The sequence below is a fragment of the Scardinius erythrophthalmus genome, assembly GCF_964197995.2.
Source record: "Scardinius erythrophthalmus genome assembly, chromosome: 14".
Taxonomy (NCBI): Eukaryota; Metazoa; Chordata; class Actinopteri; order Cypriniformes; family Leuciscidae; genus Scardinius; species Scardinius erythrophthalmus.
Genome location: NC_138234.1, coordinates 9,517,636 through 9,661,814, shown reverse-complemented (window position 1 = coordinate 9,661,814; position 144,179 = coordinate 9,517,636). Strand labels below are relative to the sequence as shown.

The 144,179-nt window shown below is 38.5% G+C and overlaps 2 protein-coding genes and 1 long non-coding RNA gene across 4 annotated transcripts; 2 read left to right on the top strand and 1 right to left on the bottom strand.

Annotated features, from left to right (window-relative positions):
* Positions 1-83,819: 83,819 nt before the first annotated feature.
* Positions 83,820-93,000, top strand: LOC308701562 (uncharacterized protein). Its single transcript, XM_081383918.1, has 9 exons — positions 83,820-84,212; positions 84,740-85,211; positions 86,124-86,289; positions 86,963-87,230; positions 87,655-87,775; positions 88,654-88,698; positions 90,584-90,625; positions 91,877-91,920; positions 92,176-93,000. Exons 2-9 carry the CDS (start codon positions 84,999-85,001, stop codon positions 92,237-92,239), a joined length of 963 nt encoding a protein of 320 aa, XP_081240044.1. The 5' UTR covers positions 83,820-84,212; positions 84,740-84,998; the 3' UTR covers positions 92,240-93,000.
* A 3,617-nt stretch (positions 93,001-96,617) lies between these two features.
* LOC308701934 (uncharacterized protein) lies at positions 96,618-105,458 on the bottom strand. Of its 2 annotated transcripts, none has more exons than XM_081384412.1 (18): positions 105,007-105,458; positions 104,530-104,647; positions 104,166-104,258; positions 103,824-104,034; positions 103,320-103,489; positions 103,126-103,224; positions 102,524-102,756; positions 102,258-102,436; positions 102,077-102,170; positions 101,587-101,931; positions 101,256-101,373; positions 101,089-101,180; positions 100,869-100,986; positions 100,475-100,591; positions 99,671-99,862; positions 99,293-99,445; positions 98,416-98,618; positions 96,618-98,267 (listed from the first exon to the last, which is right to left on the bottom strand). In XM_081384412.1, the coding sequence occupies exons 1-17, from the start codon at positions 105,106-105,108 to the stop codon at positions 98,416-98,418; spliced, it is 2,637 nt and encodes an 878-aa protein (XP_081240538.1). In that variant the 5' UTR covers positions 105,109-105,458; the 3' UTR covers positions 96,618-98,267. The 2 variants fall into 2 exon arrangements, with proteins under 2 accessions (XP_081240538.1, XP_081240537.1); XM_081384411.1 differs by having other exon boundaries at positions 98,416-98,612; positions 105,007-105,245.
* Positions 105,459-115,579: 10,121 nt separating this feature from the next.
* On the top strand, positions 115,580-128,176 carry LOC308701549. Its single transcript, XR_014031469.1, has 3 exons — positions 115,580-116,321; positions 123,013-123,115; positions 126,344-128,176. It is a non-coding gene; the product is annotated as an uncharacterized lncRNA (long non-coding RNA).
* The last annotated feature ends 16,003 nt before the right edge of the window (positions 128,177-144,179 follow it).

Genomic DNA, 144,179 nt, shown 5'->3' with positions numbered 1-144,179 from the left:
TGAGTGTGATATCACAGATCTGATAGAAAAAGATCATGTTTTAATGGCAAGAGGTGCATACTCCACATCCTCTTCTTCTTTAATATCCTGTGAAAAAATACAAGAGATGATTATAGGCTACTAAAAAAACAAAATGAAGTGTGACCCTCTTAGAAATTAACTCCTAGAAAGACACTTGACTATATTGGCAGTAGTGAAGTTGTCAGGGTGGACATTAACAATCTGATCTAATATGTGATTTTGCTGTCAGATGGTTTAACAGAGTGAGTTTCTGCTCAAATAAACAAACAAATGTTCAGTCCACTTAGAAGAACTTAAAATCATTTTGTGTTGGGACTAAATGAACCACTTATGATGAAATAACTAATTGCATTGTTGATCTACTGTATACTTCCCAGCATGCTTTTTTTTTTTTTTTTTTTGCATTAGGAGAGTACATGTTGAAATAAAGGAAATGTTGCCTCAAAAATGTAGAAAAATAAATTACTTTATCTTTTCTGGAACTATGTTTTCCTATAAAGCAATAAGGAATCTTACCAATTTCTGTGTGTTTCTTTTGTGGAATTCTGTATCAGCGTAAATGATCTCTTTATCAGGAGTCTGAACTGTTTCTACAACAACAATAATAGATGCATTAACAACAAGACACAACATGTTATTAGGGCTGTCAGTAATGTGTGCAATTAAATATTTGAAACAAACGAGATAATCAGTGACCAAGAAAACCAAAACTAAGCAGAGCAGAGAAACATGAACTAAATAAAACAGAATATAAAAGTCCCCAAACGTGACAACAACGGAGTGATGAATGCTTCATTCTGATTGGTTGACGAATATTCTAATGTGTCCTATTATTTTCTGGTAAATCCAGTTATAGTTCCATAGCCTACAATAGCAAATGAATAGTGCCCACAAAGACACTGACCGACTCAATAAATAAAACTAAAAATAGGATAAAAATGTGAAGCTATTTACATGTTTCCCCACTTACACACACATGGACAGAATACATATTTTTCATAAAATATTTTGCAGCTGAAAAGCTATACAAGTCATTTGGGTTTCACTTGCCTTCTTGATCAGTTTTTCCGGGTTTCCTGCAGATCCAGAAGATCCCAAATCCTGCAACAATCATCAGAGATCCAGCAGTAGAGATCAACACTATCAGAGACACTGAGACTGGAGGAGGAGAAGAAGAGAGTGTATCCAGCTCTGTAATGATGAAGAAAGAAGTGAACGCATCAGTGTGATCTTCAACAGAAGACAGAGATCAGGTCAGTAAACACACACATATATCATCAGTGCTGTGGTACCTGCACATGTGTGACAGAGTGTGTTGATGTCCAGATGTGTGGTCTGGTTGCTGATGGGATTGTTCAGCACACAGCTGTAGGTGTTTTTATCCTGATATTCCACCTCCAGAGGTAGAGAGAGACTGATGCTGAGATCACACACACTGATGCTGGACAATACACTGATTCCTGCGTACCAGGAGAGAGTCGCATCACACACATTCAACACTGATGAACACACCAGTGAACATGATGATGAATAACAGTGTGAAGAGTCTCTGCTGATGACAGGAACAGGCAGACGAGCTGAGAAACATGGGAAGATAAACAGACATATGAATAAGTCTACAAAACAATTTCCAGTCCAGTCCAGTCCAGTCTGTTACCTCAAACTTTAAAATGATTCAACAATTCAATATGTTGATGTATAAAACAAGCGTAAAAGACAGGACAAATGATCTCACCATAGACAGAAACACTGAATGTTTTTGATGTTATTTTCGCTCCCCTTATCACTAGTTTATAATCTCCAGTATGTTCAGTTCTGGTGTTTGTGATAATCAGAGATCCAGTTTGATCGTCCAGCTTCAGTCTGTCTCTGAATCTTCCATCAGGAACATCATAAAATGTAGAGGAGTTTCGATTCTCTTTGCTGATTTTAGCTATTGAAGTGTTTTCAGCTCCATATTTCCACAGTATGTCGTCGTCTTCATGTATTTCAGTAAGATCAATGTTTAGAGTGACAGAATGTCCCTCCATCACTGACACTGACTGTATTTCATTTGTCTTAGTGCCAAACACACCTGGAGAACATAAAGAGGTTATGTTGGTTTATAAATCCTGAATCAGCTGTAGTTTTTTATTATTTTCATGTGGACTGAAGAATATTCACAACAGCAGCAGAAACACAAAATGAAAGGTGAGATATGATAGAGGTGTGTGTGTGTGTGTGTGTGTGTGTGTGTGTGTGTGTGTGTGTGTGTGTGTGTGTGTGTGTGTGTGTGTGTGTGTGTGTGTGTGTGTGTGAAGCTTTGATCTTTATTTGTTTTAAATGTATCTACTGTACAGCAACATCAAGTTTAAAAAGTTTACTTGTTCTAGATATTTCATGAGACACTTAGACAAGTATAAAACAAACTCGCTGTTTTATCACTGTCTCTCATGCTCTCAGGGTCCCTGCACATTTTGACTGAGTTTTGTAGCTGTATTTATAAACTTGTATTTTTAGAAATTTATTTTTCAAAAAAGCAAACACCATCACACACCTGTAGGTGATAGGTGCGTGGAAAAAAATACCATGTGGGTAGGTCAAGAAATTAACAAAAAACAAGGATCTCCCGCACACTATCCGTACTTGCTAGTAAGTATTTAGAAATGTGTTTTTAAAAGTATAAAAATTGCCTGATATTTGAAAGCAATTTTTTAGCTTTCTAAGCCTCCATGCAGATCATAAACTTAGACATTTACATTAATTTGCATTAATGTTACGTTCCACCCATAGGATAGGGGAAGCAACATTAAAGTTAATGTTAACAAAAATTTTAACAAAAAAAAAAAAAAAAAAAAATTTTGGCTCCAAGTTACATACCAAAAATAACAGAAATGTGGTACAACAAGGTTTATTGGTGTAACACAAGTATCGGAAGTGTTGACTACAGGAATTAGAAAAGCCCCAAACTCTATCTATATGGACCCAATCCACACTTACCTTAAAGGGATACTCCACTTTAAAATGAAAATTCTGTCATCATATACTCACCCTCATGTTGTTTCAATCCTTTATGAATTTCTTTCTTCTGCTGAAAAGAAAGGAAGATATTTAGAAGAATATCAGTAACCAGACAGTTTCTGGTCCCATTGAATTCCATAGTAGGGAAAAAAATATACTATGTAAGTCAATGGGACCAGAAACTGTCTGGTTACTGATATTCTTCTAAATATCTTCCTTTCTTTTCAGCAGAAGAAAGAAATTCATAAAGGATTGAAACAACATGAGGGTGAGTATATGATGACAGAATTTTCATTTTAAAGTGGAGTATCCCTTTAAGTAAAGAAAATGGAAAGAAACAACAGAATAGTTCCCTGACTCCCTCTCTACTTTTAACAGGAGAAAATCATTACAAAAATAAAAAAGGCACCCACTCCGACTTCCAAGTTAAGTTTGGTCCATTTTACAATATTTACAAGAGAAATATCAGATAACAGACAGTTTATCAGTTGGGTTCAGCCACAAAAAGTGCCTACATCAATGTAACACTATTTATACAAGCTTTTAACAATAAAAATAAATAAAATGGGTTAAAAGTTTTGAAATAAATCACAACTGAACAGCAACAGCAATGTACAGAAACAACAAACGAATCCAACCAGCAGAAAACAAGTCTAGCTTCAGTGGAGATCAGTGAGGCTTTATACTCTTCTCTTCCTTGAAGACCAATCCCAACCCGAGCAGTCATCAGCAGAGCTGATCACCCTTTTAACATTTTATTTTTATGACATTTGTAGAGATGGAAATGTCATTGTCTTCAACAGAGACCTGAATAGGCTTTATGCCCAGCTCCACTACTTCCTGAACTTCAGCCAGCTCCTTTGTTTCCTGTCTGCCATTATTGGACAAACTGATTAATCCAGGTGTGTCTGACCTCAGTAACAATAATCAGACACACCTGGATTAATCAGTTTGTCCAATAATGGCAGACAGGAAACAAAGGAGCTGGCTGAAGTTCAGGAAGTAGTGGAGCTGGGCATAAAGCCTATTCAAAGTAAGCAAATCTCACAATATCCATGATCCATTTGTACAGCTATAGCCATCGAAAATAGCAGCTTTTTCACTAAATTAAACCCCAAAAATAATTGTATAACTTACCGATCAGACGGCACCAGCACAAACAGAACAAAGCAAACACGTGAAACATTTTCTTCCGTTGTTCAGTATCTGGTGAAACTATGTGCTCTAACACTCAGTCTGATGTGAATCCTCCCACAACAGTTTGACCCTCCTAGTTTCACTCACTGTATTTGCACATATAATGGTATAGATCATCTGGTCCATATCAAGACTTTAACGCTTCTTAATGGATTATTTTTTTTATTTTTTTATTTTTTACATTTAAAATACTCTTTGTAACTGCCTGACTGTTAAATGGCTAAAAGTAGAAGAATATTGTGTGAATTGTGTATAAACAACATTTCATGGTAAAATATAGCCTAACTCAAGTGATTTAAAAATGTTTGCGTTTATTTGCATATTTATTCAATTCTCAGTGTACAGAATAATGAAAATAAGTAGTTAAACCCATCAGCCATCTCACAGTATCAGTTTTACCGAAGTTCATCGTCAGAGTCAAACTGAAACCTCTTGCCTTCTGATTCCTGTCATCAGACACTCTTCACACTGTTCAACATTATCTGATTCACTGTTCAGTGTTGAATTATTAACTGTTTATTCCAGAATAATTCAACACATGAATCTACAGGGTTTTATGTGTAGATATATATAGAAGTGTGTAAGGGAACACAGAACGATAAATTCATATTTTGAAAATACATAAAAAATGCATAAACTCAGCAGCAAAAACATGAATCAGCATCTTTATAAAATGCTTCACAAAAGACACAATGTTACAGGTTACAACACATTTGTTACAAGAAAATATAGAGAAAAACATTCACTTTTGTCAACAATAAGGACATTGAGTGCCTGTACAGGGCCGGCCCAGAATCTATTATTGCCCTAAGCGAGATTTTAGATTGAAACTTTACAAATAAATGTTACATTTTACAAATAAATAAATAAATATGTATTTTTCATATGAACTGCAATTTACTATGATATTATTATTAATAAAAGTTAGCATAGATTTGAAGTAAATGGAAATCTGGATTCTGTAAAAAAGAATCACATACATTAAACAACAAATCAACATAAAAGTGCAATAAACTAGCCTCTTTCCTTTCATCCCCAGTTTTGAGCAACACTGGAAAATGACATACAGTAGGCTAAGTAAACATAAATGACTGCAGTTCATGACAACAGTCCTAGTCATGGTTTCTTATAAAATAAGACACTTAGGAGTTTTTTGGTGAAGTAAAAAAAAAAAAAAAAAAAAAAAAACCGTCCAGTTTGAAACAAGCATGGCCCACAGTGTTAGCGTCGCTAGTAAAGAGGTTTTAATACAGCTATTTCAGAATAGCACACAGACATCTGCCATGAAGAGTCGGTAACTTGTGATATTACCTTTTTCTAAAGGATAGTTCAAGTAGCAAATGCCAATAATACTAATAGTAACTGCAATCATGCATAATGACATTCGTCTGAGGAGTCTTAGTTTGATTACGGGCCGTCCTTTTAGCAGCATCTATCTGAGGGTTCTCAGGCTGAAGGGACGTCTCAGTGACATCCTTCAACAAGGGACGTTTGTCCTGGGACAAAAGTCACCTGAAATGAAGAAAGCAAATGAACACAAAGTAAAACAAATGTTCTGTCACAGTTCATAGATCCGTGTGTTCATTTTGCGTATCTGATGGTGTGTTTGTAGGTGTTGGGTCTGTGTGTGTGGTGGCTTGTTTGTTGCCTAGTAACCAGCTGATCACTCAATCAGTCATTCAGCTGTCTATAGCTGGAGTGAGATATGCTTGGTGTCGGTTCGTCACTCTTGTTTTGTTCTCCCTCTCAGTTCCTGTGTCAGAGTCCCAAGCTGAGTCATTCCTGCATCTCGTCTGTGCTTCCAACCAGTTCGGAGATCGATCTAGAGTTTTCTTCAACTAGCTGTCCGGTCTGAGTTTCCACACTGAGTTTGATTCCTATCTCTCTCTCTTTCGGATCACTGCATTGAGTTCGCCAGCCTATGACTGTGCTTTCCTGAGTATTTCACTGTCCTGTCTGTCTCATTAAACTGCTATACTTGCACTTGTATCTACGACTCTCCTTCTGACATGTTCAGGATTGATGATTCAGATACACACACACACACACACACACACACACACACACACACACACACACACAGAAATGTGTTTTTCTCTCTGATGTTTGTTAAATGTAAAGACCCTTGTTCTTCTTTCGGAAGTAAACCAGAACAAGAGCAGCACTCTCTTAATTACATCAATTAGAATTGGTGTATCTGTGAGATGATTCTGAATGAAACCACACATAGGGGAGCGTGTGGCACAAACTAACGCAGGGTTAGTTGTAACACGCTTGTTTTAAATACTTCCGCACATGCTTGGATTACGAAACTTTGTGTATTTACTAGTTGCCATATCAACACTATATATATAAAAAAAAATCCGCCAAATTTTTTTTTTTGAAGATATCCATAGACATTTATTAAACCATAGCAAAAGTAAATTTCTTAAGTTAATTTTTCATCTCTATTTTTTGTGTTTATTTAAAATAAGACAAATCTGATATTATTTTAATCTCCAATATGTTATTTAACAGTTGAGATAGTTATTTAATGCTTCGCTAACTAGCAGAAGACACTAGCCGGGTTTAAATCCCAGTTGTGCAGGCGGGGCATGTTGTCACACTGCGTTACAATGTGCCCCTATTAGAAATATGCTATTATGTTCTATACTTTTATTAATTTTATTGAGAAAACGTGAGAAAAAGGTGAATAAAGACTGAGTGCCCTATTTTAACGATCTGAAACGCAAGTGTCAAAGCGCAAGTAACTTTGTGGGCGCGTCTTGGCGCTGTTGCTATTATACCGGCGGGATAAATGACTCTTGCGCCAGGCGCAAATCTAAAATGGGTTGGTCTGAAGTAGCTTCATTATTCATAGGTGTGGTTTGGGCGTAACGTGAAATAAACCAATCAGAGCGACATCTCACATTCTCTTTAAGAACAGGCGCGCTTGTTCTAAAGCGGATTCCTATTATAACGGCGGATTTGCCAGGCGCGCGCCGGCAGCGGTTCACAGCCAAGGAGAGCAACTCTCGTCAGGGACGTTGGGGATGGAGAAATTTAACCCACCCAAATTATCTTCGGTTAAAAAGGCGTATGATAATTTGGGTAAATGTGTAAGCTAGATGTGTAAGCTAAATGTGTATAGCTATCTATCTATCTATCTATCTATCTATCTATCTATTGTAATAATGTATGATTTACAAAAATGAAAACTGCTGCTTCTGTGTAGATGAGAGAATCAAAGTGCATGCGCGTTGTGCACACGCTACATTGATTATGGCCAAGCATGCGCCCTTAAAATAGCATATGAATAACATGCGAACGCGCCACTGACTTTAAACTATTTTTTCCTGGTAAGTGGCGCAATTGTTTTCTAAACCTGCAAAATAGCATGAAGGAACGTTTGCGCCGGAACACGCCTCCTTTTTTGCTTATCAATAGGAATGATACATGCGTCGGTGTACAAAGTCAATTGCGCTGGGTGCAAGACAGGGCCCTGAGAGTCAATGTTCAGAAATTACTAATTATTTATTTGTTTTGAACTATGTTGTATAGCTGTGTTTTCCTGTGTTCGTAGTCAAAACTCAAAAATTTGTTTATATTTAATTATTAAAAATTGCCATTATTTTATATGAAAAAGTTTTTAATTGTATTTTATTTAGAAAATATTTTAGTTTGTTTTGTATATTTTTTGTATATTCAAACAAAAACACGTAATTGTACAAGACATGTGGGAAATTAATGTTTTCTCTAATGGATTCTCTCGTACTGCGTAGAATACGGCTAGGGGAAAATCCTTTTCCACGAGAATACTGAAGCCAAAAAATTATCCTTAATTTTGTATTAATGTAAAACGCGTTGCGGCAGCATACAGACATAGGCGAGGCAGCTCGCACGCCTATTGGCTGGTTTGCTGGCAACTGCTTAAGCCTATCGAGCGAGACCTAGAGTGACGTCAGACCCAATGAGGGCGCTTCGCGCCCTCTGCGTCACGTCCCGCCGAAACGGGCGTGGCTTAGGTCTATAAATACCGCTCGCAGGCTTATATCTCTGATTTTTCATCCTTCAGCGAAGCAACTCACATCGCTGGATCCGAGAAGAAGCCGCGCTTTTGAAGAAGCACTTCAGCGGGACGAGTCGAGAAGCTGCTGGCCGCGCCGCCTTCATCGCCTTCCTGCTGCGCTATCCGGCGTTATATCCTTTCTCTTCTACTGTGCCTTGTGTGTGCTCGCCGCCGCGACACACACTCTCATTGCACTAAAAGAGCCGGGCGTCTTTTTCAAGACGCCCCTTTCCTGAGGATCACGCAGTTCTCGCGCTCGACTGCCCTCACTGCGAGCTAGGTACTGCCTATGGTGACTCTGAGGACTCACCTGGCATCCTTCTCCGAGACTGCTCCTCCGCCCTTCCAAGCCGCAAAGCCCGCTTGCCTTGCCTGCTTGGGGGATGATACCTGCTCGCCCTCTGTTCGAGCCGCGCAACCGCGCCGTTCACAGGGGATGTCTGGAGTGGACCGTCACGGGGCTGGCTTTCTCTCTCCCTCTGTTCGAGCCGCGCAAACTGCGCTGCTCACAAGGGAGGCTGGAAGCGGATGGTCGGGGGTTAGTTTTTCTTTACGTTACAAGAAAGCTACCCTACCCATGCGCCCCATTCACGCGTCACTCACCGGCGAAAGGAGAAAAGTGTTTACAGTCCCGTCGAGACTGGACTGACCTCATTTCTCACACGTCTCAGTTCCCTGATCAGGCGACTGGAAATGTCTATACTGCAGCAAACGTGCCTGTTTTTTAATACACGCACGCCTGCAAGCAAACGCAGAAGAAAACATGTTGACGCTCTTTTATATGCTCGTGCATCAGAAAGCCTTTGTGTTTCCCCCCTGTGGCTCAGTGGCGGAATCCTAGGTTTTTTTCACACGGGAGACCGGTGTTCGAATCCCGGTCTAACGGCAGATAAATTATGCCGCCAATGCTTCGTTCTGTCAGTTCCCTGGAAGGCGACTGCAGACGTGCATTTTGCAGCCGACGAGCGCGTTGTACAACCCGCTCGCCTGCACCCAGAAACCGTTTCTATGGTTCCCGTGCGTCACTGGCGAAAGGAGAAAAGTGTTTACAGTCCCGTCGAGACCGGACTGACCTCATTTCTCACACATGTCTCAGTTCCCTGATCAGGCGACTGGAAATGTCTATACTGCAGCAAACGTGCCTGTTTTTTTAATACACGCACACCTGCAAGCAAACGCCGAAGAAAACATGTTGACGCTCTTTTATATGCTCGTGCATCTGAAAGCCTTTTTGTTTCCCCCCTGTGGCTCAGTGGCGGAATCCTAGGTTTTTTCACACGGGAGACCGGTGTTCGAATCCCGGTCTAACGGCAGATAAATTATGCCGCCAATGCTTCGTTCTGTCAGTTTCCCTGGAAGGCGACTGCAGACGTGCATTTTGCAGCCAACGAGCGCGTTGTACAACCCGCTCGCCTGCACCCAGACACCGTTTCTATGGTTCCCGTGCGTCACTGGCGAAAGGAGAAAAGAGTGTTTTAGTCCCGCTGCGGCCGGGCCGATCTCAATTTCTCACACATTTCTCATTCCCCTCTGAAATTCAGGCGACTGGAAATGTCTTTATTGCAGTGAGCGAGCCTGTTGTTACACGCACGCCTGCAAACAAACGCCAGCATGTTGACGCTCTCTGATAATACTCGCGCTGACTGAAATCATATGTGTCTTCCCCTGTGGGCCAGTGGCAGATTCACAGATTTCCACACGAGAGACCCGTGTTCTATCCCGGGTCTGCCGGCAAATAAAATTATGCCGTCAATGCTCGCTCTGTCAGCTCCCTGAAGAGGCGACTGCAGATGTGTATTTTGCAGCCAACGAGTGCGTTGTACAACCCCCTCGCCTGCACCCAAACGTTGCCGCTCGTCCAGTTCCAAGAAATGTGACTGGTCCAGCGTATTTAGCAGCCAACAAGCCGGTTCCATTGCCCGCTTGCCTGCACAAAAAAGCCATTTTTACGGCTACCCAGATAAATCCCTTAAGAGTGTATTTTCTGGTGTCCCGGCCACGGCCGACGGTGTTTTCATGTGTAGAAAAAATGCCCACTACTCAGTGCCCATTCCTACACACAAGCACAGCCCTTCACACAGGGCTCGCGCGCATAAAATCGACTCAGATCGATTGCGCTTTAAACGTAGCAAACGTGCCCACTACCCAGTGCCCACAAACGCTACTTCCCACATGTCTCACGGTCTCTGTAAATACAGGACCAGTATGCATACGCTCTGCTCACGCGAGCAATGCTGTAAAAGTGGTGTATGTGCGCCCACGCCCACGCCCACACACAGACATGAAACTAGCCCAGCCCTCCCCCTCTCAGTTAGACACTGCAGAGGAGTCGAGCGTGGGCATTCTGCCCGCTGTTATCAGCGCGCCCCCTGCCTCAGATGTCATGAGCGCGACGCTTATGTCACAGCACACTAAAGCCGCTGTATCGCGAGCCGATCAGAGCGTGCTTCGCATCCAGCCCCTAGCTACTCGTGCACTTGCGGGGGAAAAGCTTCCCGGGGTTTCGAGATGGGTGCTGAACATCATAAAAGAAGGCTATTCGCTGTAGTTTCGCCGGCGCCCTCGCCGCTTCATGGCGCGCGTCGAGACCACGGTAGAATCGAAAGTAGCTCATCTACTTCGAGCCGAGATTCGGAAACTGTTGAGCAAAGGGGCTATAGAACCCCTATCTCAATCTCAAAGCGAAGGGGGGCTTTACAGCAGATACTTCCTGGTGCCCAAGAAAGACGGGGGTCTCAGACCCATACTAGATCTGTGGCAGCTGAACAGAGCGCTTCTGAAGCGCCAGTTCAGGATGCTCACGACCAGAAAAATCCTCGCGCATGTCCGCCGAGGGGTCTGGTTTGTGTCAATAGATCTAAAGGACGCGTATTTTCAAATACAGATAGCGTCACGTCACAGGCAATTTTTGAGATTCGCCTTTGAGGGCCAAGCATATCAGTACACAGTCCTGCCTTTCGGCTTGTCCCTGGCACCCCGTACATTTACGAAGTGCATGGACGCAGCGCTCGCACCCCTCAGACTACGGGGTATACGAGTGCTGAATTATATGGACGACTGGCTGATTCTAGCCCAATCTCACTCGGAGCTCGTAGAGCACAGGACCATTTTACTCGATCACCTCGAGAATCTCGGTCTCGCAGTGAACTGGGAAAAGAGCTCGCTATTCCCCAGTCAGATTATATCTTTTCTGGGAATAGAGCTGAACTCGCTGCTAATGACAGCACGCCTGTCTTCTCAGCGCACACTGGACATTTGGCGCGCAGCCGGCTTGTTCCGCTGCGGCGCGATAGTCCCTCTCAAAACATTTCAAAGGATGCTAGGTCTGATGGCCTCAGCATCTTCAGTTCTCCAGTTGGGCCTTCTGCGCATGCGCCCACTGCAGTTCTGGCTCAGAAAGAGAGTACCACGCACAGCGTGGGCCTCCGGTCGGCTTCGCTTCAAGGTCAATCAAGCGTACATTGCAGCTTTGAAACCTTGGGAGGCAAAAGACTGGTACCAATCACGCCAGGGCGGCCTCAGGTCCCTGACTCTGTACAGGCTAACCAAGCGCCTCCTGATATGGGCCCGCAGCAACCTGCTCTCGCTGAGAGCAGCGCACGTGCCAGGGCTCCTAAATATAGGACCAGACAGACTGTCCAGGAACCAGGTTCCGACAGGGGAATGGTCTTTGCACCCACAGACAGTCCAGCTGCTGTGGAAGAAATTCGGCAGAGCGGAAGTAGACCTGTTCGCGTCTCAAGAAAACGCTCACTGTCCAGAATTTTTCTCGAAGAGCAAGGACGCGCTGACCCACGAGTGGCCTCACCGTCCTCTCTACGCTTTTCCCCCCGTCTCCCTCCTGACTCAGGTGGTAGAACGGGTCAGGGAAGAAGGATGCTCAGTGCTGCTTGTAACCCCACTTTGGATGAGCCAACCTTGGTTCCCAATTGTGATGCAGTTAGCGAGCACCGCCACGTGGCCAGTGCCTCTGAGGAGGGATCTCCTCTCTCAAGCCAACGGCTTGATCTGGCATCCTCACCCAAGAGCTGTGGTCCCTCCATGTGTGGGCCATCAACGGGTACCCGCTGACCTCCCACAGGGAGTGTTAAACACTATCACACAGGCCAGAGCTCCGTCTACGCGACGTCTCTATGCCTCAAAATGGTCAGTGTTCTCTAGCTGGTGCACAGCTCGTGGTGTGTCACCCCTGCATTGCGGTGTGACGGAGGTTCTCTCCTTCCTACAGGAGCTGTTGGATAAGGGCAGGTCCCCTTCCACGCTCAAAGTCTATGTAGCGGCCATAGCAGTGTTATCTTCGACCACGCTTGGCCAGTCTATTGGAAGGAACGATTTAGTCATTCGCTTCCTTAGAGGAGCTAAGAGACTGAATCCTCCCAGACCTCCCACAGTCCCTATATGGGACCTTTGGAAGCCATGAAAGGTCATCCATTCGAGCCCTTGCAGAAGATTGATCTTAAACACCTGTCTTTCAAGACGGCGTTTCTTCTGGCTCTCGCTTCAGTGAAGCGCATAGGGGACTTACACGCGCTCTCAGTAAGCGCGACGTGCATGGAATTTGGGCCGAATGACTCTAGAGTTATACTCAAACCTAAGCACGGTTATGTTCCTAAATCCCTCAATACACCGTTCAGAGCACAGGTCATCTCCCTGTCTGCTCTGCCGGTCACTGAAGGAAATATGGACGAAAGCTCCCTTTGCCCAGTCAGGGCGTTAAGAGCTTATGTGTCTCGCTCGTCTGTTTTCTGACAGACGGAGCAGCTCTTTGTTTCGTTCAGCGGGCGTTCTAAGGGACTAGCCGCTTCGAAACAGACCCTATCCAGATGGGTAGTGGACGCAATAGCGCTAGCTTACACAACCAAGGGCATGTAATGCCCGCTGGGTGTCAAAGCGCACTCCACGAGAAGCATGGCTTCATCGTGGGCCTGGTCAAGTGGGATTGCCTTGCAAGATATTTGTATGGCGGCAGGCTGGGCCTCTCCGTCTACATTTATAAGGTTTTACAACCTAGAGGTTCCTGCCCTACAGGGCAGACTACTGTCGGTCTAGTATGGCCAAATCTCATAAACTGACGCTGTCAGTTATGCAGCTATTTGAGTATTGCAGTCCTTGCTCTATGCTGCCATAAAGGAAGATAGTGGCTAAACCCCTCCTCTTCCAGGATTCCCTGTGAGTCCCCTGGGTGATTGTGTACTGTATGAACTCCGGGCTGTCGCCCTTGAGTCTATAGTATCAGATCCCAGCACGCACGGCGTTTTACAGTAGGTTCCCCTAGCGTATTCTACGCAGTACGAGAGAATCTCTCGTAAGAGAACGTACTCGGTTACTAACGTAACCTCGGTTCTCTCTAGAGAGAGGAACGAGTACTGCGTATCCGCGAAGCGCCCTCATTGGGTCTGACGTCACTCTAGGTCTCGCTCGATAGGCTTAAGCAGTTGCCAGCAGACCAGCCAATAGGCGTGCGAGCTGCCTCGCCTATGTCTGTATGCTGCCGCAACGCGTTTTACATTAATACAAAATTAAGGATATTTTTTTGGCTTCAGTATTCTCGTGGAAAAGGATTTTCCCCTAGCGTATTCTACGCAGTACTCGTTCCTCTCTCTAGAGAGAAACGAGGTTACGTTAGTAACCGAGTATGATTTACACAAACTGAGAAAGTCAAAAAGCGTTACTTTGTGCCCCGCTCTCCCCTACATTTAGACAGAAAACACGAACAGATACACAGTGTTGGGAAGGTTACTTTAGAAATGTAACAGATTACAAGCAGTGCTTTAAGTGGGCCGGTACGCGCCGGTACTCAGTACCGCCACTTCCAAATATAGCTCTTGAGCGTACCGCCACCTGTCCGTGCGCCCAGAACGTGCTTTTAGCGTACCAGTACGCTCGTTTGCACATCTGTTTTAATCCTTTGTCTGCGCTGCCGCTTTACTTCACAATGCACGCTTCCTCCTTGTTTATACTTTCGCCTGGCTCCGCAGCGCGAGTCTCCGCAGACTGCGCGCGCATTCCGCGCACCTCCCCAAACGGACGAGGTGTTTTATACTTGACGCGCTCGCCGTTGTACTATTCTTTGAAACGATAGGGGGCGACTCGAGTAATTGTCCTCTAAACCATCAGGAATCAGCGGTGAGAAGATGAAAGCTATACACACGTGACAATGTTTATTTTAGTACACCACCACCAATAACACACTACAAACAGAATCGTGTAAAACCCAGTAAACCCTGAGAATATTACTCGTGACAATAAAACAAAATATATGGATATGAGAATGTGTATACAAAATAAATTAACAATATCTTATATTTTCTAATTTCACTAAATATTTCATTAAGTTTCGTGAAGATTTTTACTAAACATGGACCTTTATGTTCATTAAAAATACTTTTTATGCTATTGTATGCTCATTTTTTAAATGTAAGCAACTAATTTAGACTTGCAAACTGGGTGCCGGTGTGGTGAGAAGTTCGAGCTCGTTCAGTAGCTCTTTCTACAGTAGCTCTTTCTAAGGGTATTTTTTCAATACCATTTTGCACATTTTATTTATGTTCAGTAGCTCTTTCTAGCTCAAACAACTCCACAAACTAATAAAAGGATTTATTATTTTTTATAAGGTCGTCTGTTGACTGCTGTATATAAAACGATACTCGGTTACTCACGTAACCTCGGTTCTCTCTAGAGAGGGAACGAGTATTGCGTAAGCTTGCTTACGCTGCGGGAAAGTCTTCTTTTCTCGAGATACTGAAGCCAAAAATTATCCTTAATTTCATTTTTTGTCAACGCAGTGCAGCTGCGGGCAGCTGAGCTAGAGCGGCATACTGCACGCTCATTGGCTGCCGCGCGGCAACTGCTTAAGCCTACCAGTGAGCCTGGCGTGACGTCACGCCCAATGAGGGCGCGCGCGCCCTAGCGCGTCACAGCCCGCCAGAATGGGCGGCGTCAGAGCATATATAAGGAAGGCTCGTAGGCTATATTCTCTGTTTTCTGTCGAATGAAGCGACACGAGCTACAGGCTTCAAGCACGGCAGGGAACGCAATACTCGTTCCCTCTCTAGAGAGAACCGAGGTTACGTGAGTAACCGAGTATCGTTCTCTTACGAGAGGTTCTCTCGTATTGCGTAAGCTTGCTTACGCTGCGGGAACCCCTTGTCCACGCCGTGCGAGCCTAACAATCACATATGACTCTATGAAGAGCATAGAGGTGAAAAACAGGTGGCCAGCGGTGCGGGCCAACACATGTTCATAAGCACATCTAGGGAACGCAAGAACGGCAAGGCCGGTCTATGTATACTGACCCTGAGCGTGCAGCTCAACAGACAAGCTAGTCAATAGTACAACCTGCGCATATGGGCAGGACATGAACACGACTAGACTGACAGAAGTTTCGCCTGCAGAGCGGGAACTTCCAGGTTATAAAACCTAACAAAAGTGGAGGGGGACGCCCAGCCCGCCGCCATACAAATGTCATGAATGGAAATCCCGCTGGACCATGCCCACGATGAGGCCATGCCTCTGGTGGAATGAGCCCGTATGCCCAACGGACATTGCAGGTCTTTTGACGCATATGCTGCCGCAATAGCGTCCACTATCCATCTGGATAGCGTCTGTTTCGAGGCGGCGCGACCCTTAGCGCGCCCTCCAAACGAAACGAAAAGCTGCTCTGAGAGCCTGAAGGCTGCAGAGCGCGTGACATAACACCTTAACGCCCTGACCGGGCAAAGGCGGTTGACACCCTCCTCACTGCCGGATGACGGCAGGGCCGATAGGGTAATGACTTGAGCCCTAAAGGGAGTACCTAACACTTTGGGGACATAGCCGTGCTTCGGTTTGAGAATGGCTAACGAGTCGTTAGGTCCAAACTCGAAGCACGACGCGCTGACAGACAGCGCATGCAAATCGCCCACTCGTTTGACTGAAGCCAGAGCTAGCAGAAAAACGGTTTTAAGCGTCAAGTATTTCAACTCCACAGAGTCCAAAGGCTCGAACGGATGCACTTTCAGGGACTCTAGGACCAGGGACAGGTCCCAAATAGGGACTGACGGGGGCCGGGGAGGGTTCATCCTCCTGGCCCCTCGCAGAAAACGGGTGATGAGTTCATCCCTGCCCAGTGAGCGGCCGCGCGCCGAATCGGCGAACGCTGCTATGGCCGCGACGTAAACCTTGAGCGTGGAGGGGGACCTGCCCGCGTCCAACATCTCTTGGAGAAAGTTCAATACCTGTGGGACTCCACAGGACTGAGCATTAGAACCCATTTCCACACACCATTTGTTAAACACTGACCATTTAGACGCATAGAGCCGCCTCGTCGAGGGGGCTCTGGACTGCGTGATCGTGTTAATTACCCCTTCTGGCAGATCAACGAATATCCGTTGATTTCCCACGCATGCAGAGACCAGTGCTCTGGATGGGGATGCAGAATCGATCCTCGAGCTTGAGAGAGAAGATCTCTCCTCACCGGGATCGGCCATGGGGCTGTGTCTGTCAGCCTCATCAGCTCGGAAAACCATGGTTGGTTTTCCCAGCGCGGGGCTATGAGGAGCGCTGCGCAGTTCGTCTCCCTGATCCTCGCTAGCACTTGAGGCAGCATCGAGATCGGGGGGAACGCATACAGCGGAACGCTGGGCCATGTCTGGGCCAGCGCGTCCTCGTGTTTCGAGAAAAACCTCTGGCACTGAGCGTTCTCGCTCGCGGCGAAGAGGTCGATCTCCGCTCTGCCAAAGCGATGCCAAAGCGCTTGGACCGTCTGGCGGTGTAGAGACCATTCCCCTGGGGGAACGTTGTCCCTGGACAGTCTGTCCGGGCCGTCGTTGAAGCGACCGGGTACATGAGCTGCCCTTAGGGAGCGCAGCGGGCCCTGAGCCCAGGATAGGAGGCGCTCTGTGAGAGCGCGCAGGGCTCTGGATCTGATTCCGCCCTGGCGGTTCACGTAAGACACTACTGACATGTTGTCCGAGCGGACTAGCACATGGTGTCCCCGTAGGAGTGGTAGAAAGTGCTTCAGCGCTTTCTCGACCGCCAGCATCTCTAGACAGTTTATGTGAAGGCTTTTCTCCGTATTCGACCACCGGCCGCAAATCGGACTGCCCTCGTGAGTCGCTCCCCAACCCATGTTGGACGCATCTGTCGAGACCACTTTGCGGTGTGCGATGACCCCCATCGACACTCCCCGCTGAAACCATTCGGCCGCCAGCCAGGGCTGCAGGGCTGAGACGCAGCGCTGAGACACTCTGACTGGTGCACGGCCCGAAATCCATGCTTTGCGGGACACTTCCGACTTTAGCCAGCACTGAAGCGGGCGCATTCGAAGTAAACCCAGCTGCAGGACCGCTGCGGCTGACGCCATATGGCCCAAAAGCCTCTGAAAGGTTTTTAGGGGAAAAACTTTTCCCACCTGAACGGAAGCGGCGAGGTGCCGAACACGGCGCGCGCGCTGTGTTGACAGTCTGGCCGTCATCGCCGCCGAATCCAGATCTATACCCAGGAAAGTGATAGACTGGCTGGGGGTTAGAGAGCTCTTGTCCCAGTTCACGGAAAGACCCAGGCTTTCCAAATGACCGAGAAGCGCTTTCTTGTGAGAAACTAGTTCCTCTGTTGACTGCGCTATAATGAGCCAATCGTCCAGATAGTTCAGAATTCGCATCCCTTTCGATCTCAGGGGTGCGAGGGCCGCGTCCATGCACTTCGTAAAAGTACGGGGTGCCAGGGACAAGCCGAACGGCAGGACGGTGTACTGATATGCCTGACCGTCGAAGGCGAATCTCAAGAATGGCCTGTGACGGGGAATAATCTGAATCTGAAAATACGCGTCTTTCAGATCGAGAGAGATGAACCAGTCCCCCGGGCGAATCTGCGCGAGGATTTGACCGGTCGTAAGCATTTTGAACGGTCGTTTCACGAGCGCTTTGTTCAAATATCTCAGATCTAGTATAGGTCTGAGCGCTCCGCCCTTCTTGGGTACGAGGAAATAGCGGCTGTATAAGCCTGCCTCGGCAGCCAGAGGGTGAACCCGTTCTATGGCACCTTTGTGCAGTAAATTCGCTATCTCTGTGTGAAGCAGATGGGCTGCATCTGCTTTCACTTGTGTCTCGACCCGGGCGCGAAAACGCGGGGGGCGGCGAGCGAATTGAAGCGAATAGCCCTTTATCACTGTGTTTAATACCCATTCCGACATTCCCGGAATAGCTTTCCATGCATTCGCACTCATAGCTAGGGGTCGGATAGCCTCCGGGTCCCGCCCGCCGCACAGCGCGGGACGGGGGGCCTGTGGCGGTATGTGCGCGAGTCGCGCAGTGACAGTGAGGGGAGACGGGGGCTCGCTGATAGCGGCAGCCGGCTGAATGACGCTGTGAGAGAGCGTTTTGAGCAACGGCTCGCGGCGCGGGCTCGTGAGTGTGTACATGAGAGCGTGCGTGCTGTATAGCGGGCACAGGACTCTTTATTAACGCACAGCCGGCGGTGGAGTGCTTTCGTCCCCGAATGTGTGAGGCAGAGCGGGCACTGTGTAGGTGTGAGCACTGGGTTGTGGGCACGTGACCTACAGCTAACACTCGAGCGGCCGTAGCGCGCTTTATGTGAGTGCACTCTGTGGGGTACACAGGGGGGATTGTGCTTGTGTGTAGTGATGAGCACTGGGGTGTGGGCATGTTTACTACACTCATAGCACTGACGGCGTGAGCCGGATGACCAGATTTTACACTCTTTATTCGATTTATCTGGGTCGCCGTAAAAACGGCGTTTGTGTGCAGGCGAGAGAGTTGAGAAACTGGCTCGTTGGCTGCGGTGGACACTACTGCAGTAGCCTTTATCAAGGGGACTGGCAGAGGGATACAGGTTAGCTTCGACGGCGGTCCGGCCGCGGCGGGACTCAACCGTCTTTTCCTCCTTGCGAGTGCTAGGAGGATTTCGCAGGCTCGGTTTTCAGCGAAACTCTAGGCCGGGGACCCCGCGGGGGTGGCGGCCTGTGTTGGCTGGTGGAGCGGGACCTGGGTCGGCCGCGCTGACGCTGCTGCGATGCTGGAGGTCGGGAGGGGCGCCGCGTGGGACTGCGTGCAGGAGGCTGAGTTTTAGAGCGGCCTGCAGCGGAGCTCGAGCGGCGGGGCAGGAAGAGGTTCATGGCCTGTGACGCCTTCTGAACTTCCGAGAAGCTGTCCACGAGGCCACTTACCGCGGGGCCGAAGAGGCCGGCGGGTGAGAGCGGGGCGTTGAGAAAAACGGACCGCTCTTGCTCTCCCATGTCGGCTAGCGTTAGCCAGAGGTGGCGCTCAATGACAGTCAGCGCAGCCATAGATCGTCCGATCGCTTGGGCTGCTGTTTTCGTCGTGCGAAGAGAGAGATCCGTCGCACTGCGCAGGTCGGTCAAAGCAGATTTATCAAGTTTTCCCTCGTCGAGCTGGCTGAGGAGGTCGGCTTGAAAAACTTGTAAAACCGCCATTGTGTGCAGGGCTGAGGCGGCTTGCCCAGCGGCGGAGAAAGCGCGGCTGGCAAACGCCGAAGTAGTCCTGCAGGCCTTGGACGGGAGGGCAGTCTTTGAGCGCCATCTCGCGGATGGGGGGCAAAGATGCGCTGCAACCGCTGGTTCGACCGGTGGGATCCGGTCATACCCTTTCTCCTTGGCTCCGTCTACGCGAGAGAGAGTAGATGAGGCCGGAGAACGGAGTCTGGCCGAAACTGGAGCGTCCCAGGATTTGGTAAGCTCCTCGTGAAGCTCCGGCAGAAAAGGCGCTGGCCTGGACACTGGAGCTCGTCGACTGGCGGGCAGAAAGCACCCGTCGAGTCTGTTGGGCGGAGTCACCGCTGGCGGGGACCATTCGAGGCCCAGGTGTTCGACTGCTGCCGTGAGGAGGCGGAGAAGCTCGGCGTCCACACTGGCGTGAGTCCTGCTGGACGCTCTGGTGGAGGAGGCGGAGCGGACAGAACCGGACCATTCCTCGCTGTCCGACGCCATTAGTGAGCACGTGTCCAGTAGCGCGTCATCATCCGCTTCATCCCCTGAGGCGACGGCATCGAGGGCGTGAGCCGTCGGCTGCGCGTCGGGAAGCGGGGGCGGAGAAGGAGAGAGCGAGGCTCGCGGGAGAGGCTCCGGCGAGGCCTTGGCTCGAGTCTCGGGCTCCGGTGGTCGCTGCGAGCGGCGTTTCTTCTTACGCGGCCCGAGGACAGTTGGAGCAGATTCCGCGAAGAGGGCGAGTCGAGCCCGCAGGGTCGACATCGGCAGCTCTTCACAGAAAGCGCAGCCGCCCGTGGAAAGCGCGACGGCTGCGTGGTCCTGGCCCAGGCAGAGAGCGCAGAGAAGATGGCGGTCTCCGTCGCTGAGCGCGGAGCGGCATGAGCCGCACGTGGTGCGAGGCATTTGCAACAACGCCTCTGCTCTTTTAGAAAGTGCTGCGGAAGCAAGAACACACACAAAAGAGCTTGCAAAGGATATTCGCCGGATAGCTGAGCTGGCACGGCAGGCTGAAGGCGGCGAAGATCGTCCGGCTTCCTCAGGCTGACCTAAGCTGGCTCGTTAGCTGGGCCTTGAAGGACAACGGCGACGGCTTCCTCTCCGAGATCAGCGATGCGAGTGCTTCGCTGAAAAGACAGAAATCAGAGAATATAGCCTACGAGCCTTCCTTATATATGCTCTGACGCCGCCCATTCTGGCGGGCTGTGACGCGCTAGGGCGCGCGCGCCCTCATTGGGCGTGACGTCACGCCAGGCTCACTGGTAGGCTTAAGCAGTTGCCGCGCGGCAGCCAATGAGCGCGCAGTATGCCGCTCTAGCTCAGCTGCCCGCAGCTGCACTGCGTTGACAAAAAATGAAATTAAGGATAATTTTTGGCTTCAGTATCTCGAGAAAAGAAGACTTTCCCGCAGCGTAAGCAAGCTTACGCAATACGAGAGAACCTCTCGTAAGAGAACCCCTTCAGTTGTTGTTACAGGGGAGGAGGGGAGTCAGCAAAAAAAAAAAAAAAAAAAAATAGAGTACCGGCACCTCTTTTGGGCCACTTAAAGCACTGATTACAAGTTACCCTATTTAAAATGTAATAAGTAGTGTAACTATTTCAATCACTTAATTACATTTTATTACTTTTTAGCTTAGATGAATATGTTTGAATAAATGCTCAACAAAAATGACAGCACCAATAACATAATCACCACAAACCAATGGGATTTCAAAGCAAGCGGTTTCAAACTCCTGAAACAAACTCCAAATGAACTGATTTTCAATTTTGTAGGGCATTAATAGTTCTCACAGTTGTCAGTCTGCTGTACATTCAGGGTTTTTTGCAGATATATTTAGTATCTCACCTGATAAGAACTGCGTGGTGTATTGATTGCTGTTTGAAAAACACAAACTCGTACTTTGGTCAATTAGAAAACAAATATATACTTTAACAAATGTATGGTTTGTTAGGATAGGACAATATTTGGCCGAGATACAACTATTTGAACATCTGAGGGTGCAAAAAAATCTAAACATTGAGAAAATCGCCTAAAGTTGTCCATTTATGTTCGTGATTGTGCTGCATTCATCACAAGAATAAATGTATTATATATTTACGGTAGGAAATTTATAAAATATCTTCATGGAACATGATCTTTACTTAATATCCTAATGATTTTTGGCATAAAGGAAAATCAATCATTTTGACCCATACTGTCACGAGTATATTCTGTCATGTCTGCACCTGTTCTCGTTAGTCCCTGATTAGTTGATCTTCCTCCACCTGTGCTTGTTTAGTTCCCTCATTATATATTTATGCATTTATACTCCCTGTACTCCATCGGGGACGTTACACATACATTGTATTGTTGGCTATAGCTATAAATATACCCGTGCGACTTATGACTGGTTTTGTGATCCAGGGTCACATATTACTAAAAAAAATATTTTTGCACAATAAATCCCATGTTTACATTTTGTATAATCAGCTGTATGTTATACTTGCCATAATGTCTTGCTGCTATATGTCTCCTGTAACGATATTAAATCACAGCAGCGACTGCTACAGTCACAAACAGCAGAACAACAGTAGCACTTATTCCTTCTATAACAGCTGAAGATGAACCTGAATGAAGACAGACAGTCATTATTAATAGAGATCATCTGATAATTGATTTTACCAATGCTGTTGACTGATGTTAACATCTTTCCATTTGCAGTAGTAAGCTCCATGATATTGATTTAACTCATAAATTGTGCCATGGTGTGTTCTTGAGCAACATCAGTTAAAACAGCATCAGCTCTGTGAGATCAACAAGAAACAATGTTTAAAGGAAAACTGACTGATATGATGCACTTTTCTTGTTATTAACAATAGAATGTTGAGTCAAAAAGCTCACTTTTTCAAAACAGGCCACAAAGAAAACATTTACTGGGTCGATATAAATAGTGAATGGTTTTCTAAAACTGCTCAATGGAAAATATACTTAATGACCAAATGAGACTCACCAGTGACAGAAACACTGAATCTCCTAATGATGCTGAATCTGCTGTTGTTGATCTGTAGTTTATATTCTCCAGAGTCTGTGTTTCTGGTGTTTGTGATGGTCAGAGATCCAGTCTGATGATCCAGCTTCAGTCTGTCTCTGAATCTCTCTGTATCTTCTTTACACTGAACATCTGTACAGGTCTTACTCTGATCTCCAGTGATTTCAGCGATGAGAGTGTCGTTAAAATACCACATCATCACATCATTTGTGTTTTTTATTACACCAGTGTATAAAGTAACAGATTCTCCCTCCTTTCTCTTCACTTCTTCTCGTTCAGCAGCAGAAACACCTGAAACACAAACTAACAGATGCTGAAAGGATCTTGTTTTGAGGGACAGACACACAACATGAGAGAACATGAAAGCGATAAAACACGCTCTCTTGACTTTCAGTCTGAAAAGCAACATTTATTCACATTTTGTCCTCATAAACATATTTTACATCTAATCCTCTATTCCTGGTGAACTAAAAATACTGAGCATGAAGTAATAGATGCAGATGATTATAAAAGATGAACAGAGATCACATGTACCAGAACATATACATGTAACAACCAATGGAAAAACTAAACGTTTTCACTCATATTGATTAAAATATATTGACAACGTTCATAGTGCAGGGCCATATGTAGCAAAATAAAGTGTTTGGAACATTTCATATAGATTTTTGCAAATGATGTTTTTTGACTTCTTCAGACCCTATAGTTTGCAAAACTACCTGTTTCCGATTTTTTCCCGGGCTGCACAGGCCCAAAATCCAAGATGGCGTACATATCACCAAAAATTGCACATAATCGCCTTTTTAAACATTTCAAATGGATATATGTTAGGTATATCATTATATACATACATTTTCTAATTAACTGATTGACTTGGGTAATAAATATGACCATGGGTAACATGAATTATCATGATTATCAACCAATGATGGGTGTAACCACCATTATGCTATTTATTGGCATACCCAGAAAAATGCATTGACTGATTAAAAGTTTCCTTCATATAACCTAATAATCATTTTAATTAAAATAATGTTCTGCGCTCACCACAATAATTCTGTTAACAATCAGATGACATGGAAAATTATTGGGGAGAATGGATTACATGAAGCCAATGGAAAGATGGGAAAGATAGCCAGCCCTTGTTACTAGGAAACGATAAACAAAATGAAACTTGTGAGCTTTTGCAGGAAGAGAAAAATTATTTTTCCAGCCTGGGCAACTGGTGTTTTTTTACTTGCTAGGACCCCACTGAATACAAAACAACCTGTTTCCAATTTTTTTCTTCATTTTTAGTGCCAAAATTCAAGATGGCAGACAATATGCAGACAAATCACATAAAATAATATATATAATCTTTTCACTTCTATAAAGGCTTTAAAATGGTAAAATTTTGATGAATGTATTCCTAATAAGGCAGACAAGTGAGACAGACTATTTTCAAAATATTTATTGGACCATTTGCCAAAAAATTGGGTGAAAAAAATAGAAACATTGGAAAAAAATGGGGAAAAAAATCTGCATTTTGTTTCATTATTGAAGAGTTCAACAAAACAGTCAGCCATTGTCACTCAAGTATTTATCCTCATCACTCTCACTGTCACTGTCACTGTCTGACTTTTCAATATTGGTGCATGTCTCCTCAGAGCCCTCACACCTGCAAAGTTGCGTGCATGGTAAGTTGTTGCTCTTGCAAGAACACCTTCTACTGCATTGGCTGGCAAGACAAGAGCACTTCACAAGCTCCACAACAGCCTCTGGTGCTGGTGGAAGTTTTGACAGGACAGGAGCCCATTGCCCATCATCAATTTGCCTCCATCCAGTGATAGTGCGTCAAGAATGTTTGGAGCAGGCACTGCATCTTGTGCCCAAACATTTGCTTGCCAGTGTGCTCTCAGAATGTGCTCTGTAACTGCTCCTGAAGTGGGACATAGTTTTCCCACTCCCTGGTTGGGTTTTAGAGTTTTAAACATGTTCCACCGAAGGGCTTTATCTGTTTCACAACCAGGTTTGAAGAGCTGACACATGAATTTCTGATATCCAGCTAACACGTCTGGAGATGGATGAGGACCTACACCAAGCCTACAAAGTGCATTAATGACATCATCATCTGTCTAACAAAGGTGTTATGGCCTCAAAAGTTAACATGGTGAGCATGAGGAGCTCACAAGAAGAGGCAGACACTCTACTGATCATGTACGCAGCAGCATTACCAGGGTTCCATGCACTCACAGGTTGCGATACCACAGGCCATATCCGTGGGAAAGGAAAGGTTTCTTGTTTCAAGTCATTCATGGAGACAGATGATGATTACAGCATTTGTTTTGCAATATATGGCTATTAGGCTACTGTCATGAGATTAATATTATAACTATTATTATGTAGTAGTGTAATATATAGACACTGTTACTAAAAGAGGTTTGATTTTTTCTTTGTTTAATTTGCACACTTAATATGGGTTGGAGCTTTTTAATTTTGAACTCTCAAACTGCACCAGATTGATGAATTTAACATTCAAATGCACAAAATTTTCTTGGGGGGGGGGGGGGGGGTAGCATGCCGCCACCCAAGGTCCACCCACCACAGTTTTACCAAGATCCTGTGGGAAACACTGGTATTGCTATGCCAATGCAGCTTATAGCTTGTTTTTTGGATGCCTCACTGTGGAGTATAGTTCAATTGTATTAATAAATTACAATTTTGTACTTATTTCATCTGTTAACTCGTTCCTACTCACTCATTACATGGCATTAGTGGTTTTAATGAATAGGAGTTGAACAAAAACATATTCAAGGGCGTGCAAAGATGGGTGGTGTTTATGGTCATATGTAGTGGGCCAGTCTGGGCCAAAATGCCAGGGCCGATTTTCTGTCCCAGTCCAGCCCTGTTGATATCAACAATTCAATTTTAACTAGTTAAAATTATAATTCTTGATATCAGGAATAATGTTTCTACTAGTAACAATGGCAATTTTTGATATCAGGAATTACATTTCAACTATTAAACATGTTCATTCTTGATATCAACAATTGAATTTTAACTAGTAAAAACTATACTTCTTGATATTAACAATTGAATTTCAACTAGTAAAAACTATAATTCTTGATATTAACCATTTATATCCTGGGAATGGCAATAGGCAAGCCATATTGACTTTTAATCATTCGCAGGATAGGAATTCTTGATATCAACAACTAAATTTTCACTGGTTAAAATGATAGTTATTGATATCAGGAATTAGATTTCTACTAGTAACAATGGCAATTTTTGATATCAGGAATTACATTTCCTCTAGTAACAATGCTAATTCTTGATATCAGCATTTACATTTTCACTAGTTAAAATGATAATTCTTGATATCAACAATTTAATTTCACCTAGTAAAAACTATAATTCTTGATATCTGTAATTGTATTTTCACTAGTGAAATGTCACCATAGGCTGCCATTCAAAATCAATTGTTGATATCAAGAATTGATTTCTTACTTGTTGAAATTCCAGTTTCACATATCAGAAATACAATTCTTACTAGTAAAAACCTTTATTTTTGATATCAAGAATTCAATTGTCACTAGTTGAAATGTCTATTCTTGATATCAACATTTGAATTGCTACTAGTAACAATGTTCATTTTTGATATCAATAATTCCATTTTCACTAGTGACAATGTTAATTTCTGATATCATGAATGTGATTGTTACTAGTAAGAAAGCCATTTTAGATATCTGAAATTATATTGATATCAGAAATACATTTTCAGATATCAAAAATGAAAATTTTTACTAGTAGCAATTCAATTGTTGATATCAGGAATAGACATTTCAACTAGTGACAATTTAATTATTGATATCAGTAATTGCCATTTTTACTAGTAACAATGTAATTATTGATATCAAAAATTATATTTCTATTATATTCATAAATTCATAAATTCACAAATTATATATCATTTTAAAGGATCTCAGCTTTTTAATGCATCTAATTTATTAACTCCTAACGAGTGCTGAGTAATCCCTCTAAAACCGAGTGTACCGCCAGCAGGCGCCACCTAGCTGCGAAAATATTCATTACCATATTTTTCAAAAATCTTGCCTTGATTAACACAAAGTTGATGTCATTTGAAAGCTTAGAGTCTGAACAGTGAATGTATTCACTTTGAAAAACTCTTAAGTATTGCTGAGTTATTTGCTGATAAATAGAATTTCTTTTTTTCATAATCTATAAAATAATGTACTGCAATGTGTCAAAAACATCATACAGCTCATGAAACATTCACAGATCATTGAAAATGGCACTTCATTTTTTACAGCATATTATTACAATTAAAATGAGCCAAAAATTAACATAATCTATTGCTTTTATGACAAGATATTCTTCATGGAGAAAAAATTGCCCATGAGGGGGTGTCAAAGACTGTACAAAAAGGCTGTCTCTTTTCCAAATGCTGTAACTTTTGATTCCTTTATCCAAAAAATATTTATTTTTTATCCAGATGCAGCTAACATGTAGGGGGACTTCACTAAAAACGAATTTTCCTCCTACCTTATTTCCTTCCTGAGTTTTTCCATGACAAATAAGAAAGATATGCAAAATCATAATAATAATTATATATATATTTTTGTCTTTTATCAGCCGTTTCTCGGCAGGACAATGTCCAAATGTAATCTAATTTATATTTTCAAAAAATGTAAAAAAGAGTTCTTTCAAATGATACCTACCTTTTGACTCTCCTTGCAACAGTTTTGGAGTTATGATTATATAGTTTTTATATACTGTAGTTTGGAGCATAATTTGTTGTGTGTTTGTGTGTGTGGGTGTGAGTGTGTGTGTGTGTGTGGTGGTGGTGGGGAGGGGGGGGTGTCATATTTGCACTTGTTGTTTTAGAGTGTCACCCCTTTATTGCTGTGCACTTTTTTCTGCACAGTGGCTGATTTGTAGTTTGTACCACCAAAAGTTTCTCGTATTTCGTATTTCTCATTCATTTCCTATGTCGGTCATTTTTGACCGGCAGGAAGCTAAGTGTGACTGTTTTTTTTTTACGACCCTTTAACATATCCGAATCATGTCCATGATTTTTGTGTGTGTTCACATAGCTAATACAACAAAAGTTACCAAGTGTCATCCCATTCCGATGAAGCAAAAAAATTTAAAAATTCAAAATGTATACGTTTTTGTCCGTTTTTGACCGAAGAAGCCCAGAGGGGTTATTAACTAGTGAAAATGTAAATGCTGATATCAAGAATTAGCATTGTTACTAGTGGAAATGTAATTCCTGATATCAAAAATTGCCATTGTTACTAGTAGAAATCTAATTTCTGATATCAATAACTATCGTTTTAACTAGTGAAAATTGAATTGTTGATATCAAGAATTCATATCCTGGAAATGAATAAAAGGGCTTGCCATACTTAAAACGGCTTGCCATACTGAGAAGACATGCACCAATATTGAAAAGTCAGACAGTGACAGTGACAGTGACAGTGATGAGGATAAATACTTGAGTGACAATGACTGACTGTTTTGTTGAACTCTTCAATAATGAAACAAAATGCAGATTTTCTTCATTTTTTTCAGATTTTTTTTTTTTTTCCCATTATTTTTTTTTTTTTTTTTGCCCAATTTTTGGGCAAACGATCCAATAAATATTTTTAAAATAGTCTGGGTCACACTTGTCTGCCTTATTAGGAATACATTCATCAAAAAGTTTACCATTTTAAAGCCTTTATAGAAGTGAAAAGATTATATATATTATTTTATGTGATTTGTCTGCATATTGTCTGCCATCTTGAATTTTGGCACTAAAAATGAAGAAAAAAATTGGAAACATGTTGTTTTGTATTCAGTGGGGTCCTAGCAAAAAAAACACCAGTTGCAAAAATCTATATGAACCGTTCCTAAAATAACACAATTCCCCACACTATCACTAGTGTTTTGAAGAAATTCTTTATACTGCATGTAATTTAGTATACAGGTAAAGAAAAGGTAAAAATATCACTGAACACATCAATGATGTGATTTAAATGTACAAGACATGCTTTTAACATAATAACTCACCATGAACAAGAACATTGAAGATCTTTTCACTGTCGCTGCTGCTGATGATCTTCAGTTTATAGAGTCCAGAGTCTGTGTCTGTGGTGTTTGTGATGGTCAGAGATCCAGTCTGATGATCCAGCTTCAGTCTGTCTCTGAATCTCTCAGTATCATTATTACACTGAACATCTGTACAGATCTTACTCTGATCTCTATTGATTTGAGCGATGCGAGTGTCATTATAATACCATCTAACTCTGTCTTGTTGGTTTGTTTGAACACCAGAGTTTAGAGTGACTGAATCTCCCTCCTTCACTGGCACTTCAACTGTATCAGCACCAGACGCTCCTGTAGAAGAAATCAACAGTTCCTTATTAGCCAAGCAACATTATACAACAGGAAATAAATGTGAAAATGTTCATAAAGATTGTGTGTAGGGAAATATGTCTGGATTCATAATTTACCACAATTAAACAAACAGCAGAAAAACATTATTGATTTACAGGCCCTGTTCATGGAGATCAACCTTCCTGCAGAATTCAGATCCAATCCTGGTTAAAAACTCCTGTCAGTAATTATCAAGGGATCCTGAATATCTTAATGATCTGTTTAGTAGTTTTTGACCATGGTTGGAGCTGAACTTTGCAAGAATCTCACATACTTAGATCTCCAGGAACAGAAGTTGGCTCTACAGCATGAGATCCTGCAATGTTGTGACAATCTGACAAATTTTAAAAACACATTGTGCACAGAAAGTTCACTTCACAACAACCCCATCATAAAGGACATAAGGAGGAGTGAGGATACACAGGTGTTTCCTATAGCTGCGTCCGAAAACGTAGGCAGTGATATATTGTCTCATTGCTCTATCAGGCAATGACCTTGCAGGCAGCATCTGCACACGAAGATTCCTCACGAGACACACTTCTGAGGCAGTGTTATGTTTATCAGTTTTCAGACGCAGCACATTTTGTAGAGAAAGCTGATGCAAGCTATAAATTCTCCTCCCCCTTCACGTCTGTCACAATCATTTTAATGTATGTTTTACCTTTGCAGTTTAAATAAACCACACATCTTATATATTTAGCTGGGCATCTTGCTTTATTATTAACTATTATTAATTTCTTAAATAACCAAACTTCAACAATATAAGGCCAGATCCTTTGAGCTGATAACGACGCTTGGGTGATTAAGTATATTCCATACAAATAAGATGCCTGTCTTCATTTTCTTTCCATGCATCCTTCCCTCGCATGCTAATGTCGATGGAGCTGAGACACGAGAAAAGGAGTGAGGATGCACAAATAAAAAATATGAAGCACCAATGAGTTCTGTACTGTGCTGGTACCCAGCATGCACTGCAGCATCAAGCTTTTCATTTCATGTCATCATTGTTGAGATTTATACGCTGATTCTTGATCTGTGTGTCTGAATGCCACTCCCTGAAATTAGTTTTTACAGTGGGATGTCTACAAGCCTAAATGTCTTACAATGGTCAAATAACAACACCCACTGTAAAACAAACCAAACAAACAAATGATGAATGCATTTCTGTTGAATATAAATCGATTAGATAAGAGAGACTAAAACATAAGCTTAATATCTTACCATGAATGATGAAACACACGAGAAATAAAGGCAACATCAACAGAGGCTTCATTTCCACCACTTTTCATTTAAAATTATAATTGCATCTTATGATACACAATAGCGCAAATGTGGTCCTCCTCTGCATCACATCGACGCCAAAGTGAAAGTAATATTTTGGGATGCTTATCCACGCACTGTAGCGCGATGACGTAGTGACGCTTCGTCATGTTCTTTGATCTTTACGATCACATAATTGTTGCAAATATATTATTATTTTGTAGGGTTTACGATGTTGTATTTGTGGGGTGAAACGCAGCACTCGATTATGTGTCCACGCGCCCTCAAACGTGTTTAAAACTATAACAATGTCCACATTCTTTTGTCACAAAAACATATCACTTCAATTTATCAGCAATAATAAATAATTATAAATGAATTAGTTGATTGAAAAAGATATAAACAAATGTATTTTCTAGGTCGTATAAAAATAAAATCACTGCGAGAAAATTAAAGAGAACCTTTATTTATTTATTTATTTTTCAGACAAGTGAATGCAGATTCTGATTGAATAATGTGTCGTTCCTCTGCTTCACTGGAGACGCAGTTGTTATACTAGTCAAAGTAAAAGTAATGGACTGGGACCCCTAGGGGATGTAGGGTGCATGATGTAGACAACGTGACATTCTAAAACGCTTAACGTGAAAAAGTTTAACATGTACTGAGACAGTGGAATTAGCAGACCAAAGCCTGTAAACAACATCATACTAATAAAACAAAGCCTACTATGTACAGAAAAGCAAATTAGCCCGTAATATATGCAACGCGTTTAATTACACGTGGCTCAGAAAATGACATCAGCAGACCAAACTCAGTAAATACCATACTAATAAAGTGCTGTGTACAGAAAAGCAGATGAGCCCAGAATATGAACGCAGCACGTTTAATTCACATGGTAAGTCTTGGTAAGACACATGCATTTTCTGTAAAGCAGCATTGAAATGTATATTGTATATTGTGAAAAGTGCTATAAAAATTATGTGAATTGAATTGAATATATTTTATACATTATAAATAGGGTTGATTTTAGTCCATTATGTCCATTATAATTAATGATTTAACCTCACCTACCAAAGGGGACATTCATTATTTCCTCAGCCTTTAATTTCAGCGAATTTGTCACAATCAAATCTGTTTAATCATTTCCCTCCACACCAATATGAGCTGGAACCCAACTAAACTGTACATTAATTCCAATTCTCGCTATTTGAAGCATTCTTTCAATAAATCATATCTTGTTGTTTCAGTATCAAAGCTATTAAAATTATAGTTGACAAGACACTGGGTTCATGTTGATAAGGGCTGAGTTAAACAGGTAGATAACAGTTGATATTGATTGAACTGATAAATGCCTCCATCTGGTGTGTTTATGAAGAACAGCAGCTAAAACTGCATCACAGCACTGTGAGCTCAACAGAAAACATCTCGGGTTACTTGACTTGAAAATGCGGGAACGGGATGCTGCCATGACAGCGCTATGGGAAAACATATTTACTTGACCAGTTGTGAAGTATGTGTGGCAAACACGACAAGAACATGGCTTTAAATAACCTTTGACGATGCTGTCATTGGAATGCACGCTCGTGAAAGCATATAAATGGACGTGAAACAGGTGCATTTTAAAGTCACTTTGTCTGAAGAGACGTCCTGAGACCTCCAGTGCGCCAATGCAGACTAGCATCTCGTTCCCACTTTTCAGGGAACAGGGTTACAGTCAAGTAACCTGAGACGTTCCCTAGCAAAAGCTACTGTCTGGAACCCTCAAGGTTGTGTAGTGTGTGCGCACAAACATGAGAAAGGCCTCAGTCATGAGCTTGGGATGTCGACTCAAGGACATGTGAGCCCAGAGTAACATAAACATCCAAACTATAAAATCTGATAAATGTGTGTGGAGAGGACCAACCTGCCGCATTACATACTTGTTGCAAGGGGGGCACCTCTTGCTAAAGCCCTGGAGGGTGCAACTGCCCTGGTACAATGAGCCCTAACCCCTAGAGGCAAAGCTCGATGGCCATCCCCGGGTTGCAGCCCCCATGGAAAAGGAAAAGTTGCTCTGACTGCTCTGACTCCACTGGCTTAAGTCATCTGCATCTAAAAGCTTTGACCAGTCTAGGGGCAGAGTCTAAGCAGGATGGTGAAATTGACAGAGCCTGCAAATCCCCAATTCTCTTTAGTGAAGTTGGCCATGCGAGTAACCATCTTTTGAGTCAGACGCTTGTCAGGCACTGACTCTAGTGGTTCAAAAAGGAGTCTCAACTACACTCTAAAATTGGCTGGGTTAAAAACAACCCAATTGGCAACCCAGTGCTGGGTAAATATTGGACAGAACACATGCTGGGTTAAATTAACCCAGTGACATTTTAACCCAGCAGGCTGGGTTGTCTAGAAACCCAAGATGTAGTAATTTTTTACCATTAATGGATTTGCTATTCTGGGTTATTTTTGCTGGGTTATTTTTATTTTTCTTATAATTTCACCTGTGCTTTACTGTAAAACTTTGAATTAAGAAACAATGAAGAACATGTTTAGACTGTTAAAATAATTTTTAATGCTTGTCAACTGACATTCACAAATGTGTTAAAATTGGCAACAATGACAACAAACTGCACATTAAATTTAAATGCAAAAATCATTTAGTGCTGACATCAAAGTAGTTCAATATTGTCAGTTTTAATAAATAAATAAAGATTAGTTCTAAAACTATTACGTTTAACGGTTTAAATACAGTGACATTGACAATTATATTTTAAATTCAGCAAATGCAAAATCATTTAAAAATACATCAAGTATTAAATAGTCAAATACAATTAAAGAAAGAAGATTAGTTCTGAACAATGACATTTATACGTTTAACTATTACATGTGTAACGGTCTAAATACGCAGTGAAATCAACAGACAATTCATTTTAAAGCCAGCAAATGCAAAATCATTTTTAAAATATGCAAAAATGTACACAAGTATAGTTAAATAAAGTCAAATACACACAGCAAAATCAGCAGTGCTAATTCAACACCTATAGAGTTAAATTCAACACTTTAAAAGTGTCTATATTGGTCCACACTAGATCGAGTTAAAACTACACTTTTCAAAGTGTTAAATATTTAAGAGTTGCAGCAACTCTCTAAATAGTTAACATTTAACACTAGTCAACACTGGTTAGTGTTGAATTTACCCAACACCAGTGCATAGTGTCAAAATTTAACACCAAATGTGTGTTTTTCTTTCAACACTACCGAGTTGTTGCCATATTAACACTACATAAGATGTAAAGTTTAACATAAAATGCAACTCTTGTAGAATTGATCTGTATTGATTTGTAATACTATTAGGAATCAATTTATACATTTCAGGAGTGTTAAATTTGACTCAAATTGAGTTTGTATTTATGAGATGTGCTTTTTGACAAAAGGAATCTTTTCAGAAATAAAAGCAAAGCATTTAACCTATTGATAACATTGAATGCACATCAAAACAATCCAGAAAGTTAAATTGTAACCTCAGTCTGGGATCATAGTAGAATTCTGTTCATTGTAAAATTAAAAATAAAGGCAAAATGCAAACAGTTGTTTTAACAAACTAGTTTTATTAACGAACAAGTCCCTTTACATCATAGGTTAACTTTCAAAATAAATGAAGGCAAAATATAGCCATTTCTGTCATCAGAATTATGTGAAAGCTGCTCATCAAATGATCTAATACTTAAAGTCCTGTACATGTCAGTGAATGTAAGTCCTGTGTCAGTGAAGTTGAGTCAATACCTTCGACTTTAGTACCACAACAACATTCAACAGATGAAAAACAGTTGCAGGATATGAGTGGATCAGTTGTGTCCAGTTGCTAAAAGTAAAGTTCAGTGCATAGTTGTTTCACAGAGCAGGAAAGGCTGTGCAGATCCAACTTTCTCAAAATCCTGGAGTGCTGGTTCCCTAGACAACACAAAACCAGACCATTTACAATTAATACTATTTGTGTTTTATAAATACATCAAATTTATGGTGGAAAAAGTTCAATCATCTTGGACTTTTGTGACTCAAACAATAAACAATTTTGGTTAGATTAAGGTTAGATTGAATTGACTGATTTCCAAGTAAATTAAAGACTTAATTCATCCAAAAATGTAAATTCTGTCATTATTCACCCTTATGTTGTTCCAAACCAGTAAGAGTTTTGCTCATCTTCGAAACACTTAAAGGGATAGTTCGGCCAAAAATGATATTAAACCCATGATTTACTCGCCCTCAAGCCGTTTGAGATGCATGTCAATCTTTTTTCAGACGAACACATTTTCAGTTATTTTAGAAAATGTCTTAGATCTTTCAGTGGTTATAATGTGAAGTAATGGGGTCCACCTCCTTCAAGTCCCAAAATGTGCATGCATCCTTCACAAAAGTAATCCATCCGGCTCCAGGGGGATAAACGAAGGCCTTCTGAGGGTAATCTGTGCGGTTTTGTCGTAAAAATATACATATTTAAAACTTTATAAACGAAAATAACTTGCTTCCGGTAGCGGTCGACGCGCGTTCACGGAGATGGGTATGGCGTATGACGTAGGACGTAGCGTAGAAGCGTCGTGACGTAGAACGAACGTGACAGCGCAGCCAGTAAATATGTATATTTTTACGACAAAACCGCACGGATTACCCTCAGAAGGCCTTCGTTTATCCCCCTGGAGCCGGATGGATTACTTTTGTGAAGGATGCATGCACATTTTGGGACTTGAAGGAGGTGGACCCCATTACTTCACATTATAACCACTGAAAGATCTAAGACATTTTCTAAAATAACTGAAAATGTGTTCGTCTGATAAAAGATTGACATGTGAATCTCAAACGGCTTGAGGGCGAGTAAATCATGGGTTAAATATCATTTTTGCCGAACTATCCCTTTAAGATATTTTTTATAAAATCTAAGAGATTTCTGTCCCTTCATCGACAGCCTATTCAACTATCACTTCCAAAGCCACGGAAAGGTATAAAGGAAATCATAAGTAATCCATGTGACTCAAGTGGTTTAACTTCAAAAAATTTTATGAAGCAACAAGAGTGCTTTGTTTGCACGAAAAAACAACAACAAAAAAACTCAACTTTATTTACAAATTATTAATCTTCGATGCACGCTCACTTAACAACGCATGTTGGAAATTAATATTTTATAAATTAAGTAGTAAATGTTTTGTTGCTGCAAACACAGCACTTGTGTAGTTTAATAAAATGTATGTTAAACCACTGGAGTCGCATGGAGTACTTTAATGATGTACCTTTACACCTTTCTGGGGCTTGAACGTGGTATTTGCGTGGACTGTCAATGGAGGGACAGGAAGCTCTCAGATTTCATTAAAATATCCTCATTTGTGTTGTGAAGATGAAATAAGGTCTTACATGTTTGGAACGAGATGAGGTTAAGTAATGACATAATTTCCATTTGTAGGTAAACTAACCCTTTAGGAATAAATTTAGACACGCACCTTAAGAAATCTCACTAAATAGTCAGCTGATGGAAGAATCTTTGTTCCCTTCTTGTGGCTTTGTGATGTTGGAGGCAGGTGATGGGCAGAGATTTCCCAGTCAGTTGAGTCCATGGGCGGATCTACAGGGGGGCAAGGGGGGGCAGGTGCCCCCCCACTCTAGAGCCTTGCCCCCCCAGCTGCCCCCCTAACTTTGATGATCCAAAAACTGTACTTACAAAAACAACCTGCCACTATGTCTAAGACATTTACCAAAAGTGAACAATTTAATTTTTTATTTTAAATGTATTATTCGCCCCTCCCCCCTGCCCCTCAAATACTTAGTTACGTCCCTGATTCAAACGTGCAGAGCGGCGTTCGCTCAGTCTGGCTCACACACAGCGAGTCTGCTGCGGTGCGGTGGCCCTGCAACTCGACTAGACTGAGCTGCCCCGGACAGAGCCTCTGAAGGTGAAGTGAGTTTCCCCAGGTGTAGTTTAAACACACGTTTAACTTACAGTTACATTTGTAATGAATGTATTGTATGCTAAAGACGATTCAGCATCAGCAAAAACAGCGGGTCTATTACGTTAGCCAAAATCAGCGGTCAAAAATCGCTCCCTCGTGATTTGTAATCTTACAAATCACGAGGGAGCGATTTTTGACCGCTGATTTGAGCATTCTTCCCATTGATTAGTCTTATTTTGTAAAGACAAGAACAGCTTAATAAAAAATATAAAATATTGAGGGGCGGCGCTAGCCATCATGCCCACCAAAGCCCTGTGTCTCAGCCAGAACTCAGCAATCTCCAGGCCTTCCCGTGTCTTCTCCACTTTCTACCTCTCCGCACCTTGATGCCTGCTGATGCCACCCTTGAGTCCTCTGAGTCCCGATAGAGTAGTGCCTCTCTGGTGTGAGAGACCTTGAACTCAGCGAGGCTGCACTGTAAAAACAAACCTATAGAATCTACTCAATAAAAGTGAGGTAACAATTTGCACTCATTTTGTTTGGGTAGATTTCATCCTATATTTTTGAGTAAGGAGTACCTGACTTTAACAGCTATGATATACTAAACGAAATTAGGTAAAATCTACCTAATATTTCTCAATACATTACACAGCTAATTACTTATAAAAATTGAGTAATAATTACTCTATTATTAGCAGAAAACAGTTAATCTACTTAATTATTATTAATAATAAGAAGTAAATATAAATATTTAAACATTACTTTTTCAGAGATGGTTAAATTTACCTAAAAATGGCCAGACATGGGACACAGTAATTTATTGGTCAAATTACTCTTTATTGACCAAATATTATATTTAATTTAATAAAATATTAAAGGTATAGTTCATCCAAAATGAAAATTATGTAATCATTTACTCACCCTCATGTTGTTTCAAACCTGTATGAGTTTCTCTGTTCTATTGAACACAAAAGATGATATTTTGAACAATGTTGGTAACCAAACAGTGATGGTAGCCATTGACTTCCATAGTAGGAAAAAATACTATGTAAATCAATGAGTACCATCAACTGTTTCATTACCAACATTGTTCAAAATATCATCTTTTGTGTTCAATAGAACAGAGAAACTCATACAGGTTTGGAACAACATGAGTGAGGGTGAGTAAATGATTACATAATTTTCATTTTGGATTAACTATACCTTTAATGCATAAGGTACATTTCACTTCAAAAGACATAACAAATCACTAACAACTTCTTAACTTCTAATTAAAAAATAAACTGGTTTCCAGGGGATGAAACAGTCTTTGCCAGTACAACAACTCATTTCATTAATTTCAATTGACAACAAATAATTTACAATTCTTAAAACTAATACAAAAAAAAAAAAAACAAAGACAAATCTGTTGACCAACTGTGGTCGTTCTGCTGATGGTCTGAGACTCTTATTAATCATGGTCTTCAAAATCATGCAAATAAAGAACCCTTACTCGCCTTCACACATTCTCACTCCCCCACTTTAACAGCAGACACGAACTGCAGCCTTGAGTCTGTAAACTTTGTTTGAACCACTGCAGAGGGAACGCAAGGCCACACCTTAAAAGTGAAACCGAAAATTGGGAAAAATAGAATTCCCCCCAAAAAGAGGAATCATGCCTAAATCACTAACAACTTTAAACTTCTAATTATAAACAGGTCTCCATGGGATGAAACAGTCTGTGTCAGTACAACAGCTCATTCCATTAATTTGCACTTGAGGCTTTGAACCTTTTTGAGTGGTTTTGCTGCATCAAGTTCCAAAAAAAGTTTTTGGAACACGTCAAAAGTGTATTTAAGGGTTTTGGGGTACTCCAGGTTGAGGGCATACATCAGCCCCATCAACAGAATGCATGCTGTGGTTTTGTTTCCACATCCAGTCAGTACTTTGTTGCCCTCTATAACAACCCACACATCTGATGGGTCCTCCTCGGCTGTGGGATTATGAATCACCAAAACTTTCATTATTTGGTTTGTGTTGCCCTCAAGTTCGTCCTCCTGTTAAAAAGAAAAAGAAAATAATTTTTTCAAGTTAGTTTAAGCATATTAACCACATTTTGTTCCAAAACAGTTTTCTTTTTGGTCACGTCATTTATTTCAAGACAAAGCAGGGTTTCAAATCAGCACTTCAATTTCAACAGGTAAAAAAAATAAATAAATAAAAAATAAATAAATAAATACATAAATAAATATCGAAAGCAATACTTGAATTCTTGACCCCAGTATCCCATAATAAAACAATTACCAATCTAATCCTTTACTTTAGATGGAATTATCTTGTAAGGATTGGAATAGATGGTCATCCTGGAACATTCAGGAAATAAATATGTCACCATAGAACAAAGGGATAACAGAGTTGCTACTACCTGATTATATAGGTGAACATTTAGATTTTCATAATTAAATGTCCCTTATCTGTATCTTTCATGAACAAACATTAACTTGCCAATGTTCCAGATAAAATGTGAAATGCTTAATATTAAACAATTATACAAGTAAAAACTAAAAAGGAAATGAATGTCAACATCCCGTTCAATATATTTTAATAATATTAAGCATAATTTAGTTAAGCATAATAAATGCATAATAAATGCTCACACATAAGTATTGTAGGGTTAGTTCATTCAAAATGAAAATTATGTAATCATTTACTCGCCTTCAAGTTGTTCCAAACTTGTATGAGTTTCTTTCTTCTGTTAAACCCATTTGATGGTACTCATTGAATTCTATTGTACTTGTTCCCTACTATGGAAGGTAATGGCTACCATCAACTGTCAACATTGTCATCAACATTAATTATTGCTCTAATTATCTCATGAATTATCTTGAACCTGCTGAAATGTTCTTATAAATATATATCTAACTGTGCATTCTGATTGGGGGGGTTTGCACCTCACTTTTAAATCACTCATTTGAAAGTCGCGGTGGGAAAGTGATGTAACCGGTGTTGCGGCTGAACACCGGTAACACTGACTATCGCAGCAAGCCTATTCCCAATCAAGTCCAGTGCTCATCTACTTATTAACAGTGTTTTTCTCTTATTGATCATATTTCATTCCTAAAAAAAAAAACAACTTAGATTACGATAATAAAGCTGTAGCGATACAAGATTAAAGTCATAATATTTTGAGCATAAAGTCAAAGTTACGAATATAATGTGGAAACATTACGAGAATAAACTCGTAATATTTTGTGAATAAAGTCAAAATTACGACAATAAATGTCAAAACATTGATCAGTCATTTTATAATATACCTGGCAGTCTTGGAAGAGCTCTTCTTGGTTTTCCCCAAGGTACTCAATGAGGCAACAGACAACTGCATCCCTTTTTTTCTCAACACTCTGTAACTAAAAGGAGATTCATTTTAGAGACAAATACAGTGAACTCAATTTCAGGTCAAAGTGCTACAATTTAAGAAAACATGCAAATAGACCAAGACAAGCTAATTAAGAAAAAAATAATAATCTGACAACACATGCACAAGTTCAGAAAAAGCAAACAAGTGTTTTCAGTGGATATTAGTGCTAAACACGACTTAGAATTGTCACGGATGGAACAGGAGTCAGACAGGTGGTAAGTGAAATGTAGCTTTATTAACAGAAACACGGAACCAGATGGACATATGGTAAGTATGCAAGCAGATAATAATGAGACAGGAATTTAGGGTGCTTTCACATCTGTAGTTCGGTTCATTTGGTCCGGACCAAGGGAGAAAAATTATACTTTGTAGCATTTTTCAGGCGTTTTGGTTTCTTTTCACACCACACTTATCGCTCTGGTCCGGATCAGTTTATGAAACAAACCAAAATGCAGTCATCTGACAACATCCACATCACTCGTTGGCCAGATGGGTCTTGAACGTATTTTCATAACTGCACTTCGATTGTCAGAATCAATGTGCGGGAAAATTCCAACAGAACTCCCGGAATTAAACAAAGAGAAAAATCCGGCAACAACAAGCCACTTTTTACTATGGAGAGACGACTGCGTGGGCTGATTGTAGTCATACTTTATTATATAGCTTGTCTACACCACTTTAGGCAAACAATAACATCTGAGAATGAAGCGAGGATGCGGTTTAAAAGTTTTATGCCATGCACACGGCGAGTCACTTCAGGAGGAGGCGACGCATGCATTAATGTTGCTAAACAGTGACATAATGCACAGCGCAGCTGACTATGGCAGCTGGTTTAGTCCAAAAATGCGCAGTTATTTAGCAGTTGGTTCTGTTCGAGGTCGATCACGTTCTCACCACAAACAGACCGCTCCAGAGTTCGTTTGAAAGCGTACCGAGACCTCCTCCAAGAGGTGGTCTCGGTCCGCTTTTGGTGCGCACCCGAGTGCGATAGCCGCATTCACACCTGCCCAAACGAACCGCACCAATGGGGAAAATGAACTCTAGTGCGATTCAAACGAACTAAATGAGGCAGGTGTGAAAGCACCCTTAAAGGAGAACTTGGTAACTTTTTTAACGTAATAAAACTGTCTAGAAATCATTTGGATGGTTAAACAACATGTTCTGGGGATATTGGTGACTTTCCCCGCTCCCCCCAGCGTTCCCAGGCGGAAAACCAACCTTGCAACTTGGGGACTACCGTCCCGGCAAGATAGAAATTGGAAGTCTCGTGAGAAGCGAGAATGAGAACGAGCGCGAAACACGAATTGCTTTACGGCAATTCGACATAAACATACACGCATGTATGATGTATTAGCAGATTACCCACCTGGGTAGATATAGTTCCACACGATACAGCGGCTTGCTCCGATCAAAACAAACGCACATGAGCAGCGGTAGAGAGGGGGAGGAGGCCGCCGCAAGTGAGTTTTTTACGACCGTGTTGTGAAATATTCTCCCCCCCCCCTACAGCTGTAGGGGGAGCTCGTGGGGAAAACATGCGACAACAAAAGGGAAAATCAGCAAAGAAGTGACTAGAGTTCGCTAGAGTTGCCGAGTTCTCCTTTAACTGAAGAATAATCAGTCTCTGTTTCAGATGGTGGCTGGAAGATCTCAGGAAGAGGGCTGAAGACTGAAGGCAGACGGAGCTTCGGATGTAGACGGAAGGCGGATGAATCTCAGGTGAGTAGCGGGTAAGTAGTGTAAGAGAGTCTGTGTGTCTTGTAGAGATGAGACAAATGAGTGTGAGAAGAGGAGCTGAATATAAAGGGTGGTGGAATGATGAGATGTAGGTGATGATGATTAGTACTCCGGAGGTGAGCAAGTGGGAGGAGTGAGTGCATCTGGTGGAACCCTGACAGTACCCCCTCTCCCGAGGCGGCTCTTGACGACTGTGAAGAGGGACGAAGACGGCGACGAGGTCTACCACGACCCCTGGGGGCAGGGCGATCAGGATGGTCGGCATGGAATTAAGTGAGGAGAGCTGAAAAAATTATACAGGTGTGGTTATTGGATCTGGGAAGGTCAGTCATGAAATCAATTCCAATGTGGGACCACGGTCGTTGTGGGATGGGAAGCGGCACGAGCTTGCCCTCCGGGAGCCTTCTGGGGGTGTTGGTTATGGCGCAGACTGAGCAATGAACTGCTGCTGAAGAGCTTCCTCCACATACTCCTACATGGCCTTCTGCTCCGGGATGGACAGAGGATAAACACAGCCTTTAGGTAGAGTGGCTCCAGGTAGCAGGTCGATGGCGCAGTCCCATGGCCGGTGAGGTGGTAGCTTGGTGGCCAACTGCTTGAACACATCCTGGAACGCTCTGTACTCTGCAGGAATCTCCACCTGGTGCTGGACTTCTGTACTCTCAATGGAAGTGGAGCAAACGAGAATCTTGGGTCTTCCCACTGAAGACAAAGGAGAAGAGGGAATTCTCTGGATCTTCTTAACCAGAGCTAGACAGGTATGAGAACAGTTCTCCCCTCAGCGAAGGACCTCCCCGGATTTCCAGTCGATGGTGGGTTGATGTTGTACCATCCAAGGGCGTCCTAGGATGAGCTCAGCAGTGGACTCCTCCAGCACCATGAAAGAGATGTTCTCTGAGTGTAAGCAGCCTATGCGGAGCGTCAGTGTGGGAGTGAAATGGCGATTCGACCTCAATCCAGCGGTTTTCCCGGGATAGTTTGGACTCTGAGATCTTGATGACTCCGGCGCTTATGGACGTTCAATTTTTGAAGGAGCTGAGTTGAAATGAAGTTACCCGCTGAGCCAGAGTCGAGGAGAGCTTGCGCTGAGACAGACACAAGAGGTTTTTTCCTTATACTTCAGTTTTAACGCAGCTAACCACTCTAAACGTTTACTTTATTGAATGTATCTGATACGGAACCGGACATGGGCATTATCTCCTTCTTATCTTATGCTCTAAACACTCAGTCTCTAAAAAGTTTGAAATCTTCTTTGAATTGTTAAAACAACCAACAACAGCACATGTGGAGCCTGAACTCATTATCTCGCTGCTAGTACAGGTCAAGCGCTACGAACCGGAAGTAGGCAACCGGAGTCATCGTTATGGCAGCGCGCATTGTTTAGAGCAGAATAAGGTGGATAGGCTAAAGTAGTGTTGCATCCCCTACCCTCTAAGGACTTAAAGGGACACTTCACCCATTTGCATTAAGCTTTGCATTGTTAGAAACCCAGTCATACTATTGAATGGTCGTGCAACACTCTCTCATTTTCCCCTGAGACGGGAGAAATCCGTTATTTACCTCTTACACTTCCTCCTACAATGACTCAAAAATCGTCATTTTGCGTCATTGTAGGAGGAAGTGTAAGAGGGGGGGATTTCTGTTGAGACTACAACACTCGTTCCTCATCTTTCCCAGGGGGCGGGACCCGCACATGCTACAGACCTATTACAGATCAGTGGGTGGGACTTTACTCTCTGAAACTGAAAGCAATATCCTCCATCTTGTTTGAAGCTAAGCTAACAGGCGCTGTGGAGACAGATGTGCAGTTATGACAATAGCGGAGGAGAGTGCTCAATATGATATAGAGGAAGAGGATTTCGGAAGTCTAATGCTTGAATCAGGTGTTTGTGGCTACCTTTACAAGCCGCATTATAGCGAAGAGCAGCCGAGGAGCCCGGACTGGCTCGAGTTAGGGCGGACTGGTGGCGCCGGTGATCTCACTATGCAGCTACGAACCGCGACGAACACAGAGATAGTCCGTCTGCGGCAAAGAATTTCAACGATGACAATTTCTCCTGGACGAAATCTCTGAATCAGACGAGGACACGGACGTTTATGTTGAGAACTATCCTAGTTTCGCACCGCATATGTTCTGACTGAACATCCAGGTACCATGCAATAATTCACCTTTTCGAAAGAAATACAAACGAGGAGTAATGCACTATATGAGTTCGCCAACTAACTAGACATTTTGTGTGAATGTGAAATGAATTTCAGGCTCTGGTAGTAGCTAGCCTTATGCACTTTCTGGATTAGTGGGAGTGGCTTGCGGAGCTGTGCAATGTGGTGCATTGTGGGAGTTGTTGTCTTTCATACAAATGCGTCCTGAAGTTATTTTTTGTCTTTTCTCGGTCACGAAGGCACCAAATTCAAAAATTATTTTACATTTCGACTACATATATGACCCACTTTAAATACAAAACAATGTTCAAATGGGTGAAATTACCCTTTAAAGGATTAGTTCACCTTAAAATGAAAATTTCCTAATAATTTACTCATCCCAATGCCATCCAAGATATCCATGTCTTTCTTTCCTCAGTGGAAGAGAAATTAAGTTTTTAGAGGAAAACATTTCTGGATGTTTCTTTGAATAATGGACTTCAATGGACCCCAACGTTTTGAAGTCTAAATCAATGTAGTTTCAAAGGTCTTTGAAGTGCTTAAAAGGCTGTGCACGATTGCAGCTGAGGAAGAGGGTCTTCTCTAGCGAAACGATCGGTCATTTTCAAAAAAAAAAAATTAAATAAATTACATACTTTTTAACTACAATTGTTCGGACTGAGCTGATCACAATGCACAGGGAACTACATCATCACATTGAAAGGTCACGCTCGATGTCCCGGCAGAAGTACCCATAGATGGAAGTAACATTCGCAAACAGTGGGGCGGTACTTCCACAGGCGCCGTCGAGCGTGACCTTTCAAAGTGATGACATAGTTCCCTGCGCATTGAGATCAGCTTAATCTGAACAATTGTAGTTAAAAAGTAAGTAATTTTTTATTTTATTTTTTTAGAAAATGACCGATCGTTTCGCTAGATAAGACCCTCTTCCTCAGCTGCGATCGTGCACAGCCCGTTGAAGCACTTCAAAGACCTTTGAAACTGCATTAATTTGGACTGCAAAATGTTGGGTTCCATTGAAGTCCATTATCCAGAAATGTTTTCCTCAAAAAACTTAATTTCTCTTCCACTGAGGAAAGAAAGACATGGATATCTTGGATGGCATTGGGGTGAGTAAATTATTAGGACATTTTCATTTTAAGGCGAACTAATCCTTTACCTCGCCTAAAGTCCTTTTAGGGTGCAGCACCGGATTCAGATAATGTCTCTCAGCTGAAATATTACAAATATTACTTTCCTCTAGTATTTATATTACTTCTAAGTCAGGATATTGTTTACCTTTGTTTTAGAGGAAAGGAACAGGAGTGTATTAAAAAAATTGTGAAAAGAGTAAAACAATGATACCTCATTCACAGTGTTCAGGAGGGGATGCATCCTGGTACCAAAAGCTCCTCCTTTGGCATGCATCAGCTGCAGAAGACGTGGTGTGTACCTGTCCAGATTCAGCATAAATGTCTCTTCCAAAGAAATTGTTGTGATGCGTCGGAACTCCTCTTTGATCTAGTAAAGGAACAACATAAAAATACAAACATTTCCTGTTATAGTTACTAATTATAAAGGTCTAAAGTTTAATTAGACAAATGAGATGACAAACACTCTTACTTGAGCCTTGCTGAATAATCCCGGCCACCTCTCTCTGAAGTGACTGACAGTTGGGCTGATGGTCACAACCTCCAGTCTTCGAATTGAAAAGGTTTTTGACATTTTTTCTTCAATTACCTTTGTGTTGTTGTTCTTCTTCATTTCATCGACTAACTCAAGCCTCTCCTTTTCCAACGTGTCTTGGTTTTCTCCAACAGGATGTGGAGGGAGATAATTCACTTCCGCTTTCTTTGGTCTTTTCACATTTTTGGCTGGTGCTGCATTGGTCGGTAGCTTCCTCTTTAATGTATTTACTTCCAATTCTGGATATGTATATTTTTGTGATTTCAGCTTGGCGCGGAAATTGTGCATCTTGTACTTGAGGCGTTGCTGCCAGCCATACATCCCTGCAAAGGACCCAGGCTCCTTCAAGCATGGAAACTTCTCAACAAGGGCTTCCACCACTGAGGATATTTGTATATTTGAAGGGTAGGCAGTGTAAAAGAAAATAGCTTTAGCAAGGTCTTGCATTACTGCAGATTTAACACTTGCATCATGAAAGTGCGTTCCAGAGGCATGATATGATTTGTTTGCCTCTGCAAGGATAAGTTCAATGTCACGGGAAAACTTTGGCACTTGAAACGGCACTGGCCATGGAGCAGAGCGACATGACTCAGGGAGAAGAACATTATGTTGTGAGCTTGACGGTTCACCCCCATCTGCAAGTGAGGTGACAACGTCATCCACATTGTGGGTGTCAAAGGTACTCAGTGTAGAGAATGGTTCTGATTCATCTAGTGGAAGCAAGTCGAGGGTGATCAAAGGCTCTTTTCTAACTAATTTCACGGTGGCCTTGTCTTCCAGGTCGGCAGATGAAGTGAGGGTGAAAAATTGGTTCCCAAAGCTTTTGTCTTCATAGAGTAGTCCAAATTCCCCTTGTAATTCGAATATTTGAACAATTTTAGAAACAAGATCTTCTACTTTATTTGGAATTCCCGATGGAAGCGTCAATTTTCGGATATTATTTTCTTCAATGATGACTCGCAACTGGACCGACATTTTTTTTGGCAGTATGTATTCAGCTAAAAGAAAAAGAAGAGATAGCAGTTTGTTAACATTTGACACGTTTACTTGGCACACCCACACATGATTGAAAAGGCATGAATAATTCAATTAAAGTGTAAAACCTACTCTGTTATGCAAATGAAGTGTTTCAGAGACACCATTCGACCATCTAGTGTATTATATGCAGCCAAGGGGTATGCATCTTTCAATTCCGAATATTGAAGGACTTCAATCTCTCCTGTGGGCTCTATTTTGAAGCTCCTTAGGTGCTCATGGTACCACCCACTTAGCAACTTCAGAACAAAGACAGGATTTTCATGCACAACCATTATTTGGAGTATTTCTCCAAAGTCGGGCAACCCTCCTGTCGATCCAAAAGGCAACAACATTCCAGCACAATAGTCAGTGCCTAAAATGGTGACTTTGTTTGTCATGTTCACAACAGCTGTCCTGGGAAACTTCTTTGAAAATGATTCCTTAATGGTGTCTTTCAGAACCTCCACTGCCACTTGAGTCATTCGGGACACAGAGAGTTTTGGCTTTGGAATGTTAGTATCATGGATGTGATATGCAATCATTGATTGGTGTTTTCTTGCCATTGTCATGAGAATGTTTCTGAAAGACCCAGTCTGCCTCACAATTCTTTTGAAGAATCTGTGTTTGGCTTCGAATCGCATGGTCCAGAGAAACACAAGTGGCCCAAAAGCAGTTGTTAGCAATGGATAATGTTCAAGGAAGTGATGTTTCGGTTTCAATCTCTCTTCTGGGAACACATCCATATACCTATAACGGTGTTCACTGATCTTGCTTTCCATGTATCCTAGCGTCTCATCGTTGTGGACAGGAGCCATGACAAGCTCAACAACATCTTTCAAGGTCATCAAAACCTGCCACGCTGTGTCATCTTCTGGTACTTTGTCACCTATTATCAAAGGTAGCATCCGTAACAAGCACCAGTTTTCGTGTGCATTGCCTCCTACACTCTTACGTGATGCAAAATTCAGGGGGATAGCTTGTGGACAGTTGACTTTGTCATTCCATTTGTAGGGAAATCGACGAATTAAAGAGTTAAGCTCCTGAAGAGAAAAGTATTTTTTCTTTATAAGCACATTGAGACACAGTGCCAGTTCCAGAGGTACAATCCCTTCAAGCAAATCATGCAAAGGATCAGGTGGATAACCTGATGTGGCATGGAAGTAACTCAATCTGTCAGAGATGGGACACTGTCTTTTTACTCCACAATGATGAGCTTCAGAAGTGTCAGACGATGCTGCTTCGACATGCAAGGTATGGCTGGACTCAGTCCGCAGAGGAAACATTCCTGCTCTTACTTCATGTTCCTGTATCTGTGAACGCTCTCCAATGCAAAATCGACAGTAGTGTGAGGAAGAAAAGCTTTCAACAAACCCACCGATTGAGTGAGCTGCAAGATTATCTGCTACTACAGCAAATACAGTGCCCTTCACCACTTTGCCCAGATTTGGCACAAAAATACCATTATCTTCCAAGCATTTCAAATCTTTAAGCAGTGGCCCCAACACTTCTGGGTATCCATATTGGGTGACATCATCTGCCTTACAAAGAACGGCTAGATAAATGGAACTAAGATTGGATCGCATGGTAGCAGGGATGTCTGCAAACACCCAATACACACCCGTGACTTTATGCTTTTTGCGGGACGTCCCCAAAGGGTTGCATACTTCAAAGTCATCTATGTAAAGAATGAGTGGGAGTGTAAGGTCATCTCCAGATAAAAATGTGTTTTCTCTGTGTAAAGATCCATCATGCAATGATCTGTATTCAGAAGAAACATCAGATGGCCTTCTATTCTGTAATATTGTGTCCTGAATGTGTCCACTGCTCACAAGTTGAGACAATAATGGGAGAATTGGAACATACTGGAAGGTTCTTTTCCTGCTACTATCAAGTATGTACTCAACTGGCTCAGTAAGTGAGAGATGCTCCTTTATAAATTGTTCTCTCCTATAGTTTGTGCTTAAAGGCCCATCCACCCCTAAAGCTGCACAGAATGGGTTAAGCTGGCAAAGGTCTTCCACCAGTTCTGAAATCACAGAATCTTCAAAAGTACAGCCATGCCTCCTCAAAGTGCTCAGTATAATGTTTTTAATAACTGGGCCGGATGCAGATGATGTAAGGAAATTAAGTTCCTCTAGTAGTTCATTTATGCATGAATTGGACACATTGAAAATGCATTCCAATTTAAGGATGAGCAACCCCAGTCTTTTGATAATAGTTTTGCTCAAGTCTTCATCCTCCTCAAGGACAGAGTCAGGGTAGTTTTCACTTTCAGATTCACTTTCTTCTTCAATTTGGCTTTGGTATTCTTGAAAAGCAAAGGTCTTAAAATCTTCAACTGAATGGGGATTATGTTTCCTGCTCTTATGACTGTGGAATGTTGTGTATACGTTTGTCTTGAAATCACAATCTTTGAAAGCACAAGGCACAGTTTCATGCTTTTTAAGGTGGACACTCAGGTGCTCAAAATATTGTCTTTCTGTTTGGAAACCGCAAGAATTACACACCATGCATGTGAAGGAAAGAAGCTGGCCTGGTTTAGTTGTCTGTGGATGAAACCTGGACAAATGTGTCCGTAATGCACCCCATGTCCTAAAGGTGCAAGGGCAATCAGAATGGAGACAGGGTATGGACTGGTTTCGACTAAAATGCCCATGTTGTAATCTATAGTGTTTTAATAGGTCTAATCTTCTTGATGTTTTGAAGTTGCATATTTTGCACAGCCAATTCATTTCCCAGAAGGTAAAACATCCATAAGATTCCTCAGTTTTAGGTCTCGACTCATTGTTCAGTTCAGTTACCTGAATTAGGTGAAAACTGCTACAATTCTTCTTTCGTGCTCTTCAAATGTTTTATAAAGATTTTTCTGTGGAAGAGAAAGTCAGAATTATTAATAATGTTATTATTTACCACAAATTTTAATAAGATTATTAGGCTAAATAATATTATTATTTCAAAAAGTGCTACCACATTAAGATTTAGTCAGGAATTGCATTATGTCTTAAATCACAGTAAGCCACATCTTGAAAAATAAAACTGCTATTGCATGATGCATAAATACAATTCAAAAGAGAAGAGCAGCAGGTAAAGCTATGTGACGTTTTTTCCCTTCACTTTAATGCACACTCTTCTCAGAGACAGAGAGGTATAATTTAACTACATGTCAGTTTGTTTTTTTGTTTTTGAGGTTGTAGTTTGCAGTGGTGTAGAACTGGACATTATTACATACATGAATCCCATATTCATGAACATTAGACACACCTTTAAATATAATTTATAACACCACATTTGTATACTGACTATTTAATAATTTACTACAACCTGATTTTAATATTGCACATAATTTATATTCATATATGTTGCATTTACATAAACGCAAATTATATAAGTTTAAAATTCCCAAAGTTTAATCCACATATTTTGGAAAATAATTACAATAACTACACTTGTGCAATCTACAAACCGAAGTTCACTAAAAAACACATAGCCTAAGCCTAACATAACTCAATTAAAGTGAATTGGCACAAAATAGACTAAAATCATAGAATTTATATATTAATGATCACAAAAGGAACATAAAAACATTACATGTGTTCTATCTTTTACTTTTTGTCGGTGTGACAAAAACACATGCTCATCACTGCACTTTCATGCTAGTGTGATAGATATAGGCTATTTTAATACTTACTCATGTGCTCTGGGGCTGATGTACTTACTGTATGCACCGAGAAACCCAATTATACAGAATTGCGAACTTGTTGTGAACAATTTTGTGCACGTAAAATATTTGTAAAGCAGGATATTTATAACGAATTGACCGTTCGCAAAGACCCGCCCCCCTTAGTTACTGTCGATATGTCCGTAAAGCTAACTTACGCTGCTCTCACGCCACACCATGTTCTCACTCAGTGAGAAATACATACACGCTGACAGACAGGACAGACCAGGTTACTTTTCGGTTACTTTTGATATTAAACATAGTAAACAAAGTCTCACCTGTCAAATTTGGTCATTTTTTAAAAGAAATTTAAACGATTCATACCGTTTTGTGGCTCTTAATGTGTCTGACAGATCGCTGTAGTAGACCATCAGTTAAAGCTGCTCGTGAACCGATCATCTCTTCCTCCTAGTTCATTTATAGCATCAAATAAACATGAATGAACATAAGAAGGAATGTTGTTTTAAACCGCGGAAAGGCGTCAGTACATTCCGTTTTTCAAGTTCAAATCCTCCCATCTGCTATCTCTCCTGACTGCTTTGTCGGACAAAATGGGGGATGGCGGATTATGATTGGTTAGATCGCCTGTCAATCAAGCTCCCTGCGAAGGCATACGAAAACACGCATAAACGCCCAAATATATAACTCATGATTTGTAAAATAATGTCCATTATAAAACCCAAACCAGTTTTAACATACATTACATTAATGAACCCCACATAAATGGACAGATTAATATAAATCCGTAATAATAACAATAATAAAATTAGGACAACTTTATGATTTGATCCCTTCTAACACAGAACACTGCAGATCATTATATAAATGCAAGAAAATGTAACATTAATTATCCAGCCTGCCTTATTAACAGCTTTACTGCTATTGTTTTTACTTTCTCGGCCTTGATCACCTCAGGACATCGTCGACGTCAACCGTGTCTCAAATAAAAACGCCTTTGGCCTGAACAAATCACACAGTCACATGCGCTGCACCTTCGCTAAGCTGTTCACTAATTTCAGCAATGTACATGAAACTAATGGCAGCTAATATTTTAATTAACAATATAGAATTTTACTCGCATTTGCCGGTATAAGACCCAGTGTGTAGGCCACTATCAGTAAGCTAAATCGACCAACCTCAAATTCCAACCTGTCAGCTTGGCTGTAGCACCGACAATATAACAGAAGCGAGCAAATTACAAATCTTTTGATGAATCTTACCATTAAATAAGTTAATATTTGGGTTATATGATATCAACATGATAAACAACAACAAAAAACATCTTACCTGGAGCTCAACACTTCGTGGTCCCTCTGGAAGACGTTAAATTTGAAATCCGCGATTCCCGCCTGGATGTTGAAGTTGACGCATGCGCAATTTGCTATGACTGAACTAATATATTGGGGTATTTTTTACTCATTTTTTAATGATGCAGATATTACTGTTAACAAATAGGTAGTGCAGTTAGAATGTACCCATTTTTATATATTTTACTTACTAACTAATATACTTAAGTAAAATATAACTAATTTGCACAGGTTGTATTTAACACCCCCCTGCATCATTTTTTACAGTGTAGGGCTGGGCTAAGGGGGCTTAAGACCATGCTTAAGACCCGAATGTTTTTAAAAGCCCCGAATATTTTGTTAAATTGTCTTTCTCATAGAGCAAAACAATTAATCAGAAAAACAAATGTGAATAAGATTACAGCGGCCGCGATTACCTAATCATGAACAGTGCATATTACATTTTTATTTATATTTTTCCCTTTGCATAAAGGTACTTTTGACGTGCTTTGCTTTTGCAGCGTTGAGCATTGTAGCTAATCAGAGACATGTCTGTTGATCACATCGGCCAATCAGAGGGGTTTCAATGAGTCTCTGTGCTGAAGATGTGTTTTGCGCGAGCTCACCGAGTTCACGTTCGCTTTTGACTCCAAACCTGTCATTATTATTGCCAATAAACTTAAGATGCAAATAAGAGATTCACTTGATATTATTATTGATGCTGCTCTGATGCACTACATTACGCAACGCTCTGTTTGTTGTTAGGAAGACTAAAAGTTCAGCAGTCTAGCTCATCAATATCAAAATGATTAACGTTAAAGAAGTTAACGAATGCCTGGTAAAATGTAAGTAGCCTAGATAAATTTGTTATATTTGACTGTTTTACAATAGAAAAGTTCAACTACTGACACTATCCGGTGACGTAAATTACTCAACTTTTTTTATTTTTTTTATTTATTAAATTTTGCCTTTTTGAATTGAAACTATGCTATAATTTCCTTGATTCATTTAGAGAGAATGCATGTATAATTAAAAATAAAAAATAAGTTGCAAATAGTTACAATTATTTCACTAATTATTTCTACAACAAGACTTTTTTTTTATTCCCTTAAATCGCTTTTATAATTAATTAATTCCTTTAAATAAATAAAAATACCCAATTTGGGCTGAAGCACCGAATATCCAATGCCCTTAGAACCGCCCCATAATCCATAATTTTACTGATGGGTGCCGTTACACTAGCCTGGGTGCCAGCCCGAACCCCGCCCACAACATTTTTTGGTCGGGAAGTTCGGTCTGGACTCGATCCATTGAGGAGTAATTATGCTCGGCTCCTAGAAGGCCGAGCCAATCAAATTGCCAGGGCGGGCTTTAATCGATGATGGACAGATGGTCTGCGGTTACGTAATCACCCACGTCACCAAAGAGTGCTTGATTTGAATTAGTTTACAACAAAGACGACTGCAGCTGGAGAATTGAGATTTCACGAGTTCACACTTACAAATAAGTCAGATAGAATAAATGCGTAGGCTATATGAGATGTCACGAGTTCACACAAATAAGTAAGACAGAATAAATGCGTATATGACGTGCTGTCCGAGGAGAGGGCTGTGGGCTCGGTAGCCATACTCCCCCCGTGTTCCTGGTTGTGAGAGAACAAGACAAGAGTGAGGATTCGGGGTGGTGGAGGGACCGAGGGATGCTGAAAAACTGTCAAGGAGTGTTAGGTAAGTTGACAGAGTGAATATGCTTCCTCGGTAACGTTAGACATGGTATTGTTTGATGACAAGTTGATATTGGATTGATTATTTGTACGTGCTCCTCCCGAACTTTGTTTATGAAACATCATGTGTAGATTCCGCCATCGCGTCTGTTATAGAAGATATCGACAGCGCATTCATTTTAAAAGAGGAACAGAGAGCCGCGCCCGCGACATTTTGTTGGTTGAAAATATGAATGAAGAACATGCGTCATTTACTCCGTTGCTCTGATTGGTTGTAGGTCTATCCAATTGAGTGCAGAGTTTTTTTTTTTCCTGGTTCGGTTGAGACACGCCCCATAATCAAATCTCTATGGAGCGGTATCAGACTCACATTCTGACTAGAATATGAGTATGACGAAGTCAGGCTACCGTTACACCGACATTACGTTACAACTCACAATACAGTGCCAGTTAGGAGATCGATCATTTAAGCAGTCCTATTAAATCCAATTCCTCTCAGATATCACAGCAATGAAACCAGCCATTCCTGTTGTGAATTAAAAACCGTTGTAGTGTGTAAGGGCATGATTAAACAATAACTACTGTAGTTAAAAAGTGTTTTTGTGTTTGTTTTGTTAAAGCAATTCATAGGGATTCCCATGTACCGTCTACCACTGCCACCCTGCCAAGACCTCTTGCCACCCCTTTGCCCCCCCATGTAAAATTTTCTAGATCCGCCACTGGTTGAGTCTAAAATTAAAAAGCAAGAAAACATCTACCTGTCAAATCATGAAAACAATTGGTTTGAAAACTAATTTTATTTAAGGAAAAGGGGGGGAAAATTACTTTTGTAAAGTAATTTGACAGGACAAATTCAAAATGAGTGTTATGAAACACAAAAAATCTAGTTACCAAATAGCAACAAAGCTATAATTATTTTTTTATGTTTATACACATGATTATCTCATAATGTTACCTGTAAAATCTGACCCTCACCAGGTTCTAGTCTGTACAGTCTTTAAAGACCAGCCACTTGGTGCAGCATGGAAATGCTCCTAGAAAACACAAATAGCAAAAACAATACATTTAAACATGAAAGCATATCCAAACATCAACCAAAATTGAATCTGAAAAATAAATTTCATTAACATTAATCTTAAAGAATTACTTACACATTCTAAGAAAAATAGTTTTTCAGTTAACGTTAGGTTTCAGTTAAGATATGTTAGGTGTGCTGGCAAACGAGAGTAAAAGATAGTTTGAGGATAAATACATTATGATATTTGCACATCACAAATATTGTCATAAAACAAAATAACATTATAAAATACGTATTGTAAATGAGTTAAAACACTTACTTAGTGTTTTCACCGTTAAACTCCGTGCAAACTCCGTGTCTGCACTGCGTCACGACTCGAGTCGAAGATGCAGGGCATAACGTTAGTCTGTGAGAAAGGTTTAGGCGCGCACATCACATAAATATCGTTATAAAACAATATAATGCCATGTTGTAAATTAGGTTAAAAACACTTACTTTCGGTGTTTTTCCTGTTAACGTTACAAGCAAACCTTCTCGTCGTCAGCTGCGTATTGAGTCAAAGATGTCACCTTTGAGAAAGGTTTCGGCCCGTTTAAGCGCGCAGAGCATTTAAATATTGCTATAAATCAATATGTTATAAAATACATATTGTAAATTAGATAAAACACTTACTTTGGTAACTTTAGTTTCTCTGTTTAAAAGCAACCTCATCCTGGTCTGGTCTGGTCTGCATCGCGCGTCAATGAAAATGCCTTTCTGAGAACGGTTTAGCCGTTCACAGCACATAAATATTGTAATAAAACAATATAATGTAATAAAATGTTATAAAAATGCATATATAAATGCGATAAAACACGTAATATCTGCGTTTTCCCTCCTCGTATGCCTTGCATCGCGAGTCAAAGAAAATGGCGTCTGTGAAAAAAGTTCCAGGTCGTTTCCTTGCGCCCAGCGCGTAAATGTCCCGGATGTAACTAATTACACTCTCTCAGTGTTCTTTAGATGTAACCAAATTTAACTCTACATATTTTCACCAGCCAGAGTGTGCGGTTTACACTAGCAGTGTTAATCCCTTGAAATTCAACACCAGAAAATTAACTCTTTACTCTAAAAGTGCTTAACACCAGGATTTCAACACTGGAGATTTTGCTGTGCAGTTAAGAAAGAAAGAAAATTAGTTTTGAACAATGTAATTTATATAATTTAATTCTTAGGAAATTAAAGTGAAATTCACAGATGTGCAAAATTGTAGGCCTATTTTACAGTATGTACACAGTGAAATTTACATTTTTTTTGACTCCGAAGAAGAAGACGACTCTTAGACGCGGGTTATGTAGGGTCTTCTGCCCAGTTTAGAAAATCCACCATGTGCGTTCCGACCTATAAAAGAAAATAAACACAACAATACAGATTGTTTAAATGGCAACGGTTTCATTATTCAGTTGAAGTCAGTTCAGTGTTGATTCAATTCAGTTCAATAACTGTGTGAAGTTTATCATAAAATGGAGTTTATCATGATTTCAACAATCAATATTTTTATTTGGCGAAAAGCCATATAATAGTGGTATGCTTTACATTATGTCTTGTTTGATCTTGTTTTTTTGTCTAGGATCAAAGTTGCTTAACAGGAATTGTTTTGAGGTAATGTACATCCAGTCAGTTTTCATCACAAAATAAACTCTTTCAGGGTGATACGAGATCCCTCCACTTTGTGTTGATTACCCTGTTGAAGTTTATTCTGCAATATCAACTGGCTGGATGTACCCCTTGCATAATGCACAGGCAGTTCCAGACAGGTTACAATGCAATTTAAATAGCAGTTATGCGGTTTTATACTTACTAGATGAAGATCAATGAAAGCCTTTCTAGCTTCGTCAATAGATGGCCGATTTACCTTCTGACCAATACACTGTGGCAGGAAGAAGAAGGGGAAGGACCAAAAGAGCAAAATCACCTCTATTCTCTGCAGAAAAGAGACATAACATCTCAGAAAAAGGACCAGCTACAACAAATATACTATATACTAAAATTTGTGCAATAAGCTACAGACATAAATAAATATGCAATAATGATACTAAATACCTTGCCTTTTATGTTGTATTGAAAATTTAAAACAACAAACATCACCTTGTGGAATATTTTCCAAAGACTGATTAAATTTTTGTAAATTAATTGCAATCCTTAAAATTCTGTTACATAAAATAGGCTATCTCCCTTTGGAGTGACTGATTTTTGTAACCTTACAGATCTTTTTTATGCAAACAGCAACACAACACACTAACTAAAGTTGAAAAAATTAAAAAGAATAGTAGGGCCCCTTTAAGTAATTTTTTACTTTAAAAAATGAACATGTAGCTACTGATATCCAAATGAATGAGTAACCCCAGAGTGCAGTCTGGACGATGGGGCGGGGCGACACTTTTAGGCGGGGCGACACGTGTCGCTCCGCCCACACCCGATTTTATTGGTTTATAATACAGCAATCTAATTGGCGTAGCCGCTTGAGGCATGAGCATGCGCATTCCTTTATGTACGAGTCTATGGTAGGAGTTTATGAATGATCTACGACTACGACGCTGTTTGGCCATACTACAGAAATATTAAGTGACAATAACCATGGGGATTTCCGATTTCAGTAGCCTAATGATCAATTGGATAATATTTTGCTGAATTTACGAATCAAGTTAGATGAAGTTACTGTCAAAATGTATTCGTATAGCGCTCAATTCACATCGTCTCAAAGCAGCTTTACAAAAAATCATATTGTAAGCTTTAGGCTAATATTGAGCAGTTTTAGGGCTAGGCAATATCACGAAATATGTTGCTGATAAATTACTGTTTGAAATTTAGATAGCCTACTCTTATATTTATTAATTTACCCTGCAGATAAGTCAGTGCCACTTTTAGTGAGCAATGATCATGACAGCATGAAATTACTGGCATATAGGCTATCAAAGGAGAGATCATTTCTATAGGCTGATATAGGCTAGACAATATTTTTCCGCATGTCATGCAGGGCTCCGGAATTTCAAATCATTCGTAAATGCTTCTTCGTTTTTCCATTAGGATCAGTGAATAAACACAAACTCGGGATTTTACACAAATTATGATAATTCACTGTATTTCAGTAAAACATCGGATAAATCCGAAAGTTTGTTTTATTTTATTTTAAAGCAAAACAACAGTGACAAATAAGACAATAATAGGCTAGCCTACCAAATAGTATACAAGCCCAGATCAATATAATAAATCTGTTTTAGTAAATACATATTTATTTTCACATTTCAGCACTACACGGTTTTAATTCTATTGTAGCCAACGCACAAAACCCAATGGCCTGATGTCACAGTAACAGATAGTCGAATTGTAGCCTACGGTCGACACTTATAGAAAACATGAATCTTTAAAACTATAACATAGGGATTTACAGAACCAACAGGCCCTCATTTTATTAACAAAGAAACGTGAGTTTGCATTAAACATTTTATTTGCACTGTAGCCTACCAAATAACGCACGCATTGGACAACATCTCGTTAAAAAAAATGACAACAAAAAACGGTCGTGCTTTAAAAATTAAAATCAGCTGCTTTTACATTCTTACAGTGAATTACCATCCTTTGCGTAAAATCCCGAGTTTGTAAAACATCTCCTTGAAGTAGGCCTGCCTGCGTTCGTTTTTAAACAATAACTTCATCCATTCTGTTTCTTAAGTACAATAAAACATTAGCCAATAGATCTTAACTAAAATTACCATGGTAAACCGACAACATATAGAATACGATTAAAGTTAGCATTTAATATTTCTTTAATACGGCCAAATCATTCATAAAATCGTACTGAAAGGAATGCGCATGCTCAGACCTGAATCGTCTACACCAATAAGATTGCGGTATTATAAACCAATTAAATTGGGTGTGGGCGGAGTGACATGTGTCGCCCCGCCTAAAAGTGTCGCCCCGCCCCATCGTCCAGACTGCACTCTGGGGTACTACAAATGAATCGACATTGAATCAAGATCGGAATCGAACCACAAGCTTAATTCAGAAGTTGGCAGCCTTGTGAGCTACCTATATTTAAGCACGGATCAAATTTTTATGCGTTAAGTTCCGCGAGGTTGAGTTGATTATCACAGGCAGTCAATTATAGATGTAAAAGCAGCAAAGTGTATAATAAACATGAACTTACCGTTAAACTTGTCGATAAGACTGGGTAACTGCCACTGGAAGAGAAGAGTTCATATCCATATGGTTTTCTAACTAGAAAAAAAAACGAAATTTTAAATTACATCACTTACCAAAAACGAATTTATGTAGCCTATGTAAAAAATACTTTTTGTACCACACCAAATCACCTCACTGGTCCAACCCACGGCACTGATGCACGCACGCACTTTGAAAGTGTTCGCGGTGCTGATAAGTCGATTCATTTCCGGGAATCATTTTGTTTCTTAACTTGCAAGTGCGAACCGGTTTGTTTGAACCGGATGGTAGTTTCTTTTATACCTGCGGTCCCACGACATTTACGTAGGCTACTTTTTATGCCTTTTACATGTCGGTAAGGACAATTGCAGGCGTTTTACCTAAGAGCAGCGAGTCACTCAATTAATTGTTTTGTTTTGAGTGACTCGACTCACTTTGTTCAATTCGCTTGTCAGTGACAGAAACGACTCTTTCCTCTGTTTTCACAGATATTCACATATTTCATAGTTCCGTGTGATACGGAATCATTAACTGTATTAATCTGTCGTCTCACATTAAAATGACTATGCGAGTCAATATCTGATTCTGAGGTAATAACTGTTTGTCGTACAAGTTGCGTCACCAATTTTAGTCTGACTATATAAGTTTAAGAATTATTGGTGCGAAAAAAGTTATAATTGTGCTAATTCAAACTAATTATTAATAAAAAATAAAATAAAACATTATATAAACTTACCTTAAAACAGTTGGACCCAGCTGCTTTGCCCCTTTGTCCTCTCAAAATGACAGCTTGGGAGCGAATTTAAACATCTCCAAGGCGGGAAGCTCGTGAAACAACCCAGTGTTGCGACCCAGCAGGTTTAACCCAAAAACTGGAAAATTAAAACTACCCAAAGGTGTTTAAAATGTGATAAAATAACCCAACAAAATTACCCAACAGACTTGACCCAGCATTCTGGGTTAAAAAACAACCCAGCATTTTTTAGAGTGTAGCCCCTCAAGGACTATGGCCAAGTCCCACAAAGAGATTTTTGCTCTAACGGAAGAGCCTCAGCCACTTCGCTCCACGGATGAGGTGGGCAATCAAAGGGTGTTTCTCAACTGGAGCCACATCAATCAGGACTTGGCAAGCCGATATTAAGGCCACAAAAAACCTGAGAGTAGTGGGAAATGCTGATATTTTTTCCTGCAGAAACTCCAGCACTGAAACAATATGGTAGTGAACTTGGTCTGCACGGCGTACAGTACACCACTGGGGTTTGCAACGGAGCCAGTGATGCATCCTGGCATTTTGTGTATGCGTGAGGACAAGACCGATTGAAAGAACCCAATACTGTTAAGCTTCACCCCTGACATTGATCCTCAGGAACTTCCTGTGTTGTGGCAGAAGTTCTATATGAAAATATGGGTCCTTGAGATCGGTTGTGACAAACCAATCTTTGTCTTGGATCTGAGACACAATCATCTTGATCGTTAGTATCTTGAACTTATATGTTCTGAGAGAACGGTTCAGACCACAGAGATCTAAAAATGGACGCAACCCCCCATTTTTTTTGGGGGGGGGGGGGGGAACCAGAAAGTACTGACTGTAATAGACTGACTCTCTCTCTCTGGGAGGGGAACATATTCTATGACCCCTTTTCCCAGAGGAGTTTGTACTGTAACTCTTGTGACAGCAAATGCACTTGCTCCGGGGATGTTAAATGTTCTGTGTCCTTGGAGATAGCAACAGAACATTCAATATTTCACTGGAAGCCGCTGTCCCCCGAAATACCAAAGGTGCACACTGACGGCTGGAACCCTAACTTCTAACAAAGTGGACAGATAGAGAGTGTAGCACGCACACATACACAAAATGGTCTCTGAAGACAAAGAAACCTGAAAGTGCACCTGTTTCACGTATTTTTATAGCCTCTCACGAGTGCGTATTCCAGTGACGTCATCGTCAGAGGTTTTATTCAAAGCCCCGTTATTGGGGTGTTTGCCACACATACAGTACTTCACAGTTCAAGCAAAGATGTTTTCCCTTAGCGCCGTCAGCGCAGCATTGAGAGTAGCGTTTGATTGGAATATTATGCTGGTGCATAATGTGATACCAACACTATATTGGGTGTTGGTATACACTATAACACTATACTTATTTGAGCTTGGGCTCTACAAATGATTCAAACATCACAAGCTACATCCTGATTTCACTTGATTTCACTGATTTCACAAAAAAGCATCCCAGTAGAAACTGAGTACAGCCTTTATTATGTGAAAGTGTAAATATAATAAAATGTATAAAATTTGAATGAAAGTGTAAAATAAGATAATTTTTTTCTATTGCCTTTGTGCCTCGATGTGAAACAGTTTCTCATCATGTTTCTGTAGATTAAAAAAGTTAAAAGCTGCTCATATAGAAGCAGAACAAGAAGAAACTCTCACATACAAACTAACACAAACACATTCACTGTATAGCCACTCTGACATATAAGATGTCTGTCCAAAAAAAAAAAAAAAAAAAGGGAAAAAAACCCCGGCAGGTTTCAGTTTGCCTCATAAGATGAACTTCTGCAAAACTGGTACTGTGAAATCATACATGGTTTTAACTTTAACTTACATTAAATACTTTTCCTACTTTTTCCCATACACTATAATTGAGAACTGAATAAATATACACAACAATTTTAAATCACTTTCTATTTTACAATGAAATGTAGTTTTTATATGACATATGTATATGTAACATGTATGTGTGTGTGTGTGTGTGTGTGTGTGTGTGTGTGTGTGTGTGTGTGTGTGTTTGTGCATTAGGAGGGTCAGACTCTGTCGGGGGAGGATTCACAAGCTTGTGTTTGTTAAGATCTGTTGTGCGTTCATTGATAGTCTTATTAGATCAGGCGTTTCACTGAACAACTGCAAATGTTTCACATGTTTCTTTTGTTCTGTTTGTGCTTCTGCCGTCTGATCGGTAAGTTATAAACATATTTGTGATGTTTATTTACATCTCAGAGTAAAACTCCTGCGGCGGTTCAAATTAGATTATTTTCATCCACTGCGATCAAATCTCTCTTGTAGAAATCTTGATTTCAATGATTACAAATGCAAATTTTCCTCGAGAAAAAAAAAATCATTCAAATAAGTTTTTATTATTCTGCTGTAATCATAAACAGCTACAAATGTAATGAGAATTCAATCATAATACATTTAATATAGCCATAAAATTAAACTTTTACTTTCAAGCTATAATTAATTTAACATATAATTTTTATTTTGTTCTACAGCAAAATGTTTTGAAACACATTAAAGATCAAATTACTGATTCACTCACGTCTGCCTGTTCAGACTATTCATTTAGTTTGGTGTCTCTGCTGCTGTTAAAGGTTACAAACTGATCTCAGGCTTTCTAAACCAACATGAGCATTAATCTGAAAACCTGTTCCTGTTCATCAGGAGTGTTTGCTGCCGAAACAAATGAAATACAGTCAGTGTCAGTGATGGAGGGAGATTCTGTCACGCTAAACACTGATGTTACTAAAATACATGAAGATGACGACATACTGTGGAAATATGGAGGTGAAAACTCTCTGATAGCTAAAATCAGCAAAGAGAACCGAATCTCCTCCACATATGATGATATTCCTGATGGGAGATTCAGAGACAGACTGAAGCTGGACGATCAAACTGGATCTCTGACCATCATGAACACCAGAACTGAACATGCTGGAGATTATCAACTAGAGTTAAATGGAGCGAAACTGACATCAAAAACATTCAGTGTTTCTGTCTATGGTGAGATAATTTGTCCTGTCCTTCAATTATTCTTATTAAATTAACTTCTTCAGTACCAAATGTTTAAACATGTCCATATTTATCTTTATTCTCTCATGTTTTCCAGCTCGTCTGCCTGTTCCTGTCATCAGCAGAGACTTTTCAAATTGCTCTTCATCATCATCAAATTGTTCACTGCTGTGTTCAGTGTTGAATGTGAGTGATGTGACTCTCTCCTGGTACAAAGGAATCAGTGTATTGTCCAGCATCAGTGTGTGTGATCTCAGCATCAGTCTCTCTCTACCTCTGGAGGTGGAATATCAGGATAAAAACACCTACAGCTGTGTGCTGAACAATCCCGACGGCAACCAGACCACACATCTGGACATCAACACACTCTGTCACACATGTGGAGGTACCACATCAACTAATGTCAGCGCTGATATTAGCATTTATTGATTGAGCTGATCTCAGTTTGATGTTTTTATTTCTCAGGCTCTGTCCACTGTTGTGGTCCTACTGAATCTGTGATCCGATTGGTCCTCTCTGCTCTAGTGGGCGTGGCTACTGTGATTGTTCTACTTTATGACATCAGATCCAGAAGAGCTGAACAAGATCAAGCACATATTCACACATTGTGACAGTAAATGATGATGTAATTTCTCATTCTATCTTAAACATTTCTTCAAACTATTTCAATCGTATATTAATCTTCATTTATTTTGAATGGCTTTATATATGAATCTGGTGTTATTGATGTTTATTCATTGGCATCTTTATCAATAAAATGTTCCCACTCTGAGGTACAAGAGTATCCTGTAAATTTCATTATGTTATTTTTCAGATCAGCAAGAAAAAGAAATGGGGGGGGGGGGTGTAACTTTGCTTTCCATTTATTACTTAAAACTCACTTTAAGCACTCCGACACCACAGCACATGTTTCATTTCATAATTTTACTCCAATATGATTTGTTCTTCACATGTATAACTCTCTGTTATTATGTAAAAGTAAGTTAGGATTCCTTGATACTTCCGTTTGTTGTTAAGCTCATGAGGTTAGATATAACAAAACTAGACTGTCTAGTTCCATTTCCACTTTTGTTGTATTCAGACACACTAACTCTGATCCAAGTGTTGGGGACTTAGTGTTCAAAAGCATGTAAATGTTATACTGCAAGAAAAATGTTAGTTATAATTAATTTCAAAATTCCTTAACAATTGAAACAGGAATTAGGAACCGACCTGTGATGGCGGCGACACAAACACATTCACTCACAAACCTACAGTACATGTGTCTCATGGATGTCTAACTTTAATGCACACCATTCAACCTACATCCTAATTCATACCCTGCTCCCATATACGTGTACATTAGGTAAGTTGTATAGAGCGAGAGTGCATCTACTGGCTGTATGTTACTGAACAGAGGACCCAGAGACAGAAGGACAAGTGATAGAGTTTAATTTTGCAGCAATGGGTACAAACAGGAAAATGGCCAACACAAGGGAGAGGAGAGCACAGGACACAGACGCTGGAGAAGAACGTAGGAGATGATCGCTGGAGGTACACGGGAGATAAAGACTGTTTTCTCAACGCTGTCATTTTTGTTGAGCGTTTATTCATACATATTCATCTAAGCTTAAAAGTAATCAATTGTAATCTGTTACATGACTTCACTTTAATAAAGTGATTGAAATAGTTACACTACCTATTACATTTTAAATAGGGTAACTTGTAATCTGTAAACTATTACATTTCCAAAGTAACCTTCCCAACACTGTGTATCTGTTCGTGTTTTCTGTGTGAATGTATGTGTCGTTTCATTCAGAAATCATCACACAGAAACACCAATTCTAATTGATGTATTTAAGGGAGCGCTGCTCTTGTTCTGGTTTACTTCAGAATGAAGAACGGGGGTCTTTACATTCAACAAACATCGGAGAGAAAAACACATTTCTGTGTGTGTGTAACTGAATCCGTCCTGAACATTTGATTTACTTTCTGTTAATTTATTTTCTTCATTTCAGATGTGTCCCGGAACTCAATGAATCCCAGAAGAATTCAATGAAGGATGTCACTGAGATCAGCCTGAGAATCCTCAGACAGATGCTGCTAAAAGGACATCCCGTAATTGGGACGAGCCTCTGGCGACGGGTGTTGCTGATGGGGCGACCCTTGTTCTGATTGAGACACTACATGACATTAGCAGCAGTAAAACCAAAAGTGCTTGAGGATTTCCATTATGTAACGGTGGAGGGATTATTACAGCTGCTAAAGGATCCAGACAGGAACAGTGCAGGATCATTTTATCTCCCAGTATTGGGAAAACCACTCAGGGGTGTAAGTTAGTCAGTTTTTGTTCAGTGCCGAGTTCTTCACACTCGCAAATCTACTCATTATGACAAAGTGCAAATATGATATAAATAAGAGATTAATTGTGCAGTGTAGACAGCTTTGATGATTGTAATGGAGATTTGTGAGATGAACTGAGAGTGAGTGACGGCCTTTTAGAGATTTTAAATGAAGCATGAACTTTTAGTATTTTGGATTACAATGTTTACGATAACAGTTCACAAGAACGTGAAGAAAAAAAACTAATAGTTGACAGCATGTTATGTTGGACTAATAAACACTGTCTGCATCATGACGCAATTATAATACATTACCATAACGTGTTAATTATGCAAGATTAGTTACTATTACTATTATTAGCATTTGACACTTAAACTATCCTTTAGAAAAAGGTGAAATCACAAGTTACCGACTCTTAATGGCAGATGTTTGTGTGCTATTCTGAAATAGCTGTATTAAAACCTCTTTACCACTGTGGGCCATGCTTGTGTTAAACTGCAAGTTAATCACAGTGTATTTTCTTTCATATAAATTGATCTATATATATATTTTTTTTTTAAACTTGACCAACAAACTCCTAAGTGTCTTCTTTTATAAGAAACCATGACTAGGACTGTAGTCATGAATTGCAGTCATTTATGTTTACTTAGCCTACTGTATGTCATTTTCCAGTGTATATGCTCTAAAACGGGGATGAAAGGAAAGAGGCTAGTTTGTTGCACTTTTATGTTGATTTGTGGTTTAATTTTTGTTATTCTTTGTTACAGATTTGTAAGATTTCCATCTACTTCAAATTTATGCTAACTGTTATTAATAATTATATCATAGTAAATTGCAGTTCATATGAAATATACATATTTATTGATCTAAAATGTCGCTTAGGGCTCTAATACATTCTGGGCCAGCCCTGTACAGGCACTCAATGTCCTTATTGTTGACAAAAGTGAATGTTTTTCTCTGTATTTTCTTGTAACACATGTGTTGTAACCTGTAACTGTGTCTTTTGTGAAGCATTTTATAAAGATGCTGATTCATGTTTTTGCTGCTGAGTTTATGCATTTTTTATTTATTTACAAAATAAGAATTTATCGTTCTGTGTTCCTTTACACACTTCTATGTATATCTACAAAAAAAAACTGTAGATTCATGTGTTGTATTATTCTGGAATAAACAGTTAATAATTCAACACTGAACAGTGAAGCAGATAATGTTGAACAGTGTGAAGAGTGTCTGATGACAGGAATCAGACGGCAAGAGGTTTCAGTTTGACTCTGACGATTAACTTCAGTAAAACCAATACTGTGAGATGGCAGACAGGTCTAACTACTTATTTTCATTATTCTGTTCACTGAGAATTAAATAAATATGCAAATAAACACAACAATTTTTAAATCACTTGAGTTAGGCTCTAATTTACTATGAAATGTTGCTTAAACACAATTCACACTTCTACTTTTAGCCATTTAACAGTCAGAGAGTTACAAAGAGTTTTTTAAATTACAAAAATAATCCATTAAGAAGCGTTAAAGTCTTGATATGGGCCAGATGATCTATAACATTATATCATGTGTAAATTCAGTGTGTGAAACTAGGAGGGTCAAACTGTCGTGGGAGGATTCACATCAGACTGAGTGTTAGAGCACATAGTTTCATCAGTAGCTGAAAAACGGAAGAAAATGTTTCACGTGTTTGCTTTGTTCTGTTTGTGCTGTCTGATTGGTAAGTTATACATTTATTTTTTGGTTTAGTTTAGTGAAAAAGCTGCTATTTACGATGGCAATAGATACCAAATGGATCATGAATATTGTGAGATCATTCTTTGAATTTAGGTCTCTGTTGAAGACAATGAAAGGTCTACAAATGTCCAAAAAAATAAAATATTAAAAGTCAAGTCAAGTCAAGTCAAGTGAAGTATACTGTATTTGTATAGCGCTTTTCACAATACAGATTGTATCAAAGCAGCTTCACAGTATTAAATCAAAATAGCACAACAAGGTTTGTTTCTAGTGGAAAAAAACGTCCACGTTTGGTAAGGCTGATCAATAGTATTATTGATTGATTAAATTAAATTAAATATCCCCAACTGAGCAAGCCAAAGGCAACAGTGGCAAGGAACCGAAAAACTCCATCAAGTGACCTAATGGTGACCTAAAACTCCATCAGGTGACCTAATGGAGAGAAAAAAAAAACCTTGGGAGAACCCAGGCTCAGTCAGGGGGCAGTTCTCCTCTGGCATTTATGAACTAGATGCCGGATTTAACTGTAAGATTAAATATTATATGAATGCCTGGCTGAAGAGATGCGTCTTTAATCTAGTTTTAAACTGGGAGAGCGAATCTGAGCAACGAACAGTATCAGGAAGGCTATTCCAGAGTTTTGGAGCTAAATGTGAAAATGCTCTCCCTCCTTTGGGTGATCTGGATATCCTAGGTATGACCAAATTCGTTAAATAGACTGGAGCTAAGCCATTTAGGGCTTTATAAGTTAGTAGCAATACCTTGTAATTAATACGGAACTTTCTGGGTAACCAATGTAGTGATGATAAAATCGGTGTTATATGATCATATTTTCTTGATCTAGTAAGAACTCTAGCGGCTCCATTTTGGACTAACTGTAGCTTGTTTATTGAGGATGCAGGACAACCAGCTAATAAAGCATTACAGTAATCTAGTCTCGAGGTCATGAATGCATGAACTTACTTTTCTGCATCAGAAACTGATAGCATATTACGTAGCTTAGCAATGTTTCTAAGGTGGAAAAAGGCTGTTTTTGTAACATATGAAATATGATTTTCAAAAGACAGGTTGCAGTCTAGTATAACACCCAGGTCATTTACTGTAGAGGATAAAGTAACAGGACATCCTACAATGTTAAAGCTGTATTGTGAGAGGTTTTGGGGGCGGTTTTTTGAACTGATAAGTAGTACCTCTGTCTTGTCTGGATTTAATAAAAGAAAATTACGCATCATCCAATCTTTTATATCTTTAACACACTCTGTCAATTTGGATAATTTAGCTTTATCATCCGGCCGTGATGAAATATATATATTTGAGTGTCATCAGCATAACAATGGAAACTAATTCCATGTTTCCTTATAATATTTCCAAGTGGCATCATATACATTGATAATAATAGAGGGCCTAACACAGATCCCTGCGGCCCTCCATAGTTTACTGAAGTTATGATCGATTTTTCTCCATTTAAATAGACAAAATGGTAGCGGTCAGATAAGTATGATCTGAACCAGCTTAATGCTTGTCCTTGAACACCAGTATAATTTTGTAGTCGATCTAAGAGTATTGTGTGATCTATAGTATCGAACACAACTCTAAGATCAAGTAAAACTAGTATTGAGATACAGCCTTGGTCAAAAGCTAAAAGTAAATCATTTGTGATTTTAACGAGCACAGTTTCAGTGCTATGGTGCGGCCTGAATCCAGACTGAAACTTTTCATAGATGTCATTTTCTTGCAAGAAAGAGCCCAGTTGAGCGGACACAACTTTTTCTAATATTTTAGACATAAATGGAAGATTTGAAATGGGTCTATAATTTGCTAGATTATGTGGATCTAATTGTGGTTTCTTAATGAGGGGTTTTATAACTGCCAGTTTAAATGTTCTTGGAACATGACCTAAAGATAAAGATGAGTTAATAATATTGAGGAGAGGCTCTTCCACTATAGGTAACACTACTTTCAGTAGTTTAGTTGATATAGGATCTAATAAACATGTTGTTGTTTTAGATGAAGTGATAAGTTTATTTAACTCTTTTTGTTCTATAGTTGTAAAGCACTGTAATTGTTCTTGCGGGGTGATAATTGAGGCTGAATTATAAGGCGCGATTGAAGATTGAACGTTTACAATTGTGGTTCTGATGCTTTCTATTTTCTCAGTGAAGAAGTTCATGAAATCATTACTACTAAACTGTAATGGGATATTTTGTTCAGGTGACGTCTGTTTATTTGTTAGTCTAGCCACGGTGTTAAATAAAAACCTTGGATTATTTTGGTTATTTTCTATTAGTTTGCAGAGGTGCTCAGCCCTGGCCGCTTTTAGGGCCTTTTTATAACGTGACATACTGTCTTTCCACGCGATTCTAAAGACCTCTAAATTAGTTTGTTTCCATTTACGCTCTAAATTACGGGTTTCTCTCTTTAGAACATGCGTAGTATTGTTGTACCACACTCTCAGAAAAAAAAGGTACAAAAGCTGTCACTGTGGCGGTACCTTTTCAAAAGGTACACCTTTGTACCTAAAGATTGCATATTAGTCCCTCAAAGGTACATATTGGTACCAAAAGTGTACATAGTAGTACCTAAATGGTACATATTAGTACCCTTTTGAAGGGTACTGTCCCAGTGACAGCTTTTTTTTCTGAGAGTGCATGGTGCTTTACTTTTCTCTCTGACCTTTTTTAATCTAATGGGTGCAACAATATCCAATGTTCTAGAGAGAATGGTGCTCGTAGTGCTAGTTAGTTCCTCTAGTTCATCTGTTTGTTTGGGTTCAGGCAGCAGCTGAGACAGATCAGATAAGCAATTTGAGAAATTATCTATGGTGGATGGAAGGATTGTTCTGCCTGGTCGATAACGCGGCGCAGCATAACATATTACAGCAGTACGTAATATGAAAGTTACCATGTAATGGTCAGTGACATCATCACTTTGTGAAATGACATCTAGTCATGGAAAGTAATGGAAATCTCTAGTGAATGTAAACATCTCAGTTTATGATCTGCATGGAGACTCAGAAAGCCAAAACTTTGCTTTCAAATATCAGGCGATTTTTATCCTTTAAAAAATAAATTTCTAAAAATACAAGTTTATAAATACAGCTACAAAACTCATTAGTCAAAATGTGCAGGGACCCCGAGAGCATGAGAGATAGTGATACAAAGGGTGTTTGTTTTATACTCGTCTAAGTGTCTTATGAAATATCTTGCACAAGTAAACTTTTTAAACTTGATTTTGCTGTACAGCAGATACATTTAAAACAAATAAAGATCAAAGCGTCTCACACACACACACACACACACACACACACACACACACACACACACACACGTCTGTCTGTCATATCTCACCTTTCATTTCGTGTTTCTGCTGCTGTTGTGAATATTCTTCAGTCCACATGAAAATAATAAAAACTACAGATGATTTAAGATTTATAAACCATCAAAACCTCTTTATGTTCTCCAGGTGTGTTTGGCACTAAGACAAATGAAAAACAGTCAGTGTCAGTGATGGAGGGAGATTCTGTCACTCTAAACTCTGATCTTACTGAAATACATGAAGACGACGACATACTGTGGACATTTGGAGCTGAAAACTCTTCGATAGCTAAAATCAGCAAAGAGAATCGAGTCTTCTCCACATATGATGATGTTGTTGATGGGAGATTCAGAGACAGACTGAAGCTGGACGATCAAACTGGATCTCTGACCATCTCAAACACCACAACTGAACATACTGGAGATTATAGACTAGTGATAAGGGGAGCGAAAATAACATCAAAAACATTCAGTGTTTCTGTCTATGGTGAGTAGAGATCAGTTGTCCTGTCTTTTAAGCTTGTTTTATATCAACGTATTGAATTGTTGAATCCTTTTAAAGTTTGAAGACAAAAATATCAGGATAAAAACACCTCTGTCACACATGGGCAGGTACCACAGCACTGATGATATTAGTTGAAGTCAGTGCTGATATTAACGTTTATTGACTGTGGCTGATCTCACTTTGATGTTTTTATTCCTCAGGCTCTGTCCACTGTTGTGGTCCTACTGAGGCTGTGATCCGATTGATCCTCTCTGCTCTGGTGGGCGTGGCTACTATGATTGTTCTACTTTATGACATCAGATCCAGAAGAGCTGAACAAGATCAAGCACATATTCACACATTGGGACAGTAAATGATGATGCCATTTCTCATTCTGAACTATTTCAATCATTTATTAATCTTCATTTCTTTTTAATGGCTTTATATATGAATCTCGTGCTTTTGATGTTTATTTATTGGCATTTTTATTAACTTTGCTTTCCATTTATTACTTAAAGCTACCTTTAAGCACTCCGACACCACAGCACATGTTTCATTTCATAATATTTCTCCAATATGATTTGTTCTTCGCATGTATAATTCTCCATTATTATGTAAAAGTAAGTTAGGATTCCTTGATACTTCCGTTTGTTGTTAAGCTCATGAGGTTAGATATAACTAAGTCTAGTTCCGTTTCCACTTTTGTTATATTCAGACACACTAACTCTGACCCAAGTGTTGGGGACTTAGTAGTAATTAGGTAAGTTCTATAGAGCGAGAGCGCATCTACTGGCTGTATGTGTATATTTCATACTACACTTTTGTTTCTAATTTTGTGTTGCTTTATTATTTTCATTGAATGTATTATTTGATATGCTTTTTTTATTGCAGAAACCACCCACAAGTAAACAAACATTTAGATCAAACTAAATGACTCGTGGATTCACTTGAGTAAATCAATGCTTGGGAAAGAATCTGCCGTGGAACTCACTCTTTATTCCGTCTTATATACTTTATGATCGAGGTTGAGGACTAGCTTATACACACAAGTGCATATACATACACATCCATCTTTAACACCAGTTGATGTTCTCTAGTAGTAGTCTGTGCCACTTTCAGTAGTAGTCCATTTCTAAGTGGGAACTGCTATTGATTTGTCTAATAATTTAGATATTTATGACAGTAATTAATTTGGTTTTAAAAATGAAAGGGCTTGATAAAGAGGGGAATGAGAGATTTTTAAGTTCCTTGAACCAACGGTTTTTGTTACTACTTCTCTGAACTGTATGTATTAAAAGTATGCCTGATTCGGAATATTATATTTTAACTGAATTTGGTCAAAGGTCTTAAGCAGGCCAATTATTCAATAACCTTTTGCACAAATAGCAAAACAAGAACAGTAAATGACACAAATGAGTAAAGTAAAGGGTGTGATTAATATTTAATAATGGACAGCAGGTGAATTCCTGTGATAAACTAAAAACTAAAAAAGTGTCTTTATGCTATGATATTGGTAAATACAATTGAACTAAAACATTTTAAACATTCACACTGTGTATGCATCCCATCTCCTGAGATGGTAGTAGGCCGTGATATTGAGATTCCTCCGTCAGCCCTGCATATGGGGAGTTGCTTGATATAATGACCATTCATTTGGTAATTAAAGTATTAACTATTTCAATTGTTTTTTGAGTTTTAATAGCTGTTGTTGCTTGGTTTTAATGCTTCCAGTATGTTAATGACCAGGAAAAGTCTCAATAAAACTCATTTTCCCCCTATAACTCATTGTCAATAATGCGTCAATGTAAGTGCAATTACAAACAAGAGCAGTAAGGTGACTGCAGACCCTTGACCCAGTCTTGCAATGTTTAAGGAAGTGAAACCAGATTTCAGCATCAAGATCTTGGTCTTCAGATTATCATAGGAAGACCAAGATCTGATCATCTTCCGTCTGATAATTGAACCAGATCTGTATATTTCAAGGTCTGTGACAGACAAAAGGATGGACCAACCTGGTCTCACTGCAATTGGTACATATTTTTACGAGGTGGCTAATTCGTAAGAATTCATACGACCTCACTTGTATGAATTCGTACAATTTTTGCTAAATCGTACATATTTTACGAGTTGCCCAAATCAGAGTACGCACCTGTCGCCATGAGAAGATTTCTTTTTTCTTACCAGATCCAGCTGTGTGACGCTTTCACTAGGAACCTCTTATGATAACCTTAGCTGAGTCTGTGGAGACTGCTGAGAATCACACATGTAGCACACATTAAAAACTATTGACATTATATACAAACTTCAGATTTTTATTCTAAGCAAGGTATTTAACCATTTTGGACTGGTTTAACTTTGAGTATTATTTGGACATCCCGGCAGACACACATCAGGATCATTCTGAGGGGTTTGAAGTGAGATATTGATGGATTCGTGAAGGGCTAAATTTAAGCATTTTCAAGTTTCACTCTTAAAGCCTCAAAATTCCAACTGTGTATTTACATCTCCCTTTTCTCTTTCTCTCTCTTTATGCCTGAACAAAAATGTGGTTTGACCTGATGCGTGGACAAATATAGGCTCTGCATGAACATGTGTCATTACTGTAAGTTAGTATTGTTTCAAAGAGGAAGTTTCAAAGCTCCACGTATTGATTTCCCTAAACACCACACTTTCTTTCCAGTCAAGTGAATGCTTCACTTTGCATGTAGGAATGTTGACAGGGTTATGGACGTTCAAGTCTAATTTAAAGGGCATTTTCCCCCCATTAGTTTAGATGCAAAGTTTGACTTCTGCTTTACACAAAACAGTTTTACTACATAAAGTATGCCTACTGAATACATCAATGCTGTTTGACAATTCCAAGGCAAAAAAATAAATAAAAAAAATAATAATTACAGATTTTGTAACTGCAGATTTTGTCAAAATTTTGTTGTTACAGAGCATTGTTACAGAGTTTTGTCTTTGTGTGTAAGGTTCTGCCATTTTGTGACTGATATTAAATTGACTCAATATTAAAAGGTTATCTCACCCTCATGTTGCTCCAAACCTGTAAGATTTTATTATTAGAGAGCAACAGATAATCAACTCTATCAATACCATTGACTGATATTTAGAGCTTTCTTTTTATTTATAAATAAATATTGAATAAATATCTCCATCTGGTGGGTTTTCTAAGGAAATGCATCAGAACACTGTGAACTCAACAGGAATGCGTTAATGTGTTAATAACATTAGACTTGTGAACAGCACCTGTTGTGATATTCAGTGGTTCGGAACCTCTACAATTAAACTGCCAAAGTCACATGATTTCAGTGAACGAAGCTTCGTTACGTCAGAACTGAATGGTTGCCACTAGGTGGCGATGATCTCTGTGAACCCACGAGTGTCTCTATATAATTTTTATATATTTGTTGGCATTTGATAACACATTTTTATAATAAAAATGAAGGTCTCTTGTTCTGATTAAGCAAGCTCTCCATAAAACAAACAAAAAAAGACGTTTATAAAAATAATAACTAACTCAATTAAAGACAGACTTCTTCGGTTTATTAGATTTAAAAATACATATTTTCACAGAGAGTTACTGCAGTGATAGTAATTCACAACAGCAGAACACACCAGGAGAGTACTATGAAAATGTTTTTTCCACAGATCATAAAGATAGGTAGAGAAATATGTCTGGAAACATAACATAACAACATGAAAACAAACAGCAGAAGAACATCATTGATTCTCACTTTCACTCATCAGACAAACATACACAAGTCTCATGGGTAATTCTGAACAATAGTGTGCATCATACAACCCACATCCTGATTCATATATCATAAATGTATATATGCATCATGTGTGTTTTGCTTTCTATGTTTTTAATTCATTTGTGGTTTGGTTTGCTGTTAGTAACTACTCTTGTGGTTTTCCTGAGCTGTAAGCTTTTTCTGCTTTGCAAATAGACAAGATCTTCAACTGTCTCCCTCCAACCAAGCCAGTCAACACTGATCTTAAAATAACCCTACACAACACAATTAATGGTATTTTAATGACACTCTCATCACTGAAATCACTGGAGATCAGAGTAAGATCTGTACAGATGTTCAGTGTAAAGAGAGATTCAGAGACAGACTGAAGCTGGATCATCAGACTGGATCTCTGATCAAGCAATGAGCCTATTTTCTAATATTACACCTTTAAAGCTATAACCTAGTGGTATGTTCCACCATGTTTAATTCAAAATATAGCTTTTGCTATCAAACACACACACACACACACAAACACACACACACACACACACACACACACACACACACATATATACAACTGATATGTTTCCTACTATAAAATCATAATTTAATATGAGATCTCCTTTAAAGAGTTTAAGAGTCTTTTCTGAGTGGTGTCTGATGTAATAGTTTTACTGTATTAAGAATTACTAATAAATGCTGGTGAAAGTTTAGTGCATCAGTGATGAAATCATTTCTAACTCAGTGATTCAATTTTATAGTTTAGTCCACGTTTATTACTGAAAACACACAAAACTATTTTAGAGACACGCAGATTCCATCCGCTAGAGTGAATCGTGTTTTAATATTATTTATCACATACAGTAAACATACAAAGACTAATTCATACAAAGTTAATGCTATTGTTTCATTTAAGAAAAAAATGTATGTGCGTTTTAATTCAAGGAACTTTTCCCATTTCCATTCTAAAGATAAGGAAAACAAGAAAAATGTAAAGTGCAAGGCACAATATTTGTCTTACTAAAACAACTTTAAAAAAACTGTAGTGTTAGGAAAACTACAACAGTTTTATCAACTTCGAACTGATTTATGGTAAAAATTACGTTTCTTAAAACATTTACCTGACAAAATAAAAATATCAAAAGACACCTCTACTGATATGCTATTTACATATTTACAATGAGCAGATGAAAGATAAATACAAAAAAGTAACAAGAGAACAAAAGTGCTGCCAAAAGAAAGAACTAAGGAAAACAGTAAGCTGTCAAGCTGAAGTTACTAATAAAGTCAGTGAAGTAATAAAGTAAGCACATTGTGCTGTAACACTCCTGCTGACAAACATCACATCTAGTATTTCTCAGGTTTAACGCCATAGTAAAAACTTTTAATGCCGCCTGTATCATATGAGTCCATTTACAGGTATTGAAAAAAATATATGCTCCCTGTAAAGTTTTTCACCATAAGATAAGTCAATGAATTTCTAAGCTTATTAAGGCAGGTTTTGGTTCCAGAGCCGCTACATGCTCTATTAATGCTATTCAGGGTTGGTCAACCATTGTTTTCTGACCAAGGTGGATAACCAAGAGTTAGTGTTAGTGGTAAAAATAGAAACATTAACAATATAAGGGTACAAGACATTTCCAGTTACAACAACAATTCCAGTAAAAACTTTCAAAAACGAGACCTAAAGTAATTTTGCTTCTTAAGTAAATGTATCTTGATTTAATGGAATACTATATATATATATATATATATATATATATATATATATATATATATATATATATATATATATATATATATATATATATATATGTGTGTGTGTGTGTGTGTGTGTGTGTGTGTGTGTGTGTGTGTGTGTGTGTGTGTGTGTGTGTGTGTGTGTGTGTGTGTGTGTGTGTGTGTGTGTGTGTGTGTGTGTGTGTGTTTTATCTTGGTGAGTTATTTGTGGAAATGCAGTTAGTTCTATCTGTGCATATTTAAGGGAAATAATAATTCACATGCCAAATCACTCACTGTTTCTGTCTGGATCACTGTAGCTGCTTTAAACCTCTATAGGCTATACTGAAAAACATCAAGCACTCGCGGATCTTTTGATAGTAACACGTTACTAATTTTATTGCTCATTGTCATGATTCCTGTCTTGTGTTCCTCTAGTCTTGTGTGGACTTTTGTTATGTCCTGTGCCATGTTTTGTAGTCCTTTGTAGTTTTTCTTGTTTATTAGTCTCCCCAGGTGTTTCTGATTAACCACGCCCCCTTGTTATCTTGTTTAGCTCGTTTGCCTGTGTATTTAAACCTCTGTGCTTCAGTTGATGTTTGTTGGTCGTTGTGGCTGTTTCCATGTTTCCATGTTCCTGTCCTGAGTTCTGTGTGCCATTGTTTGCCCTGGATTTCCTGTTTGTTTCATTAAAGTAGTGCTTGCATGTGGATTCTCTCTCTGCTTTGTCGTTGCCTCATCGTTATACTCATATAGTGCATAATACTAAGGGGCAGATTTACTAAACAGGGCAAATTAGTGTGAGAGTGCAATTCCAAAAATGCATAGATTTGAGTGGAAGGGTCTGCGCGTGATCTACTGTTGACACGCAAATTAAACAACACAGACCCAGTCAGATTATTTCCATAAAGATCAACACAAACTACCAGCTAGCGTCTGGTTTAAGACGTGCTTGTTTTAGGGCGGTTAATAATGGCGCACACACCAGTACACTGACGAACGCAAACCTTAGTAAATCACCTTGAGTGATTCATTTAAATATTCTTCTCACATAAATTTTGCGTCTGAAAGGGAAACTCCTACAAAAGCATTATCATTTAAATCATTCAAATTTTTACTGGTATTAATAACAACTAGTGAAATCTAGGATTCGTGACACAATGACTCTGTGAGCGATGAGAGTTTCACCTGATCCTCTTCTCTCCATCATTTCCTGATTCTCTTCAGTGTGCCTCTCAATGAAAGGATCTAATTGAGTCTGACTCTGATTTAAGGACGCGTCCTCCTCCTCAAAGGACTGTCATGTGGATCACATGGTGAGTTATCACATGTCATCATTCTCCTGTAAGCAAACACAGATTCAGAGAAGGTTAAAGTGATGAGAAGGATTGATGTTTCACTTACACAAACACTACAGACTTATTGTGTTATTTTCTGTTGTTCATACAGAGGATTTCAGTTCATAAATATTATCACCGTCTTAACCTGCATTACATCTTTTGTACCACAGTAATAGAAACTTGAAGTAAAGTGAGTTCAATATCACATCTAAATTGCTTAAACTGTTGCATTGGTGTTTTAGAATAAGATGCTAGCTATCTGAAAAATGTTTACACTTTATGTTATCTGGGAGTTATTAGTGTTTTTGATTGATTTGACTGCCTCACCAGTGAATATCTACGTCTGTAGTATGTAATGATATTAGCTCAAAGGGGGAAATATTAATAATAATCCATAATTGCCAATTATGATTAATTATTAATATTTGGGTCAGTTAATTAGATTAACTTTGAGGTAAGCCAAATTAAAATTACAATCAATTAATCAGTTCCAATGAACTGATTGATTATTCATTATTCTAAGAACAATGTATCTTTCATGGTCACTGAAAAATAATTATTCCTTAGCTTGTACAGCGCTTAGAGCATGTAACAGGATCAAAATCGTAAAAGGTACTTTGTATGCAAACAGAGAATCAGAAACCAAATGCATAATTGTGCACAAGTTTTATTAACTAAATCACAAACATGACTAAACTAAACAAACACACAAACATACATACATTCATCCATACATGCATAGGTAAAGGGGGTGAGTGATGTGGAACCGGAAGCAGGAAATAGAACTATGGAAAAAATCTATTTAACATTGAAAAGAACCATAAGCTTATCTTCAGAACACCTCATTCAAGTATACTTGCATGGCAGTTGCAATCGTGGACAATTCTTGAAGTGATTGAAGAATGAATTCGTTGTTTGTTCGACACTGTTCTCATAGCTGAAGTGCAGATTGTGGCCTGCCAGCCCTGGGCCGGAGAGGACACGCAGAGCAAATGTTGGGAGTTGTGATGGCCTTCTTCTGCATTGAATGAAGATGTGGAACTCCTGAGGTTGTCCTTGATGCTGTTGTGGTGGAGAGAGAGAGAGTTCTCTCTCTCCGGATGAGCACATGGCTGTTGTGAGTCGAGGCCTGCTGAGGGCACGCTGGACGTCCCGTGGCATCCTGAAGTGCCGAGAAGGCCAAGAGTTGATGGTTGACCGTTCAGTGATGGTAGGTTTGCAGTTTTGCAGTCTGAAGAAAAGTCTGACTAGGCAAGGCAGACGGCATCAGGCCTGTTGGATCCAGGGCCCTGGGCCCCAGTGGGGAGGGGTAGCTCAGTTCGTCTCTGATTAATGCAGCGAAGTCTGCATGGAAGATTGTTTCTTCCCATTGTCTCTCTCTTGCACATGCGGCCACATTCCTTTCGATCATAAAAACTCTCTGTGTTCCCTGTAACAAGACACCGTCCTGCCAGTGTGTTAGCCTCATTTGGGATGTTAGTTTTTGGTGAAGGTTTTACAGTGAATTTGCAGGATTATTCATTAAATAAATTAATAATTTGTGTGTGTCGGATTGGTCCAGACGCCACAAGTGTTAAATAGGAAAGGATAATAACTAATTAAATCTCATATATCTTGCTAAATCAGCTGATATGTAATACTTACTCTCTGTGCTGCTGGTGTATAGGTCCTGTGTTGACGATAGTAAATCACACCAGCAGTTACAGCAGCAGCAAACACCAGCAGAACACCAACAACTATTCCTGCTACAGCTCCTGAAGACAGACTTGAACCTGGAACATCTACAGAGAAACAGACATTATTACGAGAGAGTGAATGATTATCCATCTAGTATTTACCAATATCTTAGACGGATATTTACACCTTTCTACTTTATTCATCAGTTCTTTACGGATTAATGGCTTCATCTGTTGTCTTTAGAAACAGCAGCTAAAACAGCATCAGCACTGAGAGATCAACAGGAAACAAAGCACTTTTTTTTAGTTCACGAGTTCACTCTTACATCAATTAAAGCTCCAATATGTAAAAAAAATTTAACCACAAAAGGGCGCAGTTTCCAACAATAACAAAGGCGAAGCTTGATGACGCTATGAAGGAGGTGACGATGGGAGATGTCGTTTTTAATGCGTTTTCAGGTACGCATGAGGTAATTTATTCGTTTTTGTATTACCTGTATGTCTGATCGTATTATTTTATGTCATCATAATTAATGAACTGCAAGGAACGTGAAATGTTATGCTATATTATCCCGTTATATCTATTAAAATCATCTTTACTGTAACTATTATGTTACTTGTACAATAAAAAAAAATTGATTTGCTTACCTGTCTATCAATACACTCGCGAGAGCAGAGTCTCGGTCAAGTCCAAGATTGTCGCGCAGCTCTCTCCATCTCGAAAACGCCTGGCCGATATTTATCTGGGTTTTATTCCTCCGTTTGTCACACAGTCTGCGCGTATCCGAATATGGACGCTTTCGTTTTGTTGGCACTTCAATACTCGCCAAAGAGTAATCGTGATCCATAACAGCTATAACCATACAGTCTATGGCAATAATGCTATAACCACCACTTCCGCATTTGACCATGTGATGTTCCGGTGTGGTGGAATATCACATGGTCCACACCGGAAAAAAAGGATAGTGCGGACATTGCGTCACTGAGAGGCGACATTTCTTTTCCGGGACGGACAGTTATTTAAAATCGGAATTTCTCTGAAATAAAAAATCTTTGGAGACTTTTGAGATATTGTAAGTACACAACTGGAGGAAATATATCACACTGGGCAAATTATTTTCGGAAATTTAATTACAAAATTGTTACATATTGGAGCTTTAAACAGAGTAAAGATAAAGGGTAACACTTTAGAATACTGTATCTTACTTACTGCATAACTAATAAGTAATTATTGAAGAACTAACAGGTAATTATTCATTAACTACTTCTTCACTACTGTTAACTACTAAGGAAGATGTGTTAACTAATCAGTATGTAATATATTTTTATGATTGTGTTAAGTAACAGTTAGTTAATCAATAAATAATGAATTCTGTCATAACTCTTGAAGAACTACTACTAATTATCTACTAATTAAGGTTCAAGAAAAATAACTAAGAAGTAACTACTAATGAACAGTCATACAAAACTAACCTCAGATTAGTTTTTATATTTTATATACAGTACTGTGTGTGTCTGTTTTCCTCAGCATAGAATGCCATTGAGTAAATTCATGTTTGAGGCAATGACTGAGGGAAACTGAAAATATAGGGAACTTATTAGTAATTCATAAATAATGATCAAATAATTCTGCAGGAATTACTTAGAACCTGGAACAGTATTCTAAAGTGAGAATACAGGGAACTCATTAGTAATTAATAAATAATTATCAAATAATTATCCAGGAATTAGGCTACTTATAACCTGAAACAGTATTCTAAAGTGAACATATAAGGAAATTAATTGGTAATTAACAAATAATTATTAGATAATTCTTCAGGAATTACTTGGAACCTGGAACAGTATTCTAAAGTGAGAATATAGGGAACTCATTAGTAATTAATACAGAATTACCACATACTTCTGACTCAAAGCAAACTTACTGTAAAAAAACACATTATTAACGGTATTATCTAAACCTTTGTAAAATAGATAAGTTATCATACATTATGATACATTTTGCTAATTAAATAAAAAGTTTGCTTATTTGCAGATCAATATATAGCCTAGTAAATGTCACATGCCTGTCCTGTCTTGTGCTGCACATGGGTGTTTTGTTATTTTGGGCCATGTGCTCGTGTCTGTTGTCTAGCCCCTCCCATCTTGTTATCTGATTATTGGTTAATTTGTCCCACCTGTCTGTCTCGTTACCCTCCTTTGTTTGTTCCCCTATTTAGCCTCCTTGTGTTTGTAGTCTTGTGCTGGTTCGTTGTCCGAGTTTCCCGTTCCTGGAGTCCTGAGTTTTTGAGTTTTTGTACCTTGTCTGCATGTTACTAATAAATTTCCTCTGCATCTGTATCCTCGTCTCACATTCATCGATTCCGTGACAGAAAATGTCTGCACTTATCTTTCTTATTAGTGCTGAAGAATGACTAAAACTGGCTAGAAAATAAAATAAAAAAACATTGATCAGTGCTTTTTACTTTTCAAGTAATTACCTTTGTACTTTTACTAAGGTAATTTTGAAAATGAATAGGCCAATAGTTTATAATTTTACTGGAGTAATATTTTATTGGGTTATCTGTACTTTTACTCAAGTACTTGATTTGTGTACTTCATCCACCACTCCACTGCTAAAATAAAACGGTTTATTGTAGTAACCACTGTGTATGACTGTTCATTAGTAGTTACTTCTTAGTTATTTTTCTTGCACATTAATTAATAGATAATTAATAATAGTTCTTCAAGAGTTATGACCTAATTCATTAGTTATTGATTAACTAACTGAAACTTAACACAATCATACAATTATATTACATTCTAATTAGTTAACACATCTTCCTTAGTAGTTAACAGTAGTGACTTAAGTGTTAATAAATAATTATCTATTAGTTCCTCAATAATTCCTTATTAGTTATGCAGTAAGTAAGATACAGTATTCTAAAGTGTTACCAGATTATGCATATTTGGCGTGCTGTCCGGGGCAGGGCTCCGAGCTTGGAATTTTTGCCTGAACCCAGAGTACCCAGAGAGATTTAAAATATTGAACTGTTCATTAAATTCCTCAAAGGAAAATGCTTTGAATGGCTGACTTATACTCACCAATGACAGTAATATTGAATCTATTCACTCTAGTGATGCTGAAGCTGCTGTTGATGATGATGATCAGTAGTTGATATTCTCCAGAGTCTGTGTTTCTGGTGTTTGTGATGATCAGAGATCCAGTCTGATGATCCAGCTTCAGTCTGTCTCTGAATCTCTCTTTACACTGAACATCTGTACAGATCTTACTCTGATCTCCAGTGATTTCAGCGATGAGAATGTCATTAAAATACCACGTCATCACATAATTTGTGTTGTTTATTACACCAGGATCTAAAGTAACAGATTCTCCTTCCTTCACTGACTCTCTCTTCATTTCTTGTTCAGCAGCAGAAACAGCTGAAACACAAACTAACAGATGCTGAAAGGATCTTGTTTTGAGAGAGTATAGAATTTATACAGAATATTTGAATACATAATATATATATATATATATATATATATATATATATATATGTAAATCTACAACGTTTACTAGTGTTTTGAAGAAATTCTTTATATTGCATGTGCATACATTTAAAGAAAAAACACAAATATAACTGAACACATCAATGAAGTGATTTTAAATGTACAAGACTTGCTTTTGACATAATGACTCACCATGGACAGTAACATTGAAGGTCTTTTCACTGTCGCTGCTGCTGCTGATGATCTTCAGTTTGTAGAGTCCAGAGTCTGTGTCTGTGGTGTTCATGATGATCAGAGATCCCGTCTGATGATCCAGCTTCAGTCTGTCTCTGAATCTCTCAGTATCTTCCAACCCAGTCTCACGGCAGTTCGTGACATAGTCACGAAATTTAATCTATTGATTCGTGTTCGTGGACACGATTTTCCCCATTTTTTCGTGTCACTCAGCACGACTTTCAATCTAATGTATTTCAATGGGACGTATTTTTCGTGCCTGCACCACGTTTTTCTTTCGAGAGCACAGTATTGTTTTTTTTCTCAATTGTTATTCATTTTGCAAACTTTAAGAGCTACATTACTCAATATTTAATCAATAGATTTTAATCCTCGTTTTTATTGCTTTATATTCGGTAGGCTACTCAACATTAATCTATTTATTCGTGTCCAAGGGCACAAATATCCTTATTTTTTTCGTGTCACTCAGCACGACATTCAATGTATTTCAATGGGACGTATTTTTCGTGCTTGCACGTCTTTCTTTCGAGAACACACTATTTTTTTTCTCAAATGTTTGGCTATTCCTTTTGCAAAATTTAAGGGCTACATTGCTCAACATTTAATCAGGAGATTTTAATCCTCGTTGTATTGTAGCCTATTCGGTAGGCTACTCAACACGAATTTATTCGTGTCCAAAGGCACGAATTTCATTTTTTTCGTGTCACTCAGCACGACTTTCAATCTAATGTATTTCAATGGGGCGTATTTTTCGTGCTTGCACCACGTTTTTCTTTCGAGAGTTGTTTTTTCTCAATTGGTATTCATTTTGCCAACTTTAAGGGCTACATTACACAACATTTAATCAGGAGATTTTAATCCTTGTTTTTATTGCTTTATATTCGGTATAGGCTACTCAACATGAATCTATTTATTAGTGTCCATGGGCTCAAATTTTCTTCTTTTTTTCGTGTCATTCAGCACGACTTTCAATCCAATGTATTTCAATGGGACGTATTTTTCGTGCCTGCACCACGTTTTTTTTTCGAGAGCACCGTATTGTTTTTTCTCAATTGTTATTAATTTTGCAGACTTTAAGGGCTACATTACACAACATTTAATCAGGTGATTTTAATCCTCGTTTTTATTGCTTTATATTCGGTATAGGCTACTCAACATGAATCTATTGATTCGTGTTCATAGGCACGAATTTCCTTCTTTTTTTCGTGTCACTCAGCACGACTTTCAATCTAATGTATTTCAATGGGACGTATTTTTCGTGCCTGCACCACGTTTTTTTTCGAGAGCACGGTAGGCTATTGTTTTTTCTCAATTGTTATTAATTTTGCAGACTTTAAGGGCTACATTACTCAACATTTAATCAGGTGATTTCAATCCTCGTTTTTATTACTTTATATTCGGTATAGGCTACTCAACACAAATTGATTCGTGTCCATGGGCACGAATTTCCTTCCTTTTTTCGTGTCACTCAGCACGACTTTCAATCTAATGTATTTCAATGGGACGTCTTTTTCGTGCCTGCACCACGTTTTTCTTTCGAAACACAGTATTGTTATTTTTATTTTTTTTTTGTGATTCATTTAGAAAACTTTAGGGGCTACTTTGCCCATCATTTAATCAGGAGATTTTAATCCTTGTTTTATTGCTTTTTAAATTATAATCGGTAGGCTACTCAACATTGTAAACCATCGTCAGTGCTTCCTTACATTAAACAAATATGTATATTATTCCTGAATGCGAGTGCAAAGTTGAGTTACGGCTATTGCTTCTAAATATTCCTGTTTCTTTGCTGAAAAATACCGGTTTTCCATCGGTTTGGCGTGTCAAATCTAACAGTAACTACATTTCCCACGAGCCTTATCGACCGTTACTATGGTGATGACGACAGATAAAACTGAGGACCCGCCACCGATTCTCTTTTAATGATATCCTCATCTTTTTTCAACACACACGCGAAAGTGTGCTTGATAATTCAACAATACTATGTGTTATGGCCATCAGTTTTATTTGTTTCCAGTATTACCCATGATCATCAGCTTCCGTTGCTATGGAGACGGAGCCAGCCCGCCCTGTAATTGGGTGATTTCTTCAGTGATTTCTCATTGCGCTCAAACCACTTTCCAGGTAAGTTGCTAGGCTCATTCGTACGTAACGATCACGTTTTGCTATAAATAATTGATGCATTTGCCATATTAGATTCACATGATTTACACGTTAGGGCAACGAATTAAAGCCCGTCCAAGGTTTGCTCATTATCAGAAAAAAATCCTGTGAAATTAGGCTTGCTAAATGGATAGCCAACTTCAACATGCTAACTCTAACGTTAGTTATCTAAAATATGTAATTTTCTCTCGATCATCGTGGTTCACCCACAGTGTCACTGTAATGTGTCAGTAATAACAATATTATCACTTGGTCTAAACTTATACTGCACATAACGCTGCCTTTTAATCTGGGATGTCGAACCCCAGGCACATGTTACGCGCGCGCGCCTTTAAAAAAAAATTACGCGCACAGGAAATAGGAGCAACGTGAATCTGTATTTATTTATTTTAAGTATTTATAAGAAAATGGGAATCACTCACTATTAGGGTCATTAATAGGGTACATAAACACTACATAATCAACATTTTCTGTTGTTCTCCATGCAGATCCTGTCAAACACATCACCTGTCCGAACCTATAGCCACACCTGATTTCAAAACCCAAAGGCACTTTTAAGAGCCAACCTCAATCTCTTCTTTATTTTCTATATCTCACATTCTCTCTGTTCTCAATATCTATATTTCTCTCTCCATCTATCTCACAGTCTTTATCTATTGCTCGTTCTTTTCTCTCTGTCTGTCTTTGTCTACTTGTCTCTTATCCATCTTTGTCTGTCTGTCTGTCTGTCTGTATCTGACTGTTATAATGCCGGGGGGGTCTACAAAAAAGAACTGCCCTTTTTGTCAGGGCATTTTATTTTGTGCACAAAAGGTCTGTTCACACTGTAAAAAGGAGCAACCTCAGAAGCAGCGCCTCAAGAAGAAGCTTCAGAGGTTTGATGAGAAGCGAGATGAATGGGTGGTTGGTCGTAAGAAAAACCACAACATTGCATCCATCAAGGATGAAGCCAATATCCTGGTACGTACAATTTCATACATGACATTAAACTTTCCAGATCATCTAGGAAGTACATTCAGTGGTACCATTTGTTATTAAGTGAGCATGCCAGCGCAAGGTCAGAAAGACAGTATTTTTTGCCAATATAGATAAAGTTAAATTATTTTTTTCTAATGATACTTTGTCCTCCCTGTGTCATCAGAACTAATTTAAAAGTACAATTTAACTATCAAATTTGAAGGTAGATGTAATTGTGATTTTTAGTTTTTATTTTAGTGGTAGGCTAATACCCTAAAGTAAACACATCTTCACCATAACACATCACAGACCTTAATGATCTACCAGAGCAAAATTTGAACACACAGCAAATATAATTGATACTCAGGAATTCTTGAGTTCATAACAAATACAGGCATGTATTGTGACAGAATTGCAATATAATAATCAAACTTTCTTATCGAGTGGATGAGAAATAACAAATGAACTGCATTCATACTGTACTACTCAAAACAACAATGTGCACGTGTCAACTGTAAATATGTGCAGCATTCACCCATTTGGTCATGTTATCACTAAGGTTCTGCCTTTTTAAAATAAATCTTTAGATTGTCATTGTCCAGTTGCACAATGGCTACATAATCTTATCAACGTAGGTGCAAAACCCAAGCTCCTAATATTACAAAAAGTTATATTTTAACCTTATTTTCTATATATATTTGTTTTTTTTGCTTCTACTGTATGAGCCTTCCTGTTTGCACATACTTGGTTTTACAAAAGCAAAACTCACTATTAGGTTAAAAATCCTGAATGGCAGTAACCTGGATGCTGTCATTAATAATGTTATATTTTCTTAATAATTAATATTCCTAGTTATTTTTTATGTTGTTTTTCTATTTCATTAAACAGCAAAAATACACAATGTTGTCATTGCAGCTTGAGAAACTCCATGCCATTGGATACAAGCCAGTTCTGCTTCTTGGAAAGGAGACCAAAAAAAAAGAAATGAAGTGTGAAATATTAACCCCTCGCTGCACCCTCTCCGCCTATGCCCAGGACTACCTTCAGAAGATAGGTTCATTTTATGAATACCTTTGTGAAGGTGAGATGCATGCACTGTATCTTAAAGTCACAGTTCACAATTTGTGTTGAGAGCGCAAAAGATTTTATTATCTTAAAGGAGATTTAACATTGAGCTTAATTTTTTGTAAATCACAAAAATCTGGACATACTAATTGAACACATGAAATTCGCAAAGACACGTTTTGGTTACTGGGTCAATGAATTAAATGATAATATATATATATATATATATATATATTCAATAAAACAATATCAAGGACGGCGCTAAAATGTAGAGCATTACCAGAAATAACACAAAGAAAAAGAAAACAATCAAATGTTGGCTGGATACACCAAAAACTTACACTGCTACTAACTTTGAGGCATAACCCAGACTGTAAACAAACATTATACTTGTCATTTTTTGAATAGATATTATGAGCAGTTTGGGTTTTATTTTCCCGACTTAAAGATATATTGTATTGGTTATAGTCATTGGAAATCAATCAAATATATTGCAGATATCTAATACATCCAGTTGACACTCAATAGTTCTCCTGCAATCAAAAGTGCCTTCAAATCTGGTTGGGCAAAATTTGGACTAGGCCTATATGATTCAAACAGATTAAAACTTAAAACAGGTACAGATCAAGCTTATGGTTAACCTCTATGTTTTAAATAAGCAAAACACAACACTTGTTTAACTTGCACAGGTTGGACCCAGGATTCCAGTGGCAATGATGATCAGCTGATTACGCTGCATCTCACACCCTGTGACCCATTGGAGAACAAGCAACCGGAAGAAGGTGAGCAGGCGAGCCCCGTGGAGGGGCAGGTGGATCAGGCGAGCCCCGTGGAGGGGCAGGTGGAGCAGGCGAGCCCCGTGGAGGGGCAGGTGGAGCAGGCGAGCCCCGTGGAGGGGCAGGTGGAGCAGGCGAGCCCCGTGGAGGGGCAGGTGGAGCAGGCGAGCCCCGTGGAGGGGCAGGTGGAGCAGGCGAGCCCCGTGGAGGGGCAGGTGGAGCAGGCGAGCCCCGTGGAGGGGCAGGTGGAGCAGGCGAGCCCCGTGGAGGGGCAGGTGGAGCAGGCGAGCCCCGTGGAGGGGCAGGTGGAGCAGACGAGCCCCGTGGAGGGGCAGGTGGAGCAGACGAGCCCCGTGGAGGGGCAGGTGGAGCAGACGAGCCCCGTGGAGGGGCAGGTGGAGCAGGCGAGCCCCGTGGAGGGGCAGGTGGAGCAGGCGAGCCCCGTGGAGGGGCAGGTGGAGCAGGCGAGCCCCGTGGAGGGGCAGGTGGAGCAGGCGAGCCCCGTGGAGGGGCAGGTGGAGCAGGCGAGCCCCGTGGAGGGGCAGGTGGAGCAGACGAGCCCCGTGGAGGGGCAGGTGGAGCAGACGAGCCCCGTGGAGGGGCAGGTGGAGCAGACGAGCCCTGTGGAGGGGCAGGTGGAGCAGACGAGCCCTGTGGAGGGGCAGGTGGAGCAGACGAGCCCTGTGGAGGGGCAGGTGGAGCAGACGAGCCCAATGGAGGGGCAAGGTAATTAGAACAAATTTAAAGAGTTACAGTTTATATTTGTAAAGGCCTAAAGTGTTTGACCAATGGGTTACCTTGAATTTACTTGACTTCCAGTTTATTTCCCCCATAGAGCTTGATGCAGGTTAGGGCTCTTTTCAGCATCGACATTGCAATGTGTGCATGTGAAATAGTCACAATGCAGGATGCATGATGTCAAGTAGGGGAAATGAACTCAAACACACCATGCTATAACTTTTTTGCTGGTTGATAAATTAAAACTCACAAGGTTCTCATTTTCCATGGATAATCTGCTAGAAAAGTTGATCTGATATTACATAATTAGATGGTCTATCCGATTCTGTACTAGGGCTTTTGGAAGGAATTTTGTGAGTCTATTATAAATCTAAAAGTAAAAAAAAATGCTACTAATCGAATGCTGAAATTACTTGGCCAAAATTAAAGATTAAAGATATTAGGATAATTTGAATATTCAAAATAATTGGGAATGTCAGTGTCCCATGCACACTAAACTTGAAGGCAACATATCTCAATTTATCAGATTGCTATGAAATTTGATGAGCACATTTCATGCTCACAACCACACCACCATTTTCCCACCCCTTGCGTTCCTTGATCAAGTCAGCGAAGGATCAGCTCTTGTTGAAACAAATTAGGATTATCACAAACAGGATGGACATAAGCGAGAAAGTGAAACACGTGGAGTAAATGGAGCAACCTTAATTCAATCGCAATAAGACTACATGTACTTTACACCTATTAATACATGTACTGCCACACTTGTGCGACGTTGTGGTCTTTCAGTATTTTAAATAATAAGATAAAGATTTATTTGGTATATGAGTAATTTTCTTTCTCCAAACCCATTGCTGTCTTCACAGGGTCAGCCAGGGGCACAGTTGCAAGTCGCAAAAAGAAAAAGTCAGGTATGTAAATAATGTTTGTTGGGTAATTATTGGTGGTTCTGATAACTGTTACCATAGCTCATTAGTCAAGCAGATTCTCTTAAAGGGTTAGTTCACCCAAAAATGAAAATTCTGTCAGTAATTACTCTCCCTCATGTTGTTCCAACATTCATGTTTACCTCGAAGCTAATACTCCCGCTAGCATACAATAGCCACATTAGCAGTTAGCTGCTGTTTGTTACACACAGTAGAGCAATAAAAACACAGTCTTAAGGCCCGTTCACACCAAGGATGATAACTATAAAGATAACGATAAAGATATAATTCTAAAAATCGTTCTCCATATTAAAGAATAACAGAGTTCACACCACAACTATAACGATAAAGATATGAGGAACGATATCATAGGGATCACTTTCAGAACGATTTTTTTCCAGCTGTCGAACGATAAAACACTGACAGCCAATCAGAATCCATTCTAATTTAAAGGTCTCGCGCATTTAAAATGGATCTGGATCATCCGGGCGCGCGCGTGCTTAGAATAAAAAGTCCGTTATCGGTCGCTGGTGTGGACACATATATAGTTATCTTTATCGTTATCTTTATAGTTATCGTGCTTGGTGTGAACGGGCCTTTACCGTTTCAATTGCAGGCAAGTCTCTGATTGTTGAAAATGGCCCCTTTTTCCCGAGCTTCGATGCCAACTTCGCCTGATATTGCCCCAAATTTGTGAAGGATTCCGGCGTAAAATGTTTAGTTAGCACAGACACCAAACGTTAAGCCAGTGGGAAGGGTTGTAGGAACCGCGTCATTAAAAATGAATTTAATCCACTGGTCCCTGATAGCTAGGTCCGTTCTTGGTAGAGAAAACACATTTACATGTTGATTCTGGCAGTCAACAACAGAGCAACTCACGTGTGCACTACGTTTCTGCATCTTTCGCGACTGAATTGAATATGAGGGGGTAAGGGGCAGGGCAGGCTTCCCGCGGCATAGGTCTGCGGTGTCCATATATGGTATATCCTGCCCCGTCATGACGTCAAGTCGGGGCTGAAATTAAAATCTCGTATTTGAGTGCGCGTGCACGCTTGCTGGTTGATGAATCCTGGGGTAAACAAACGCTTCACTTTTAAATATCGGCTTCCCGGCCAGTGTATAATCGTTAGGCAATCATAACATACATTGATTCTCGTGGAAAAGTGAAAATTACAGGTTATGACTCCTTTAAGATTGAGCAACTGGAGTCACTTGGACTATATTAACAATCTCTTTAATACATTTTCTGGGCCAGCAAGTTTCAATCCCTTAGTAGCCTATGGAAATGTGATCCAGCTCTCAGATTTAATCAAAAATATCTTAATTTGTGATCCGAAGATGAACGAAGGTCTTACGGGGTTGGAAGAACAACATGAGGGTGAGTAATTACTGACAGAATTTTCATATTTGGGTGAACTAACCCTTTAAGTAAATAAATGAATTACGCAAATAGAATTTAAAGGGGACCTATTATGCTAATTTCCAGTTCTATATTTTTGTTCTGATAGTCCACTAGAGTAGCTTTGCATTATCCTTAAAAAAAAATCCTTATTTATCTTGAACTGGTCCTTTATGCAGACCCTGTCTGAAACGAGTCGTTTTAGATGGAGTATTCTATAAGCCTACTATGATTACTATTCTAATGAGCCTCAGCCTGCATGTCATGTAAAATGTGGAGCCAAATATAAACAGCGTGTTTGCAGACACATTAACTGAAATAGAGGATGGTCTTTTTCCATATTTCAGGGGTCTCTACTCTCTAGACACACCAGGGAGTCAGGGACACATATTTATGTTGAAAAGACATTACAAAGTGCATTTTGTCTAATTAATGTAAATGTGTTTTTTTGTTTTTTGTTTTTTCTCACAGGGGGACCAAGGCATATGCCGGAAAGGAAAAGGTCACAAAAGAGTAAGTGCATTGCATGTAAATGCAATGATTGATACTTTGCTATACATTGCAACTTTTACCCCGGTTTATTTGCTATAGTTCCATTGCTTTTTTTTAACTACTTAAAACAGACAATTAGTCAAAATTTTATTTATTTATTTAATCATTTAGCAAAAGCTTTTATCCAAAGCGACTTAGCGACCCGCAACAGGGCAACAATATGTAAATGTCTTGACCAGTCCAGCTAGTCCAGCGTAGCACACATAACCATGATTATTCATAATAGATATAGAATAGTAATAATAATAATAATAATAATAATAGTAGTACATAATAGTAATAGTGAGATTAGTACAATTGACAACCTATAAAATCCAACAGGCTTAATTAGTCTAATTTGACCAAAATGCATTGTAGTAGTAGAAGCAGCAGCAGTGGAGTATTCTCAGTTGTGAGCTGTGGCTTAGCAGTAGTATGGTTATTCAAGCAAGCATACCACATTGGAAATTAGTGATTTGGTTCCATGGTACATGTTTTGATTAGTGATAAACATCACTTGTTGTCATCCTTGCAAGTCTGCTCCCTACTTAAAGGGATACTCCACTTTTTTTGGAAATAGGCTCATTTTACAACTCCCCCATAGTTGTACAGTCAAAATACAGTAATATGTAGCAGCGCCTGAAAATGGTCGACCCTAGTCTACCGAGCTGGGGACTATTTTCAGGCGCTGCGTCATATCATTACGTCTGCTGGACTCATGGTACGGCAGCAAAGTTTCTTGATTATTACGCAGGAATGAGAGTATAGTTCCTAGCCATATCAGCCTAGAAAATCACAAAGTGATTCATAGTTGTAAGTCTTCATAGTTGTGTTTATTTTGTTCCTAAACTAACTAATAAGTATTTGAAACGTGTTTTTGTTCACAGATTGCTCCTACCACACTCGCCTAGAGGCTTTCCCCATCAGGAGTGTAGTAAGAGAAAGAGTGAGAAAGGTTAGACAGTCATAAAGGAACTGCAGAGTGTAGGCAGTATGCAGAGTGCAATATAGGATTTAGAAACTTCCTTGTGAGTTGGCAAATACATATTACAGTATACATACCATAATTGTTAGGTAGATGCTTTTTATGTGTTTGGTCTTTTTTGAATTACAGTTTAGAAAGGAGTGTCTACTGAAAATAATGACCCATTGTATCAATGAAACTCAGTGCCTATAACCAGACATAATAGCCTTATGCTAAGAATGGAATTATTTATTTATTTTTCTTGATAGGGCAAAGCAGAAATGTTGGTTGACTGGGAGCCCTGTCCAGTATGGTAAGTATTTCTCTGTTCTTCTGCTTTATGAATTAGAGATAGGGGGGTTGGCTACAATACTTTTTCTATTAATCCGTTCTGTTTCAGATTAAACAAGCATTATAACAAGTGTAAAGCACACATCATTACAGAACTATAACAGTTTCATTTTCCATCTATGAAGGACCACCACCATTAATGCATGCATGAAGGTGGTGGTCCTTCATAGATGGAAAATTAAACTGTTATTCCCTAAAAATTCCCTTCTGTTTTTAGTGGTGAGCAGTGGGCCCAGTCCTGGCAGCCAAAGGATTCTCTCCGAAATAATGAAAATAAATAAAATGTATGTTTTGAACTCCATTTTGGTTTCAGCGTATTTATTCAATTGTTTCTGTTTTGCATTTGAAGTCGTATCTCATCTTTCTGTAGTAATGAAAAGGTGAAAATCTCCAAGAATGTGACCTGGAGTTTAATCTCGAGAGGGCTGTACTAGAAATGTACTTAATCCAACTGAATTTTCTTCTTCAGATGTTATTCAAAAGCATGTTTTCATATTTCATGATTATACATTGCACTTTTATTTTATTACAGTTGACGCGTAACTTGATTTCATGTTCTGTTGTCTGTGCTTTTCAAAGTTCACTTAACCTCACTGTGCACTGTTAAGAAATACAGCCTTATGGCTTGTTTGACATGAAGCTTAAATATGAAGTTCAACAAATAAGACTGACCTTCTTTATACTCACTCATTACTTTATATCTTTTACATTCTCTCTCACTCTCTTCTACTCCAAACTCATCAGCTGACTGGGCGTTTTACGTCTTAAACCAAATGTATTTTCTTCTCAACCCTCTTGAGCCAATCGTGTCATAGGTCCCTCCGCTGTGCTCATCAGGAGAAGAGCTCCACATTCATCCAGATCTCAGCATTGCTACTCACCCCTTCACCACCACCAGTGTCGGCTCCATGTAGGGGATATCCCTCTTCATATCATGCATTTCTCTACAGTACACCTTTAAAAGAACGATGTTTCGATGTGTTCCAATTGCCAAAGACTATATAGTTTCTACTTGTCATGCACCTTGTCAATAAATTTGTTTGATCACCCTTTAAGCCTCTTGTGAGTAATAAAGCAATACATAAGCATTTGGTGTATTTTCACTTATATTTTTGTGAAAGACCACAAATACACTATGATAACACTTGCAAAAGATGATAATTTTTGTTTTTACTTTTCCATACATCAAATTCAAAACAATATGATGATGTGGTTGAGACAAAAGAAACAACCTTCATTGAGTATATTTATATGTGGAATTTGTTTAACTTTACAAGTGGATTCTTTTTAAATGAAAATGTAGCCTATATATAATTTAATCAGGGCCTTCAAGTTTTATAAAAAAATTGGAGTGAGGTTACATTTGTTTGGGGAGGAGCCCCTCAAATATTTGAAACAGTGACCCCTCGGCCCCAAGTTTTTGCTTGCAGTTCAGTTTTATCTATTGTTCATAATTGACCAGCACAAACAAATGATAACAATTGGTAAATCTGATGAAAAAAACATGCATATTTAATCCAAATAAAATAAATGGTTTTATATATTTCAAAAGATAAAGCATAGAACTGTGCGGAGCCGCTTGTTGGCTGAAGTACCAGTTCCATCTGTCACACTTTGATCTCTCTCACACACGTGATCTCTCTCTCTCTCTCTCTCTCTCTCTCTCTCTCTCTCTCTCTCTCTCTCTCTCTCTCTCTCTCTCTCTCTCTCACACACACACACACACACACACACTGATTTAATTATAAAGATACATGGATCACCATGATTTTAGCTTCTAGAATAGAACAGTTTTTGTCACTAGTTAAAAGACAAATATTGATTTATTGTGAAGGTCTTGATCTGGACAGTATATCGCACATTTTGTCTCCTAATGCTGACATATTTATACACAGCAGTTTATTACATTCATCAGGGCAGGGGGCAAAACAAACACGTGGAGGCCATAATTAAATAATAATAATAAAAAATTAAAGGTCGCTCTTTGAAGGACTAAACTCCCGCCGACAAACTCGAATTCATTTCTACTGTAGGCTACAGCCTATACCAGCTAAAACCACAGATGTTAAATCCTGGCGATTTTGTTTCACCCTGATCATCTAAATGCAGCATAATGTATGTTTTGGCTGTATAATGTATGTTTCTTGATATATATAATAGTAAAGACACATTTTTATAACCCTGGTCGGGAAACCAGAAGAACTACAAGTATGGTGGCTGATTTGTACACTTTGTAAGAAGTTCTATGGCGCGTCTCTTGTGGGAATTGTAGTTTATAAATAGCGTACATTGGAGATGGCCCTGATGGTTGTCCTACAACTACAATATCAGTTAAATATACTTAATGACCTGAGATCCTAGCGATTTTTTTTTATTTTGATCATTACTATCACTATATACACAAACTGTAGTTTTTTTAGGAGCCATGTAGAATCTCAAAAACAAACACACTCTACAATACACACTGGTGAGATAGGCTACATGCAAACCAATACTACAAAAACTAATGCGGTAATACGCAAGCGATGTTGGTTGTGGTTCTCTCCTTCAAAAACGTTTTCACATGATGAACACAACAAAAATTCAAAAATTCAAAAATTCAAACACAACAAAATTTTTTTTTTTTCATTCCTTAATACAAAACAATACACCAAATAACACCAATAAAGATGATTCTGCTCCAGCATCCCATCTTTGGTCCTAACCAGTCATTGGGGGTAAAATCCCCTGGGACGCATGAAATGAAATGTGCAGGCAGACTTCTTCCAATCCATCGTGTCCTACAAAATTAGAAGCACTGATAATGCATCCTTTTTATAAAATGGAAGCATATATCTGTATGTGAGGCAATTTGATGCATTTCTTTTCATTAAAGTAGTATAGTGCAACAGCCACCATACATGTACAGTATGTGTAGTCACAGCACAGAGTACAGCACTCAAAAGTTACAGTAGAGAGCAGTCTGACCCCTACTGTACCTTTTTTCCTCCCTGAAGTTTCTGATACAGTTTTTCTTGATTGTTTACACACATTTTCTGAAAGCATGCCTCATATTCTCAGAACTCTACACACAAATCAAAAAACACACACACAATGGGCAAAACCCCTCAATTCTCCTGCAAAATGAAACTTTACATTCAAAACAATGTTATTTCTTCTCAAAATGGTATTTTGTTTTCAAATGACACACACAAACCATCATATGAATAGACATTTATAAGAACCAGTTGAACACTGATGTGTTCAGTGTAAAACACTATGATGAATGGAAAACACTTCTTCTCCATCCATCATAATGACTTAGGTATTTTCTTGTTCAGTGTTACACTTACTACAGACAGTACATACATAAATGTTGTAAAATATCTGAGAATATTGTTTTTATACTCAGAACACACAAATACACGGTAACAAATACATTTTATTGTTCCCACAAAAACAATGTACACAGTGTACATCCCAACCAATTAAAAAGTTGTACATAGAGTTGTCTACATACAAAACAACAGAAGAATTGCCTGTGTACATTTACAGTAAAAAATGTTGGCATCCATTGCCCCATTGAAGAGCTGACCTGTTGCTCTTTTATGCTAAAGCTCTGATTGTTAATTGTAAAACTGTGTGACGGGTGTTTGCCCATATGAAGAGTCAGTGTGCATATTTGAATGGCAGTGTGTTCCTTGTGAAAACAAGAGATTTTCTGCATGAAAATTGTGCCATAAGCAGAGAATTGTGTGTAGTGTTTTGAAAATGGTTTTAGAACTGCAATTTGAGTGTAAAGCAGGAATTGTCCTTGTAGTTTCGCAGAATTGGTTCAGGGGGTTCGTGAATGCGTTACATGTTGTGCTCATTGTGTCTCAAGTACCAGTATTTGTGTGTAAACAATTGAGAAAAACTGTAATGGAAGCGACGGTGAAGTGACTCTCAAGTTTGGCTGTACTCGTCGCCCAGCCTCCTTAGTCATAGCCTACCATGGACAAGAACATGGTCAACTAAAAAGGCACAAATCTCATCTGAGACTGCTTGTCTTTTTGCCCTCCCCCTTCTCCTCCCCCTCTCATCTTATCCCTTTCATCGATATATTGAAGGTTCTCGATTGCTGTGTGACCAGTTTTGACTCTTTGTGTTTCCTCCTGGGTGATTGTGTGCTAATTGAGCTGAAGCTGTGCTGAATGCTAGTGCTTTCTAAATTACAACATTGTGTACGGCAATGATAAATGAAGGGATATGTGTGTAAAGTTTTGCAGTGAAAGTTCAAGAAATCTTACTCATGTGTCAAAACTGGGCAATAGTGTTTATAGTTTGGGGAAAAGGGTGTGCTTTTTGATGAATGGTGTTATGGTTTTGAAATTTTAGGGTTAGGGTTAGTGTTTCAGCAATCGAGTAAAACTGTAACATGCCTTAACACACCTTAGATACACATTACTTATTATACTAGATCGATCTTGTTTAATTACAAGCCAGGTTGGTTTGAAAATAAGTAAAAAGACATGCATTAAAGTAATGAATTAATAATGCAGTGTGATGTTAAATTAAAAAAAATTCCACATATAAATACGTGATGTTTTTTTTCTCCAGCTATTGACTTTTATCAACCATAAAAATATAAAATCTTATTTTTCAATAATAATGGATGAAAAAGAAAAAAACATAAAATGCTCATCTTTGGAAATACTTTATTTCTTGTCTTTTACAACAATACTACTGAAAATACACCAAATGCATATTTGTCAAACAAGCCATAAGGCTGTATTTAAAAAACACTGGACTGTGAGGTTAAGTTCACTTGAAAAGCTCCAGCAGAAAAGAGAATCAAGTCATCTGTAATAATATACAATAAAGAATAATCATAACAAAAAAACAGTGTATTTTTCTGTTACATACTATAATGCATCTGTGCAGTAATATAAAATTACACAACAGTTATATCCTACAGTATAATACACTCAATCAAATAGCGATCCATAGGCAGCCTCTGAAAAAAAAAAATGACATAGACAGACACAGACACTGCTGCTGCACCGCAGAATAAGTAAATGTGGAGAAATGCAAGTAATCAAGAATGAGTTTTTACATCATGGCCTAAATGTGATGATAAAGGAATGGTCATGAGGTCACCAAAGTCATCATGTGCTTACAAGATTTCATGGCAATCTGCACAATTAGACAATATCAAATACAATGTCAAATTTTACATTCTGGTCTAATGGTTGTGCTACAGGGAATGTCATGAGGTCAACAAAAATGACATGATTCATTGCTCAGCAAAATACAAAAATTGGTTCATAACATTTGTTGTATGCAAGTCAAAAGTTTGGCCTGATGTTGGTGCAAAAGGAAAGGTCACAGGGTCACCACAATCAAGGGGAGTCTCTCTTAAAAGAGTATGAATACACTACCCAAATATCATGTGAGCCCAGTAATTACATCTGGTAATATCATACATGCTAAGTTGACATTTTTGGCTAAGATTGGTGCACCTATACTGGTAGGTTTGTGCATCTTCATTGAACTGTGCAATGTGCTTACTAAATTTAGGACATACTAGCTTTGGGACATACTACTTTGTCATCTTAATGGACAGATCTGTCGCGTGCATCATGTCACCGTTAACTGCCCTGTCAATCATCTTGTTAAAATTCTCCATTCAATCTAATTTTATTTTCTACCGTTTCGGAGAGAAATGTAGTTGCACGTTGATCTGCCAGTCGTGGGTCTTTCATGCGGAGACTCTCCTCATGTGTTTGCAATTTGAATATAATGATGTAAAAGTTAATGGCTAAAACGTATCTTTACAAAAGTCCACAATGCATCTGCAGATGCAATATAATGTAGACAACACTGAATAAATACATTTTCGTCAGGTTAGATACTGATAATTAATCACTCTAACCCCTTTATCTAAACCTCTCTACATAACCGCTGGATTCACGCGTCCTCCATGTCTGTAGTTTTTTAACACTTTTCACTCGTGTTTGTAGTTCTAACCGAATCCTCGTCCAACGCGCGATGGGTTGTGGGCAATATTAGCCGTTATAGTGTGCATCGATCTGCACTTCGGATTCTGACCGGAAATAGTAGACCATCCGGGTATATTTGGAACACTCATTTCAACGATTTGGGACGTACTAATTCTATTTTCGAATGCTATTTAGGATGGATAGTATGCGAATTGGGACGCACCTACAGTTTGAATTTTCAACAAGATATAATGCACACAGATTTTGATGAGGTAAATCAGCATACTAATAATACACAGATATAGGGCAAGTCCATTTCCTTCAACACAGTCCTTCGTTCAGCTTCCATCTGGGGAAATACAGAAAACAATAATAAGAGGCTGAATTTCAGCTGTTTTAGCATAAATAAAATACACAAATAAATTACTAAGAATAACAGTATTAGGGGGTTATTCCAAAAACTAACAAACATACATATTAATAAATAAATAAATGACCTAAATTGTGTTTTCCTCTTCATCCTCACTGGTGTCTGGACTACTGAGGCCACTTTGATCTTCCTCTTCAACATGTAGAAGGACAGAGGCCTCAGGACCTAAGGCAGTCTTATACTGTTGGAGGACCACTTGGAACCTTTCTGACACCTCTGACAGTCTTCTTCTTAAGAGACAGCAAAGTCCCTCATTTCCCTTGTCTACGTCTCAAAATACAAAAGAGATTACATTAAAGACAAACTATGTTAAGATTATTCAATAAGGCCAAAGAACTAACCTATTAAAATCTACATAGCAGGATGGTTGCCATTTTTATGTGTATCGCTGACATGGGACCAGGCTAGCTTCTGTATAAAACGACTTGAGGCAACATGACGGCTCACTGAGATGACTTTATGGAGGGAGGCCCAAAGCAGCATATAAGCGTTTTGTGCCCATGTCTGATAGCTGTTTTAAGTTAACAGTTTTCTTCTTCACTACAGTTATGCTGAAGTAACACATTGTGTTAGTTCCTGACCATCAAGGTTTTCTATGTTGACTGGAGGAAATAATAATAAGATTAATCTTGATGTTATGCTAACCCCATGTAACATATCAGGACACAAATTACAATGGTCAAAATTCTTTTGTTCATTTACGCTTTCAAGTAACAGCCATAATACAACATATCTGCACATCTTTCAAGCATCAATCTTTACAACCTTACTGACTTGTTACCATAGCTACAGTAACAATTGTAATCCCCATTTTATGTATATCCCAAAGGACCACGGCAAAGAGAGCCATAACCGTTCTACTCCATCCAAGTTCTGTGACTGATGTGTTTTTTTGTATGTTTTTTTTAAACACATTAGATGGACAGGGTTTTAATTAAACTTACCCTCCTCAGCCAACTTGTTCTTGAGAACCATTGCCAGGCTCTGCAACCACGTGCAGTGTTGTGCCATCTCCAACACCAAAACGCTTGTTTCCTCATGCAGTCGCCTTGTTAACATCACTTGGTCGTGCACTCGTTTCTTGATCGAAATATTTGCTAAGAATCAATAACAGTTACATGTATCCATGAGACAATCTTGCATAATCACTGCAAACATTGACTTTTTTTTAATCAAATCGATACATAAGAAAACTGAAAATACACCATTAAACTAAATTAATATTACAACACTCAATATGTAACATGCATGCCTTAGTTCAGTATACTCTATAAAGCAGAACTGTAAATAAATTCCTGTGAAGCATCTACAAACAGACATACCACTGCCATGAACCTCCCACGGCCATATTTGAGACACAGTACTCTCTCCAGTTAGGGAATGCTCCACCACAGCTACGTCAATGTTTGTTGCCGATTCTAGTACAAGATCATTGTATTTCTGTATCTCCTGAAGAAGGAGTTTTTTGTCTTCTGCCAGCTTCCTTCGAAGGCGATGGCGAAACTTGCTGCTGTCTAGAAAGACATGAAGTACAGAGGCAGAGGTTTTTGACAGAACTCTTCAACAATAAAAAAATTATAGCACCAAAAAATTGAAAAGCAAAGCTGCAGTTATTGAAAACATAATGAAATACAGTATGTGAAAATTATAATGTAGACTGACATGGGAAACAAATTGTCCAAGGTGTAACATTTAGGGGGGAATCTATTTGCATGATTTTCATGATTGCCTGAAAATAATAATTGTGCATTAATTAATTTAGAATTGGCAGTTTTTTATCTAAATACGTTCCCCTTCCACGGAGGCCTCTATGTTGCACCTCCATGTTCCTACAGTAGCCCACAACGGACAAACAAACACTAGATAGTACCTCTCACATTTTCTCGTCGGCTACCGTAGCTTGGAAAGATAGAGGTGAGGGAAGCTGGTTGCAATCGTCAAACCTCACTGATAGATGCCACTAATTCCTACCACTAAATCCTACAGACTGGTCATTTAAAGAACAGAATTCAACGATTGAGCTGAACTGTGCTACTACACTTATTTGCTAATTCCATGTTGGTGGAGTAGGATGCATACAGTAGCCTGAACTTATCAACCTATTATATTATATTATATAGTTATACCATTCTGACGGTAGAGGGTTCGCTTCCGGTGCCTCACACTAAGGTAGAGCCCCTCAATTGACTGCTGAAGTCCTCTGTGTGTGGTGCCTTGACTGGCACGAGATGTATCAGGTGTCTCTGTAGAAGATATAACGAAAGCAAATTCACTGTTAAAACAACACAGAACCGTTTCTCTGCTTGAATTTCATGTAAAACCTTTTAATCAAACTTATTTAAACTTTGTATGTGCACTTCCTGCAGGAAACTGGAATATACTAATAAACCTGACATCATAAATGTGGCATCACATTAGATGATGATCAACCTACTATTTTTTGCTGCTCTTTAATATCAAACATAAAATTTAGATTGTAGAAAGGGATGTTTGTTGTTTCTTTTATCTGGTCATGCTTACCACCAGCTGCCCATTCCTTTACATCAGATAGCCACTGTGACACCACTTCATCTGTGCAATCTAGCTCTGTTTTTAGGTCAGCTAGCCTTGCAGTCTCATCATGGAGTCTCTGACAAGTCTGATGAACAGTGTTATACAATAATAAGGATTAAAACTTGATTAACAACAGGCCAAGTAAACACAACAAAAGGACACACAAAACAATTAATATGAGACTTACCTTCACATATCTTGTGGAAAGTGCCTGATGTAAAGAGATATTTTTTTTCTCGTTCCACCCCATTGCATGCAACGTAAGCATGTCCACCCGTGCTGTTGAAAGCAAATAATGAGGTTATGATGATCAATCTAAAAATTTTTTACAAGAATATTGCAAACTCCGGTCACCTGCTTTGGACATATATTTGGTCGTCAGGGCACAACGTGAGAGGTAGCTGTTCACTTGCTCCACCTCCTCACCAGCGGTAGTCCCTGCTCCTTCCTGGTTCCTGCCACTCCAATTAATCTGTTAGTAAAGGGTGGAAGAAATTCAATTTAATTTTATTTATATAGCCCAATATCACAAACCACAATTTGCATCAAAGGGCATTACATTCCATGCAAGAAATGGTTATGCAAAAACACAAGATAACATAGTGTAGCTTAACTTATATTTAATATTATTAATGTGCTTGTAAATATTACAAATGTACATAAGATGCCAAAATATTATACACACCTCACACTTAGTAGCATGGGCTCGAGCATGCATTACACTGAGAAAGGGTTTCATAGTGGTCAGTTCCTGAAGAGCAGGAAGGACACTAGCAACTTTCTCCAGGTATGGCCAGTATTTGCATGCCACGTCCATTGCGAAGAATTGTGCCTTGGCTGGCATGAGCTCCTTCTGAAGGTACAGAGGGTAGGCAAATATCTCCCCCCTGTACATATTAAGGGCTTTCAAAAGGAACCCATGGCGACACACAGCAACCTCCATCCCCTCTTCATCCAATTTTGAAGCCCTCCTTGAAGTTTCCCTCGCTGCTGTCCACTGGGAGTCCCCACATGTGCCTCTTCCCTGTGTCTATGAAACACAAAACAAACACGACAAATCAAATAAAAGCAATGGTGTCATTCAATATATGGCATTTTGATTTTGTAATTGATATGCAGGAGTAATTGAAGTGGGGGTTACGTTTATTATTGTAACAACTATTTTGTCAACTTGCATTTTTCACTGCTTTCTGTATGGTGTCGACAAATCTAGACACCGCGCTGTCTTCAGCCACAAAGAGCCCCTCAAAAAAGCCAGGATCATCAGAGCTGAGGAAGAAAGAAAAATAGAAAATCCATTCATGAAATATATGAAGTAAGAAAATAAATCAATAAAAAGACTGGAAGAAAGATCACCTTCCGTTTCGGCGAAAGCGATATAGCTTTCTGTTTCCATCTGCTGAAACAGCCAACATTTCTGGTGTGCAGGCTGGGCAGGTGAAAGGAGCACTACAGCAGAGCTGGTCTTCCTCAAATGATGCATACGAAAGCTCTAAGAAGCTACGCTGCAGTGCATCGCCGTTGATAGATCCAGACTGGAAAATATATAGAATGAAATAGTATTTTGATATTGTCTGCTTATGGAATTTTTTTTATAAAATGGTAATAACATTTACACTTACTCTTCCTCCACACTTAGTGCGATGTTCCAGCAGCTTTGCGAAGGCTTGTCTGGAGAATCCCGGAGAGATGATCTTGAGTTCCTGAAAGGAGCTCAAGAGGTCCAGTGTATAAAGTGTGGAATTGGTGACGGAGGCTGGCCAATATCCACTTCTTAGGAGGTCTTTAAAGTCAGGGGTCCACTGCTGCTGGCATGTTTGACATTCATACAATGGCTGATGCAAGTCAAAACGCCCTTGGAACAAAAAAAAATAATTAAAAATATAATACACATTTACCACATACTTAATTTTACAACACTTAGTTCATTATGCACATTGTGAATGGTTAAGAGACATTGCGCAAGTTCCTATAATCCCACATTTATATTTTCAAATTCACTAAATTCCACACTGCTGTGTTGATTGGACATCATGCTGGAAAGATGCTAGGACAAAAAAAAAAAAAAAACCATCTGTCTTTGTTTCAGTTAATAACATTACCATGTGCTATTCCATATTTCTGTCACTTCTGCAATTGTAAGCACAATGCCACAGCACAATAGTGTGAAAAACATCACATCTACAATATATATATATATATATATTTATTTTATTTTTTTTACCATTGATGGTAATTAAAATCACTGGTTTGCCTGGTAACACAGTGAAGTTTGTGCCTCCACAGGAGCAGTCTGGCACCTTCACAGTTGGCAAAATGCAAGCTGGCAAAAAGAAGGAAAACCAATAATTTAGATTATCTGTAACTGTCTGCAGACACACATTGAACAGCAAAATTAAAGCTTTCGTGAGAACGTACCTTGCTCATGGGTGCAATATCCATCCTCCCCTTTAATGATGCATGTGGTCGGAGGAATGGCTTCAAAAAAACCACGAATCATGCATTCCCTGTTGTGGAGTGGATGTTTTTTGTGATGCAATACATCACAGTCCCCACAGAACCACTCCTCAGGAAGACACTCCCTGCACCTAAGGAGAAAATTATATATATAAAATTAATATTATAATATAATACATTATTATATGTTATATGAATAACTCATATAAAGTACTGTACACTCTATTTAAGCTATTTACCTTTTACTAGGTTTGATTTTATTGTATAGGATTGCGTAGTGCCTCAGTGTTTAGCACTGTCACCTCACAGCAAGAAGGTCCTAGATGTACTTTTCTCATTAATGTGTTTTTCATCTGGGTATCTAAGTCTTCTCCCATCCCAAAAGACATGCATCTTAGCCTATAAAGCAGGGCACTCTGCAAACCTACCCTGGGTAATTGAAGTTTGATATTAATGAAAACCAACCTAATAACAGCAGGCTCGTTGCAAAGGCAACACAGGGGATGACCAACAGCCTCTATTGAAATAAGGCATTTTAGGTGGTATGGTCTTGCTTCTTTCCAGCGCTCAGAGGCTTTCTGCTGCCGAAAAGACCATGATGATGCAGAGCTACTTTGAGGCTGAGCAGCAGAAGGACATGACGCCAAAATATCAGAGAGCCTCTCCATATTTTTTTCTGTAAAGAAAATCCAAAAATAAAGCGGTAAGGGATAATTTAGATAAGGAACAATTAAAAGTCAACTGATCAGTATTAGAATGAACACTTTTTTTATACTGTGCAAGCTTAAATTAATCACTGTGAATTACCAAATTCCCCTTGAGGATTTAGTTTTGTTGAGATTGCAGTAAGTGGAACCTCCACACTGGATGACAGGGAGCCCTCAACCGTGGGGTATGTGGCTGTAAAACAGCACATAGAAGAATAAGAACAAGTTAGGCTATCACACTCTATTCTTGTTCTTCTTTTCAAACTATATACTAAACAATTTATGAAATCAGACATATTTTTGTTAAGTACTTGGTAGTGTCTTCTACAATAGTGTCACTAATGTTTTTTTAGTTATTTGAATATCTTAAACTCTCAATAAACAATTACAGTGTTCTAATTTGAGTTGGTCCAACATTATCATTGTAAATTCCTCCTACAAATGTCAAATAATTCAGATATAACCTGTAGCGGAGGCATGGCGTCGCCCTCCTCGCCTCCCCCTCGGCTTACCACGTCCTACAGAGTCCCTTTTAGAGGTGTGTGGAGGGTCTCGTACACGTTTCCTCTCATCAGCTGCTCTCTGTGTATTGGAGTGAATATTTCTTGTAAGACTGATGTTGATAAAAGTACGGTAACCAAAAGGCAGGTAACTTGTGAAAGGAAAACACAACATAGTGTGTTAGTAAGGTGTTGAACAGCTTAAATGAGCCTTGGAATAGATTCTCCAAGTCTCTGTAACTCAGAGGGATGGAACTGCATATACTACTATTATTATTATTATATTCCCTTATTAACACGTCACAGAACATGGCAGGATGCATCATGCAATATACCTGTATAAAATCTTCTGCACTCATCATTCTTACATATTCCTCATCACGTTTTACTTTAATTTATGTTTGTTTTTATAAAATGATTGAGGTGTACAAAAACTCTAACCTTGGCTTCAGCTAGAATGTGTTCATGTTTCAGCTCCAGAGCCATGCGTCTCCCCTCTTGGTAGTGGGGATCCTTTGAATCAAGTTTATGCTTGGTGGCCATTGCAATGCAGTCAGATACAGACAGACAGTCAGATACAGACAGACAGTCAGATACAGACAGACAGACAGTCAGATACAAACAGACAGACTGACAAAGATGGGTAAGACAGACAAGTAGTGCTAGACAAAGACAGACAGGGAGGAAAGAAAGAGCAATAGATAAAGACTGTGAGATAGATAAAGATTGAGGATGAAAGAGAGGATGTAAGATATAGAAAATAATGAAGAGATAGAGGTTGGCTCTTAAAAGTGCCTTTGGGTTTTGAAAATCAGGTTCGGATAGGTTCGACAGGTGATATGTTTGACAGGATCTGCATGGAGAACAACAGAAAATGTTAATTATGTAGTGTTGTTGATATAAGATTTAAAAAGTGTACCCTAATAGTGAGTGATTCCCATTTTCTTGTAAATGCTTAGGATAAATAAATACAGATTCACGTTGTTTCTATTTCCTGTGCTACTGTTAAAAGTCGCGTAAGTTAACATTTTTTTTTAAAGGCGCGTAACATGTGCCTGGGGTTCGCCATAAAGGCAGCGTTATGTGCAGTATAACGTTAGACCAAGTGATAATATTGTTATTACTAACACATTACAGTGACGTTGAGTGTGAACCACGATGATCGAGAGAAAATCACATCATCTAAATGTCCCCAATTACTATTCCCCCAATAAATTCTCAATAAGCAGTTACACGTCCAAAATATATGTGGACTACATCATGTGGACATGATATATATATCACAACATGTTTTTTTTATGTGGAAATAGGCTAACGTTACTCATAATTTTATTTTGTATATATACATCTACAGCTATATATCTAGGCTTAGAACATGTTTTTTTTTTTTTAACTCGTAATTTTCTTCATTTTGGACGTGTAAATAATGCTTATGAATTCATCTTGCTTATTAGACTGTTGTAAGCGACTTACCGTGGTGGAATCGCGCTGGGCAATGGTTTCTGCGATGGTCGCACACAGTGACGTGTTGCACAAAATTGCGCCAAAATATCAATCATAATTAAAAGTACAGTCTTAATATTTTATATCCGTGCTCAATTTTAAAGGGGTCAGCATAAATGTCCAAGTGAAGGAAAAACGAGTATGTAGCCATTACATTTAAACACATATCACTTCCCAGAATACATCCATCTCTTTGCGAAAGGATATGTCCATATAAAGTAATATAAACATTTCTGCAGTAGGCTATATAATTAATTTATTACAACTGCATAAACAGTATTGAGATGAAAGTTCTATAAAAGTAGGCTATTCTTTTTTTCTTTTTTCTTTTTTGGGGCGCAGAAAAAAAAGAAAAGTAGGCTCACTATAAGCCATTGCAATTTGAAATAACATCGACAATTATAAAATATCCCACAATAAATTAAGGCATGTTTTAAGCCTACAGCAAATATGCAGTCCTGCAATTATGTCGTTTTAATGTAGTCCACAATAATATAAAAAAGAGGAAAAATCGTGATATTACCGATTTAGAAAAGGGTTTCAGCTAGCTACCCTCAACGTCGGCTTATGGACGTGAGGGGGAAATTACCACAATATGTGATCGAAAATTATAAAATATCCCACCTAAATGAAGGAATGTTTTAAGCAAATAGAAAATATACCGTCTTGTAATTATGTAATTTTAATGTAGCCCAAAATTATATAAAAAGAGAGGAAAAAGAGTTAGGTTTAGGAAAATAATAAAAGTTCAAAATTCAAAGATGAGTGATTTGCACTCAAATCTATCGGACGACCCTCTCCGTTGTCAAGTGACGAATAGGGGGTACCCTCAACGTCGGCTTTGGACGTGAGGGGGAAATGACCAAACGGCATAGCCTATGCTGAGCCTATGTGACGAATAGGGGTGAGACCATGTTGCAAAGAAAGACGTGGTGCAGGCACGAAAAATACGTCCCTTTGAAATACATTAGATTGAAAGTCGTGCTGAGTGACACGAAAAAAAGAAGGAAATTCGTGCCTAGGGACACGAATCAATAGATTCATGTTGAGTAGCCTATACCGAATATAAAGTAATAAAAACGAGAATTAAAATCACCTGATTAAATGTTGTGTAATGTAGCCCTTAAAGTCTGCAAAATTAATAACAATTGAGAAAAAACTATAGCCTACTGTGCTCTCGAAAGAAAAACGTGGTGCAAGCACGAAAAATATGTCCCATTGAAATACATTAGATTGAAAGTCGTGCTGAGTGACACGAAAAAAGGAAGGAAATTCGTGCCTATGGACACGAATCAATTTGTGCTGAGTAGCGTACCGAATACAATACAACGAGGATTAAAATCTCCTGATTAAATGTTGAGTAATGTAGCCCTTAAAGTTTGCAAAAGGAATAGCCAAACATTTGAGAAAAAAACAATAGTGTGCTCTCGAAAGAAAGACGTGGTGCATACGCCCCATTGAAATACATTAGATTGAAAGTCGTGCTGAGTGACACGAAAAAAAGAAGGAAATTCGTGCCCATAGACACGAATCAATTTGTTTTTGAGTAACCTACCGAATACAATACAGAGATGATTAAAACCACCTGATTAAATGTTGTGTAATGTAGCCCTTAAAGTCTGCAAAATAATAACAATTGAGAAAAAACAATACTGTGCTCTCGAAAGAAAAACGTGGTGCAAGCACGAAAAATACGTCCAATTGAAATACATTAGATTGAAAGTCGTGCTGAGTGACACGAAAAAAGGAAGGAAATTCGTGCCTATGGACACGAATAAATTCGTGTTGAGTAGCCTACCGAATACAATACAACGAGGATTAAAATCTCCTGATTAAATGTTGAGTAATGTAGCCCTTTAAGTTTGCAAAAGGAATAGCCCAACATTTGAGAAAAAACAATTGTGTGTTCCCGAAAGAAAGACGTGCAAGCACGAAAAATACGTCCCATTGAAATACATTGAATGTCGTGCTGGGTGACACGAAAAAAAGAAGGATATTTGTGCCCTTGGACACGAATAAATAGATTAATGTTGAGTAGCCAACCGAATATAAAGCAATAAAAACGACGATTAAAATCTCTTGATTAAATATTGAGTAATGTAGCTCTTAAAGTTAGCAAAATGAATTACAATTGAGAAAAAACAATACTGTGCTCTCGAAAGAAAAACGTGGTGCAGGCACGAAAAATACGTCCCATTGAAATACATTAGATTGAAAGTCGTGCTGAGTGACACGAAAAAATAGGGAAAATCGTGTCCACGAACACGAATCAATAGATTAAATTTCGTGACTATGTCACGAACTGCCGTGAGACTGGGTTGGAATACATGGGCGTCAGTTTGGTTTGAAATGTGCTGGGGACAGAGACGCATTCGCATTTTCAGAAGGGCTGGGTACAATTTTTTTTTTTTTTTTCGCTTTCGCGCAGGTCATGTTTTGAAAGACGATGTCCTGTAGCTTACTAATGTAAATAAATAAAAATGTATTCAAAAATCTGCTTCACATTTTCAGCAGGGCTGCGGAGCGGCTGTGGGTTGACTCCACACGGTTCTCATGGGTTTTATAAGTCCTAACCATAGACTGTAAAAAAATATGGACGTAGTGTCCGTGACGTCACCCGTAGGTTTCTGAAGAGCATTTTTGAAGCCTAAAGTGGGCGGAGCCGTCCGTCGCCATCTTGGCCTTGCGTCACTCCCGGATAACAGAAAATAGGCAAACAGGCGGGGCGTGAGTGGAGCTGAGGAGCCAGCCTGGCCATAGATATGAGCCTGGCTATCTAAAATCACCTAGCTCGACGTGATCGAGTTAGCTGATGATGTAAAGCCAATTAAAAGTTCCTGTTTTTGCCCTTTGAAATATTATAATAGTTAAAATACATGGCTACAAGTGAGACTGTGTATTACTTCGAGAGTGTTTGTGTGTGACAGTGATTTATGTGCAGGGCCGGTTCTAGACATTTGGAGGCCCTAGGCAAAATTCATGTTGGAGGCCCCCCACCCCCAATAAAAAACACTTGAAACAAATATGATTCCTAACCTTTTTATTTATACAACATTTAATTTTAAATTTAGTATATTTTTACTTACACAGTACATAAGTTTGGACAAATTACTATTTTTAATGTTTTTGAAAGAAGTCTCTTATGCTCATCAAGCCTGGATTTATTTGATCAAAAATACAGAAAAATAATATAGTGAAATATTATTACAATTTAAAATAATGGTTTTCTATTTTACTATACTTTAAAATATATTTCTGCGATTCAAAGCTGAATTTAGTGTCACGTGATCCTTTAGAAAACTTTATAATATTCTGATTTATTATCAAATGTTAGAAATGGTGCTTAATTTTTATTTTATAACATGTGATACTTTTTTCAGGATTTTTTGATTATTAAAAAGTTGTTTTAAAAAAGTTTTCACTATCACTTTTATATATTTAACACATCCTCGCTGAATATTCCTGTTTTTTTCTGTATTTTGATCAAATAAATGCAGGCTTGTAGAGCATAATAAGAAACTTCTTTCAAAAACATTAAAGATAGTAATGGGTCCAGACTTTTTACTGGTAGCTACTACATCAAAATTTATCTAAGGTAATCTCTTTTTTGTTTAATGAAGATGTTATTGTTCTTGTTGTTATTTTTAGCTGTTTTATTCAGTTTATTCACAGTTCCAGAATCCCACTTCAGTAGATGAACATGAACCTGCTTTTATAATTGTTTTAGCTGCGTTATGGGCAGTATTTTTCCCTCCCATTTAATCAATATCTGCAGATATTGTCATATTATTAATATCAGTAATATGGTATTATGTATTGCATTGCTACCTTAAATATGCTATACACAAATCAAGTGGAAGAGAAAGATACGATCGCTACTGAGCAGGAAAAAAATTCTAATCTAATATTCGTATAGGCTATGATGTCAGGGTATTATCTAATCATCAGCATCAGAATATAGAAGATAGACCCATAGATATGAGATCCTTTATTTGAAACATTTAAAAATGTTGCAGTGTGTTGGTTTTTTAACTTTGAATACAAACGTCTTGTCTTTTACTTTTGTAGCTTTTTACTAGTCAGCTCCCAACGCGATGTTATTCGTTGTACGCGCAAATTCAAAGCGTCGCGTCTGGGCACGTTAGACGCTCGCGCTCTTTTAAACTCGTAGACTAGACAAACAAAGCGGTGAATGATTTTTCCAGAAATACGCTGATCTACAGTAGCCCACACGTTTATATTTAAAATACATTGCAATCACTCCAAAATCGATGACCTGCATTTCGAGCTGTGCTTCTTTGCGTGCCTATTTAGGCTTTTGCTTCGCACTCGCTGCACCTGATGGATGCGTTCGTTGACCGCCTCTGACGTCCCCTCGGACTTAACTGGCTGGCGCCTCTATATATACAGTCATGGGCTGGCGTTAATGTGACGTAATGTAACAGTCTATGGTTAAGATAAACATCGTCACTATTTTTAGTTAATTAATACATTTTGAAATAAATTGTAGATAGGACATTTGTACATTTTTTTTTTTTTTTTTGTCCCTCTGTCTGGGCCCCATCCCGCCAATCGGGCCCTAGGCACGTGCCTAGTTTGCCTTTGCGTTAATCCGGCTCTGTTTATGTGCATACATGTCAGTCACTCTTTCATGGTCCGTCAGCGCGGCATCGCTCAAGTTCGTTATTCAGTCCATTTTAAATTCTGATTTTGGCCGCCTCTCAAATGGGTTAAACCGTTAAACCATAGATATATTGCCTTTGAAGTGCAAGTAAATGCGCTAGAAAATCCGCGCTCATTCATGGATGTGCATTATTGCACGGACGGAGAAAGCGCCGACGCCTGCATGATTTCATCTGACGGTACATAAGTATATTATAATCTATCTGTTCCGTGAGAGCAGAACGAGCGAGCCTTTATTGACGTTTTAAATTTGAAAACCCCAAAAAGCAACGAAATTGTCAGACATCCATTAGTGCATGTTCACAAAGGAAAACAACTGAAATACAGCGCTGGTTGTTCTCTCAAACGATACTCGACGACAACGACTGAATCCAAAGACGTGGGCTTTGTACCCAAGTATTAAATTGTATGAAATAATCCCGAAAAAAGCACAAACACTGCAGAGAAGGCAAGTTCATCAGCTAACATTTGCTGAGGTGAAGTGACGGCTAGTAACAGCAGACAAACGGCTAGCATTGACATCAGCGGGAATCCACCTGTCACTCAAGTGGCCACACCCTTAAATTTAAATATTAATCAACTAAACGGATGAGTTATAAAAAAATTCACCCCCCTCACAGTTGTTATGAAGGGCAAAATTAGCTGTATAGACCAAAGCCACAGAGAGAACCAGGCTGTAAACATGTTTTTTTCTGCTGTAAAGTTGGTAATTTTAACATGAGGGAGATACAGATTTGACTCACTTCTGCAGCCAGGCCAAGCGGCCAGTTAATGAATTGCAGTTTAACTCACTTCCGTGTTGGTTTCAAGAGAGAGACGGGGAGGTTGCCGCTTGGTTGTAACATAGGGCTTTTGTGAGCAGTGTAAAACCGTTGTTGCAAGACATTTTTCACCTGTAACTTTAGCGTCTTGGTGACACGGCCCGATCAACGCTGAACGAGGGACACGCACTCGTTGGGAAGAGGAGTGTTAGCGACCACATTTGATTGTTTGTTTTTTTCCCTAGTATTAAATGTGAATGACAACTTTGACCATTCATTTTGTTATTGTCTTATGCATGACATAGGCTCCGCTTTAGTGATTATTTTACCTTCAAGCACTTAAGAGAAAGTGAACTGCAACCGGATTATGCAAACTGAGTATTAGCAATACACCCCTAATAATGACATTATGGCTTTAATGTTAGCTTATTTGAAAATAGCCCTACAGGTATATTGTTGGAATAGACTACTGTAGCTTATATAAGTTCCCTTGTCTCTTATTTTCTTTGTTTTATTGTGTTGCAGGTCATGGGAAGAGATTCTTTTGAACCCAATATCCTGAAATTAGCAACAAACTGAATACCAATCTCTGAAAAATATGCTTTAAAAGTGTAAGTATTGCCCTATTAAGCTCTACAATAAAATACAATTTTACACTAAATAGTCAAAATATCTGAATCAATCCGTGGCGGACAGCGTTGATATTGTGGTGGGCCACCACAAATTAATGAATGTATGGGAAACCCTGATGTGAGTATCCTTAGCAAGATATGTTTTAACTCTTGTGTCCACTATCTTGCAGACCACTGAGCCAACATACATCAGGTGCCTATGTTTTCGGGGACTGCCAGTCATCTTGGTGGATGATTCTTCTGCCTTCTTCAAGACATGCTCTGTAAGTTCATTTGTTTTTGTAAATGTTGCAGGTGCATGCTCCTTTTGTCTCATTTTTAGCTGTTAATGAACACTGCCATTCATTTTCAGAATAATTTGATCAGCATCAGTGTCTCCATTAAGTCTCTATTTTATGGCCAAACAAAGATAGTTTACCCACTTTCAGTCCCAGTCCTATTGAAAAAGTAAAAAATTGCTCCCAATAACTAAGGTTGTATGAATCCTTTTACAATTGCCCAATTAGTTTTTTGACTTTACTGTCACCAGTTGGAACTTGTGAAATTGTTTTTGGGTCTAAAACTCAAATGGGGAGTTCTGATTGCACTTGTTAGATTCTGGTTGCTCCAGTCATCAAATATCTTATTGTGTATGTTACTTTCAACTGGTGAAGTAAAAAAAAAAAAAAAATTAAGGTGAAAGGTACTGAGAGTCATAAAAAAAAATGTTTCAGCACGACTGTGACTGAAAGTGGGTAAACTCCATATTTTGGGCAAAAGTGTTGCAACCTGTACAGATCAGAATATGGCATTTGATAAAAATTCAAGACTGGTATCGTCCTTTTAATATAAATTACTTTCAGTGTGGTTTATATTGTACTGTACAATGCTTTTCATTATAAACAGTCACAGGTTATTTTTGGTGGACAAAACACCATTGTCTAACTGGCATGTTTATGTTCTCTCCTTGTCAAAACGTTTCTTTCACTGTTAGGATGTAACTGACAAGGACTCATACATTGATTACTCCAGTGGGAATTCTCTGCCTTGGTCAAGAAAATACCCAGCTCAACCCATCCAGAGTAGGGATCATCTTGGAAGGGTCTGTGGTAATGGATGAACTGGCCAACCTGCCTCAGGCCTTCTGTGTCCTTTTCGGACTGATCTATGCCCTGCATTTGTTGTGATAATGATGTACACATGCTTGAGCACAATAAGTGTTTTTGTTGGCATGATGGTGCTTTGTTTTATGCAATGTTCAGGGCATGCATGACACATTTTGCCACTGTTTCAGGCTTATGATTCAAGGTTGTTAAAGCAGGGGACAACAACCTGTAAGTTAATGCTGTTTTCAAATAAAACTGTAAAAAAATGACTTTTGTATTGCGTATTTGTCTTAATTTAAATGTTCTAGTTTAGCACATTCAATTAATACAAAGGTTTAGTTACTTTAACTTAAAATAGTAAGTGGAGTTCATGTGACAATACAATTAATATTACAAGAGATTGTAAGTGAAATCAACTTGGCATTCAGTGTTTTGAACTTAAAATAATAAGTCCACCCTTTCATGCATTTAAGTTAAATGCACTCAAGTTTTCATAACCCATTACTTAAAATTTTTAAGGCAACCGGTTTCCTCAAATTTTTTAAGTGAATTCAACTTATCCGGGCTTACAGTGAGGTGGAATATCAGGATAAAAACACCTACAGCTGTGTGCTGAACAATCATCAGCAACCAGACCACACATCTGGACATCAACACACTCTGTCACACATGTGCAGGTACCACGGCTCTGATGATATGTGATGTGTTTTTTTTCTCTCTCTTTCATAAAATGAAAGTTGCTGTTGATTCACACTTTGTGTGCCCCAAATAAATAGCCTATATTTTTCTTTTTTTCTTTCAACATCGCTGTTTTTTCCATATTTACAGTACCTGTGATTGTTCAGTTTGGAGTTCCTGAAACAGACTAATGTCAGCTCACTAAAATCACGATTTTATCATTGGTTATTTAGAAGTCCACTGCTGTGGATCTACTGAAGCTGTGATCCGATTGGTCATCTCTGCTGTGGTGGGCGTGGCTACTATCATTCTTCTGGTTTATGACATCAGATCCACAAGAGGAGGAGACTAATGGAAGATCAGTTGAAGAATCAACAGCTTATGAAAGTTTCTTATGAATGAGAACTCAGTGTGTCACAGATATGTCTTTAAATAACCACATTTGCGTAAAGAACCAAACATGTTTGTACGTTGCTAGAATTATCTGACTGTTGATCTATCAGAACCTGTAGAAATGACATCAACTGATCATCCATGTTCCTGAAACATTAGTGTGTGTTTGTTTTTAGTGTCCTTAGTTAGTGTCGAGGCTGGGTCCTCATTTTCTACAGCCGCTGGAAGTATAGAAGATCTCTTCAGTAAACTGTGAACGAATTGAACTTCAAAGAGGAACTATTATGCTTTTTTACATGATCAGCTTTCATTCAGCTTCATTTTTTGGGGGGATTTTACTATTTTAAACTACAATTTTAAAATTGTTGGCGTAATAATTTATTTAATAATCCCTCTGATTTAACAATATCCTCTTTACAGTATTATCCCTAATCATATTTTTTCTACAGTTGGTTACAGTTGAATTTTCTCTTTGTAATTACAGTCACAAGGAAAATAAGCAAACTGAGTAAAAACTAAGTAAAACGAAATAGAAATAGTATGTTGTACTGACAAATGCTTAGTTAGTGGAGTTTACTTTCATTAGAGTTCAAGTAACTAAAAAAATACAGATAGCCTACTTGATCATTTATATTCCTCTAGGATTTCTTGATAGGATATAGTTACTCAGAATTACTATTTTTAACAACTAAATAATTTAAAGTAAAACGATAACCTAGTAAAACAACAAATGTGTACTACTGTGTATTATGCTGACTACCAGAGTGCACATCGACATGCATAAATTAAGCAATTGCTTTGTTTTTACTATTTTTTGGCTTTTTTTTTTTTGGCTTTTTTTTTTTAGATGTCTTGTGTCAGTAGTAGCCTACAACAAAGTCAGAAATTTGTTTTATTTAAATTAATTTAGTCTTATTAAAAGTAATTTAATTGTTACCATTTGTTGTGTTTTACAGACATGACATTCAGGTTTGAAACAAATAATTTGCAAAGGTTTCGTAACTTCACGACTGTCAGTTGCCTTCTATCCAACAATGTCAATAAAGAGTCATTTCTGAATAATCAACCAATTTATTTTTTAAACCGGATTCTGTTTCATATTTTCCATAATGTAAATTGGAGCAAATCTTGAAACATTTAATTTCCTGGTTAGGACACTAGGTGGCGCTTTAGTGGTATACAATTACAATATGCGTACTCATCCGTCTAGTGGTCAAATGCTGTTATTACAGTTTCATTTGTTTATAGTTTCACATCATCTGCTTTGGGTTCCACTTCCAGTACACGAAGCAGAGGAAGGTATGAGGTGGTAGACAAAATATATCGCGTATGAACCTATGTTTAAGATAAGATACAGAAGCATAAGTTGGAAACATGAAGTTGTATGTTGAATATTTCCACTTGATAAGACCGTCATCCTTCCGTTCAGACCAAAAGGCGGTCCGTTGCTCGATGACGTGTAAGGAAAAACATTACCGCTTTACAGTTGTTCATTTGTTCAACGCAAAATTCTCCTAGCAGCCGAGTCACAGGGGATAAAGACTCCTCTAGCACTTGAATTGTGCTAATAATACTGTAATATACAGTTATAAACAAAGAAGGTAATTAGGCGCGTTTTTCATCCATCTGCTGCTTGTTGTACATCTCCCTGGTAACAGAGCCATGTTCGCGTGGTGTCGTCCAATGATTTTCAACGTTGTAAATTTGACTTAAACTGATTTTATATTACACTTTTCTTAGTAGATGTAGGAAATTACGATCCCGAATAGTGTTCTGAGAAACTATAAGGTTGTAAATAGCATTGCAAAGAAAGTCATAGTCCTGTGGTCCAGACTCGATTGATTTCTGGGCTCATTTGGACAAGTAGCCGAAACATCCACCGAGTGTTAAACACCACACTGAACTCCTTATCCGCACTAACGTCACTAAAACAGCTCAGAATACATTGGCAGGTGAAGATCTACACCAACCTGTCTCTCACAAGTCTGTGTCCAGAGTTTGACGCAAACAGGATCATAAAGGTAAGATTTGTGTTTCCATACATTGTTTATTTAGTGATCACTTATACACATTCATGCGGTTCAGAAATTATGAATCTGCACTACATCTGTCATAAATACTAAATGTATAAATTATAAAGACACATTTTGGTTAAATTGTTTATTTTATTTGAGTTTTACTTTCACTTTCGCTATTGTGATGGTAAACTGAAAAATGTGCTTCATTCGAGATATGTTTTGCTTCGGATGACAATAACGCAGCGTTCACCAATAATGTGTTTGTGGATTATGAGCATGTGCATTGAAAAGCAAATGCATGGCTTATAAGTAATTGTTACAAATAATATAAATGTAACTATTACTTTTCTTATAATGCAGTATAGATCTTAATGACTATTTATAAATATATTTATACAGTAGTAATACTCATTTATAAATAAGTATAAATGGAGCTATAATTCATTATAAGCATGGACTTCACAGAAAGTGTTACCATGTGTTTTTAACTGTAAAATACAAGTTTTAACATCTACCTCCATTAATACTCAGTCTATAATGTAGTCCTAAAGTCCCAGAATGCATTGTGTTGCTGACGTCACACTGAACGCAGTGAGATTGTTTAGAAATCAGGAACGGTGATAAAGTTTAAATCCAGACTGGCTGCCGCACTTCCCATAAGGTTTACGCATTAGGTCACATTCAACTACATGAGCGTTTACAGTACAAAAGCAATCTGGCTGAATATGTTTTTCGTCTACCTCTGGAAGTGGTTGAAAGTGGGCAAGCTCAAAATGTTTTAGACCCCGTTTACACCTGTATTTAGTGTCATCCACTTGTAATCCGAACGATCAAAATGCATAGGTGTAAACAGGGCCTGAGATGAAGTGAAGCTTTACCTGCAAACCTAGAAATATACTCTATTGTGTGAGCTATAAAACAAAAAGTCTAGTTAAGTTGATATACTACTCTACAGCAACTGCAGTTGAAACCATTTTTAGACCATTTGTTCAGATTTTTTCCTTTCGATCAACCCATTTTTTAAAGATTTGATTTTAAGATTGAAGGCCGTTAAATAGAGTATTGTTTTTTGGAGGCATGGGTGTATAAGGTCATATAGAGATGCAAATGCCCTCTAATATCAATCTCAATACTTTAATCACAAATGATATATTTTATGTAGTTGTTTTGTGTAGAGCAGAAGATGGATTGTGAACTTCAAGTGAGCAGGAATTGAGAAAAAAAGCCCACCTTTCAACCACATCCAATTCCTGCGAACTCACAAAAATACAAAATTCACACCTCACATATTTGCTAATGCGCCTCTAACATTAACGTCCAGTAATAGACACACACTCTTGCAAAAGTTGTTTGTGACCATCACATCAAACCACATTTCTTTCCGATCTGAAGAAAGAAGACCACCACCACAGTCTTCAGTCTGACTCACACGCTGAGCTGCTGGAGTGTTTTAATTGCATGCATTTACTGAGTTGCATTCAAGACAAAAACATTGTAATATGAGATTTAAATATAATCATACAAGAGCATATTATTCTGTTTTGATATTCAGACATGTGACTAATGTTGTGCGCTTGACAAAATTACCATGAATTACAGTTACAATTACAAATGCATTTAATGCTGCATGATCAGTTCTGTGTATGATGATGCTTGCCCTTGTGAATTGTATTAGAACAAATCACACATTAATAGTTGTCATTTTATGAAAAAGTTTGAACAAATTGCAAAAAAAAAACAAAAAACAAATGTAATGTGATATCACCATGAAAATAACTGAGTTGATTACTTACATCAAGACAAACAAAAAATGTATAACAAGTTTTTTGAAATTGTTTGTTAACATGGACAAACGGTGCATAATCTAATTACGTATGTGCTAATTTGCATAAATACCACAACAGATCTAAACATTGGGTATAGCCATGTGAAAGTATCTTGTTGAATCTTGTTGACATAAGAGTAAAATACTTAGGCTAATGTTAAAGGTACAATATGTAAGAATTTTGCATTAAAATATCCCATAATCTCAAGGCCAGTGTTATATATTTTGTCAAGTTGATTACTTACAATATCCCAAATGTTTCCAACTATTTTTAAATCGTGAGAAAATTGCGATTTTAACCAAGGAAACGGGGCGTTAGAGCAGGGGGGAGCTGGGAGTCGCCAGTCAATTGCGTCATATCCGCTTTACCCTCGGTTTCCGCTCGTACTGCGTGAAGTCCTAGACAAATGCGGAAGTTGTAGTTGTAGCGTCTATCAAGCAACACACGTTAGCTTGTTTCTTGCAGTCGTTATGGAACACAATTATTCTTTACCGATTGCAGCTGGATCTGTCGACAAAGCATGCTTAATTTTATATTTTCCAAATGTAGCATTCGGTAATAGTTATGTTTATGTAAGGGAAGTATTATTTTTTTAGGTTTGTGTTTAGTTTATTGACATTGTTTATCATGTCTGGTGTTTATGGCCATGTAAATAAATTTAGCATGTGTTATACATAAAGATAAATCAGTATTTTGGCAAATGATGTGGGTATGTTCGAATGTACTTTTACAACAATTGTTTAGAACACGTAAAACTGCGCCGCATTATCACAACAATGAATTCGACATACAGTAACATCTATGATAACCAATTTAGTATTAAACCTTACTTTTCTTGCGGTTAATTCATTTTAATGAAATAAAAGTATGATGAGGTTCAAGAGTCAGGAAGGAAGAAGACAGGGTCGGCGTGACTGGGACTCGTACTTTATTAAAATAAAGCAAAACAAACAAAAGTAGTGCACAACGCGCATTCACCGAGGCAACCGCGACGGCACAAAACAGTTAAAAAACGAGAGCTCGGATCCACCGGTTTTCTTTCTCTGCGTCCAATTTTCTCTTCAGTCTCTCTCTCGTTCCAGCGCCCGGCTTATAAGCGGTCTCTCCACGCGGATCACAGCAATAAGACACAGGTGTTCGTCATTTGCACTTGACCTACTTGCGTCCCGCTCGTCTCTTCTCTCTCTCATTACAGACCGCGCTGAACCATGCCCCCCTCGCCACAAAAAGCATGTCATTATAAAAATAGAACTTAGCCTCATCCATGAGCATTATTTTTCGATTCCCGTCTGACTGATTTACATCCACGGTGGAGTTGAAAACGACAGTTCCCATCATTCCAAGCTCCTTCACATCGTCATCAAGCTACGCCGTTGTTGTTGTTTGGAATGTAGCGCCCTCTAGAGGCCAAAAATTATTGCATATTGTACCTTTAAGGTCTGAATGGAACCCATTTAGGCTACCCATGAGCACTGATACATATAGGCAGGAAGAAGTACTTTAGAAACCAGCCTTTATTAATTTTTATTGCAGAGATGGGGTTTGGGGCTGGGTCTATGGGACTGTTTCTGGGGGATGAGTCTGAGGGAAGAACAGGAGACAATGGTAAGGAGAATGCAGAAGACAAAAGGTAGGTAAAATAAAAAGTGAACCCCCAGAATTAGCACATATGCAATTAGATTATGCACCATTTGTCCATGTTAACAAACAATTAAAAAAAACTTGTAATACATTTTTTGTTTGTCTTGATGTAAGTAATAGGCCTATGTCACGAAAAAACTGAAGACCGGAAGAACGTCTTTTAGTAGGGATACGGCTCCCGGTTAGCTTTTTACAATGGCGGAGTCCGATAGATACCGCTGGACCAAATCTCTCCGCAACCTGCCTAAATGAAAACTCTCAAGTGGAAAAGCGTGAAAGCTGAGGTATGGCTGTCTACGTCCTGACGCAGAGCAACCCAGTACACTACAACAACAGCTGCGCGTGTTGGCCAGTAAGGTAAACGTTTCTATGGTAACAGCGAGTTGGACCAATCAGCAGACGTTGCTGCTACGCTTAGGATTGTGGGTAGTGTAGTTTTTTGTCATAAGATCGCGGATAAAACCTGTTTTTCTTAAAACAAGGTTGATTTCATACGAACTTATAGCTTCTACAGGAGCAAAAACCTTCGTTTCACAACCTCATAGCTTGTGGTCAGTCTACCTCGGATGGTTAGACATTATGGCTGATAATCTAAATCCTTATGGAGAAATACTGTTGACCGGAGGTTCTGAATCCCTACTCCGCGTTCCGGAAGCAGGAAGTGTGACATAGGCCTATCAGCTCAGTAATTTTCATGGTGATATCTAAAGGTTTAAATTTTTACCCTATTCACGTGAGTAAAAGAATGAATAGGCGTATGAATAGGATATATTTGGGTCTTTTTCGGAACTTTCCCCTAATGGGATTCTTCGGGGCGTTTTTTTTCCTTACTCAGGACATATGGAGGATATAGGGTGACCACCTGCTAATAAGCCCAAGGGGGGACAAGGGGTATGTTTCTGAGGGACAATGTGGGACATTGCCTGGCGCGGCGGTGCCCCACTGGCAGACTCACTGATAGTGGTTTACCCATTTCTAGCACATACCACCTTACATGGTATATTAATAATGCCCTATTCTCCTAAATGTGTAATTGCTGATCTATGCTCATGAATAGGCCAACCAATGTGTATTTTTTTTTTCTAAATAAAGACTCATAATATTTTGAACATTCAATGAATTGACAGATGTACTTCCACTTAAGATTTACTATTTAATTTTATTTATTTATCATTACAATTTATTTACTTGAAATAAATTATAATATAAAATTATGGGATTACCAGGAATTGTAGTTGCTCAACACCACAGGAACAGTAAAAAAAAAAAAAAGTATTTTAAAAAAAAAATACGATTGACATCGTATTCCCCTCCATATCCGATTGAGAAGGACGTTTTGCAAAGGTCACAAAAAGCCCTCTCGGTATCCCCCTCAACACCTTTCAGTCACAAATATTCATTTCCCCATTCTTTCCCCATTCTTTCTTGTACCCACACCTTCTCTTTTTAATTGATGATGGCGTTGCCTCTCAGATTTTTCGAATTGGAAAGCGCGCATCTAAAAGTTCCTTCCTTCCCAGTGTGTCTGGTATGCGCGTGCGTGCGCTGTCATGACAACAACGAAAAAGTTGACAACAACCTAGTCAGCAGTTCAACTGAGGGGTTTGTGTGGCAACAATAGTGTGCTGAAATGTCAAGTAATGTTCGTTTGTCTGCTTGGGGCTCGAGTATATAGAGCGACCAACTTTTTTTTGAGCAAGCATAGATTATGCGCGACACGGTCTCAATTTGCGGGACGCGTGAATTGGGCTTCAAACGCTGTGCGCGCACGCGCTACGCGGGACGGGTGGTCACCCTAGGAGGATACAAAATCAGTTGAGTTTACTTCTGTTGCAATTTGTTCAAGGTTGACCCCCATTTTGGCTTAAAATGACTGGACTATAATAAGATCACAGTAAACTGACTAGCCTATTACTTAGAAAACAGCTAGTAACACTTTATTTGTATAGTCTGCTTTAGACATTCTAATAACTATAAGTAACTTTACAACTACATGTCAACTAACTGTCATTAGAGTAATTGTAGACTCTCTGCTTAATATCTGCTAACACTTACACAGATGATGATGGTCCTCCAACAGACATTCTACTGACTAAGTAACTACATGTCATCTTATTCTACTAACCCGAACCTAACAGTCTACTGATACTCTAATGAGAGTTAGGCCCTGTCCCAAAAGGCACCCTAACCACTTAATCTTTCGTCATGGGGTGTCCTACGGTCTCATGGACTCGGCAGCCATTGTAAGTCCACAAGACCAAAAGTGCGTATGAAGTGTGCCATTTGGGACAGGGCCTTAGTTGACGTAGTTGCAAAGTTACTTAAAGTTAGTAGAATGTCTAAAGTGGACAATTGAAATAAAGTGTTACCAAACATCACATAACACAAATAGGGCCTGATAGAAATTTAAGAATTGATTAAATAATCTATTGATTCTCTAGAACAGAAGTTTTCACAATGGACCCGAAGAAACTATTATTACAGTGTCATTTTAATGAACCTTATCTGTCGACTTGATGTTGTTGAATAACGTTCAGCTTTGTCCAAGCACTTTGTCCGAAACTCAGCTCTACAGGGACATAGGAACATCATTATTGAAAAAAGAAGAGAGCTACAATGAGTTTGATCAACAACTCATGGTGACGCCTGCATACACCACCTCATCCTTCTCTTTAAACCTCTGTAAGAAATAATAAAGACAGAAGATGTTTGATTATTATTTTCCTCATCTATTTACACTCTTAAAAATGCTGGGTTGTTTCAATCCAACTTTGGGTCACATATGGACCAACCCAAACATTTGGTTTGACCCAAATTTGGATTGAAACAATCCAGCTTTTTTTTTTTTTTTACAGTCTATCTGTTTTTTATTCATTAACATTCTACGCTTTCTTATAAATGCATATAATGACACTGAACTTGAGACAACAAAATGGAAAGCAGAAAGCACACAACACACAGTCATTAGTTATCTTACCCTTTTATGTGAATTTTGCTTGCGGTGTGTTGGTTTAGCATATATTACCTCTTCTTTGTGGGTTTGAACTATTAACACAATAATAAAAAATATGCATCATTGGGAAATGTATGCATGGACCATGTTATCAATGATCAGTCTTTATTAGAAATATATGTGATTTTTCACAAAATGTAGATGTTTTGTCTATTTTTTCACTGCAACAATAGGTAACTTGCCCCCTTCGGCTGTTTTTCTCATTCTCTTGCAGATGCAGAAGATCCCAAGCACAGCAACAATCAACAGAGACCCAGAAGCAGCAGTCGAGATCAACACTGGATTTACACGCGTAATGCCTGCAGAGAAACATTAATGTAAGTCAAGTCTGATCGATGTATAGTAGGCTATACGTGTCATGGAAAAAAAAACTATCAAGGGATCCTTTCAGTTGGCACATTATTATAGTAAATGGTCATTTCTTTGTTTCAAACTTGGTTTATTCAAACAGGCCTACATTAAATAGGCCTATTAAAGATACTGATACTTGCGTTTCAGATCGTTAAAATAGGGCCCTTTATATCACTTTCTTCAACAGTTTATTAACATTTACGAAATAGGAATTTATTACATAAGGGCAGATATTGTAATCTCACTGAGGTCACGCACCTGCACAAAGATGGTGGCTTAGAAGTGAGGCAGTATTTTCTGATTTACAAAAACATCTTCCTCAAAGAAATCTGCCCTTATGTTGAGGTTTGATTATTTAAGTAATTCATATCAACACTTAATAAAGCAAGATGCCCTTGTGGAATGTAAAAATCTATGGATTATTTAAACTGTTAATGCAAAACGTGACAGTGGGAGGTTAATTTATGCTTGCCTCAGGTGGTTTTACAAAAAAAAAAAAGAGGAATAGGATGCGCTGTTGTATGCATGCTCACAAACTTTTGCACCCTCTTTTACTCATCGATCACATACACAGTGAAAAGTTTAAGAAGTCTCACGTCGCTATTTTCTCAAAATTAGCAATTTTTTTTATTTTTATTAACAGTTAAACATCAGGGTTACAGGTAACAGGGTTAAACATTTTGTGTTTACAGTTTTGAAATGTGAAAGCAGTTGAAATGCATTTGACACTCCCAAGACTTTACAGTGTGAATGTGGTATTCAAAGTGCTTTTAATTTGAAATGATAGCATGTTAGCATTAAAAGCATATGAACCCAACCTCCCTGCAAATCACCCTCCAAAGCCACACTTCCTCCAAAACACATGAATGCGCGCAGACCGGAAGCGAAACCACCAGAGACTTGCAAAAAAATAGAAAAAAGAAAAAAAAAAAAGAAAATTAAGGCTGGAATACGTGACACAACTTCTGAAAATCTGAACAGATTTTAAAACGCTATAGGTATCATACACTTGCTGACTTTGTAAATGCTTACAGAGAATATCGGAACATCAAACACTAATCAACTGAGAACCATAAAGTACCAGTCTCAAGCAGAAATGGACATATACGGATGTAAACATCTAAAATTGGCTCAAAATATCCTACATGTTTATCCTCTAGCTGGATATAAAAATCTGAAAACTCTGACAACTAATGTTGACTCCTGCAGACTGCAAACATTTAGACAAAAGTTGTTTAGTGTATTTTTAGTTTAGTGCCCAATCAGAATCATCAACAACATTATGGTTCAAATAATATTAACAAGAGAACTGCATTAGTTTTGAGTTTTTATGGAGCCCCTAAAGGGACATGGTGATGAAAAAAAGAAAAATGAGGTGGAAGGAAAACATTTTTCAAATCTTTTGCGTTCTCTTGCAAAACCTATTATGAGTTCGGACAAATACTTCCTGTTTAATGTCCCGCTGGCAGTGTTTCAGACCTCCGTAGGTGAATATTTCTTAGATATGATACATAGATACAACAGCGTTTCAATATAAAAGAAATGCGGTCAGGGCTTAACTCAAGGAGTTCAGTGAAGTTGTCAAAATATTCACAGATTCAAAGTTCCCAGATCAATAACACATGAACTAAACGTTGTTAAAACACAAATGACACAGTTTTCCAATGCTTAGATAACGAACCCAATTTGAAGTACAAATAAATGTTCAGTGATATCTTCTAAAGATTTTTTAATTTTGGTGCATCATTTTCTCTATATAGTGTTTATATGGCAACTAGTAAATACATCAAGTTTCATCATGCTGGCATGTGTGGGAAGTTTTAAACCATGAGTGTTACAACTAGTCCCGCATTAGCTTGTGTCCCCTATAGTACACAGGGTTAATTACGCTTCTCTACTCACCATAGATAGTAACATTGTATCTGTATTCTTTCACTATTTTGTTACTGATGGTTATCAGATAAAGTCCAGAGTCTTCAGTTTTGGTGTTTGTGATGGTCAGAGATCCAGTTTGATCGTCCAGCTTCAGTCTGTCTCTGAATCTCCCATCAGGAACAACAGATGTATTGAATATTCCAGCCGCTGCGTTGATTTCAGCTATCAGAGACTTCTGAACTCCAAACTCCCATTTTATAAGATCGTCTTTCTGTATTTCAGTAAGATTAGTGTGTAAAGTGACAGAATCTCCCTCCATTATGGATACCGTCTTCATGGCACCACAAAACACTGGGAAACAGAGACATTGTACATTACCGTAAGATATTCAGTGTGCCAAAACAAGTTGGTTTAACCAAGCTTAAACTAAAACACATTTTGAAATTACAAACTTTGTAAATACACTTGCGGCTTTGTAAAAAGTTTAAACATTGAAGTTAATTAAGCTTTTGAAATAAAAAAGGCAGTAAAATTGTATAAAATGGCACAAAAAAAAAAGAAAGAAAAAAGACAGCAATAGGTACGAGGCCAAGCACAATGGCTGCAGATCTGTTTAAAGTAAATTTAATAGGAAATAAAGTATCTTCTGATTATTTTAGGAAAGCATAAGTAGAATTATAATGTAATACAATTGGTTAGAACTACTAGATCTCTCTGATATAAGTCTGCTAGAATTGAAGTTAAAATCATGTTTTTAACTTACCGACCAGACGCCAAAAGCACAAAGTGCAAAAAACAAATGTGTGAGACATTTTCTTTCACAGATCAGGGGTCTGAAATAGTAGCACTCAAGACATGTGATGAACCTGAGAACATCTGTGGTCTGCTTTACTGCAAAGAAAGGAAAGTCTGTGTAAAGAATCTCTTTGAAATCTGTACTTGTGTGTGTGTATGTGTTGGGGATGTTGTCCAATTCCGGAGAGTTTTTTTTTTTTCTGTAAACCACAGTGTTGTGTACCATTGCTTAAATGAGACCACATTATACACTCTTTCTCAGACTGGATGAATTTAGTAATTTAGTCTAGGAAGAAATGCTATAGCTTATTTTTTATCTCCAAACAGGGAAGTTCCAGATGTGCCAGTTATATTTATACTTCTACCTGGATTACTGCATAAATCTTCTTCTGTCACAACAATAACCAACACATAGTTACAAAACACACTCTCTCAATAATTTTATAATTTCCATCTGGTCTGAATATTTTGCTTATGGACACATCCAGGTGCCATTTTTCAGAAATGTTTTTTTCTCTTTGCAGGACATCCATGTTTAGGGCAGTGTAGATCTTTCTATATATAGCAGACTGTGACAAACACTCATCTGAAGACTTCTTTCTTACTTACACGTATTAGCATTTACTACACTACATTTTCAACCCTTTGTACAATGATTATAAGTAGTGGTAGTAGTATTGACAGATTGAAATTTGGGAGAACTGTTGGAGATCTCTGACCTGCAGCTACACTCTCAGCCACTTGAAGTGGTGGGCGTGCCAAAGTTAGGGGCGTGCCAAAGGTTTTTCATTGGTGAAAGGAGCTTCTTGTTGACAACTGCATTGGCCAATCAGCGTTGAACATTCATATACGTCATTCCTTTAAACTGAAACTTGATGGCAATCAGAGTTTCCTTTAAACTGAATTCCTTAAAACTGAAACTTGATGGCAATCAGACGTGGTGTGATGTTGTGTGTGATGATTCAAATTATGGCTGTCAATTTTACGCATTAATTTGGTGAAATGAATTAGCCTATCAAAAAAACAAAAACGTTATAATGATTAATGTATAAAATTTTCTTTAACGCAAGTGAGCCAATGATGAATATTTTTTAATTACAATTTTAATGTATTATTTTGTTTGGTTTATCTTGCAGCTTTAGTCATTATTATGTTGTTGATGCACATGTTACAGTGAGACAAAAACAGACTTTGTATTTGTAAAGTTTATTCTTTATAGTTGTCATTTTTGTGAATGAATGAATGAATGAATAGAGTATGGGTTACATGAACATAAGCCCTTGGCAAATTAATCAATGTTTTATTGGATAGAATTGTGCATGTATAAACAGTTCTTTATTACTCATATCAAATAGCAACCTGTGCAGCCTATTTATAAATCTCTGCATGGTTTATGATCAACCAAATATTTGTCCTTATCAGGCAAAACTTTGATGATTTTAGTTTACGTGCACTTTTACTGAGAAAACCATACAATTGTAAATCATTGTTGTATTATAAGTGAAAATTACTGCTTCTATAACATATTTTTGCTATCATGTGATATCAAATGTCATGTGCAATCAAAGGCAGACATTACAATTTAAATTCAAACTTATAGAAAGCTAATGCAACTCTAACAGAGTCATTTTAAGAGACATTTGTATGCTTCCAAATAATAATAGATTATTTTTTTGTTTGATGATTTGATCATTTCTATTTGTGGTGTTATGGTAATTTACTGCCCCCTAGTGAGGGATAAATAGTACCGGCATCACTCGGAGATGCTTCAGAGCTGAGGGGTTGGAAGACGACGATCTCTCATTCCAGTCACTTTCTGTTTGAGCAAAAGACAGAGCAAAAAGCAATTTTCATTGCTATTAGGAGTGATCTTGGAGTGAATATTAATTGCTTTGTTGCTATTTTGCAAAGAATGTGCAGCATTTGGCGATGAGAGCAAGTTCCCAGCACCGGGTCTTTTCGTCCGTGTATTCCTGGATGCTGTCGTTTACTGACCTCATCTGATGGCCATGATCGCTGTCTCACATGCCTGGGCAAACAACAAGCTGAGTTCGTGGATGGTGAATGCCCTAACTACGAGAGCATGTCCATGTTGTGGTCTGGTTAGTCTTGCGTAGCCAGAACTTCAGACTGACGGCAGAAGGTCTGGACTCTATCTCAGATTTTCTTGGCCAAGGAGGAAGAGGAAAGTTTGACTGTAACGCAACAAGTCACAGTGTAACAGCTTTCCATTAAGCCGCTGTGGTATAGGAGTGAGCAAGTAATTAACGCGTATAAACTCCATGAACACCGATTTAAGATGCAACAAATGTCTTTTATTTATTGTGCTCTAATTCATAAACGTTACTTCCAATTTGCTTCTTGTGGTGTCTCATTCTTTGTTGTTCAAAGTCCATACCTTTCAAAAACAGCACATGGACATTGTCCATATTCCATATGTCCTTGAACATCACTCTTTATCAGTGAAGCACCATTAAACTCAATCCAACACATTACAGTCTTATAAGCATGGTCGGCATGATATTCCATGTAGTACATGGCTTAACACAGTCAAAAACTGTGTGCTTCCCCACTACCAATACACCTGTTGTATAATTACCCATGTGCTCCTAATATGCCAATGTCAGAGCGCCCCCAATGAACAATGACTCCTACACACAGTTCATTCGTCACTCCGCCCCCACAAACCTCCCACTCCTCCCCCACCTATGTCATGTGCCATCAAGCTGCTGAATGTTGGTGTGGATCCCTCATGTAAGTCCCTCACCTTATATAAAATCAGCATCGAGACAGGATATTTTAAGTGAAATTTACAGAATTTATATAGAATTAATCAAACAGAAGTAAGAGTAGAATTTGTATGGATATGTGCTTTCCACTTTGTGAAGAAAAGAAGAGATTGACATAGAAATTCCGTCAAGTAAAACAGAAGTAAAAGGTATTATTAAAACAGCTGTTGGAAATATGTGGCTAGAAGAATGGAATAAACAGTCAAAGGGGAGACACCTATTTAGCATTCAACCGAAAGTGGGGATTGAAAGAAGGGTAAATGGAAACAGAAAAGAAAAAGAAGAGAATATGCTGTTATAACCAGGTAAACTCAAACTTTAATTATTCACTGCATATTATTGTAAAGTGTGAGTCAGAAAGCTGCAATTTCTGTGAAAAATCAGAAACAGCTGAACATGTGCTTTTACACTGATGCATATAAAGGAGAATGAAACCAGCTTGAAAAACTAAGATATGGAAATGAATCGCAGAGTTAAGAATATATTTCAGAATTCACAGAAACAGTTAAGGGTGTATGATATTGTTCTAAAATATTTAAGAGATGCAGATTTGATTAGAAGGATTTAGTTTTTTCCTTTCGTTCATCAAGGCTTCACACTCCATCTCAGTAGGTGGAGAAAATGCACCTTAAGATGGTTTACCGACTGCCATAAAACACAAAAGAAGACTTTCTGCTGAAGTTCAAACTGAGCATCATAATGGGGAATAAAGGTGATTTAAGTGACTTTGAACATGTAATTACAGCGCGTAGATCTTGGTAGGCACTTGATCTTTACTCTTTGTCATGATTATTATGATTTATTTTTTCTTGGTGCAATGCTGGAAAGTTGCTGTATGGCGTTCTGCATCTCTAATATCTTAAAAAAAATAAAAAAATAAAAATCTGAAGTTTTATATATTGTTGAATAAACACAGAGCCGTCAGTCAATTCCGAAGCCCTGTACAATACGTCCATTACAATTAAGCATTTGCACTACATAATGCTGGTATTATTGAAATTATTGTTGTTAGAGCATTAAAGCAGTTTTTCACGATGAGTTATTACATAGCGACAGAATACATGAGGTTATTGATGTACAAATCATTCAAAAGTCTTCTTTATATCATTATGGAAAGGGATGGGCTCATGTTAACTTGTGCCTCATGCTCATAAACTGATGTGTCACATTTTATGTACTTGAATGACATTTTCTCATCAAAACGCATGCTGCTTCCCCAGATATTACACGACATTATAGCCTACTTCAAAAATCACCCATCTTTTGATGAAGACAAAAAAAAAAAAACATTGTCAGTAGTTTGACTGCAATCTGAATAATATTTTGACACTGATGTCAACTCCAAATTTGCTTTGTAAAATGTAAATGCTGAAACTAGAATTAATTTGTGTATGGCTGTACAAACAGCAAGGAAAAATGAGGTTTTGTGTAGTGAGGTTTGTGATGCATGTGAAACGTCACAATCAGTAAATGAGCTATCGCTCGAAAGGCTGCTCCTTTCTTTCAATGTTACGGACTATTGAAAATGTAGTTTGGTTTGTGATGTGTAAAACGTCAGAAGAGTGAGAGCAGTCATCATAACGCAGATCTCGCTCAACCCCTCGCTCTTTGAGCCACGCTGCTGCTTTGGGTCCAGTCACATTCTCGTCTAATGCCCAAGTGGGCTTGTTTTTCTTGGGTTTCTTTTTTTGACAAGAAACAGGTGTTACCGCAAAGCAGCACGAACGCTGATTGTGATGATCATCAGGTGATGACAGAGTGCTAACATGAAAGTGTGTGTGTGCGCCGGTATGGGAGTGAGATGAGTGTGACAATGAGTGTGTGTGGTAGTGTGAGAGTGAGAGAGAACAGAAAAGCAATTAACCCAGATCCTGACATTATTACTGTTTCATTATTTGTAGTGAACTTTGTGGGTGTGTTACTGTAACTGGTGCTGTCGAACTTCCCCGCTCTTTACACGGGAAACGCCTACAGCAATTAGTAATTAAAGGTGTAACACCATGTGGGGTGTGTGAGACAGTGTGTTTTCCAAGAAATGACAGCTTCTCGCAAAACAAAGTCAATTTTCCCATGGTGTAGGCTTGGCCTAAATGCTCTATAAAGTGTCGATCTCTAGTGTGTTTTTTTTTTTTTTTTTTTTTCATTAAAATTGGTCTCGGTTTCATGTACGATCGACACAGACAACGGGTATAATAACCACCTATAATGTTCATTAAAATACAATTTTGAAGAGCTCCACAGCAATATGGAGACCTTTTCCGTGTTCATTGTGTTTTCATTCTACGGTAAGACTTATGATTCATATAGGCTACTAGCTTAATTTCGGTTTCCCTGTAACCACTATAATATGTACGGTGGTCCTGGTTGGTTGGCTGAGTATGGTAGTTTCCGGTCACATGTTCCCTTTATGAATGTAGTAGCGTTAAAGTTCAGTAGAAATGGCGGCGTGCACACTGACTAGACAACGTTTTACTCATCCATTGTTTTGTTAAAATACTTATTTTTTTGAACCACTGCCACTCTCTTCATCATCTAATGGACTACCCGTGAATCTTCATCTTCGTGCTTGTCAGTAATCACAGCAACAGTGTGACTCTTACAGTGTTTTATATTTAATTTCAGGTGTGTTTGGTGATACAGTTGGTGAAACAGTGTCAGTGATGGAGGGAGATACTGTCACTCTACACACTGGTCTCACTGAAGTACAGATTGGAGATGTGATAGACTGGAGGTTTGGCCCAAATGCCATTCTCATAGCCAGAGTCAATAGAGCAGCAGGTACAACTAAATTATATGATGATGTTATTGATGGGAGAGACAGACTGAACATAAACCAGCAGATTGGAGATCTCATCATCACAAACATCAGAACTGAACATTCTGGACTTTATAAACTAAGCATCCATGGCAGAAACAAAGAGATGATATACAATGTCAGTGGTAAGTATGTCAGGGATTTCAGTGTAATAATTAGATTATTTAATTATTATTCTTTTTCTACAACTTGTCAGATATTAACTAGAAAGGGAACATGACGTGGGGAATAACATTTGTTTGATCTTTTGATTGGTTAAAAATTTGGTTGAATTCCACACATCTCTGGACGGTGAAAATGACATCTCCCATCGTTACATTCTCCTTCGTAGCGTCATCAAGATTCGACTTGGATATTATTTTGAAAATGCGACCTCTGGTGGCGAAAACATACATATTGTGCCTTTAATAAACCTAAAATGTGGATAGTTATAAAATGTTGAATCAAATTTTGACTGTTGAAGGGGGGGGGGGGGTTGTCTGTTATTACACAATATTATATTATCTCTGAGTAACTCTTTTGTTTTTTCTCCAGTTTTGTCTGATAAAACTGATGGAGTGAAGACTGTGTCAGTGATGGAGGGAGATTCTGTCACTCTACACACTGATGTTACTGAAATACAGAGATATCATCTCATTCAGTGGATATTCAGAAACATTGTGATACGTTCAATCGATAAAACGTCCCAAGTTAGGGCCATAAAAAAACATAATGCTAAGCCATTCTTAAACAAACTGGAGGTGGATCATGAAACTGGATCTCTTAAAATCAGGAGCATAAGGACAGAACAGTGTGGTATTTATATCCTACAGATGACCAGCAGCACTCATACCATACATAAGAGATTCAATATAACTATTTTTGGTGAGTACTTTAAGAATAAAAAGTTTATTCTCTCATTAGAATGAAATCATCCAATATGGATGATTTGACCATTAATGGGGGGTCATGTGTAACCTGAGTAATTGTATGGACTGACAAAATTACAGGGCACGGAATGCAGTATTTCATGACAAAATAGTAAATGTTAATGCATGTCTTGCACAGAAATACAAAAGCCAGCATATCAATAAATATCAGCACTTCAAGTTTATTCCAATTCATGGATATAAAAGAGAATCCACTTTTCTTTTTGTAGATAATACATCACCTTTTTTAAAAATTCACCCATAAATGTTTTCTGCTTGTTCTCTATTTGTGTGTGCAGATACAGATGCAGTGAAGTCAGTGTCAGTGATGAAGGAAGATTCTGTCACTCTACACACTGATCTTACTGATATATATGATGAGATACTGTGGATGTTTGAATATGAAGACTCTCTCATAGCTGCATTTAATAGAATTGCCCAAAACGTCTCCATCTATGATGATGTTCTTGATGGGAGATTCAGAGACAGACTGAAGCTGGACGATCAAACTGGATCTCTGACCATCACAAACACCACAACTGATCATACTGGACTCTATCATCTAGAGATCAGCAGCAGCAGACACACCTTACACAAGAGTTTCATTGTTAATGTGTGCAGTAAGTAGCTGAAGTCTTTAATTTATTTCAGTTGTATAATTTTTTTACAGTATTTTTATATAATGATGTAGATCATTTTAAATGAACAAATTACTGTAAATAAAACTGGATATTATTGGTTAAAAACGATAAACTGAAAACATAATCAACAAAACAATATCAAGAGCTTTGACACAATTGGAACATTGCAATAGCCCCTTAGTGTTTACTGTTAAATTACCGGTGAATTACCAGTGAGAAATGTGTAAACATGATCTTTTTCAAAAATACCGGTAATCAGTTCTGGGAATTTACCAATGAGGGGAGTTTTAATATTACCAGTAAATTACCCGTATGAGGCTGTGTGTTATTATAAAATGATGACTGGTATGATCACGTACTAAGTCAGAACGCACTGATGTAAGTAGTCTGCTTTGTCATTATAGCCTACACATTGCGCCGCGTCAAACAGCTTTTCAAGGTGTCACGCTCGAGACCCAGCCTTATAGTGAACGATCTAAACCGGTAAAAACGACGCTTTTCATGTGAGTTTCACAGCGCTCTTCGTCAAGCTTCACGGTGCGCTTCACAACGTGTTTACATTTATGTCAAACGTGAATTCGACTCTCAGGCAGCGCTGGTGACAGTTGGTCAGAAGTGTAAAGATGAGTAAATCATGAGAACTTTTCTGGGTATACAGTATAGGCTATTTCTTTTTAGTACATAATACAGAATAGCAAGAGACGGATTCCTTCTGAAGATTCATCAGTGGAATATGAATAAGAAGAAGAGAAACAAGAGGAGGAAGAAGCCAAGCGAGGAAAAAAAAACAAAACAAATGTGATACTTTGTCAGGTCTTTAGTATTTGAAATGGAAAATTTGTGTATTTTTTTTTTCTTTTAAATGAATAAGAAGTGGAGTTTGTGGTGGGTGCTTTTGGATCATGTATCAAAATGCCAATCATGTGATTTCAGATTTTCAGTAAACAAGCTTAGTTAAGTCATAATTGTTTTGAAAAGTTAACCCATAAACCAGTGTCTATATCGTTTTACAGCAGTTTTATACATTTGTACACATTTACTGAAACATTTGTACAATTAAAAGGAAGAGTTGTAGCCAAAAGACTTTGATTAACCAAGCTCTTCATAAAACAAACAAAACAAGCCCTACAGTTTAATAAAAAAAAACACATATTGAATTATATTAGATGATTTAGTCATTGCATTTAATAGATATTCAATAAAACATTTGTAAAAGGTGTTTTTATGACCAGCAGGTTTCGCCAGCATGTGGTGTTTCGTTTCAAAACAGTGAATCATTTTTGGAAAGCAACAGACCATATATATATATATATATATATATATATATATATATATATATATATATATATATATATATATATATATGAAGAGTTCAGATGCAAAAGACTCTAAGTGCCATCTGAAATTTTCTTCTAGAATGATCATTTTTATCAAGCTTGTATATTTAAGTTCAATAATTTCACTTAAATGGCAATGCAAATTACCTATTAATTGTCATTTAAGTGAAATTACTGAATTTAAATATACAAGCTTTATAAAAATGATCATTCTAAAAGAAAATTTCAGATGGCACTTAGAGGCTTTTGCATCTGAACTCTTCATATATATATATATATATATATATATATATATATATATATATATATATGTTCCCATTTGTTCAAACAGCAAAAGAAAACTATGTTTCACACTGGATAAAAATAGAAGAGAGATTGATAACGGCAGTCAGAAGAGACACTTGCACTGTGTGAGGCAAATGGTGGTCACATCAGATACTGACTGTTTTTTTTTTTTTTTTTTTTTATACAGACAGCACCTGTTTTAGGCTGCTGTCACTTTAAGATCTAATGCATGTATCTAATATACTGACATTTCCGATATTCTCTCAACTGTTGACGTTTACATAAGACATGTGAGTAGGGCCTACTCACAGAGACAGGCATTTTGACAACTTTGTGTGTATCTAGGTGTGGAGAAGCACAATAAGTTAAGTCAAAAGAGAATTCAAGTCCGAGTAAAAATGCATCCGAATCTAGTACCACAAAGAGTTGTACTCAAGTCCGAGATCGAGAACCCCAACACTAATATAGTGTTATAAATGTACATGCAAAAAAACAAACAAACAAAAAAAAAAACATACAAAAATTGTATGTATTTACAATGCTGATGACCGTTAAAAAGCCCCATTACAGTTTGTGAAAAAGGTCCATTGTTTCAATTGGTTAATGGTATGTGTCTGAAATCGCCCCCTATATCCTCATTCACTATTCCCTACATTACTTCACTAATATAGTGCACTTGAAGGAGTGAATGAAAACGAGTGAGTGAATTTGGACACTGAGTGTGCCGGAAGGGCTGCCGCTTTTGCATAGTTTGTGTTTGCGGTTTAATAATTATTTGAAACGTATCAAACTGGCAGCTCCATTAGTGATGAAAAGATTTGTCCTGAACTCTGTCATGAAAACTATGTTTAAACCTTAATTAAACAATTTAAAAATCAATTAAAAAGGAATTTAAACCTGTATGATATTATGCTGTAGCCACATTGGACCAGTGGTTTGGAAAATGGATGGGATAGATATGAGTTGTCCAGTATGGTTTCAGACACCGAATGGCTGTCCCTTCAAATAAAGGCCAATTTAAGTGTATGGGGGGCCATTTCAGACACAGCCAAAGTTTCAGAAAGCTTTGTTTCTCCTGTCACTATAAGTGTGAGTCAATACTCAGGGAAAGGCTCACTCTGGAGGGTGGATGAATGATTGTGTTGGTGAGATGTTACAGAGTATATGTTGATCTTTGTCATTCACATGTGTTTGAACAGATGCAGTGAGAACCATAAGAGTGAATATGGGAAAACCTGTTACTCTAGACAGTGGTGTTACTAAAATACAGAAATATGTCCAACTGCTATGGAAGTTTGGAGATGAAGAAACTCTCATAGAATTTAATGGAACAAATTTAGTCTTTTCACGTGATGGGAAATTCAAAGACAGAATCCATTATCATGAAAATGGATCTCTTACCATCAATGATATTGGAATTGAACACTCTGGATTTTATCATCTAGAAATCATCAGTAGCAGACACACCTTAGTCAAGAGATTCAATGTAATTGTCACTGGTGAGTAGTGAGTACCTTACAACTTTCAATGAAATAAATTATTTATATTACAATTTTATTTGGGCCTCTTACTCTCTTTGTAAGATGTTCTGAAAATAACACATTTGCACTATATTAAATGGTACTTTAATAGATGGATACCAAACAATCTCAATACACTTTGTGCAAAGCAATATTTATAAAGACTCATTTTTCTTTTTTATGATCATTTATACATTTAAAGACAATTACTTTGTGATACTGGATGCATGCACTTCTTTATTAGAAAGTAAAGCAAAAGACTAAATTTCTATAAATTATTATTTTGGTGAATTTATTTTCCTTGTGATCACAGTCTGAAAAGGTTATTTAATGTTTAGATGTGTTTCTGTCAATGAATGAAGTTCTATTAATAATTCATGTTTGCTATTAATAAACATGCCAAACAGATCCTTTATTTAACTAACTCCTAAAATGTATGTAGTTTTAGTCAAAGTTCGCAGTGTTTGTTATAGATCAGATACGCTCACACTAAAGCCTGCGTCTCTCTTTACAGTCACTGCAGATCTTGAACACCCAGGTTATATATCACTGATCTGTGTAGCTGTTCTGCTTCTGGCTGTAACTGTTGGTTGGATCATCTATTGTCGCTGGATGTCTGGAAGAGGCAAGCACACCCTACAGACACTACAGTAAAGGTAAACATATTTATTTGGCAAAATTAGCATTTTATTGCATGTGTGATTATTTTTCCATGCAGACAGGAAAATAATCCAACGATGGACTAAAAAGTCCAACTATGAGGTTTCTCATTCTCTCGTTTCTTTGTAGAACACTCTGAATTTCACATTTCCTCTGATTTCACTGTACTGGCAAACGCATCCCTATGGAAAAATCAACATTTCAGACAGAACTTGTTCAATGACAGATGTGCTGATGTTCTGTAACTTTAAATTATAATGTTCATTTCCCTCTCTTTCAGTGGCGGCTGCTGGTCTTTCAAAGAGGGGAAGCTCATTATCAGCCTACATCATAAAATTGTCCATTTATTTATACGTAAATTCTGCTCTATGTTCCTTTTCAAGAAAATGCTCTGTGACCCTGTCGTACAACTAGGCGTCTTTTACAGACTTGACCAGTGTCCTCTCAGTGGCCAGCAGAGGTATAATTGTAGAAATGTAATAATATAATAAAGGTATAAATAATAATATAATAATACTACTAACAATACTATTTTTTAAATTATTTTAATAATTATTACTATTAATAACATAAAACATATAATAATTAATAATATAATAAAGATATAGGCTAAATGTATATTTGTTTGAAATGTATTATGAACATTGGCTAGCAATTTCTTGATATTTGGCAAATAATATAGCTAGCTACACATATTTAGCAAAATAATCAACTGTTTTTTTTATAGCCAACAAAACGTGTTATATGGTCATTTAATGGCTTTAAATGTTATGTGACAATTGTGCTAGCTGTTTTACCTCTTTCCACGGTTGAAAAACACTGATTGGTCGATATTATGTATGAGGAATATAGGCCTACATGTCGGTAAGTTGTAGGGTATCTTTCAACATTGTTTATTCGTGTTTATTTAGCCTACTATTAGCTGGCTAGAGATGATCGGTTCACGTGCCGCTTGATGAGGCACTGTCGTAATTACAAGCGCAAAAATAGTCCTCTTTGCGACAGGTCTGAGAATGCGTGCGCTACACAAGTAGTGCGAAGGACGGAAGATGATGAATAACTGAATAAATAGCCTAAATGAATAAAGAGTAAGGCAAAACAAATAGCCTATAGCCTAATGAAGCATATGGATTGATGCAATATCTTTGCAACATAATTGAATTAATCTGTCACTATATGCCTCTGCCTATACGTTTGCAAAGAGAAGAACATTTTAATTTGATTCACAATGAAACGTTACAATTAGTTTACATGCAATGAGTAGTCTAGTTTTGGTTGTTGTTGGTGGCGTTATTGCATCCCTAGTTATGCCTACAATGCTAAATTGTTCCCTCGCGATTGGAAGCTCCTGTAGCCGCCGCGTACGCATTTCAAAACATTGCAACGTGAAATGCCACAAAAAGCGGTTTGTGAATAGGTCTTAGTGAGTTAGGAGTCCTCTCGACTTATTTTAAGCTGTCCCAGGCTTAGGTGCTACTTTTAGGTCTGAAATGCTTCGTGAATTACTCTTAGTCAAAAAAATTAGGAGTCCTAAAGTTACGAGTGAGACGCCCATTATTTTTAGGAGTTGCTCCTAAATTCGTCAGTTAGGAGCTATTTTTAGCCTTAAAATTCTTTGTGAATACGGCCCCAGTTCAATAAGCAATATTCAGTTTTCTGTTCAATTCTACAGGGATTTATTGGTGTGACAGTTTTACACTTGTATTTTTGGGGTTGCTGCATACAATTATAGCCTACAACAAAATGAAAACAGCAACATAACATAAATTAAGAAAAAAAAAAAAAAAAAAAACACTGCAGTTAACAAAGAAATGTAAAATGGATGACATTAAAGAATAAAATTAAATATTCAAGAATACTTATCGTACATCGTTTTAGCCACCAGATGGCCCAATACACCAGATGTGAGTAATAAACCCTTTACAATCCAGTTCAGAGTAAAGCATTTAAATAATTAAACCACAATATATGCAATATATGTCACAATATTTATAATGTATTTTCTGTTTTCTCCTGTCATCCTCTTGCAGCTCTGACGTCATTGACCAGAAGAACAGCAGCAGCCGCAGAAGCCACGCCCATCAGTGCAGTGACGACCAATCGCAGCACAGCTTCAACAGAATCACAACAGGGGGCGTGGCCTTCTGGAGAAACTAATGAAGCAAATGATAAATTAAATTAAGATTTTCAACAAGCTGACATTAGTCTCTGTCATGACCTAAAAAATATCTTATTTTGTGCTCCACACAAGAAAAAGAAGGTAAAAACTGTTCAGAAAGACACAAGTAAATGATGACAGAAGCTCCTTCATTCTTTAAATTAATTCAGTGAATAAATGCTATGATATCAGGGTTGATATCAACTAATATCATCAGAGCTGTGGTACCTGCACATGTGTGACAGAGTGTGTTGATGTCCAGATGTGTGGTCTGGTTGCTGATGGGATTGTTCAGCACACAGCTGTAGGTGTTTTTATCCTGATATTCCACCTCCAGAGGTAGAGAGAGACTGATGCTGAGATCACACACACTGATGCTGGACAATACACTGATTCCTGCGTAGGCCTACCAGGAGAGAGTCGCATCACACATATTCAACACTGATGAACACACCAGTGAACATGATGATGATGATGATGAACATTGTGAAGAGTTACTGATGATGATAGGAACAGGCAGACGAGCTGGAAAAGAGAAAAAAAAGTGAATTCATAGATGCCACCTACGTCACTATAAATAGAACGCCGCCATATTTGCGACCGACTCGCCCGGTATGGCCGCCCAAACTGCCCATTTGAATGAGCGAGAGAGACAGAGATACCTGGAGAAAATTTCTATTTTAGGCTCCGATCCTTATTTGTTACCCCCAGTTTTCTTTAGTCCATTATTATCTGCCCCAGGCTTATCCCATTTGGCCTTTCATGATATAGAAATACTTAAGTCATAGAGCTTCATAAACTTAAGGATTTGAACATGAAGGTGAGTAAATGACGTAAGAAGGATCATTTTTGGAAGAACTAACGTTAACGTTAGTCCTTTAATATGCATTTCAAGGCTGAGATTATGCATCGTCTGCAGAGATAACGTTAACGTAACTTACACAAAATAACATCTAAAGCGCATGTGACGAAGACAATATCTTTATGAACTTCAGAAAAATATTTATTAGATTTAGGTAGGTATAAATAACAGGCAGACAGACAGACAGTTCAAAAACAAAACAACCCCAAATCTTACTAACTTACCATGATAAAGTGCATTTAAACAGATCCAACAATAAAATGAAGACAAAACATTATCTGTCGATATCTGTCTGTATAATGTTGGCCACTGAGAGTATAATGGAAATATAATTAACCACAAACCAACATGAGACTTCAAGTCTTTTAAATAAATGATTCTCTCTTCTCTCTTCTTTTGGTATAGAATAAAATACCAGTTCAGGGTTCCTCTTTCGGCTGTTGTTGCAGCCAACTGAACAACATATTGCAGGCATTACTGAGACCGTCGGTCGCAAAGATGGCGGCGCAAAGCTACAGTGACGTCATGTGAATCGAATGAATAGTTTAGAAAGTGTTATTGCAGCAGCAGCGTCAGTCAGTGTCTCGTGTGATCTTAATTTTTCTCCATATACATATAAAATATTATTATTTACACATATTGAGAAATATCAGAGAGGATAATGATGCTTAATTGAAATGATTTTGTCATTTTAAAAATTAAGATACACCCACTTTGATGCTAAAAACAGACATTTAACTCACCATAGACAGTGAGATTGAAACTCTTTCTCACATTGTTGGTCTGTAGTTGATAAACTCCTGCATGTTCAGTTGTGGTGTTTGTGATGGTCAGAGATCCAGTTTGATCGTCCAGCTTCAGTCTGTCTCTGAATCTCCCATCAGGAACATCATCATATACAGTGATTCTGTCGTCCAGTACATCGATTTCAGCTATTAAAGTGTTTTCAGTACCAAACCTCCACAGAATCAGATCATCATCCATCATCTCAGTAAGATCAGAGTTTAGAGTGACTGAATCTCCCTCCATCACTGACACTGACTTCACTGGATCTGTGTTAGCAAACACACCGAACAAAGTTATTAATCTGTGACTCTGTTCGGTGTGTTTGTTAAATAGACCAATTTTTTTAACGGTAATGAAGAACAGCAGCACAGACACAGAAGCAGCCAGTGGTTAAAGGTCCCGTTCTATGCCCCTTTTCACAAGATGTAAAATAAGTCTCTGATGTCCCCAGAGTGTGTATGTGAAGTTTGAGCTCAAAATACCCAACAGATCATTTTTTACAGCATGTTTAAATTGACATTTTTTGGGGCTCAGAAAAACGAGCCGTTTCAGTGTGTCCCCTTTAAATGCAAATGAGCTGCTGCTGGACGACACAGGGGGCGGAGCTTCATGAGCTCGCGCTCAGTCTCTCAGGAAAAATTCATCTCACAGAATGATGATAATATCAGAAACTCTCAGTAACGGCGTTCATTTCGAGTCGGACAATAATGCCTACAGAGTCAGATTACTGTATAGAGATGAAACAGGTATGGTTTAGTAGTTTAATTACGGTTATTATAACGTATTTGTCATCTGCTTGTAGGCTATGTATCCATTATTTATTAATAGCCTACAAGTCTGCTGTCTGAATGATGATCAAACATGTACTAATGAGTTTAATAAAGTTTATTGTACATCACACAAAAGATGAAGCGTCAGTTTTACTTCAGAAAATCACCGTAAGAGCTGAGTAAACACAGTAGCCTAAGTTATAAGAAGTGCGCAAGTAGCCAGTAGAGTTGAGGGAGCATTCCTGTGGGCGGAGGTTAGTCAAGAAACGGTTCTGGTGATGTCACTAATGCAAGATGTAGAGGGGTGTAGTCCAATCGAGCCGTTTTTTGTAGTCAACTTCTGTTAAATAAAATATCTCGCTTGGCATTGAACTTTGAGCTTTATAATTTTACAGATATTATTTATACTCTAACAGCAACATTACACACTAACTAAAGTTTGAAACATGGAATCGCATGCAACGGGACCTTTAAATTATTTTGTGATGTTATTTTTAGTTATCACAATTTATTACATGGCTTGGTTGAATTCTAATGTAGAATGCAGTCTGTTATTTCTTGATAACAGACCGCTGCTAATTATAACACACCGTTGCCATGAAAAAGAGAGCGTTGCTATGGACGGATGCAGGATTCTAACCATAGAAGAGATGGAACGGACTATTTTCTATAGCGGAAGCAATACAATAATTTTTAAATCAATAAACTTCTTTTTAAATCAATATTTTGTGTCAAATTATTGATTTATTTGGTCAATCTGAGCAAGAGTTTCAATGTCACTGTCTATTGTGAGTTTAATATTCCTTTTCTTTAATTTGTTATAATGTAAAACAATTTGACAGAAAATTAAAAAAAATGCAGTAATTTCCTTTCATTTAAATTGTACTCAAAACTCTATTTTTTTACTAACTGTATTATTTCTACAGTATTATTTCTGTTTTCTTAAATGTAGCCTATGTAAAATGACAAAAATAATCATGATAATAATTCGTGAATTCACCACTAGATGGTACAGACCCCTATGGGACATGGTAGAAGAAAACAAATATGAGATGGAAGGAAAAATAATAAGTCAGTGTTTTTGTATTCTCCTAAATGTTTTACAATCCACCAAGAAACTTTGCATTAAAGGTACAATATGCAAGATTTTTTTTGCCACTAGAAGACGCTACATTCCAAACAACAACAACAACGGCGTAGCTTGATGACGATGTGAAGGAGCGTGGAATGATGTGAACTGTCGTTTTAAACTCCACCGTGGATGTAAATCTAATTTTTACATTCTATGATCTATATCAGTCAGACAGGAATCGAAAAATCATGTTCATGGATGAGGCTAAGCTCTATTTTTATAATGACATGCTTTTTGTGGCGAGGGGGGCGTGGTTCAGCGCGGTCTGTAATGAGAGAGAGAAGAGACGAGCGGGACGCAAGTAGGTCAAGTGCAAATGACGAACACCTGTGTCTTATTGCTGTGATCCGCGTGGAGAGACCGCTTATGAACCGGGCGCTGGAACGAGAGAGAGACTGAAGAGAAAATTGGACGCAGAGAAAGAAAACTGGTGGATCCGAGCTCTCATTTTTAACTGTTTTGTGCCGTCGCGGTTGCCACGGGGAATGCGCGTTGTGCACGACTTTTGTTTGTCTTGCTTTATTTTAATAAAGTACGAGTCCCAATCACGCCGACCCCTGTCTTCACTTTTATTTCATTAAAATGAATTAACCGCAAGAAAAGTAAGGTTTAATACTAAATTGGTTATCATAGATGTTACTGTACTGTATGTCGAATTCATTGTTGATAACGCGGCGCAGTTTTAAACAATTGTTGTAAAAGTACATTCGAACATACCCACATCATTTGCCAAAATACTGATTAATCTTTATGTATAACACATGCTATATTTATTTACATGGCCATAAACACCAGACGTGATAAACAATGTCAATAAACTAAACACAAATCCAAAGCAATAATACTTCCCTTACATAAACATAACTATTACTGAATGCTACATTTGGAAAATATAAAATTAAGCATGCTTTGTCGACAGGACCAGCTGCAATCGGTAAAGAATAATTGTGTTCCATAACGACAGCTAGAAACAAGCTAACGTTTGTTGCTTGATAGACGCTACAACTACAACTTCCGCATTAGTCCAGGACTCCAAGCACGAGCGGAAACCGAGGGTAACGCGGATGTGACGCAATTGACGGGCGACTCCCAGGTCCCCCCTGCTCTAACGCCCGTTTCCTTGGTTAAAATCGCAATTTTCTCACGATTTAAAAATAGTTGGAAACATTTGGGATATTGTAAGTAATCAACTCAACAAAATATATAACACTGGCCTTGAGATTATGGGATATTTTAATGCAAAATTCTTACATATTGTACCTTTAACTAGAAAGTTTTGATCTCTTTGTGAACGAATGCAAAGATTCTCAGTGGAACGCAAAAATATTTGTAAGGGAACGCAATATTTTTCCTCCATCTCACTATTTCCTTCACTATATTTGTATATAAATTTACAAGTTTTGTATGGTCAGTCATTTGACCATTTCTTTCTTTTTTTCTTCTATTTATTTACAATTTTGTTTTACAGTGTATATAGCTTTGAAGTATGTATCTTAGTATGGGTAGTGATTTATTCTAATCTTTCTCAGCTCATCTGCCTGTTCCTGTCATCATCAGTGACTCTTCACACTGTTCTTCATCATCATCATCATCATCATGTTCATTGGTGTGTTCATCAGTGTTGAATGTGAGTGATGTGACTCTCTCCTGGTACGCAGGAATCAGTGTGTTGTCCAGCATCAGTGTGTGTCAGTCTC

Coding starts and splice junctions, on each gene's coding strand:
- LOC308701562 (XM_081383918.1), top strand. CDS start 84,999: ATGCCGGGGGGGTCTACAAAAAAGAACTGCCCTTTTTGTCAGGGCATT. Junction 87,231..87,654: donor CAGGCGAGCCCCGTGGAGGG/GCAGGTGGAGCA, acceptor GTGGAGGGGCAG/GTGGAGCAGACGAGCCCTGT. Junction 87,776..88,653: donor GAGCCCAATGGAGGGGCAAG/GTAATTAGAACA, acceptor CTGTCTTCACAG/GGTCAGCCAGGGGCACAGTT.
- LOC308701934 (XM_081384412.1), bottom strand. CDS start 105,108: ATGGCCACCAAGCATAAACTTGATTCAAAGGATCCCCACTACCAAGAG. Junction 103,490..103,823: donor AACGAGCCTGCTGTTATTAG/GTTGGTTTTCAT, acceptor TTTTCTCCTTAG/GTGCAGGGAGTGTCTTCCTG. Junction 102,171..102,257: donor CGCTTTCGCCGAAACGGAAG/GTGATCTTTCTT, acceptor TTTCTTCCTCAG/CTCTGATGATCCTGGCTTTT.